The sequence below is a fragment of the Phodopus roborovskii genome, unplaced genomic scaffold (assembly GCF_943737965.1).
Source record: "Phodopus roborovskii unplaced genomic scaffold, PHOROB, whole genome shotgun sequence".
NCBI classification, from domain to species: domain Eukaryota; kingdom Metazoa; phylum Chordata; class Mammalia; order Rodentia; family Cricetidae; genus Phodopus; species Phodopus roborovskii.
In genome coordinates, this window is record NW_026126549.1 from 8410719 (window position 1) to 8530324 (window position 119606).

The 119606-nt window shown below is 40.8% G+C and overlaps 2 protein-coding genes across 2 annotated transcripts; both read left to right on the forward strand.

The window, feature by feature from the left end:
• The first annotated feature begins 31360 nt into the window (after positions 1 to 31360).
• On the forward strand, positions 31361 to 83646 carry Lvrn (laeverin). Its single transcript, XM_051200979.1, has 20 exons — positions 31361 to 32077; positions 41843 to 41985; positions 43580 to 43719; positions 49551 to 49677; positions 52334 to 52488; positions 53803 to 53916; positions 57199 to 57342; positions 58139 to 58204; positions 58295 to 58360; positions 59052 to 59224; positions 60914 to 60990; positions 61387 to 61526; positions 62534 to 62589; positions 64836 to 64989; positions 66238 to 66332; positions 69079 to 69186; positions 70046 to 70219; positions 70422 to 70559; positions 77915 to 77990; positions 82934 to 83646. The coding sequence occupies exons 1-20, from the start codon at positions 31374 to 31376 to the stop codon at positions 83072 to 83074; spliced, it is 2991 nt and encodes a 996-aa protein (XP_051056936.1). The 5' UTR covers positions 31361 to 31373; the 3' UTR covers positions 83075 to 83646.
• Positions 83647 to 103725: 20079 nt separating this feature from the next.
• On the forward strand, positions 103726 to 110547 carry Arl14epl (ADP ribosylation factor like GTPase 14 effector protein like). Its single transcript, XM_051201043.1, has 3 exons — positions 103726 to 103818; positions 105868 to 106007; positions 110313 to 110547. Exons 1-3 carry the CDS (start codon positions 103726 to 103728, stop codon positions 110533 to 110535), a joined length of 456 nt encoding a protein of 151 aa, XP_051057000.1. The 3' UTR covers positions 110536 to 110547.
• Positions 110548 to 119606: the final 9059 nt, after the last annotated feature.

A 119606-nucleotide genomic window follows, 5' to 3' on the forward strand; every position in this document is an offset into this window, starting at 1 on the left:
TACTTCAAGAGCAATAAGTGTTCTTAATGGCTGAGCTATCCCTCTAGGCCCAGAATGCAGTTGTTTTATAATTAATAATAATAATAATAATAATAATACTAGAAAACAACTCAAATATTTTCACACACCAGGTACACTGATGTTGTGATTCTTCTGTTGAGCACAGACAGCATCTGTTTTACCACCGGCTCCCACAGCAAGGAGAGAAGTTCAAGTACCTTTGTCTTCAACTAGTAGAGTGCACTTAATTTGTAGTCAGGAAGTAAATATTCAAAAGCAAACAGAGAAGAACCACTGTACTTCCTCTGGTTGGGGGACTGGAATGTTCTACTGAAGGTACAGAGATTGTTGTGCTGGAGAGACTTCCAAGGAAGCAGAACAGGGAAGCTTTTAGCCTGCTGCTGTTGTGGGGCATCCCCCAACAAGACTGAAGTGCCCGTGGGTCAGTAAAGGGGACGGAGATGAACCACTCTGGAGATGGTTCTACAAAACAGCATCTGTTTTATTGCACATGAGCAACCACTAATATAGTAGAAGCCTATCAATTATGATTGGTTAGCACATCACCTCAGACTACATAAATCTTTTTTTAAAATATTTATTTTATGTACAGTGATGTTCTGCCTGCATGTATGTCTATGTGAGGATGTCTGAGTGAGAATGTTGGATCCCCGGAACTGGAGTTATAGACAGTTGTAAGCTGCCATGTGGGTGCTGGGAATTGAACCTGGGTCCTTTGGACCAGCAGCCTGTGCTTTTCACCACAAGCCATCTCTCCAGCCTCAGCACATCACTTTACATTGGATAGAGAGCGCTCATACCACCAGGGTCTCTAAGCACTTAAGAGGAGACTTGAAAATGCAGACTCATCAGCAGCAGGCCAGGCTCCAGCTACTTCAGATTCTGTGTTCTGACTTCGGGGAATATTCAGGAGCACAGAGTGCCGCGCTTCTACTTATTTAGAAGTGCAGTAAGCCAGGTAGGCTGGTCACGAGGTCATACCTGCATCTTCTCTGACATTAACCTTCTCTCTGATGGTCTGTAGTCAAGGGACAGATTCACAAAAAACAGAAGAGGCCTATTCTGCTTTCTATCTGTGTTCTGCCATTTGTACTCCTTCCCACAAATTACCACCACTAGAGATTCAAAGTCTTTTATTATTTAAAAGAAGAAATGTTCTCAAAGAAGGCTCAGTGGAAAGGCAGTTTCCTTTCAACTATTTTCTGCATGTTTGCAAGCAATGACATAGATTAATAATAAAATTGTTTGCTTTCTGTTATCAGTCTGTGTTCTGATACAGGGATCCAATGCAAACAAGAAAACATTGTTTTCCTTCATCTGTACATCAAAGCAGAGACAGTGGCCAAATCTCAGTGTCTAAATTCTAAGGTTAATTGGCCTCTTCATGTGTCAGGTAAGAATGGAGAAAGCTTTCACACTTGGCCTTAAAGAAGCCGAACAAACCAGGCTCTAACTGCAAAAGAGATAGAAGCATTCCTTTTGGAGGACTGATTTCATGCTGTTCTTTTAAATGTGCTCTCCATATGTTTTTAAAATTATGGTTTAGCTTATTAAAATTGAATTCACATGCAACTTTTCAGAAATCATCTAAATTTAGCAAACACATTCCTGAAATGTCTGTGTAGAGGGCTCTGTGTAGGACACCATGGGGATTGCAAAAGTGACCTCCAGCTCTTCTGTCAGGTAATGACCTTATGCAAAATGTCACTAATCCTGCAAACTGAATTTCCTCAGTAAACATACAAAATAGGATGCAACAGTTCGTGGAAAGCACAAGTCCAACAAAAACCAGCAAAGGCCATCTGGAGGGCCTGGCCCCTCCCGAGAAAATGCTGCCGCCAAGAAGCCCTGCTTGCCTTTGTTCTTTTGTTTTTAGAATCTCCTTTAAGCTTTTCTCAGGTTTTACATGGAAATCCTCATGTGTGGACCCTACACTTCAGCAGTATAATAGAGCTGATCCTGTTTGCAGGAGGGCATGGGAAAGCTGGTCCTGAGGGTGTGAGAATGGGAGGCAGGTCACACCCCTCTTGTCTGCCTGTGGTGGTGGCATGGGTGAGGAAAAGGTACCCTCTCTCCTTCATCCCTCAACACCTGCAGCAAGTGGGTGACCCGCCCTAAACCACTCACCAGCTGCAGCCCTTGGGAGGACAGAGCCTCGGCCTCACCTGGGCAGCACAGCTGAGCTGACCCTGATGACAAGGGCACAGGGGAGCCAACCCTGAGCACGTGACAGTGGGAGACCTAGCCCCACCCCTCATCTGCCATATGGTGGCGTGGGCAGGAGGAGACATCCCCATCAATGCCTCAGGAAGGTGGGAGAGGAGGCCCTGGGTTCATAAGAGTGGGAGAGCTGCCCCCCCCCCAGCTGCACAGGCCCTGCACCTCACCTGAGCAGCACGAGAGAGCCAACCCTGTTGGCAGGTGTGGATGAGTCAACCCCGAAGCTGTGAGCATGGGAGAGCTGTTCCCATTGTGATATGTCTTGTGCAGCATGGGTTGAGGAAGATGCCCCCCCCACCCCCCAACACCTAAGGCAGGTAGAAGAGCTGGCCCTGCGGTAAGATCCAGAAAGCTGTCCCTCAGCTGCAGCACTCAGGAGAGTGGACCCTACACCCGCCTCCTCCTAGAAAACACAGTAGAGCTGGCCGTGGAGGTGTCAGTGTGGGAGAGCTGACCCTGAAGATGGGAAAGCCTGAGAACTGGCCCCACCCCTTTCTCATGCTGCAGTGGGTGAACTAACCAGGGCAATGCTGGAGAGTTCACCCTGGCAGTGAATACAGGGGAGAGATGGCCGGCTGACCAACCCTGCAACTACCCAAGCCCAGAACCAGGGTTATGTGTTGGCTCAACCCAACATCCACCCCATCTGTGATCTGCTGCAGCACAGGGGTGGAGGTGCAGTTCGTCCTGTGGACCCAAGGCTGGAGGATCTCCATGGCGCGAGGCAGCAACGGGATATCCAGGAAGAGTCCCAGTGAGGGGCCAATGTCGGGGGCCTTGAACCAGACCAAGGATTCTTTTGTGACAAACACCTACCTGCATGTGAAAATGTGTGGGTAAAGGGGTTTACTGCGTGACTCATTGTGTCACACTGCAGCTTCCATGATGATATTTCCTCCCCCTCTCTCTTTTTTCCCCATAGATTTTATTTTGTTTTATTCTGGGGAGGGGTGGGATCAGGAAACACGATGTGAAAGACAGAATTAATAAAAAGAAAATTAAAAAAAGTTAAAAAAAAACCAACTTCCCAAAGAGAATTGAATTCAACGTGAATTTGGATTTGCATGATCCCGTGTGACTCTGGCTGGGAGAAGAACTTGGTTTGCCAGTTGGCTTGGTGCGACTTCACGCTGAACCCAGGGACACTTGCAGCAGATGTCAGAGCTGCTTCCCAGAATTGTGTGGCCATTATTTCCATCCCTGAGGATTCCCCAGCTTAATCAGCTATGAGATCGGAACCTGTCTTGGTCTCTGGAGCCATGTACATTCTCACTCACAAGTGACTGTTTGGAGCGTGCCTTCTCCTAAGGGGCTCAAGAGTGCATCGTGTTCCTGGCAAGTCTCATGTCCTGATGTGTCCCTGTGGGATTCTGCTCCTTCTGGGGAGACCTGTTACTGCTTTGTTTCAGCTGCACCCGTCTCCTTCCTTCCTGTCAATCAGCCATGCTCTCCTCACCATGTAGAGAGTCCCCTTTGGCTGTTTCTAGAAAAGATCAAAGCACTACTAACATTTATGGGCCTGGTCTACATCTACATGCCCTCAGTAGGCATGTAGCTTCATGGGCTTCAGAAAAGTTAATGAAACATAGCTTAACCGCCCTAACATTCCCAATCAAGGACTTAGAGAAACCAAATGGAAATGGTTGAAACTGTCAAGGCTGAGACCTTAAAAAGCAGAACACTGACATCACAGGTTGAAACAGGCAGGGGACAATTCCAGTTCTTTTAGAAAGAGTCATTTCCCTCTCAGTCTCATTCTTAGTCTGCAGTTTTACATTTACTGGGACATTCGGCAATGTTTCTCTCCATCCCTTCCTCCCTCCCCCTCCCTCCCTCCCTCTCTTTCTCTCCTGCTTTCGATTGGCCAGCAGCTACCCCCTTCTTCTCCCCCCTCCTCTTCTGTTCACCATGCCTCTATGTCTCTTCCCTTCTCCCTCACTCCCCTTTCTAAATAAACCCCTCATTTAAGCTCTGTCTGCCTGGCGTGTTATTCTCGCTGCCTCGGTCACCCTCACCTGCTATGGAACCTGCTATGCTCTCCCACATGGTCCCTTACCTTGGGACCCCACTCACTTGGTCACCCTCACTCAGGACCACCACTCACCCCCTTCTCCACCTTTTATTCTTATAACTGTACCTAAAGAACAAAACCCCTCCCCAGTTTTACCTGTAGAGATGATGCATGTAAAAATTTAAATATGATACAGCCTTGTCAAAGAAAAGGTGCAGAGTGTATTAGCTGCTTTAAACGTGGCATTCGCAGAGTGGGATCATGCACTCATTCCCAATGAGCAAATGTTGCCATAATTTAACACTGCTTTTGGTTGAGTTTCAAAAATTAAACATTATATAGGATTGGAAAGTACACCCGTGGCCTTTCTCCATGTCCTAAAGCCCCACCCCACCTCGCCACCACCACTTTGGTCTCCTTCTAAAGTTAAAGTGAACCTCAAAGTATTCATTAGAGTTTTAATTTATTTCACAAGCCAACAAAGCACACCTTAAGAGAAGTTCTATATACAACCAAATAATGAAGACTCCACCAAAAATTCCCAGGTGGCAGGAATGCACCTGCACACCCCGTGTTTACCGTCCCCTTCTCTGAGGATATATGACATATGTGTGCTCTACACCTTTGATTTCACCGAAGTTCTGTAGAAAAGTCCAGAATCATCTGGCAGTTCCAATCAACCAAGGGAAAGGGGGCAGAGAAAGGCCTGGTTGCAACTCACACTTTGTAACCAGAATGATCGGGTCCTTGGGGAAGGGATGTGCAGTTCCCACCTCTGCCTGCCCTTCCCATGATGCTTTTACTCTTGATGATGTTTCTCTCCAGACTTTCCAAAGAAGCCTCTCTTGCACTGTTTCTATCTGCTCTCCCCCACACCTTGAGACCCCATGATGCCTTGAGTCCCTTCCATACTAACATACCTCATGTCTGAGAGGAATTTTTGTGTCAGTCTCCTCTCTAGACTGGCTACAGATGTTTATTTATTTATTATATTTAACAACTTCCAAGCACTCTGAGTCACTAGCACTAGTTCACACAGGAGATTCGAACTGTTGGCCCCAGCATCTCAGTACTGTGTGTTTTATAGCAGAACTCCTGTGCTGGTAGGAACCTGTCATTCAGGACTAGTCATCTAAGCTGCTACTTAAACATAACGACAGTAATAGTATTAGTTATCATTCCTAAGTTCGGGTTGCTTTATCTAATTTGTTTCTTTGTAAGTGACTCTATCTTTTCCCAATAAAAGCTGTAAATTCCTATAAATCAGTGTTGGGTTCTGTTCCCAGTGTCATGGTCTAAGCTAGCTAAGCTCCTTGAGAGTAGGAGGTGTTCAATAAAGAATGGCCCTCGAACACAAACAGCAGAGAACCCCAAACAAAATCCTTGTCCCCTGGTCCCAGTTTAAGGTAGATGGAATCTTTAACTGCATGAGAGGTGATTTCTTGCTTCCCTCTTGTCGTTTCCTTTTAAGTAAGAGGCTATGACTTCCCCAGGACCTCCTACCCATACTTAATATACCATTTGTAAGAACTTATATTGATGGCAAAATAGGTGGATAAAAGTCTGAATAGGCTTATACTCATGGTAAGTAGCACAACCTCTAACCCTTAAGTATTCTTCCTCCCTGCTGGGTCCGTACCTGCGGCCCCCAGACTGACTGCTCTCCTGGTTTGGATGCTAGAGATGCTGTAACAAAGTACCATACAGGAGCCATTTCAGCAGCAGACATTGTCCTACAGTTCTGGAGAATACTTAAAAGTTCAACATCAATGTATTAGCTGGGTCGTACTTCCTGGTCATGTTATAGAACTCTTGATGGTGTCTGCTAGTTTGTTGGCAGTTTCTGGCTTTCCTTGGCTTGTATATTCATCAATCAATCCATTTTCATGTTCATGTGGTGTCCTAGTCTATGCTACCCTTTTAAGATACTGTATTTTATCATTTTTATATTGTGTATATGGGTGGGAGGGATATGGAGGTGGGTGGGCAGGTTTGTGCATGCGAATGCCATGCTTGCAGAAGCCAGGAGAAGGCATCAGAAAGAACCTCTCAAACTGGAGTTACAGGCAGTTGTGAGCTTCTCGGAGTGGGTGCTGGGAATTGAACTCAGGTCCTCTGGAAGAATAGTATGTGCTCTTAACACCTAAGCCATCTCTCCAGCTCCATGCATCCCCTTTTTAATAAGCATCAATTATGTTGGCTTGAGGCCTACTTTGCTCCAAGATGACCTTCTTTTAACTGATTACATCTACAACAACCTTATTTGCTAATTATCCTGTGATGTACTGACTGGGGTTTGGGACTTCAAGCTTTTAGAGAGACAAAGGGCAGCCCATGATGCCATCTCCCAATTAAAGTTGAACAGTTCACACAACAGGCATCCTGGATTCCCTCTGGCTCACAAGCATCCTGCTCTGCCAGTATGCATGATGTAGCTGTTCAAGCTAATTCAGTGACTGTACAGTGACTGGCTTCACAAAGGCATGTAGAATCTTTTTGTTCCATATTTACATAATACCAGCAATACTATAACATAGCTCTGAGCCAAGGGCAAATTCAAAATTTCACTTACCAGCTAATGAATCACAGAATGCCAAATGGGTCTCACGACCATTCTTCCCAGAGGATAAAGGAAACCAGGCCTTCAGGAGCTAACAGTGGTATGCTGGAGGCCTCTGACTGCTTGCTCTGTTGAAGTGAGCTGAAGTAGATTGAAAAGTGGCCTTACTGAGGCCTGTCCTTTGTGACCTTTCTCTAAAACCAGTACCCTGGATCCCACACCACTCTGTTTCATGATTTCTTTTTTCTGGTTGAGAAGAGACAGCCTTTCAAGGAAAGGGCCCTGTTCTAAAAGGAGCTATAGCTACAGAAGGAGGAGGATATGGCAAAGGAAACCTTGGATTGTAAACATCTGGATGGCTGTCCAGTGTGTGGGCCTTGGCACACCATCAGCCTGCTGTTTTGATGAATGCTCTTCATCTCTTGCTACTTCCTCTGAGCCTCGTGCTGGAATCTTCTTCGGTAAGGCTTCCATTTCTGTAATGTAGAGGTGGGTAGGGCAGGAGAAGGAGACAAGAAAGTCACAGAGCCCAAAGTATCCACAATGTTCAGCAGTGCTGGTAATACCTATCCACTGCCCCTTGGGTTTTGTTCATACTTCAAGTGTGGGTGCCTGGCCTTCTGGCTGAGGGTAGCAGATGCTAAACAAATTCCAGGGGCCAGTGACTCATGGCTAATGATACTCTGGAGTGTTCAGGGAGTAACGACAATGGACATCAAAGAGTGATCCTGTTTTCCTTCTAAAATATGAGACCCCTGTCCTATTTCAAGAATAACTACCTTCGCACTTTCTTCTTCAGAGGGAAGACAAGTGATCAGCCGTTAGCAGGTGAACTAGCTATATAATTCACTTGGGTACAAAGCATTGCAATACTGTGAGTGACATTTGAACATAGGCCTCATTGCAAAGGCTCTGGGGGTATGTGACATTGGTCTGGCAGTAATCAATCTACTTGTAAACTGTCCCACTTGCTATAATGGGTTCACTTAGTTTCCTTTTGGCTCTCAGTTCCTCTATGTGCCCCCCCCCTCAAGCTCTATTCCTGTAGACACATCTGAAAGTGCTCTGGTAGGTGTTCAGAGGCTGGATGCTTGATGAAACAAATGTTTCCATAGCAGATGCCAGGTGAAGGTTAAGGACTCCGAACCATTCATTGCTCTGTATCTTATGAGAATGAAAACACAAACACACTTAATAGTTGCAGCATTCCGAGTAGGGACCAAAATGACCCGAACACTCAACTCACTTCTACTTTGCATTTCTTGGTTCGAGTGAAATGCAGGGGATAAATTCACATGCTTTAAAGCTCGGCCTAGAAGGAGAAGTGGAAAGATGCAAGATCAATCTAGACTTTTTCCTTTTAAGGGTGAGGACTGGCTGAGCAGATTCTGCCCACACAGCAGAAGTCCCTGAGGTTCTAACCCCACTATAACATTTGGATATGACTGTTTCCTTTGTTCTGTGAGAACTTTTGTCCTTACCCAAGAAACCTTTCATATAGATTTCCCAGAGTGGGCTCTTAGGAGGGAGTTGTGGGAGGCTTTACTAGACAATGTAATCGTGCTGGTTGACACTATTCATGGGGAGTCATGACTGTAGGTCTACTCACCTCTGATAGGGCATATATGACAGCCAAAACATGAAAACTGCCAAAATCCGATTTAGTGAACCAGTGAGTTTTATTGAGGTTGTTTAAAGAAATGTGGGTGAGGGGCTAAAGGACAGATATGGCTCAAAGACAGCAGCCCCATCAAATCCCACCGGAGCATGAGTGACAGCTCACTGCACAGCTCAATGGGCCAGAGTGCCCTTGGCAAGTGGCTCAGTTGGCCTCAGCTTCTTCCAGGCAGCTTGGCTGCTCTCTGCCTCTGTCAGCCAGCTTGGCTGACCTCGGTATCTTCCAGGTGCCTTGGCTGGTCTGAGCCCTTTTCTAGGCAAGAACCAGGCCAATGCAGAGTCCCTTGGCAAATCTGGGAGACATATGGTCCTTGGAGTCCAATGTTCTAGTTGTTGGATCAGCCATGACCGTGCAGTCATAAAGTACAATAAGCACCACAAGGGAATTCAAGGATGGAAAGAGCTGGGCATTAGGCCCATGTTCTGTATTCAACTGAAAATCTGCAGCTGGGCCCCAGGGATGTTTTTCCAAAAGTCACATGTAAAGGCTGTACTTGTAGGTAGGGTGTTATCTCAGTCTGGGTGACAGCTAAAAGAGTATAGAAAGTAAACTTTACACAGTCAAAGACTCTGCTTTGATGAGACATAGCATATATCAGATTATATGCTCATGTTGACCTTGGTTCAGAAAGGACCGAGAATATTCTCATTTGTTACAAACATCTCAAAATAAAAATGAAATTTTATTATCTTGAAAGTAAACAAAGTATTCTTTAAATTGTCAAATTGTGAATACATCTTACTGTGAGTTATGGGAAGTAGAGAGTATAATCTAAATATGTATGAGATCCAACCAGGTAGGCATTCCCTTGGAGAAAAGTTAAAATTATATGAATCTTTGTATTTACAAATTTTTCTCATTTCTGTGACAGAATGCATAAAATAAGCATCCAGAGAGAAGAAGAATTCTGGTTTACAGTTCAAAGGTAACAGGGAAGCTGTGGCAAATACAGTGCCTAACGGGAAGAAAAGGGAACTTGGGCCAGAAACTGGGTTGGTTTATGACTTTCGAGACCTGCTCCTAGTCACTCACTTTCTCAGTGAGGGTGCTACCTCCTATGGACTCACAATCCTCCCTGTCCCCCTCCCTTCAAAAAACTAGTGTCATAAGCTGGGAAGCAATTGTTTAAACATATGAACCTGTGTAGAACATTTCACATTCAAATTGTCACAGCTCTTATTAAAGAAATTATACTAAAATTAAATTAGTTATAGATACAACAAAATATGCAAGATGAATTTTACCTATGACCTCATGGACCACAGAAGAGGGCAACACAGGTGAGCACGAAACCACTGTCCTGTTGGAAAGTCCCATGATGGTTGATATATCTTATGTGAAACTCATACGTCTGTTGAATGCTCCTCCTAGCTAGGGTGGACCACACGGCTTGACCAAGTTCCAGCATTTCGCCATTGCAGACCACAACTCTCCAGCACCCCTTTACTTTCATTTTTTAATCATTCTCACATGTGTTATGAAAGTTACCTTATGCCTTTCCTTTGGGAAATATTGTGGGGACTTCAGTGGAGGATGAGGATATACACAACGGCAACCTCTTTAAACAAGAGTCCTTTGGGGAAAATCTCCACCACTTGGGGAACCATATAGCATGATAACTGTCGACTCCACACACAAGTTAACAACAAGCTGCTAGAAAATTTAGATAAGTAACATATACTTGGTAAGTATATGATAATCAAGTATTTGATAATCAAGATTCATAAATTCAAAAGGTCTACTCAGATTCATAATAGTTTTGTCTAGCTTCATCTCTTGCCAGATGCTTCTTAGGGGACCAGACACCCCATTTGTAGAATATTGCAGGTTTTTTTCTATGGCTTAGTTTATCCTAATAGCCAAGGCTCACTTTAAGAGAAACTACTTTTCCCAACTCGGGCATTTAGACACAACCTCCCATTTCTCAGTGGCTTGAAGACAGTTCCTGCTTGATACCAATGGAGTCATTCTCCTCGTGTCTGGTGAGATGAACTTGTAGTCCTTCATTAACATGTGATCTGATGCTTACTAACTTGTCAAGGATCAATCCTAGCTTGCTCAGTCCTCGATCACAAGCCACACCCCAGTGAACAAGCCCCCCCTTTCCCCACTTAATCCTTTGTGCAATTATAGAGTATACAAGGTGTAGCCTTTTTTTTTTTCAATAAAAATGCAGCCATCCTAATTCATTCTAGATAGCATGAGTCTCCTCCTCTCGATGACCTCACACCCCCTGAACTCTACTGGAGCTGGACTCCAGCACCTAGGCTGTTTGCTGGGAGTGTCCCCCACAGGTCATTAGCCTCCCCCCTTCTTCCACCTCTACCCTCTTTCTCCAGATCAGATGGTCACTTAATAGTACTTGCCAGTTTTTTTTTTTTTAATCCACTATTTCTCTTTGGGGACCTTTCTTAACGAGGCTAAGGCAAGTGTGCGAACTGAGTCATATGTGTTTGTGAACTTAAGCCACTTAATGTTTACTCTAATCCAAATGGAGCTTCTTCCCTTCTTTGGAAAGCAGAGACTCCAGAGGGCTGGCGATGGTCCAGCAGCTAAAGGTGTGTGCTGTGCTGCCAAGCCTGACAGTGGGGGTTCGGTCCCTGGTACCCACACAGTAGAACTTTAACTTCCCCTTTAAGTGCCATCTTACATTTTGTCACACAGATTTTTCAGTGACAGCAGAGTCCCCATGTGTGACAGCTGGTGCAGAAGTTAAGCCAGCATCCGTTGCCTGTCTTCCTTCCCTATCATTACACTGCCTCTTTCTGCTGACCCACAGATCGCCTTGGCATAGTATTGGACCCATTCCTCTACTTCATTCCTCGTTACAACAAGCTGACACATTCTGTTGACTAAACAACAGCAAAAATACAACTTTATTTAGATACAACCTACATACTTTACAATTCACCTACTTAAGACATATACTTTTGGGACTGGGGAGATGGCTCAGTGGTTAAGCATGCTGGCTGCTCTTCCAGAGGCCCTGAGTTCATTCGCAGCACTCAGGTTGGGCAGCTCACAACTATATGTAATTTGAACTCCAAGGGATCTGACACTGTCTTCTGGCCTCTTTGGGTATTTGCACATGTGTCCATATACTCCCACCCTCACACATATATAATTAAGAAGAAAATAAACCTTTATTTGTATAATGAAACTTTAACATTATTTATTTATTTATTTATTTATTTATTTATTATGTATTCAGTGTTCTGCCTGCACGCCAGAAGAGGGCACCAGATGTCATTACAGATGGTTGTGAGCCACCATTTGGTTGCGGGGAATTGATCTCAGGACCTCTAGAAGAGCAGTCAGTGCTCTTCTGAGCACTGAGTCATTTCTCCTCTGAGTCATTTCTCCAGCACAAGAATAAAATAAATCTTAAAAAAATAAAATTTGATTTTTTTCTATAAAGTTACCAATACATAGAACCGTCACCACTGTCAACTTGAAAATATTTTTGTCATCTGAAGGATATTCTATCTCCCCTACTCTACTCATCCCTAAGCAATTACTGCTCTATGTTCTGGCCCTCTGTATTTGGTTATTATGGATTTTCGTATGAATGTAATTATGTAATATGTGACCTTTTGTGACAGGTTTCTTATCTGAATGTTTTCAAGATTCCTCCTTGTAACATGTAACAATACTTTGTTCCATTTTATGGTCAAATAATACTACATGACATAGATATACCACATTTAAAAAATGCATGCATCAATTGGTGGACCTTTGATAATTTTATGTAAATAATGTCATATGGTTTACACAAACCCTGACTTATTTAATTTTTCTTATGCATATATCTAGATCATTTTCTAAAGTAGCAGTATGACTGCCTGAGGACTTCAACTTCCCCACATCTTCTCCAACACTTGTTGTCTAACATTCTGATTCTACCTTACTGGAGTGTGGGGCACTATTTTCCTCTAAAACACACTACTTCCCTTACCTAGGCACTTTCCTCTTTCCCAACATAGGTGCCCTGTCTAGTACTTCACCTCATACAGAATTCTGGGTCCAAACCTGCTTTTTACTTCCCAGCCACTGACTTTGTGCTGCTCCTGATGAGCGAAGGATGTGACCTAAGAAGAGCGCCAGGGATTGCAGAGGAAACTAGATGCATAAACTTGTCAGGGCAGTAAGTCTGTTTTATGTAGACTACATTACAGGCCTATTAACTGCTATATTAGTAGGTCCTGTCTGTGACAGTGACAGTGTGGGGCCAGAGTCATTGCTTTTCTGTTAGCAGCTGTCTGACAGGCAAGTGCTGTAGTTTGGCTTGTAAGTATCCCTCCAAGCCCATTCAATAATGGTTTGCTCCCCAGACGAGTGCTGCTGAGAGGCAATGCCCATTTTAAGAGGTGGGTCCTGGTGAGAGGTCAGTAGATCACTGGGGTCATTTGTTAAAGGGGGCTAGAGAAAGACTCCCTTCTGTCCTCCACTTCCTGGCGAGTGATTTTGCTTGGTTGTGTGGTGGCACTTAGGATGTACATATGACATGCCAAAACCAGCCCAAGGCAATAGAACAAATTGATCATGGGCTAAAACTGTGAGCCCAATGGAACTCTTTCTTTGTTTATATGTTTATCTTGGGTGTCACAGTGACAGAAGCTGATTATTCAGAAAGTCACATTGTTTCCCTATCAGCTTTCCCTCCTGTGCCCCCAAGGTCTTAATGATGTCTCCCAGTGACGACTGTGATGCAGGTAGCCCATGTGACACTTTCTAGCACATTTCTTTGCATTTGGATTTGGTACTGAGACAAAGGTGTGCTTGTCTGAGATGAGTGACTAGTTAATTTGAATTTTATTTTAAAAATCTGTGTTGCTTGATTTGCTTCATGAAAGATTTGTGAGGTGGGTGTGGACTGTGTCAAAAAGTGGGATGGGTACCATGAGTGGGAAAAGTAGGCTGAGTAACTTACAAGAAGGGTCAGCTAAGACAGCCCTTACCCTTACTGTCCTATAGTAAGCAGTCCAGCACACGAGAGCAGGGTTGAACTGCTGATCTCATAACACAAGATCCAAGAGCTCTTCCGAATGCTCTGGGGCAGGGATGACATGTTTGCTCAGGGCTGGGGATTCCAAGGTGCGGAGAAGAACTTTAGAGATAGATGTTGGAGGCCAGGATGATAAAACTTAGCAATTGATCCAATGTAAACAGTGAAAAGAGGGAGGGAACAGGGCTAACTCAGCGCTATTGTGTTTGAGCATTTGGGTGGAAACGGAGATGCCTTTTCCCAAGGCAGAGAACACTTGAAGAGCAGCAGATACAGTGGGGAAGGAGGTCAGAAGAGAGAAATCCGTGCAGCTTAGGCCAAAGGGCCTGGGAAACAGTCAGGACATTGAGGTTGAGGTGTAGGGTTAAAGACGTGTGTGTGTGTGTGTGTGTGTGTGTGTGTGTGTGTGTGTGTGTGTGTGTGTGTGTTAGGCAAACATTGAGGTTGAGGTGTAGGGTTAAAGACGTGTGTGTGTGTGTGTGTGTGTGTGTGTGTGTGTGTGTGTGTGTGTGTTAGGCAAAGCCCTAAACAACTCCTATGCTTAACCGTTTGGCTGGCAGCCATATACAGCTCCTGCAAAGAAACTCCGGAGAGGAACAAAGGAACTGAGAGCTGGGTCCAGAGGTCCAACAGAAGACAGTGGTCCCCTGTGGGAGGCTGTAAAGACACCAAGAAGTGTGAGGAGTTGACTCAGCAGCACTCTGCCTTGTGGTTCTCTCAAGATGTGAGCGCTCTGCTACTATAACACCATGTCTTCTTGCCTGCTGCCCGTGATCCCTACCATGATGGGCATGGACTTCACCCCTCTGGAACTGTGAGCCCCAAATCAAACCCTTTATTTTTATAAAGTCGCCTTGGTCCTGGTGTTTTGTCAAAGCAATCGAAAAGTGACTAGGTGTCCTAACATGTGGCTGATTTTGGAGAAAGTTCCGTGGACATTTTCTAGTGTTTGGGGGGCATGTTCTGCAGGCATCTGTTGGGTCCATTTGATTTAGGGTATCATTTAACTCCAGAGTTTCTTTTCTTTTCTTTTTTTTCTTTTCTTTTCTTTTTTTTTTTTTCTGGATGGTCGGTCTGTTGGTAAAAGTAGGGTATTGGGATCGTCACTATCATTGCATTGTGGTTAATCTGTGGCTTTCACAATAAGTGTATTTAGAAGGTGCTTTGATTAAGAGGTTTGAAAACAATGGATGGCATGTTAAGAAGGTAGCTACTAAATGAAGTTCTAGGATGCCATTTTTCTGAGCTGCTAACATAAAATGAAATCCTTAAATGTATTTCATTCCTATAAAAAGGATCTAGCCGTATTCATGAGGGCTGGGAGCATAATGAATGAGGCACCAAAAACAAAATATTTTCCTGTTTTTTATTCCCTGCCCCCCACTCATTAAATTATTATGAAAATATGTTTGTGCAATGTTCTTCTGTTTCTCCCTTAGGATGTATTACCTAATTTCTCTGGTCAGTGAATACAAGTATCTCTCAGTTTCATCGACAAAGAATTTATTCTGAGCACTTTGGAAGATTGCTTGTTTTATCCTAGTTTGCCAAAGTAAACAAAATCTCTGGTTCTTCTAGAATGATTTAATCTACCAAAAAAAAAAAAAGTCATAACCTCAGATGTGACAACAAATTTGTGTTTTGCAGGCTAAATTACACTCTATGTTGGTATTTTTTATTTGGAAGAGGTGGCATTTTAAAAAAGCAATTCAAGTTTTTCTTTGATAATTCCATCATGTACATAATACATTCTAATTATTTTCTCCCTCCACCCTGTCTTACTTCTCTCCACCTCTGCCAGTCTCCCTCTTCTTGTCCACAAACTCTTTCCCCACACTCACCATTTTTTTTTGTTTGTTTGCTTTCTTTTGTGACCCATAGGCTTGGAACTATCCATTAGAGCCGGTGGCCACACCAAGGATGCACAGATGAAGACTATGACTCCCCCTCTAGCAGAACCTGTCAGTAACCAACAGCTTGGGAGGGAGGGAGAGGGGCTTACAAAGCCCTATCCCATCCATGATGATTGTTGAGAGACCTGGTCCAGTGCAGGTAACTGCTGCTGGGGTGAGCCCATGATTACCATGACCATGCCATGCCCAGTAGAGAGCATTTCTCAGCACACACACCCCCTTTTTCCTGCTCTTACATTCTTTCAGCCTCTTCTTCCTATGATGTTTCATAAGTCTTAAAAGGGTACTATATGTCTCATTTAAACAGTCATTTATTCTCAGCAGCTTAAGTAACCACACGTCTCTTCATCCACTGCCATTCACTGTCGACAGAGGCGTCTCTGAAAAGGCTGAGAAGAGCAATTTCCTGTGGATATCAACATAACTGTTTAGAAGACTTTTTGGTGCTATGTCCATTTAACTAAACAACAGTAGTAAATGCCTCTCCAGGCCTGTGACTTCCCTAATCATGTCTTTTTGGCTGGATTGACAGTATGAGGCATGGGTTCTCTCCAAGGACACGTCTCAAATGCATAGTTGGTTACCCCTATAACAGGCATGTCAATAATGCACAAGTTGGCTCACAGTGTCTGGCAGGTTGCTGTTGAGGTTCCTATGGTTCACAGCTGTTTAGGAATGGTGGCACACTTTCTCCTTCAGCAGCCTGTTCAGTTCCTCCTGGCAATATGGGAGCCAGCTGGCTCAGTCTTGCCTTGATTTCTCTAAATTGTAAACACAAGGTGTGTGATTTTTGACTTAGTTGTTTGTTTCTGCTTAACTTTAAAAAGGCTGTTTAAGTACTCTGCTGTACAGCACAGTTTCTTAAAAGAAATGACTCTTTTTAAGCTTTCTCGGGCTTTGTGTTGAAATTTGGGCCCCACATTGGGTGGCAAAATGTAGTTGGTTTTTTTTTTTAAACTCTTTTATAAACACATGGAGATTTATTTTTATTTATGAATGCCAAGCCTTAGCTCGGCTTGCTTCTAGCTAGCTTTTCTAACTTATATTATCACATTTCTCTTTAACTACATTTTGCTCTGGGCTTTTATTTTTCTTTATTCTGTATATCTCTCTTTCTTTCTTACTCCATGGCTGGCTGGGTGGCTGAGTGGCTGGCCCCTAGCATCCCCCTCCTCTTCTCCTTTTCTTGCTCCTTCTTCTGCCATCTATCCTCTCTTGATTTCTCTTCCTATTGCATTTCTCTTCCTGGCAGCCCTGCCTATTTCTCTTTCCTGCCCAGCTATTGGCTATTTATCACTTTTAGACCAATCAGGTGTTTTACGCAGGTAAAGTAGCTTTACAGAGTTAAACAAATGCAACTTAAAATAATCCAACACATCTTTGCATCAGTAAACAAACATTCCACAGCATGAATTAATGTAACACATCTTAAACATCTTTCCTGTTAAGTCTTTTCTCAAATGTCTAATGGCCTGTGGCCTGAGCTTGCTACATGTTATATTTCACTGCTGGGGAACACGAGAGATGAGTTGTCCTTTTTGAAGATAGGGTCTCTGTGGCTCAATTGCTGGAGATTTGTTCCCTGTAGCTATTTGGTTTCTTGAGAAATTTCCTTTCCTCTTGTTTCTATACGAGACAAACATGCCTAAAAGAATAGTTGAAACTTACAGCTGTGTTCAGCCTGTGGCTCGTGGGCTGAATGCATCCCAGGATAGTTATGAATGCAGTCCAACACAAAATAATAAGCTTACTTGAAACATTATGAGATATTCCCCCCTCCCCAAATTTATTTTGGTAACTGGATTGAATGATCTTTGACAACATGTTGTTCCAACACCAAAGGATATACTTAGTTTGCAGGCTAAAATTGCTTAGTGGGGATGGGGGGGATAGAAGTGAGGGAAAGATGGTAGCCAGAGGGCCAAGTAAAGTGGACAGGTGTGTGTGTGGGGGGGCTCATTTTCTCTTTGAATAACTATGTGTTGACCTAGCTACTAACCAGTCCCACCTCACTGAGCCTTCAGCTTTACACCTCTCATTTTATTCCAGAATGAACCAGTTTGCTTAGTGTCCACACTCTGAACACCCAGCTTCCTGCACATAGAGGATAGAGCTAGCATCTATTATTTGCTGTACACTATTGTTAAGGCTTTTCTAGTGTTGTCCTAATAATCCTATTTTTAAAGACCGTTGTGTTATGTATTTTTAATGTCTCCACTTTATAGTTGATGTCTCAGAAGTCCCGAGAGGTAGGGTTATCTGCACACTTAGCTAGAAAACTCTCCTGAGGATTGGAATCCCAGTTGCCCAATTTCAGAACTTCCTTCATTACCTTGCAATACAGCCTCTTTGCTATCTAAGTAAAGTCTTAGATTCATAGGAACAAATGTGCAAAGGGGTGAAATGACAAAGAATTTGGTAGGTGTGAAAAAAAATATCTTAATTCTACCTATAAGGTTAAACATTACGGTTCTGGGCCCCTCCCAGAGATCTGCCTATCTCTGCAGGACCACTCTGAGTTCCTGCAAACCAGGATCCTTGACCACCATCGCAGGGCTTCTGCTAAAGAGGCCTAAACTGCAGAGTGCCAGGCCCAGCTACATCTGCCTATGGGTGCGGAAACATCCTGATTATCAGCCCAGCCTTTGTCCTTTGTCCCCCATCTCCAGGCCTTGGCTAGAGGTGAGTCTGGGACCATTTCTGGTGGACTCTCCCCTACACCCTTCCCCGAAAACTCCCGGGGTTGACACCGGATCTCGCTGCCCCTTTGTCCTGTTCCCATCTAGAGCGCTCTTGGAGCTCTGATACACCCCTACCCACCCCTACAGAGAGCCTGCCCTCCCCCACCCTGTGTCCTACCTTCCCCTCTGTTCCACCACTCTGGTTGAGCACTGGGACAGAGGGTGGAGCCAACAATCCAGACACATTCAGGGAACTTCTGGGAGCAGCTCTGAACACAGGAGACCTGCCTATCCACACAGGACCACCCATAATTTCCATCTTCCTGGTCTCTGACCCCACCACAGGTCCTCTACTGGAATTCCGGACCCCTCCCAGAGATCTGCCTATCTCTGCTGGACCATTCTGAGTTCCTGCCAGCAAAATCCTTGACCATCATCGCAGGGCCTCTAAAGAGGCTAAAGAGGCCTCAGCTGGAGAGTGCCAGGCCCAGGCTAGATCGGCCTATAGGCACAAGAAACATCCTTCAGAATCTTTGACCCCCATCGCCAGTCTTCTGCTGGTGCCTGATCACTGAACCCCATCGCCTGGGCCCCTGCCTGTGGAGAGACCTCCTAGAGAGCTACAGACATCGAACCTCTGACCCACCTAAGCCCACCGGGGAAGTACCATAGAGAGAGGGAGAGACCCCACCAACACTTACTGGAAGAAGTTATGGGAAGATGGCAATATAAGAAAACACCTAATAACAGAAAGACAAGCATGACACCACCAGAATCTAGCGAATCTACAACAACCAGACCAGAACACAACAAAGCAGATGAAGTAGAAGGGAACAACTTAAAAATTATTGTCATAAAAATGGTAGAGGCCCTCAAAGAAGATGTGAGAAAATCCGTTAAAGAAATGGAAGAAAAAAAAAAAAAACAGACAAAAAAGTGGGAGAAATTAACAAATTTCTTAAGGAAAGTAAAGAAAGTACAGAAAGCCAAGAAAAAACAAATAAGCAGGTGAAAGAAACGGTTCAAGACTTGAAAACTGAAATAGAGAAAATAAAGACAACACAAACTGAAGGATTGCTGGAAATAGAAAAACTGGGCAAATGATAGGGAACTACAGACACAAGTATAACCAACAGAATTCAAGAGATGGGAGAGACAATCTCAGGCGCAGAAGATAAACTAGAGGAAATAGATTCATCGACCAAAGAAAATCAGAAGTCCAATAAATCCTTAACACAAAACATCCAGGAAATGTGGGACACCATGAAAAGGCCAAACCTAAGAATAATAGGCATAGAGGAAGGTGAGGAAGCCCAGCTCAAAGGTGCTGAAAACATATTCAACAAAATCATCGAGGAAAACTTTCCCAATCTGAAGGACATGCCCATGAAAGTATAAGAAGCATACCGAACCCCAAATAGGCTGGATCAAAGAAAAAAGACCCCTCGACATATAATAATCAAAACACCTAACATACAGAATAAAGAAAGAATATTAAGAGCAGTGGAGGAAAAAGGGCAGGTAACATATAAAGGCAGACCTATCAAAATTACACCTGACTTCTCCATGGACACTCTCAAGGCCAGAAGGTCCTGGATAGATGTTCTACAAGTAAGTACTAAGAGTCCACAGATGCCAGCCCAGGCTCTACAAGTAAGTACTAAGAGTCCACAGATGCCAGCCCAGGCTATTATACCCAGCAAAACTCTCAATCACTATAGATGGAGAAAAGAAGATACTTAATGACAAAGCCAGATTTTCACAATACATATCTACAAATCCAGCCCTACAGAATGTTTTGGAAGGAAAATTCCAACCCAAGGAAGTTAACTATGCCCACAAAGATGTAGGCAACAGATAATCTCACTACACCAGAAACCAAGGGTAAAGCAAGACAAATATATTCACAATACCACTGCCAACAACAAATCTAAAACAAACAAGCATTAACAATCAATAGTCCTTATTCACCCTCAATATTAATGGTCTTAACTCACCTATAAATAGACACAGGCTAACCGAATGGATATGAAGACAGAATCCATCCTTCTGCTGCATACAAGAAACACATCTACGCTTCAGAGATAGACATTACCTGAGGGTAAAGGGTTGGGAAAAGATCTTCCAATCAAATGGACCCAACAAGCAAGCAGGTGTGGCTATCCTAATATCTAACAAGTTAGACTTCAAACCAAAATTAATCAAAAGAGATGAAGACAGTCATTTCATATTCATCGCAGGAGAAATCCATCAACACAAAGTCTCAGTTCTGAACATCTATGCCCCAAATACAAAGGCACCCACATTTGTAAAAGAAACACTACTAAAACTCAAACCTCACATAAACCTCACACACTTTTAGTGGGAGACTTCAACACACCACTCTCACCAGTAGACAGGACCACCAATCAGAAACTCAACAAAGAAACAAAAGAACTAACAGAAGCTTTGTCTCAACTGGGTTTAACAGACATCTATAGAACATTCCAGCCAAACACAAAAGGATATACCTTCTTCTCTGCTCCACGTGGAACCTTCTCTAAAATCGGCCACATACTAAGTGGTATAACAAACCTCAACAGATACAAGAGAATTGGAATAGTCCCCTGTATCTTATCAGACTACCATGCTATAAAATTGGAATTCAACAACACAAATCGCAGAAAACCTACAAACTCATGGAAACTGAACAATGTGTAATTGCACCACACCTGGGTCAAAGAAGAAATAAAGAAAGAAATTAATGACTTTCTAAAATTCAATGAGAATGGGGACACAACATACCCGAACTTATGGGACACTTGAAAGCAGTGTTACAAGGGAAGTTCATTGCACTGAGTGCCCATATAAAGAAAACAAATGATAGTCACATTAGAGAATTAACAGCACAACTGAAAGCCTTAGAACAGAGAGAAGTAAACTCACCCCGGAGGAGTAGACGCCAGGAAATAATCAATTTGAGGGCTGAAATCAACAAAACAGAAACCAGGAAAAAAAAAAAATCAATGCAACAAAGAGTTGTTTTTTTTGAGAAATTCAACAAGATAGACAAACCTTATCCAAACTAATGAAAAAGCAGAGAATGAACATGCAAATTAACAAAACCAGAAACGAAAAGGGGAACATAACAACGGACACAAAGGAAATCCAGACAATTTTCTGGTCATACTTTGAAAACCCATATTCCACAAAAAAATGAAAATTCAAAGGAAATGAACAAATTTCTGGATAAATATCACTTACCAAAATTAAATCAAGAACAGACAAACAACTTAAATAGATAAACTCAAAAAAAAAAAAAAAAAAATCAGTAGCCCTACTATATTCAGACAACAAAGAGGCTGAGAAAGAAATCAGAGAAACATCACCCTTTACAATAGCCACAAACAACATAAAGTATCTTGGGGTAATGCTTCCCAAACAAGTGAAAGACCTATATAATAAGAGCTTTGTGGCTCTAAAGAAAGAAATTAAAGAAGATACCAGAATATTGAAAGATCTCCCATGTTCTTGGATAGGTAGGATAAATATAGTAAAAATGGCAATCTTGCCAAAAGCAATCTACAGATTCAATGCAATCCCCATTAAAATCCCAGCACAATTCTTCACTGACCTTGAAAGGATAATAATCAACTTTATATGGAAAAACAAAAGACCCAGGATAGCCAAAACAACCCTGTACAATAAAAGAACTTCAGAAGGTATCACCATGCCTGACTTTAAGCTCTACTACAGAGCTATAATTCTGAAAATGGCCTGGTATTGGCACAAACATAGACAAGTAGACCAATAGAATTGAATCGAAAATCCTGATATAAACCCACACACCTATAAACACCTGATTTTCGACAAAAAAAGCTAAAAGAATACAGTGGGGGGGGGGGGAGGAAAGCATCTTCAACAAATGGTGCTGGCACAATTGGATGATGGTATGTAGAAGACTGCAGATGGACCCATGTCTGTCACCATGCACAAAACTCAAGTCCAAATGGATCAAAGACCTCAACATCAATCCAGCCGCACGGTACCTCTTAGAAGAGAATTTAGGAGGTACCCTTGAACAAATTGGTATAGGAGACTGCTTCCTGAACATAACTCCAGGATCACAGACACTGAGATCAACAATTAATAAATGGGACCCCCTCAAACTTAGAAGCTTCTGTAAGGCAAAGGACACAGTTGACAAGACCAAACGGCAGCCCACAGACTGGGAAAAGATTTTCACCAATCCTACCTACATCTGACAAAGGGCTGATCTCCAAAATACACAAAGAACTCAAGAAACTAGTCAACAAAAAACCAAATAACCCTATTAAAAATGGGGTACAGAACTGAAGAAAGAATTCTCAATAGAGAAAATCAAAAAGGCTGAAAGACACTTAAGAAAGTGCTCAACATCCTTAGCTATTAGGGAAATGCATATCAAAACAACTTTGAGATACCATCTTACTCCTGTCAGAATGGCTAAAATTAGAAACACCAATGACAACTCAAGCTGGAGAGGATGTGGAGAAAGCGGAACTCTCCTCCATTGCTGGTAGGAGTGCAAACTCATACAGCCATTTTGGAGCTCAGTATGGCGATTCCTCAGGAAAATGGGAAACAGTCTATCACAGGACCCAGCAATCCTACTCGTAGGCAAATACCCAAATGATCCACATCCATGCAACAAAGACATCTGCTCAACTATGTTCATAGCAGCATTATTTGTAATTGCAAGAACCTGGAAGCAACCTAGATGCCCCTCAACTGAAGAATGGATAATGAAGATGTGGCACATCTACACAATGGAATACTACTCTGCAGAAAAAAAATAATGGAATCTTGAAATTTGCAGGCAAGTGGATGGCACTTGAATAAACCATCCTGAATGAGGTAACCCAGTCAGGAAAAGAGGAACATGGTATGTAATCACTCATATATGGACTTTAGACCTAGAGCAAAGGATCACCAGCCTATAATTCACACTACCAGAGGAACTAGGATACAAGGTGTATTCTTAGAGATTCATATAGTCCCTCACAGAAGGGGGAAGGAACAAGTACCCCAGAGCACATGGGAAGTGGGGGGGGCAGTGAATGGAGACTTGACAGATTTACATGACCCCACATGGATGGCATTTGCCTACACATGGAATTGGGATGGGGTGATGGGAGGGGAGTGTTGTCAGGGTGCATTCGAGGGGGCAGAGAGGGTAAGAGGGAGGGAGGGAGAGGGAACTGGGATCAACATGTAAAATAAAAAATAAATAATTAAAAAAAGAAATCTTTGATACAGGACAGCAGAGTGAAACGATTAGAAGTTTTACTCTAAACAATAAATAAAACATGCTTGTAAAGGTCAAAAAAAAAAAAAAAAAAAAAAAAAAAAAAAAAAAAAGAAAAAGAAAAAAGAAAAAAGAAAAAAGAAGAAGTAGAGTAACTGGGTGTGGTGCCACACTCCTTTAATCCCAGGACTCGGGAGACAGAGGCAAGCAGATCTCTGTGATTACAAAGTAAACCTGGTATACAGAGTTAATTCCAGGACAGATAAAAGTTACACAGAGAAACCCTGTCTCAAAAAATTAAAAAATAGAAGTAGAAGAAATAGAGTAATAAAAAAAGCCATATAAAGATGGAAAGCATAGAGGAACTTTGGATACTATATGCTGTTCTATTATCTTTGACTGCTGAGGAAATGACAACTGTTAAAAGAAATACTGCTGGATTAATTCAATTTATATATTTAAAAAATCCAGTTCAGACCAGTTCTATCTGGTTCAGATTGGTTCGATCCGGTTCAAACCAGTTCAGACAGTTTCAGACAGGTTCAGATCTGTTTTATCCAGCTTGATCTGGTTCAGACCAGTTCTGTCCGGTTCAGAGCAGATCAAACTGGATCTATTCGGCTCATACTGGTTTAGACCGGTTCAGACTGGTTCTATCCGGTTCAAACCAGTTTAGACAGGTTCAGACCAGTTTGATCTGGTTCAGACCCTTTTCATGCTAATCTATTAACGTACAATAGTCTTAACTCCTTTTTAGGGGTAAGGTAGAATAGACATAGATATAAATCAATGCAATTACAGATAGAGAATATTTGAGTATTAGTCTAAAGGTCTTTAGTCTAGAAGTCAGTGTCTCATATAAAACAGCCTGGGAAGAATAGTTTCACCCATAGCAAGTGGACACTAGTGTCACAATTAGTCATGCCATGCCTAGTATTGTTGGGGACCATCACCATCCTCACAACCTCAGGTGTCTCAGGCAGAAAATTACTGCCTCTTAAAGAAATAAACAGAATGTTCAGCAGAACATTCCAAGGTACAGGCTTGTGGTCTCATAGCCAGTTAAAGAATAGCGCAGGGCTCTCTCTCCTGCTGCAGTTTAATAGCCAGCTAAAGAGTAGCTAACCAGCTCAGGGCTATCTCTCCTGCTGCAATTTACAGCCAATTACAGGTTAGCTAAACAATTCAGGGCATTCCTTCTACTGACCTTCTCACTCTGCCTATGTGCCAGTGCCATGCCCTGGCTACGCTCAAACCCTGCTCACATCCTGCCCATGGCCCTATATAAGCCTCCCCTAAGAAAATAAAATTTATCAGCTTAAAAAAAATGCTTTGACTTCAAAATTTAAGTCTAAGGACAAGTTACTGGGGAAAAGGATTTCTAATTTTGTTTCCACAGAAAATGAAAAGCTGAGAATTCCTTCTAGACTAATGTGGTTTGATCAAGCAAGACCCCCTGAAACAGAGTCCCAGGTGATCCAACATTCAAAACAGTTGGGACAAGGCAACCTTACAGATTACAGCCAGGATTTCTGCATCTCCTTCAGATCCCCCATGATAGCGCCCCCTACCATCAGGAAGCAGTTTGGAAAGAAATACGCCCACATTCCCAAATATTGTTTATAAATGTTTGTTGTCATTTCAATGGGCTTGGTTATAAATGGTTAATGATCACAACCAATTCTTTTAAAGGTAAAAAGAGGATTATGGTATAGAGATGAATACTTTGTTTTAAAATGGATTTTCATTTATTGATACAATTTAAGGTCAATTTTGTGATGTGTATATTTCTCCTCTTGTTTAGGTATTGTGTTTATATAGCTCATTTAAAAATGTAATGTATAATTTAATACAGATTATAGATAGTTACCTATGATAGTCAAAACTTAGAGTTAAGTTAGGTTTTCAAGATACACAGAGATGTGTTTTATATGCATAGGCATTCTTCAGACCTTTCAAAGACCTACATAATATGGCATTTAAAATGGTTTAGGGTTTTTCTTAACAGTGAGGCACTGCTCCTGGCAACACCACCTGCATCAGAAAGGAAGATGGACCTTGAAGAAACACATTATGGAATTTGCTTTCAATATGGCAAGACTAGCCATTTGGGAAAGATACTGCTCTTGTCTGAACTGTTTGACTTTATACTGTATAAACTGGACATGCAGGACCCACAGGAAAGTGACTGCTGATACAAGATGGACATTACTACAGGGTTCCTGCTTCATAGAGAAGTCGCCAGACAGTCTGCAGGACACAGAGAAAAGTGACAGAAAAATTGCCAATACAAGAAGACAGTTTAAAGTTTCCTGGTTTGCTGAGGAGTCTGCCAGACACACTATGTCCTATAGGCTGAAGAGGGAACATTACAGAAGAACTTCGGGTGACTGACCAGGTGGCGAGTTGTCTCTGTTATTTCTAGAGTTTATATATTATCCTTCTGTGGTCTTTGAAGGAGTTGAAGACAGATAGTTATGGTTATAGTTTTCTTTAGTTAGGATTAAAGATAAGTTACATATGGGACTTCAGACTCATAAAGATAGGATGATGAAATATTTTCTTTAAATCTTGCTAAATGTTAATGGACTAAATATTGTTAACTGTGATTCTTATTTGATAACTGTTTTGTATACATTTTGCTATGGTAAGGTTAAAACCCTTCTTTTTATTTTAGACAGAAAAGAGATGATGGGAGATGTCATTCTTTAAATATGTTTCTCTTATTAATTTATGAATAAAGCACTGTTGGCCAATAGCAAAGCAAGATAGGTGGGACTAGGAGACAAGGAGGAGAGAGGAAGTAGGAGGGAGGAGATCCAAGATGGAGGATAGAGAGAAGACTGCCAGTCCCTCTCTGCGGTAAGATTAGACCTCGTGGAAATACTTAGATTAATAGAAATGGGTTAATAATTAAGACAGAGATAGCCGATAAGAAAGAAGTAACGCCTATACCTTTATATCTAATACAGAGTCTCAGTGTATTATTGGGGGCTGGTGTGGCAGTGGGACAAGACTGGCAGGAAAAACCTACTCATAACATCTTCCCTGGGGAGTAGATGGGGGATGAAATGGGGGGATCTGTGGCAGGCATGGGAGGATGGGAGGTAGAGGGAACTGGGGTCAATATGTAAAATAAGAAAAAAATTAAATAAAAATTATAAAAACATAAAAAAGTTTAAACATTACATAATAAAACATTAGAAATAGAACAGGGATGTTTTCCCTCTTTCAATTAGAGAAATTTACTACTTTTAAACAGTAATGCCCAGCACAAACTGGTAGCCCAGTAAATTAGCATGAGCAGAGAAATAATTCTCTCTGCTGGTGGGCTCTTGTGCTGGCTGCTGCTAAAGCATTGGCTCTCACTGCCTGGTTCACACTAGATGTGGGCATTTTTTTAATTCTATCCCTATTAGTAGGGTGTTTGCCTAGGATGATCAAGGCCCTTAATTTGATTGCCAGGACCATAGTACACTTAAAAATACATATTTTGTTTATATTAGAATTGTTTCTATTGTTGGTTGGCCTTTTTTTTTAAATGGATTGTCGGAATGTAAGTCAAAGGGAATTTCCAGTGTTCATAGTTATTTATATTAATATAAATATAATGCTTCAACTCTTTTTTTGCTTCAACTCTTTAATACAGTTCCTCATGTTGTAGTGACCCACAACCATAAAATTATATCATTGCTACATCATAACTATAATGTTGCTACTGTTATGCATTGTAATGTGAATATCTCATATGTGACCCTGTGAAAGGTAGTTTGATCCCCAAAGGGGTTGCAACATAAAGGTTGAGAACTGTTCTGCTCTAGAGTAATAGAACTTATAGAATGATTTTTTTCTGTCTATATATAGAGGGTTTATTAGAATGACTTGCAGGCTACGGTCCAGCTAATCTAACAATGGCTGCCTGTGAATGGAAGGTCTAAGAATCTAATAGTTGTTCAGACCACGAGGCTGGAGGCCTCAGCTGATCTTCAGTATATTCCAGAATTGCAAAGAAATAGGCTCTAATGTCAATGAAGGAATGGACTTTGCTAGTAAGATGGAAGCAAAAAGGCAAAGAGCAAAAGCTTCCATCTTTCACATCCTTATATAGGCTTCCAGCAGAAGGCATGGCCTAGACTGGAAGTGTGGCTTTCCACCTCAAAGATACAGATTGGGACCAGTTCTTCCCACTTCAAATTAAGGAAAAGTCAATCACAGGAGTACCCCTCCATTTTAGGTTCTCCAGATATAGTTAAGTTGACAACCAAGAATATCCATTATGGTCAATATGATAAATGTGTTTTTATGTTTTTTATTTGCATATATTGTTAAAGATTTATTTATTCTAAAAAGATTTAAACTTAATTAAAGTATAATTACATTTTCTCTGCTCCCAGCAACTCTTCCTATACTCCTCCCCTTATCTACTCCCTTTAAAATTCATGGTCTCTTATTCTTTGTTATATATGCAAATAAATGTATAAACATAACTACTGAATCTGTTTAATGTTGTTCACATGTATATGTGTTTAGGGCTGATCACTTGGGATTTGAGTAAACATTTAGCATTCACTCTGCTACTCTCTCTCTCTCTCTCTCTCTCTCTCTCTCTTCCTCTTTCAGTAGTATTTAATAACATATAGCTCTTCATCTAAGGGCAGGCACCTACACACACACACCATCCGCTTTGGGATGTCAAGTGGTTCTTTCATTTTTCAGGTCTTCTTTAATCAGACGTATTGTTGAGATTTCATGGGTGTAGGTTCCGTGTCATATCTAGAAGACACAATCTTGCAACAGATTTCTTTGCCCTCTGGTACTTACAATCAAAATGTATTTAATTTTATTTTATGTGTGTGGACATTTTTCTGCAAGTATGTAAATGCACGGCATATGTAGCTGCTGCCAGTGGACGTCAGGAGAGGGTACTGCTCTCACAGAGGATGTGGGTTTGATTTCCATTACCCATATGGCAGCTCACATGGTCTGTAACTCCAGTTCCAGGGGACCCAACCCCTTTTTCTGGACTCTTAAGGTACTGTGTAGTAATTTGGTGCACAGACATTCATACATAAGATAAAATAAAAAATATAAAGACATCATGGGAGACATTGACAGTATGCCCAAGGACTGCTTCTAGCCCAAAGATCCATATAACCATATCAGAGATAGACTGTTCTTCTATTTCTGTCAGGTTGTAGCCTCTTCATCGATCTTCCTTTGTTTCAAATTTCATAAAGAACCAGAGGTGGGGTCATATGAAACATAGTTTCAAAAAAAAACCGAGGTTACTTTTGACTGGATAAATTCTAGCAGAGTTAAGTTCCTTAGGGATGGGAGACAGTTTGAGAGTGCCAGATAGGAGAAAGATTTATTGTGGAGACAGGGGAGGTATCCTGTCTTCAGACAGACCTTAACTGGGAGAGGTTCAAGGCCAGACTGCGAACATCCTTTTTATACCAAGTCCTTCCATCACTCCCTGCCCTGATGGAAACAGAGCCATTTGAAAGCAGGTGCTTCCTGCTACCTTTCCACACTGCGTGCTCCCATAAGTGCTTTCAGGGCTGAGGCCACTCAAAGAGAATTTTATTAAAGGCTTTGCAGTTCCCCAGCAGAGTCTCATTAATTTATGAGGATGCCAAAGGGGCTGTTGGGCCTGCTCCATGCTTGTTGCCTTGAAGAGCATTCATTTCACAGGCTGTTTAATGTAGAGACTGAAAGGTCAGATGTTTCAAAGAAAGTCAAGCTGTGCAAGTGGTTTAATCAGTAAGAGTTTGTCCTGTTGTAATTCTTGAAAGCTTCCTTTGCCTTTCAGAAAAATCTATCTGTGACATAGTATTGAGCTATTTAAATATCATTTGTGAATACTGCTCCACAGCATTGAAGTAGCTGCCATGGCTGAGGGCAATATTGCTTTTCCAATGGAAATATTCAAATTTCCAGCTTCTAAATGAGGTTAGCCCATTGACCTTAGCATTTGAACAAACTCTGAAAGCCTCTCCAATGAAACCCCTGCCATAGTGTCTGCCTTTGGTCTTATTGTCTGAACTATGTCAGGATCTTCCGAGCAATCAGAGTCCTGTTTAGGAAGTCCTTATTTATGCCTGTGTTGAATGTACTCTTTACTTTTATCCTAACGTGGTTTCTATGACTGTAATCCTAGGATTCTGTCTCTCTTTTTCTCTGTCCCTTCTACCCCCCCATATGTAATTTAAGCAACTTACTCAAGCACTGGGCAGTTATGCCTTAGCCATCACATTAAGCAGCAGAAGTGCCTCAAGATCAGCCCCAAGTGAGAGCTCTGGGCTGATGCATGTGTAGTAGCTCCACACTTTTTTGAGTATCTTAGGAACACACATTTTCCAGTAGTTTCCTATGCACAATTGAGGAGGCTCCCTCCAGCGTTTTTGACTTCTCCCTCTACTCACTTCTTTGCTTTTACCTTTCCTGGGGGAGTCTGGACTCCCAACAAAATCTCCTGGGGGATATAGTGCATTGGTGTGGTACACTTGTTCAGCCTGGGAGTGGGTTGGAGAAATGGAGAGAGTAGAGCCGGTTTAATTAATTAGCTCAGTCACAATTCCATCTGATGACCTAATCCCAGAAAAACTGCTGTGCTCTTAGGTCAAAATTCCAATAGCACAACTGTGATTGTACAGGGGAGCTTCTCCTCATCCTCACTCAGGTCTTCCGAGAACCAAACACATGGCTGCAATTACTTTTAAACACGACTTTTCCTTTTCTGAAGAAGCAAACCCAACCAAGGGCGGGGAGCCTGGCCCACAGGGCATCCTTCTGAGCTTCCTGTCAAATTGGTTTCCACCTTCCTGACTTAGTGGTGTTGATATGATTGATTTCCGTGGGAGGATAGAGGAAACCCACATTTCCCGCAAGGTTCACCGTCGTCCACCCTCATCTGAAAGCATTTCATCATTGAACGAAATATGGGCCCAATAGGAATGCTAACCCCTTTTACAGCTACCAGGCAAAAGCCTTCCCCCCAACCAGCTCTGGGGGGGGGGGGTGGAGAAGAGGAGACTGGATACACTGAAATGAATCTTCAGCTTTCAACAGATCTTAATCGTGGTTTTTCCCCAGTTCGCCCACCAGCTTTGTACTCTCGTGCCTGCGGACCCAGGAGGACAGGGTGCACAGGAGAACCCGCCCAAGCACACAGGCTAAATAGCAAACAGATGACTGGCATGCTAAAGAACTCACTAGTCTGGGAACCGCCAGAAAACAGTTCCAGCCCCTTGGTTTCTGGGTGGAGAGATCATTTTATCTTCTTTGCTTGAAATGATGGGATTTTACAAACAGGAGTTCCTTCTCCCTTGTGGGGAAGCAGAGAACCAAATCCTGCTTCAGGCGAAGTTGCAGACCTAAGCAGAGGCTATAGTCCACTTGCCTAGCTCCATTCCACATCGCTCCCTGCTCCCTGGTTTTGTTTGATTTTGGTCCCCAGAGCCAGCAAAAAACCAAGCTCATGTTTTCTGTCCGAGCCGCATGTCTACGCTGTTTAATCTGGTAGGGACTTGGGGACATGAGCTTTGGTTCAGAAGTTACTATACCGTGGTCGCTCTTTAAAGTTTAAAGAACATCATCAAAACCCCATCTCACCCCCTGGCTCAGGAACCTGACCCTTTCCTACACCTGCAAGCTCAGCTCACCAGCCAGTTAATCCTCCAAACCCTTCGACAATGTCCAGATGGGTTGTTTTGACTGCGCCTCCCTGCAAGGACCAAAGGGGCGCGCGCCCTGGTAAGGGGTCCGCCCTTCCTCCCAGTTTCTGGTGGGGCGGGGGTAGGTAGGCAGGGATCTGGATCTGGTTAAAGGAGGGGAAAACCATGGTCACAGCCCCCTTCTTCAGCTCCAGTCTTCCCAAGCTCCTGGAGGAGAAGGAGGGACAGTACAAGAGAGGAGGGACTGGGAAGGTGTCCCATCGCTGCACATCTCGTCCTGGGTTTGACCTGCTGCTGCCGTCTGTCTCTGTTTTCCCGTCTTGCCCACCACAGACTCCAGCCATGAGCCCCCCTTCCAGCTCCGGCATCTATGTGAGCCGCGGGGTGGCCCTCCTGCTGGCCGGGCTGATGGCCACGCTTTTGCTGGTGCTGGTGACTCTGGCTACCCTGTATGGCAACTGCTCACGCGTCCAGCCTTTGGAGCAGCATAGCCCCGGGATGAAGAACACTGCGTTATCCCCTCCTGGTGGCCAGGAGCAGGCGCCACCAACCCTGACACCAGAGGCTGCACGTGAGCCAGCAGTGGCCACCACCTCGAAAGACTGGCAACCCCCATTGTCGGGGCCCTGGGAACAGCTGCGCCTGCCCCCCTGGCTTGTCCCGCTTCACTATGATCTGGAGCTGTGGCCCTGGCTACGGCCGGATGACCTGCCCTCACCGAGTTTGACCTTCACGGGCCGCGTGAACATCACTGTACGCTGCACAGAGGCCACCTCGAGGCTGCTGCTGCACAGCTTCCTTCTGAATTACAAGCGAGTGGAAGTGTGGGGTCCCCTGGCCCTGGACAATAGGAATGCCACTGTAGGCCGAGTGCCGGTGGACAATGTGTGGTTCGCTTTGGACATGCAATACATGGTTCTGGACCTGGGCCAGGCCTTGCAGCCAGGTAGCAGGTATAAGCTGAACCTGGGCTACTCTGGCCAAGTGCTTCAGCACACCTCAGAGGGGCTCTTCCTGAACTTCTACATGGACCAGGGTGAGCACAGGTAAGGGCTTGTGGCATAGTCCGGCATGCATCCCCACCCCAGAAGTGCTCATCTGTGTGATCCATTTTCTGCCCTGAGAAAGGCATTTTCTCCTCTCTCAGAGCCAAAGGCAAAGGCTTCCTTCTTTCTCTTCCTCTGAAATTCTGCTAGGAATAAAGATGTTGAGACCCAGGTTCTCCCTCTTTTGCTTTTCAGCTCTATTTCCTCTGCCCATCCACCTTGCCCACATTGAGGTTGTTTTCTCCTCCGGAGTTTATCAGGTTTTTGTTGTTCTTTTAAGAAAAGCTTTATCTACCTAGAAAATTCTAGCTGTCTAAACAAATTCCTCCCTTCTTAAGGATTAGTACTTTGACCAACAACAACTGTCAATACCTAAGAACTGCCTGGAAATACAACTGTTCGAAACCATGCCCCACCAAAGGTGTCAGAACCTGCCAGCACTTCTGGCCTTAAAAGCTTGGCAAGCTGGAAGCATCCTTCTTTGGTATAAGATTCTCTCTCCCAGAGGCCTGGGCACTAAGTTTTGCTCTGCCTTGCTCCATCTAACCAGGCTAACTATGGCTCTACAAACACAGCCACAACAGGGTTGATTGTTTCTGTATCCTTTTCTTCTGTTGGTTTCACTAAAATTTTGCAGAAACTTAAGAATAACAATTCATTTATCTGTTCCATGGCTGCCAGAGCCCTCATTTCCTTTTGCTGGCCATCTGTGGCATCTGGTGCATTCTGCTGAACTTCGGAGCCCGGCACTTCTGGAATTCCTCTGCTGGGATTTGTGATCCCATGTTCTTAAACTCACTGGCTTGTGAAAATATCTCCCACAGGGGGCGTTTCCAGCCACTCCTTCAGAAGCTTCTCCTCCTAGTCTGAGGTCTCACTACAGAAACCCTGCCAATATTGTGAAAATTGGACAATAATTTCCTCCATTCGCCCACTGGAGGTTCATTTGCAATCCACACACCTTCTTGCACTTTGCCCTTTATTAGAGAAAACGTTCTTAGATGCTGGGGGCGGGAATCACACTGAAGTACATGCTAACCTGCCTCTTACACATTTTTCAAAGCTTCAAAGTTCTTAAATGAGGTCAATGAGTTGCCTAAGTAGATACGCGGTCTTAACTTTGAAAGGATGATGTGTTTGGTTTTCTGTTTTCAGTGCATTCATTCTTGAAAAATGATTTGAAGTTATCTCTTAAGAATGACATGTGAACCAAGGTCTACTTCACCGAGTATGGTTTGACACAACTGTGCCTTAATTCCTCAGAGGAAAGAGCTGAAATGCAGGGCACAGCTGGCAGAGGTTTCTACTGTCCACAAATCTTGGCTTGTTTGCTTCCCTTCTCTCTGTCCCTGTGGGGACAAGCCCAGACAAGCTAGGTAGCCCCGACAAGCTAACTTAGGAGCCCCTGTCCATTTCCTATTGTCAAGAGAAGCCAGATTTTTCAGAACACCGAAGCCCAGAGAGAGTTCTAGAATTGGGGTTTCTGAGGAGCTATCACCAGCAAGTTGTTATTCCTCTACTTCTAGACAAAAAGATGCTTGAAGTCAGGGTCACAAAGAACCTGGCACAATGATGGCTGGTGGCACAGTGAATTTCGGGAGCTGACTAAGCCCAGGGGTTGACAGTGAGCTGTGTCAGCTGAACTTATCACTGCATCATCCTGAGTCTGTTTCTCCATCCTGGAATAGATACAATCAACAGTCAGCTTTAGAACATTGGGACAATGAGATAAGACAGACAAGACCTATCAGTGACTGGCACACGACATGAGCTGTGGCCTGTGTGGGGTAGGTCAGTTTAATCCTTCCAAGGGAAGGCAGGCTCCTTCTTATCCAAACACAGAAACTGCCAGGTTCTGGTACCTAAGAGCCTAAGACATCTGTGGTAGGAAAACACAAAGGGTTGGAGAGTGGGGAGGCTTCAGTGAAGAGGTGTGGAATTTTAGTATAGATCTTTATATAACTTTATATGTTATATAGATTATCAAGGTAAGATTATTTCTGTTCTGTTCCATTTTTGTATGAATTTTTTTTTGTATGAATGGGTGTTGAATTTTAACCAATGCTTTTTCTGCTTAAATTTTCTTTGATTGGAGAAGAGAGAGAGAGAAAATGGAGAGCACATATCTTGACTTTGTTTGACAAGGGCATGATTCTCAGACAAATTTTCCTGTGAAAACAATTCCTTTTAAAAATAAGTTAGTTTTCTTTTATGTATATGCATGTTTTGCCTGCACATGTCTGTGAACCATGTACTTGCCTGGTGCTCATGGAAGCTAGAAAAGGGCATCTGATCTCCTAGGATTGAAGTTATAGATGCCAAACACCCAGGTGCCTGGAATCAAACTCAGGTCCTCTGGAGGAAGCAGCTTGTTGCTCTATCTCTTAACCTCCACCGTCACTCCAGGTCCCTGATAGCAGTTTCTTAGAAAGTGTTCCCAGGCAAAGAACAGACATAGACTGGGGGAGTCTGAGTGGGAAGAAAGTCAATGTATGATATGAAATTAAATGAAGCCCTATCCAGAAAAGTTCTGGAGCCTGAGCCATACCTCAGAACTGTCCCTACCATAAGCAAGGGAGAAGGAGTGATTGTTTCCTCCATATTGACTGTAGATGAAGCTTGAGGTCAGAGTAACCCAGAACTATGTAGGAGTACAGGCAAAGCAGCTCCAAGGGAGCTTTGCTAGCCTGGTGCTACACGTATGGCTTCTCATCCACAGAATAGAAGTGATGTAGGTCATGGGTCTTAAATGATGCAAATGTTTCCCGTAATCCGTAAGAGGTCTGAGGGGTCTTGAATTTCTCCTGTGGGTGGAGGGTATTGGCTGGATAGCTACACTGTGCCAAGAATGAAAACAACCATTGTGGTGAATACTACAGAAGTGATTGTCTAAGACAGCTTCAAAGGGAGTTATCCAGGATCTGGTGTTAAATTGAACACTCAGGAGACCAGAAGAGGGAGGGTCTTAGCATTGTTGGGAACCATCGAACCTTGATCATTATGAAGGCTTGATACAAAAGTCACACCAGCCTGGAAAATTCAGTCACATCAATGTGGTAGTATGAGAATTCTTCTTGTTTTGGGAATTCTCCTCTTTCTTTTCCTTTCTCATCACCATGACACCTGGGAGTAGAAAGATGGAGCTTAGATTTCTTATCCTAAAGAACTGGTAAGTCCTTGAAAAGAAGTTTGGGTTTGGAGTTGACTTTTCCCAGGATGAAAGTTGATTTGCACAGTAACAACAAAGACCCTCTAATTGATGAGCTTGCATTTCTTTTCCTGTGTAATGAGTGAAAATATAGATTCCAGAGTCTGAAGAAATTGGTTTCAAACAGTTTGTTTTACACCTCTGAGTTCTGGAAAGTAAATTTTGGTGACAGCCCACCAGTATCTCACAGCAGTCTGGTTCATCACAGCTCCTAAGCAATTATCAAGAACACCATAAAACAATCCTGCTACCAACCCTGCATTGTACATATGCTGATGACCTTGGGAATTCATTGCAAAGGATGTAAATTATGATCGTATGGAAGGACATTTGTTCAGTTGGTGATAGTCACTTCATCATAAAAGTTTGATTTTTGTTTGTTGTTTTTGTATGTACTACATGTGTCAACCAAACATTCTAAAGTACAGAATAGGTACAACTTGACTCTGGCCATTTCATAAAAGTAAAGAAACCCTTTACTGTATAAGTTCCTGCAGATAAAATCCCACCAGTCAAACAATACTGAGAATCCATTTCTGCTCCTTGAAGATGACCTTGCCTCACCTCTGTATCCTTGTTTGTATCACTAACTCCTAGTGGGGTGTCAGAAGCCACTGAAGTAACTTCAGTAGGGTGATACTCTAACAATATTTGTTATGGCAGTCTTTGTAGCTGAATCCGTGCTGATGGTTTGCAAGACATGTATAAGGCAAGAATGGATGCTAGAAGGTACTGTTTAACTGTGAAATACATACATACATACAAACATACTGTTTTGAGACAGGCTCTTACTGTTCAGTCAAGACTAGCCTCCACATTACCATTCTCCCACCTCATCTTTCCAAGTGTTGCAATCACAGGCATGCACTGAGGAAAATAATATTTAAAACAATACCAACTGCTTGTGGTTACCTCCTTCTGTTATAGCATATATAACAGAAATGTCAGTTATGCCTCTAACTCAGCAGACAGAGGCAGGTGGATCTCTATGAGTTAAAAGCCAGCCTGATCTACAAAGAACAACTAGAGCTGTTACACAAAGAAACCCTGTCTCAAAACAAAACAAAAACAAAAACAAACAAGCAAACAAACAAAAAATGCAATCCCCTTGCTGAATTGCCACAGCAGTTTCTGAAAGACTATCCATTCTACACCAGCCTTCTCCAGTTTTTCTAATCACAGGTTTCTAATGCCTGATGTTTCCACCATGAATCTTTTACTGTCCCTTTACTTTTAACCCACATATTGTTCTCAAACACACAAGATAGTTACATTATTTCCAGTATGTGGCTATTACAAAGAAACCTTCCAGAAATATCCACATACAAACCTTTATGCAAATTAACCTCTTTGAGTAAATATGATATCAAAGGAAGAATGGCTGGGTCACATGGCAGTTGGATATTTGAAGAATCTAAGAAGTTATTTTCCAAGGCATTTGACCACTTATAATTTTTATGAATATTATCAATCAGAGAATTCTAGTTGCTCCATAACTTTGCTTTCTCTCTTAGCCATTCAAATATAGGTGCTGGATTTTTTTCCCTATATTTATCTCATTCAGACACTGGAGTTACTTAGTGGTCCCTTCTTGAGCCTTGTTTTTAAGCTGACTGAGACCAACTCTACAACTTTTGTGTTTTACACTAGGGCCTCTTTAGTTCACTAGCCAGACATCGTCTTCCTAACTGTTCCACTTACGTACGTATTCTTTAATTACTTTCAGGGTTAGGCATGGTGTACTTTCTTTTAATTCCAGCACTCAGGAGGCAGAGACTGGCAGATCTCTGTGAGTTCAAGGCCAGCCAGGCATACATAATGAGACCTTGTCTAAAAATATTAATTACCTTTAGGAATATTTTATTTGTGAGCATGTTTTATTATATTTATTCCCATTTATTTCATACCTGGAAGCAGAAGCATAGATTATGGTGTCCACTTGTCCTAAGTTCTCTGGGAATGAAAGTCATTTCTGTAAATTAAGATGTCAGACTTTCGAAAATTGTTTTATACTTTAAAGCTATTCAAGTTTCCTTTTTAAAAATTACATTTATTGACTCCATGCATGTGTTTGTGTGTATGAAGCTTAGGAAACAAGTTTTGGGAGTTGGGTTTCTCCTTCCATTTAAAAGTCCTGGGACTCAAACTAACGTTATCTGGCTTGTCAGCAAGCATCTTAACCTACTGAGCCACCTCTCCGGCCCCCAATTTTTCATTTGATTAGAACAAACATATAACCATATTCTTGGATTCTTAGGAATATTCTTGCATTCTAATCATGATATTCACCAGATAAAAGATAAGAAGTAGCCGAGAAAAAGTTAGAGAAAGAAAATGAGAAAGCCCTGGGGAAGGAATTCAAGAGGAGTTGTACAAAATTCTGATCTTTATGAAGATCAAATAAAGGAGACAGTAACATGATCAAAATCAGGCAGGGTGAGCAGGGTTTTAAAAGACTTCCTTGAAGTTGCATTTTTATGCTAAGAAATCTTATACTGTGCTGAGAGTATGACACACTCTCGGAAAATTGAGCAATACTGGGAAAGAATTTCCATGTCTCAAAACAAGGTCAGTGAACTGTAGTACCAGGCACAAGATGTAGGAGGACGGAGGTAATTTTATAGCTGGGATAGATGTTGAACTCATATTTTGCATGACTAATGGTTTTTCTGGGAGGTAATTTTGCTAGCCATCCTGCAGCTTTTGAAAACAAATGTGGTTAGCATATCTCCACTGCTCTTTATAGTTTAATGTATGGAGTTACATTTCTAACTTTTCCCCTTGTGAAACTCATATGGTTCTGTGTTTTTTTAATTAATTTATTCTTTTCTCATATATTACATCCTGTGTAGTCACGTCACTGGTCCCTCAGTCCAGCAAGCAGGTAATGTGTCTTTACACTCCTTCAACCTCTGCCAGGACCCGCTATGGTTCACAGTGTCTTGGACCCAAAGTTCTACTGAGGGCATTCATCCTTCCCTTGCCTAGGACTGCCATATGTCTGGAGGCAGCAGCCTTCTTCCTGCTCTGCCTCCGAAGCAGCCAGCTGTTCAGTCACCTCTTAGGTCCCCAGTGGGTAGGAGCAGAGTCCAGGCTCTGCTCAGATTCAGTTTCTTTGAGGGGGGGGTTGAATGAGCACTAGCCTTTCCTCTTTCAGATTTAAGGAATATTTATGTTGCCTACTGAGCCTCTTCTCTCCATTAACCCAAGGGTAGAGTTTGGTGGCTCCTTCCAACTCCCGGACAGCATGTGAGCATTGGTAAAACCCACTCACGACCTGCTCAGACTTCTCTTTTCTGGCTCCTCTTCACTCCCTGGCTCTCCTGTACCCTCTTACGCCCGAGTTATCCAAAGAGGAACCTTCTGAGTCTCAAGGCCATTTGCTTCGAAGAACTTCCTAACCTAATTTGGCATCTTTCTTTGGAATTTTGTAGCTATTATATTTTGTTGCCTGGTAGAAACTGCAGTTTCCAGTACTCTTACACAAGTAATAAACAAACATGATTCATAGAACAATCCTTGAACCACAGTCCAGTGGTTGAACATCTGCTTCTACTAAATGTTTTGATTTCTAGGTGTGTGTTATATTAAAATATTTAAGGAGTGGGGTATCATAACTCTTGAAGAATTTTTCTTAATCTCTGACTAGCTCTGTTATTTAGCACTTGTTAACAGAAGATGGAGTTCATATGGAGTTCATAAAATAATTTGGAGTGAAATAATTTATTAGTGCATGTAATTGATATCTTTTCAATGGGCATAGACTTATTCTCCAAGTGCATGAAGATGTTCCATGAAGATCCCTTCTAGCTCCAGAGCATTCTGAGGCCATGATTTTAGAGCAAGGCAAGGGGGAAGGAAAGAGATTCTACAGTGCTGAACCTCTAGGAGGCAAATTCCCCTACAGCAGTTCCTTTACCAGCTGACCACGGCAAACAGAGACTTAGCAGACACCATAATATTATACTTCCCTGAAACTTGAAGGGAAGAGAGAATGGTAGGTCATCCTGTGCTCGGAAAGGCTTGATATTTCTCCCTCCGCTGGCAGAGCGAGAAGGCAAAGCCACTCACTGTGAGATTTCCAGATGTGGCATATAAGATCACATGACTGCTGCTTGCTGCTGGCCTTTGCAGCTAAGATGAAGAGCCAAAAGGGCTTTGAGTAGTAGGGACCTTTCTTGAACTGTTTTTGGGAAACGGTTACAGAAAATCCAGGAGAAGCCTCTTTCTTTCACTTCTCGGGAGACTTGAATCACAGACTTGGAAGCATTTACTGTGTTTGGTTGCTAAAGTGGTGCTGTTCTTCCTGTTGCCCATTTTGAAGCCTCCTTTGTGAAGTCGTAGCAGAGGAGATGCTGTCAAGCTTGTCTTTCCATGGTTTGTGTTCAGCATTTGACATCCTGGGTATCAAGAGACATACTCTGTAATGAGATGTGCCTTTTCACGTTAGAGTATGCATGCTCTTTGGTACAAATGTCACCATCTGTTCAGACTGTTCTACAGTGTCAGGGTATGGACTTCCCTAGGAGCATGGGCGAACTCTTGAAGGGACTCCTCCTATGGTCTCCAGGTGACTCAAGCAGGGCCACTTCAAAGGTTTACATACATTTCGTTAGGTATGTTTAGCCCTCTTTACACCCCACCCCAGAATCATGCTGTTAGAAATCTCAGTGTCCATTCAGATCATCCATTCAGATATCTCATCCCATCCAAACATTCAATGGAAAATGGTCCCTAAAGACTTTAAGCACATTTCTCAAAGTTACATGGCTTTAATTATTTTTATTCTGCTCATCTGAACGGAGAACTCAGGTGACTGAAAAACAATATACAATGCTGTTTCATGTATCTCCTCTCAAACACAGCAACCCAAGTCCTAAAACAGGCAATTTTGACTGAAACACACTGCAAATGTACTTCAAAGTCTCTTGTATATATTAATAAAGCTGCCTATATTTTATAACAGCCCCAAAGTGGAGCTAATTATCAGTTGCTAATTCAACTGCTCTGAAGATGTCTTGCGTTGCAGATGACACAAGCAGAAAAGAAAAGACAGAACTGCCCCTCCCCAGCTTCTGGTAGTTTGTAATTGGGGAAAGAAAGATGATTTGTGTTCAGGTGTAATTTTGACAACTTTGGAGCTGAGTTTGTCACTAATGACCAACTCACCCATAAGTTAGTGACTCCTGGGTCTCTTCTAAACTATTGAGCATGGCTTGTCAGGTTGGAAGATGTAGGGATCACAGGTGATTTCTTATTAAGTTGTCTACTAATAATATGTGCACTCAAGTAGCAACCCAAAGTAGAGTGTCATATTTTCCACATGGAGAACTGAAGCTTCAGCTCCAATATGTGACTTTCCCAGAATGGCTCCGTCGGTAGCAGAAAGACCAGGTCTTGTAGCCAATCTGGCTACTGTGGAACCACAGGCTTCCTTCCAGCCTGCACAAGCAGGGCTATAATAAAATGAGGGAAATGAGCAGGACAAAACAGGCTGGCTGCAAATTATAGCTTTGTCACAGTAAAGTTGGACACCTCCAATGGGCTGTCTGTGAGATGGGTTTTTCTTATTTTTCAAGAGAGGTTTCTGAATGTCTCAACTACCTGACTGTCCCCCCCCCCCCCCGCCCCACCACCACCGAGAGCTGTGAATTTTGTTTAATAGGCGAAGAGGCTCTTTTGCAGTGGAAGATTGATTTGTAGAGGTGAAAAACGAGTAGGACAGGTCCTCTCAAGATGTTTGGCTTTATTTATCTCTGAATTGGGCCTGAAGCAAGGGTCAACATGTGACAAATGCTAAGCCCGGGACCTCAGTTGGAAGAAAGTTCACATTCACCATTGTCCTCTCCAGCCAGGTTCCCAGGTCACTGAGTCTTGGCAAATGGAATTAACAAGACTGAGGAAAAAGCTGTTTGCTGAGAGCCATGCCCTTAAGACACTCAGGAAGGATGTGCTGGGGGTGAACCTGACATCATGGGCTTGTCCCTAAGCTTTCTGCTATAAATCTCCAGTGTAGCATGGCAGTGTGTCATTCTTTGTATTTTTCCATGAATGGAGGAGAAGCCACAGTAGGGATGTGGTGAATCTATCTGTAACCATAGGACATAATGTTCAGTTGGTGTGTGCCCATACAGTTTACCCCCAGAAGGCTCCAAAATAGAACCATAAGTTTTCAATTAGAAAGAAGAGGGAACATTTGAGAAAGAGTCGGGGGGGGGGGGGGGAAGAAAAAACATAGACATTCTTCAGACTGACTTGCCCTTTGGTGACAGATGAAAGCAACAAACAGTCCTCAAAGAAGCCATCCTAGTTTTCCAAAGACTGACATTCCATGTTTATGTTTGTTCCTGTTTTCCTTATAAAAGGTTTATTATGCAATGAGACAAAAATCATTTTGTGCTTGAAAAATAAAGAGATCATTTTTATTTTAGGTCTTACAAGAACCCTAAGATGTTGTAGGAATTGGAGTGTGTGTGTGTGTGTGTGTGTGTGTGTGTGTGTGTGTGTGTGTGTGGTTCCGTTGATCTAAGAAAAAAAATTTACCAAATATATTTCAGAGCCTTGATTGCGTCTCAAATGGAACCAACATTTGCCAGGAATGTTTTTCCCTGTTTTGATGAGCCAGCTCTGAAGGCAACTTTTAACATTACAATTATTCACCATCCTGGGTATGTGACTCTTTCCAATATGCCCCAGCTAGGTAAGTAATGTTTCCTGCCATTGTATAAAAATGAAAACATTAGCTTTCATGTCTGCTTCTCTAGGCAATGTGTTAATAGCCTTCATCTGTTATAACTGTGGAGAGTAGTCACATGAGACAAGTATGGACCTTTCATACTTAGAGAAGATAAGTCCCTGTTCTTTCTGTATTGGGATCTGGGGACATGATACTATCTCTACATACTGACAGTCTACCTGCCCGTTAGTTAGTGCTTCAACTATGGGCCCTTACCTATAACAGGCAGGTGCAGTTGATCTCAGCAGATACATGAATGTATTTTATCCGCCTTGGGTGATTTTTGTTTTCATCGTGACTGCATTGGTTTATAACTTTTAAAGATCCAGAGATATAATGTAAAAATCTAAATCTTTGTTTCCTTGGTAACTCAGTTGCTCAATTAACACAGGATCTGCAGCATTTATATGACTTTAATGAATGAAGGCTGAGAACAGGTAGCCTCTTGCAGAGTGGGCCTGAGCCACCATAAACTACCTCAATCTCCTTGTTACTATATTGTACCCCGTGACGCATCTGATGGCTGACCCTGACTAACATTTGAGTTTGCGATTTCAGCTTTAGGCTCCAGACTGTTGCTGCTGAAGATACATCGGAAACCTGATAAAGGTGGAATTGTAGTTTCTGATTCACTTTGGTCTCAGGCAGCTCTCGATGAAATGCTGTGAGAAGTGTGCTGAGCTAGGAAATAGAAGCAGGTGGAAAGAAAGAGTATCAACTGGGCAGAAAACATGCAGTGCTCATGGGTTTGACATTCATTTTGTTAAGCTCTCATCACTCAGGAAGCTGATTCAAGCCTAAGATCCCATATTGGGTCCTCCAAATGTACTTTCTATTTACTTAAAAATCATTATAACAACTGTATAGCTTTATGGAATGAAATGTGATGACTTGATACATACATGCAGTAAGTGATGATAATGGGGGAGTAGTCATCATTATAATAGAAAATATTTTAAAATAGTCCTGGGGACTAGGAGAATGGCTTAGTCAGGAAATGCTTGCCATGCAAGCAGGAGGCTCTGAGTTTAATCTCCGGCACCCGTGTAAAAAGCTGGGCATGGTGGAGTGCAACTGTAATCTCGGTGTTGGGGAGGCAAAGGCAGGGGGTTTTCTGGGGTCTTGCTGGCCAGTCAGTCTAGCTGAATCAGGAGCTTCAGGGTTAGAGTCCCTGTCTCAAAAGACAATTGAGAACAATTGAGAAGATGTTCACTGCTGACCTCTGTAAACATGTGTACACTTGTACACACATGCAACATGTATACACATACATACTTTTGAGCAACATGATAATTTTGCATATTTTTGGGTTATAGTGTCTATTTCAGGATAATTAACATTTTTACCTCCTCGTTGTTAACTTTGTATTTAGATCCTGGGATGACAAAGGTTCACAGTAACCTGATGTAGTGTTGATGGTTTAGACAGAGAAACGCGATCTCCTGGACTACAGGGAATACCTAGGAAGGAGTGGCTGGTTGACAGCTGTCTTGACAAATTGTTTCTAGGTTGCATATTATCTAGGTTTACAGTGGTTTGGACTAAAATATTCCTCCAGGTCAGTCTGAAAGAATCGATGTGAATGGAAGCAGATGGAAGGTCACTACCTTCCATACCACACCCCGCATGCCAACTTACCTTGTCGCACTTGCTGTATGTGACTTTGACCATGTCAGCAGAACTGAGAGAGGCAAGGAGGTGAGTAGAGAAGAGCCTGCAGATGGGGAACAATTGCTGGCTGGGTGTTGTTTGCCTACTGTACCTACATAACCCACTGCCACTTTCCTCTTCCCCCTGCCAAGTCCCGTGGAAATGTGGCTTCACAAAATGTGATGTAAGAAGTATGGTAGCATACACTTGTAATTCTATCACCTGAGGGATCAAGGATCATGGATTTGAGGCCATCCTGGGATGCATAGTAAGATCCTGTTTCCTCCCCTTTCACTAAATTAAAAAAAAAGGAGGTGGTAGGGAGGGGTAAGGTACACTTTTCTATGATAGCTCTTTGTAACTGTTTCTATAGTAGACTGTACATTAAGCCCAGTCCTCAAGGTAGGCTCTAAGCACCCACTTCCTGTTTCTGCTTTCCAAGAGGGCAGGGGAGAACAGACAGTGGCTTAGCTAGTCCTGGGAGATGTGTTGCTTACTGGATGAGATTCAAAGTGTTTAGCAACCAGGATGGCCCGACACTGAGCAATAAAAGCAAGACACTCATAAGTCGCTGGAGTGGTGTGTGCAGCCTGTCATTCCCTTTAAGGAGCTAGGCCCTGTGGTTATCCCATAGCTCTGGGTACACAAGACCTCTCTAGAGTCATGTAAAGTGGGATGAGCAGACTTTGTCCTGATATTCTTAATTTTCATCTAGTTGTATTCTCATGATACCCCAAGATTTTCAGAAAGTATCATGGTTGCTGTGATAGTGTTTCCCATGCTTGCTTATTCCCTACTATGGAGGGACTATGGAGGTTACTAAGGCCAACTCCTTATGCCTGCCCAGTTCTTTCTGATTTTCTTGGCTTTCTTGGGTGAGAGAGGTCAAGCTGTACAGCTAGCTGAGCATCCCTCTGGCTGGCCTGAAATCTTCAAGGCTCATATCATTGATGATGGAGACAAGAAGGCTGGTGGTGAGCTAAGCTCATCATGGGGGTGAGAATGAGCCAAAACACTACTCCAGGCCTCCTAGCCTAATGAATCACTTACAAAGTGTTGGATGCAAGCAGCAGCTTATCATCTTTCTGAGCTGCTGGCTCCCAGCCCTGTTTCTCTTGCTGAATAATTACTAGGCGGTCTTTGACACTCATAGATGTAACACTGGCCTAATCAGAAATCTGGCATAGATCAGTGAATCTGCTTAAGGATGGTTTAGAAGCATGGTTTGAGCCTAGCAAGAAGTAGCAGACCACTCATTTCCCATAGCTAATGAGAGACCCAGGGTGGTCCCTCACACCCACACCAGATAGCTTATGGTCAATTCTCTTCTCAATCAGCAATTCTTGTGAATCAGTTCCTTCCCTAAAGATCACTCTATTATAAAGAAGGCCAGGTGCCATAGAAACAAAAAAGGGAACAAGACAAAGCTAATTCTCTTGGCCAGAAAATGAGTCTTGGGTTAAGTTTATCAGTGGAATGCTGTGCTTGGCCACAGCTAAGCACTACAAAGTGATTGAATCTAATGTGTGTTCTATGAAGTAAACAAAATTCAAGCCTGGAATTGTGTCCAGCTTATCCCAGAATTACCCGTTCAGTAAGAGTATGATTGTGTAAAGGACAAGCAGAGAACATACTATAGGCATTGAAAAGGCTAACTTGGAAGACTTGGGCAGCATGGGTATTTGCAAAACAATCATCTCTGATGTCTTGATCTGTCACACCAGCGATGGCTATTAGAAGACACAGATGGGGCAGGTGTGATTTTGAAGGACTTTTTAGCTACATCTAAAATGGTCCTTATTGGTCTGTGCTTCTTGCTTCCTCCTCAGGGCTACATATCCTCCCAATCCAATTTGAAATTCCCATTATTTGTCTTGCTTTATGGCCATACAGAATGGTCATTTGTGGGAGGAGATTCATAACCTGAAAATTATTGAGCAAGTATTCATTGATGGGGCTATTATTTTGCAAAAGACTACAGCTAAAACACAGTTTGTACCCTCTGTGTTTTTTCAAATCTAGTGGCTTCCAAACTTTGGTCTGAGAAGTTGTAAGTTTAATGGAAAAGCAGATCCAAGGCCTGAGGCCATCTTTCTCAACTAAATGGGGCCTCTGTGGCACACGGGAGGAAAAAAAAATCAGTGAGGGAATCCAGGCTGGTGTCTCAAAACCGGGTGGTTGCATTCTGTGAACAAGGAACATTCCCAAACTCTGGCATAACTAAAAATTCACATAATTCAAGACAAACTTTCCAGAGAAATGAAAGCACAGTGAGATAAATCTGTTCCTGGAAAGCATGTACCTGCATTATGCTGCTTTTCATTTTTCTTATTTTTCTTGCCCATTTTGGATAATGTTCGGTAGAGAGCATTTTTTTTTAAGTTAACAAAACTCATGTAAGAACACACTTGGTAATTCCCACACCTCTAACATTTGTCCTAAGGACTTTCATTTTCATGTGGCTCCCTTGGCATCAGCGCTGACAAGTCTCAATTCTATTAACAATTACTTACAGAGAAAAAAAATGTAGAGCATAAGGTGATTCTGCATCACTACAGTCCTTTGGGTTGGAACAGGAGCAGTCAGGAATGCTACAGGGATTCACTCTCGGGTACCAAACACCAGCATATTAACATGAAAATGACATTAAATGGTGGAGATGCCTTTTACCAACAAACATGGAAACACTATTGTAATAACTAACTAGCTTCAACAGGTTTAAAATTAAAAGACTTTTCAAGGGCTTTTTAAAATTTGAGGACTTAATCTGATTTTCAGTCTTGAAAATGCAGTGATAGGACTACTAATTCTAAATATTAAACCATCCTAAGTTGCAAGGTTCAAATTTGGTCATGCAGCATACCATCACTCTTAACACAACTCTGTTTTGGATCATTGGAATGTTTTTTTGTTTTTTTTTTTTCTTTTAGGGAAGAAGGATTTGAGGTATTCTTTTATGTGGAAGCTACATGGATTTTTCTGCAATCACAGAATAATACATTTTTTAAATGACTTATTTTATTACTTAATTTTTTCATACAGTGAATTTTGATTATATTCTTTCTTCTCTCTCACTCTTCCCAGATCCTCTCCACCTCCCTACCCACCCAACTTCATGTTCTTTCTCTCTCTCAAACAAGCAAACCAGCCATGGACATAAAACAAAACAAAAACCCCAAAGGCAAAAAACAAACAAACAAAAACAACAACAACAAAAACCACCAAACCACAGCCAAAGAAAAACACACATAAAAATGTGAAATCCCTTTTGTATTGGTCACCGGTTCTTGAGCATGAGACCTGCCATAGAGTGTGACTGATAGTCCTTCTTTCACTGTTGGGAAAACAGGCTTTCCCTCTCCCAGGAGGTATCAATTGAAAATAGCTTCTTGATTAGGGCCAGGACTTTGTGCTGAGCTTTTGTCTGACTTGAACCTGTGCAGGTTTTGTGGCTACTGTTACAGTCTTTGTGAGAGCATATGTGCTTCTTCATCCATTTCCAAATAGATCCCTAAGCCTTTGATAGAGGAGTGTGATGCAGACATCCCTCTTAGGGCTGATTACTCCATGGTCTTCACTATCTGCATGTTATTCAGTTGTATGTCTCTGTGTTAACTACCATCTACTGTAAGAAGGGGCTTCTCCAGTAAGAGTTCAGTGACACATTGATCCATGGGCATAGCCATATGTGCTAGTAGTTGTTGTATTACTATGGTCCTTTAGTCGAATAATAGTAGGAGGTTTCTAATAGGGCTCATGATTTATCTAGCCCCAAGTTCCAGGGACCATCGACAGTGTCAGGTGTGGGTTTTTGACATGGAGCAGACCCTAACGCCAACAAAAAAGCGGTTAGTTACTTCCATCACATTTATGCCACTATTGCATTATAGTCACTCACCGGGTTTATAACTGGGTGAGTTTGATGATTACTTTTCTCTTCTGATATTCTGCACTGTATAGTAACTTCCAGAAATATGAATGTTAGTCAATAGGGGTGAAACTTCTTGTTGAGCGTTAGCTCAAGTTCTTTATGTTCAATTATGTAAGTATGGATTATCTTGCAATAAAGTCTTACTGTCACGTGTGGCAGTAACCAATATAGCTGGCAATAGCATGTAATGTTTGAAGGTAATCTATGGGACCTGCCTTGATTAACAACTCAAAGAGATGTGGCCCATTCATGGAGGCCTTTCAAAAGGCCTTTGCTATTAGTTGTCCCTGCCCTTATCTCTCCTTCACCCTGTTCGCCAATCACCCTTTCCATTTAATCCTCCTAGTTTAGTTTCTTCTTTACATGTTTAAAACACTATATTCCATTTCTCCTTCTTTGGACAATCCCCTCCACTCTCTGGTCCCTTACCAGCTACCCAATCTCTGAATATTCTGAATAAAACACATATCTAAATCTTAAGACCTAACACCCAGATATAAGAAAAAACGGGCAGTGTTTGTCTTTTAGGGTCTGAGTTACCTTACTTAGGATAGTTGACTCTAGCTCTATCTGCAAATTTCATAATTTAATTTTTCTTAACAGTTGAATAACATTTCATTGTGTAAATGTATTTTTTTTACATTTTCATTATCTATTTATTCATCAGTGGATGGATATATATGCTATTTCAAGCTTCTGACTTTATGAACATGGATGAGTAAGTAAGTATCTGTGAAGTAAGATATAGAGTCCTTTCAGTCTATTCTCAAGAATGGTAGAGCTGGATCTTGTATGTCTAGTTTCGCCTTTTTTGAGGAAACTCTACACTGATTTTCTTTGTGATTGCATGAGGTTTCATATCCATCAGTAGTAAAGTATTCCCTTTTTTCCACATCCTCATCATCATATGTTGTCATTTGTCTTATTGATCTTGTTCATTCTGACTGGGATAAGATGAAATCTCAAAGTAGCTTTAATTTGAATTTCCTGGGGTTAAGGATATTAAAGGTTAAGGATTTAGAAAAATATGTCTCGGGCGTTTATGCTTCATCTTTTGAGAACTCTCTTATTCTGCACCCCATTTTAAAATGGGTTATTTGTTTTCTTGATGTTCAGTTTTCTAAGTTCTTTGTATATTTTAGTTGCTAACTCTGCTAGATGTATAATTGGAAAATACTTTGCCTATTGTGTAGGCTCCTGCTTTGCTCAAAAGGAATGATTATGCCCTTTTTTTTTAAAATCAAAAGCTTTTGAGCTTCATGAGGTTCTATTTACTGATTATTGGTCTTAATGTCTATGCTATCAGTGTTCTGTTCAGAAATCTCTTCCTGTGCCAATAAGTTCAAGCCTATTCTTTACTTTCTTTTCAATTGGGGTCTTGACACCTGGTCTTATGTTGATTTCCTTGATCCATTTGGAATTGAGTTTTGTACAGGGTAATGGATAGGGGCCTATTTCCATTCTTCTATGTGTGGCTTCTAGTCTGACCAGTAATTATAGATTTTCAAAGTAAAAGTTAATGTGGCATACCTCTGGGAGATCACTGTTAGTGCTTTGCATTCTAAGATTTTCTCAGCACCTATATGAACTTAAATATTGTAAGTGCTCTCTTGGTCGCTGTTTCTTTTTTACTGTGACAAAACACCATAACTAATAGGAGGACAGCAGAAGTCCACATCTTGATCTATCAGCAGGAAAGAGAGAGAGAACACTGGAAATGTTGCAAATCTGTGGAAACATCAAAGTCCATCCCAGAGTGACACACATCAACAAGTCACACCTCCTAACCCCTCCTAAACAGTTCCACCACCTGGGAAGCAAGGATTCAAATATATGAGACTGTGGGGACCATTCCCAAGCTTCTTCCACAGTAGCATGGAGTCAAAATGGGCAAGTTTTGAAGCCTGACATTGCACTACTTAAGTATTGTTCAATTGTTCTAATTTAGATACGAGTGTGGGCCCGGAAAGACGGCATTGCAAATGGAAATGTAGACTTTGCTGTGAACATCACAGGTCCCATCTTCTCATTTCTGGAGGATTTGTTTAACATCAGTTATCCACTTCCAAAAACAGGTGAAACATTTAAAAAAGTTTCAATGCACAGTTTTTCTGTTCTGCAGGCCCTGCATTGAGATCACATGCTATACTCATGAACCTTCAAGCCATTTAGCTTTTATTTCGGAGTTAGCTTCATTCACCATGGTGTTTGATGCTTTCCGAAACACACAATGATCTGGCTGTGCTTTCTCTGTCTGGTGCTCTGTATCTAGTGAGCTGAGCATTTCTATTTTAGCTCCCTTGTGGGTGTCTGGTGGTTCCTTCTCTAGAAGGGGCTCTTAAGACTCTTTTGTACTTACATATAACGCTGTGCAGTGCTGAGCTCTGGATTCTTTCAGCTAGCAAGCTTGCAGGATTTTAGATATTCTTTAGCGGTGACTCATTGGCTTAATACTCATTGTTATCTATAGATTTCATCATAAAAATTAGAATCATGTGTGAATATGAGCCTTGAAGATTGATGTAAATATTTTATCTTCCATAGAGCTGTATGGTATGCCTGTAAAGTTTTGCAAGCCGCTCAGCTCAGAACGTTGCTCAATTTTTTTTCTTCTGTTTAAATCGTGCGTGTCATGTAAATTTATTTTGTTCCTTCATGTTTCTGAAATCTTGAGAACACTATGCTCTGCCTGCACAGGCAGATAGCAGAAGAGGGTGGGGAAAAATATCTGGGATGCGAGGCTGGTCAGAGCCTCTTTAGTTTAGGGGGAATAAAGGGTGAGGGCTGGGGAGCAGCTTAAGCCTGGTCAGAAACCCTGGTTTGCCTGTCACATTACACCACTGGCAGCGGCAGGCATCTGAGTTGTAAACCAAGTTCCTAGCTCTTGCATGCTAGAGGAGCTTAAGGGAGATAGTCCTTGCCCCCCTTTCCTTCTCTGCCCCCCAAGCCATTCACTACCATCCTGCTCCTACTTGCTGCCAATGTACATCACCATTGTCTCTACTGGAACAGTCTTTATGTGGTGCCACCCTCCAACTTGTCCTCCCATGTGAACCCAGAATCTTTGCAGAGAAATGGCTGATCATGTTAAGGTCCTCTTTAAAATCTCCATGCAGCTTCCTATAACCATGAGGACGGGCTCTGAACTCCAACCATGTCTTTACAACGATGTACCAACTTATTCCAGGAGTTGGGCAGTTCCCAACTATGATTGGTGCTCTCAAATAGTCTCTACACCCTCCTTGGTCCTCCAGGCTCTTCACGCCATATGCAATTTGCACATCTTGGAATGTCTTTTACTTAACTGGACAATTCACTTTTTCTATTTGTTAACTCGGACAAAAAAAGGTCTTTCATAGGAGGAGTGATGAATAGTGAGACATGCACACAGTAGAAGACTATACAACAATGAAAATGAAGCACCTTTTCTAAAGTTTTAAACCCAAAGTGATTTTATATAATGAGATACAATAGGATATATAATCTATTCAAAGCAAGGGAACAGTAAATACACAATGTGGCAGAAAACAGCATAGAAAGTTGGAAATTTTTTCAGCTGGCCCATTTCAGAAAAATTTGGCTAATCCCAGGCAATTCTAAAGGGTTAAACGTTAGATCCATGGTTGCTTCTATTGTTATTTTGAAATAACTGGTTAAATGTTTGTATAAGAGACTGCAGAATCATATGGTAATTAGTGATGATAGTTCATTTTCTAAAAGCCCAATGATTTTTCTTAATTAAATTGCATTTAGTTAAAATTTTAAAATGTTTAAAAAACAGTCATTAGAAGGGGCCTAGCAAGGCGGCTCAGTGAGTAAGGGCACTTGCTGCCAAGCTTGACAACTGAAATTCAATCTCCAGGATCCACAGAGTGGAAGAGAGCACTGACTCCCGTGGGTTCACTTATGATCTCCATATGTGTGTCATGACACTTACACACTCACACACACACATACACATGTATGCACACACACACATACATACACATGCGCACACACACATACAAACACATACACACAACATACACACACACGTATGCTTGCAATTACACAGACACACATGCATGTAAAAAGATTTAATTTCAGAGAGTTGTAAAAGAAGTCAATCAGTCTCTATAAGAATTGATTTCTCATAACTATCAGAGCCAGACTCTGAGTGTTGATCACATTCATCCTTCTAGTAGAGGGTTTCCTGGGAAAGCAAACAGGATCAGTTAGCAGAGGAAATCTAAGGTCAACATAAGGAATTGGGCTGGGCAGGGCAGCAGAGTTTTTTTTTTTTTTGCGAGGGAAGTGCATGGGTTTGGGATGGTATGAGTGTGACCAGGAGGGGTTTAAAAGGATGGGCAATGTCACTAAGTCTGATGGATGCTTTGAGACAGACTGATTCACAGGGCTGAGGAAGGACCAGGATTTAGCCCATTTTGCCATCTTTTTGTTGAGTTTTGAGATCTTTCTATATTTGAGCTATGAGTCTCTCATCAGAAATATTTGATCTTTATATGATTTTCATACAATTGTCATAACTTATTTTCTAGTTTCTATCTTTAGTGTTAGTTTTTGGGTTTTTTTTAAATACCCTTCCCTTTACTCAGGTTGCAAATTTCCTGTAATCTCTATTTTCCAGTAACCTAATGACTTTATTTGAACATAATTTGACATAATTTATAGCTAAACAACATTTTATTAGAAATGATGATTTAATTTTTTTCCTTACTTAAATCCACTTAGATATAATTGCCTTGCCTACTTTTGACAACCGTGCAATGGAAAACTGGGGGCTGTTGATATTTGATGAAGCATCCTTGTTGCTGGAACCAGATGATGAGCTGACAGAGAGAAGGGCTATGGTCTTGTCCATCATCTCCCACGAGGTTGGGCACCAGGTACCTGGGGAAATGTTCTTCCTTATTTCACAGCGAGGTATTTTCTTACCATTTTCCTCCGAGAAGCAAAATCAAGAAATACCAGCCACACACCACATTTGAAGCAGCATGTTAGTACTTAAAATGTATAACTGTACATAAAACAAGGAATGGCCGTCTGGGTGGTAGTGGCCTCACGCCTTTAATCCCAGCACTCAGGAAACAGGGGCAGGCAGGTTTCTGAGTTTGAGGCCAGCCTGGTCCACAGAAGGAGTTCCAGGACAGCCTCCAAAGCTACAGAGAAATCCTGTCTTGAAAAACAAACAGGGTCTGTGTGCTGTCAGTCAAGCTGAGTCCCACCCACTGAGGTGTTGTCAGCCTGTTTAGCTTTATTCTGGGAAGAGCTTGGGTGGATGCAGGCAGTGTGTGAGGGAGGGACACATGAGGGCTCAAGCTGCATCCACAAAGAGTGTCACCAGGCTGCCCATTGCAACCTCTGTGTGCTTCGCATTGGGATCTTAAAAGTCTAAGCATTTGACTTGATGGAAAGTCTCACACCTACATTTTTGTCTCTATTCCATTAACAGAAATGTGTCAAGCAAGAAATAACCTTAACTATGACAGTGGAGTTTTCTTCTGCGTGTGACTCCACACCCTGGCTACATAGTCCTCATACCCCCACGAATTTTGATCAGCTGTTGAAAGTGTCATTTCTTATTGTAACCCAAGTGATATAAGCTGCTAACAACTGCTGTAAAAATTTAGTTAGATAACAAGATATGGATTTGTTGATTTGGGGAATGTATTTTTTCTTTCCATATACATTTATCCTTTTTCCTGCCCTGTTCAGCTTGAATAGAGAAAAACACAGCTACAATACATCACAGAGCATACACACGCTTGAGTGATTCATACATGGTGTGGATCAAATCAGAGTCTAAAACATAGTATCTACTTACAGTAAAGTCCTAGTTAGACTATGAGGTGGGAGAATAGTAGGGGGTTAAGTGAGAGCCTAGGACTTCAGCTTCATTGAACTAAACACAACTCATGGGCAAAGCCAACAGTTTTATTCACCTAGCCAGTCTTGTGCTTACATATCAGGTTTAAAGCAAAGACTGCTCCCAGTGACCAGAAATGACACATCATTTCTGAGAAATGCATAGCTGCTCGTGTGAAAACAGCAAGGCATGTTTGGGAGGCCTGCTTTCGAGTTTTGTTATTGATGGCAAATGACACGAACATCTTTTTGTCATCTTACCTCCTTCGTGTGTATTTGCAGTTAAGACAACTCAGATTTTAGAAATATCTTTTCCTCTCTCACATCTCCAAAAGTGGTTCGGGAATCTGGTGACCATGAGTTGGTGGAATGATATCTGGCTCAACGAGGGCTTTGCAACTTATTTTGAACTTGGAATAATTAACTACTTCTATCCCAAACTCCCAAAGGTAAGTAATTTAATCATTTACCCACAATTTTAAAATGAATGCATATTCATTGTTGGAAAATCTATAAAACACAGACAATCCAGTAACTACTAATTGATAAAATTCTTTATCAAAGGTGAGTCATACTGCCTTGTATGTTCTTTTTATTGCAAGATTTTTACTTATAACTTTTGTTTAAGTGATATTTATACTGAAACTTCTTTTGGCTTAAATTTTTTCATCTTTAGCTGGGTGGTAGTGGTGCATGCATTTATTTCCGGCACTTGGGAGGCAAAGGCATGTGGATCTCTATAAGTTTGAGGCCAGCCTAATCTTCAGAGAAAGTTCCAGGACAGGAGTTCTATACAAGAAAAGCCTCTTATATCCCCCCAAATTTTATACTTATTTACTTATTATTGTGTCAGACTGCATATGCTGTAGCATACATGTGGAGGTCAGAAGACAATCAGTTGTAGTTCATTCTCTCCTTTCAACACATGGGTATGAGGCCATGCCTCCTTCTTTCATCTCAGCACTGAGCACAGGTCCTGTTGTTCTGGAAGGGAGTTTGGACATCATTCTATAGATGAGAATGAAATGTTAAGGGCTTCATTGATTTACCTGAAATCATTTCCTGTCTGGGACAGAGTTGCCTTTGAAATCTGATTGTCTGATGGCCAAGATGATGATGATGAGAATACTGGATTTGCCATTCACCAGCTCTTCAAGGCTCAGGGTCTCTGAGTTCTGGCATTTGTTACTCAGTAACTTCTCTGTCTTTCTATTTCTGCCTAGTTTAGGAAAGTAGAAGACTCTGTGATGGATCCAAAAGCAGTTTTCTTGTGTTAAGCATGGTTCTGACCCTCAATCCCAGGCCTCATGCTTGTTAGACAAGAGCTCCACCACCTAGGAGAACCCCTGCATCCTCACTCTGCCTTTCTTACCACCATAAGCTGAGGTGCACAGTAGAACATCTGAGCTAAAAGGAGTCAAATGCAGTCACTGAACAGCTTTCTGAACATCTGTTACATACTAGGTGGCAACTGTCATTAAATATACACTTGTGTGCATATAGGGTATCATAGACATTGTTCAGTCCTAAGAACAATAAATGATGATGATAAGTAGCCTGAAGTGGTTAACTCCTATGAAGAAGGTTGTACTTCCTGGGAATTTTGCTAAAACCCATAAATTAATTTACACTTTACGATAATAAGTGAGGACAGTGATGTTTTCCCTGATTTGAAATGGTAAAACTGAATGTCAGAGATAGATTTGGTGACTTGTATGAGTAAAAGAACTGTTAAGACAGAAAGAAAAAAATTATCGTTGGCCCATTGTCTTGACAACTCCCTATTCATTTATCATAACACTTTGCTTTTTATAAAAGTTTTATCTGTTATGCTTGAAAAAGAAGAAATCCATCTGTGACTTGACCAAACTAACTTTGGCTTTTTGTTCTTCCAACTTATCTTTCTGTTCATTTGTATCTTAGGAAACAGTTGTGAAGACCAAGTAACAAAAACTCAAAACGTTGGTAAATACAGTAGGGCATTTTACTACTATGAGCATACATACATAAAAAACATTAGAAAGAATTGTATTAAAGCTAAATTGTGGTAGAGTTCTTAGGGCATGAATTATGCAAGTTTAAAAATTTCTCCCTTGTGTCTACGACACATTGATCAAAATGTAACACTCTCAAGAACAGTAGCAGAACCTATGCTTAATGAATAGGCTATTACTGAACTAGCAACAGGAAAGCTTTACCATTCAACATCCTATAGTTACGGGAGTATAGGATACTAGCCAGACCAACATGATTTTGACACAATCTCCAGCTGGTCAATTTTCCATTAAACTTTCAGACGTAGCCAGACATGGTAACTTACATCTACCATTTCAGCTATTCAGGAAGCTGAGGTGGGAGGATTCAAAATTAAAAAAACAACCTGATTTATATCAAGGCGCCATCTCAAACAACAACGTTGCTGACACATTACTCTGTGTTATAGGCTTCTCATTTTCAGAAGATCAGATTTTGGCAATAGCCTGGAGGTAGTTAATACTTACTGTCAAATTGACAAGGTCTAGACTCAGCAGTCTTCTGGGTAGGCATTGATGGTAAGAGTATATATAGGCATATATAAGGTTAGCCTTTGGATATACCTATCGTCTAGATTAGGTTATTATCTGTTATTATTATTATCTAGATGAGATTTCCTAGAGTGGGTTAATTATGGTGGAAAGGGCCATTTTAACTTTGTGCAATAGCATACACCAGGAGCCTAGTTGAGTTAAAAAGAGAAAGTGAACTGAGAAGTAACATTCATTGCTCTCTGCTTCCTGACTGTTCATGAAATTTGCTTTTGGTAATATAATATATTTTGTCACAGTAACAAGTCATGTAACTCACATAAGCCTAGTTGATGGTATTGCTAATCAAAACTTAAGCTAGGAATACAAAGGAGTTGACCAGAGCATTAGCAGGTGTAAGTGGAGAAGAATTTGAATGTTTACCTGGTACTGGTATGGCATATGGCATGAGAAGTCAGTCTGAGTTCCAATCGGTAGGGATTTTAGGCTTTACAGGGCTATCAGGGGCTAACCCACCCACCAGGGTGCAGATAACTCATCTGTGCAGCATCTCTCCTAATCTCCGTTCTTTTGTTTTTTGTTTTTTCACCCCAAATTCCTCTTTGGCTGTAAATTAGTTTTCTTTCTAGCTTCGTATCAGAGAGAAATTGTTTTTGCCATGTGCCCAAGGGAAAGCCCGTGTCTTCGATAGTACTGTGGCTCCCAGAACAGTGTAATGAACTACTGTCTCAGAACACGTAAAGTGCAAACACCTGGATCTAGTCTGTGGATGACTCTCCAGTTATTATGTCAACACCACTGTCAGTTTATAAGTCTAGTGTGCCTTTTGCTTTGTGAGTATGCATGGAAAAATACCAATCAGTTTTGAAGATTCATTGAGTCAATCGACAATATAATTTAGTAGAATGGAACTACATAGAGACGGTGCAGAAAACCTGTCTTGATGAGAAGTACATGACTCTTAGGAATCACACTTCTATAATTAACCTCTTAAAAATCAAAGCAAAAGCTAGAGAATAGGAAGGAAGATGGCCTATTGTTTTGTTACTCAAGGAATTCTGGTATTTGGGGCATATTGTAAGTCAGACACTTTTTAATTAGTCTGTCTCCGTTTCAATGTGGATTTTGGAAGCTATCTTAGGAATGCTGGATTTTGTATTTCTGTAACCCTCTGAAGTTAATGTGGCTCAATCTTTTCCTTTATAGAATGAGATCTTCTTTTTTAACTTTTTACATGGAGTCCTCAGAGAAGATCACGCCCTGGAGTCTAGAGCTGTGTCCACTGAGGTGGAAAATTTCACAGAAACAGGAGAAATAAATGAACTCTTCGACATATATACTTACAACAAGGTAAAAACATATTTGGGCTTTCTTCTGTTCTCATGCAGAGAATTGTGTAGCATGGAGTCCAAAGTTGATAAAATGCTACATGGTAAAAGTAACTTTAATCTTACTGCCTAATAGATGTCAGAAAATGCTTTAAAGTCAGCCTTCACTTAGCAAATATTAGATATTGGGCACATCTACTATTATAAACAGACTTACACATAGCTCAATGCATTGGAAGTAAATTTTTCTGGGTTTCTGTGAGTGAGTGTGTGTGGAGGGTGGGCATGCATGCATGTGCATTGGGATGCCAAAGGACAACTTTGGATGTTGTACCTCTGGAGGCATCAAACTTGTTTTTGTGAGACATGGAGCTTGCTGATTTGGTTAAGTGGATAGTCATATAGTACTAGGAATCTCCCATCCCCCCCGCCCCCCGTTCTAGGATTGCAGACAAACACACATGCTTAGCTTTTGTACATGGGTTCTAAAGATGGAGCTCAGGTCCTCTTTCTTGCTTCAGTGGCTGAGCCATCACCCCAGCTCCAAACTTCTGTTTTGTAGAATTTTATTCTTGTATGCAGATATCATAATTTAAATATTTTTGTGTACCCCAACTCTTTATATGTAGAACATTTGTTTGCTCTTTACTCACTACTTAATGACAATCTATATATTTTATTTGAGGATAATTTAAATAGGGAATTCAGGAACAAATTGGAATCAGAAGCACAGCATGGAATCGTGTTCATAAAAGTGGAATGTGTCTGTGTTTAAATAATGAATTTTGTTCAGCTGACAATGGCTTTGTGTGTCTTAGGGGGCATGTATGGCCCGGATGCTCAACAGTTTCCTAGGCCAGCACTTGTTTATCAATGCACTTAAGGTGAGTTGCTAAGAGTGTTACCAGATAGCAGCAAATGTAACTTGCGTCGGCATCATATTGCTTTAACCCCAAATTCCTCTGTTTTCACAGTCATATTTGGAGACATTTTCTTACTCAAATGCCGAGCAAGATGACCTATGGAGACATTTTCAAATGGTGATTGTCCTTCTCAAGACTTTCTTGCTGAGTAGTTTTGTCTGATACAATACAAGAGCAGGAGGCCATGAGTGAATGACTGAATCACAGCAACATGACTTTTCCCTATTTATAAAACCCATTAGGTCTCAGGTATTTCTTTAGTCTTCACTCTACTTCTATGCCCAAGACAGAGAGTGATCAGCTAGGTCCTTAAATTTGTGCTGAATGAATAAATAGATAAATAAATAAACATTTATATTGTCAGTCTTCTGCATTTGTGGCTCCATATTTGGATATTCAAGCAACCCAAGATGAGAAATAGAAGTTCTGTTTGTACTAAACATATATGGACTTTTCTGGAGCCATTATTTCCCAAATAATACAATATAATAACTGTTATATTCACATAGCATTTGCACTGTGAAGGAATTACAAGTCACTGTAGTTGATTTGCAGTACATGCTTGCATAAGAGCACTTTTATATAAGCACATCAGCCATGAGTGTCCTGAAAAAAAAAATCCCTCCCAGACACTAGAGGAAAGCCATGTACAGTCTGACAGTTCTGAAAAAAAAAAAACCACTGAGGATTACCATGTTAAGAAGCAATAGGATGGTTATTTCATTTCATTTCATTGGGTGAGATTGCTGCTTCAAAAGATTTTGCTGATAACCATGTCTTTTTTATGATGATTTTTTTTTCTAATCAGGTCATAGATGAGCAGAATATAATCAATTTGCCAACAACAGTAAAAAGCATAATGGATAGCTGGACATACCAGGGTGGCTTTCCAGTCGTCACGTTAAATGTGTCTACAGGCATCATGAGACAAGAGCCATTTTATCTTGAAAAGGCTGAAAATCAAATTCTTGTAAGCCACAAGTAGGTTATTGTTTTCCTCTATCATCACTAGGTTTGGGGTTGAGCAACAATGCAATGGAAACCAGTCAGCAGTGAGGAAGTATATATAACACTTGCTAGGCATATGCCCTTCTATTGGGTGACTCCCTGAAAGGCTGGCACTGTGTGCTAGGGTGAGGCAGAACTGATCAAGTCCAGAAGCCTGCACCTAGGGACCAATGTGAGCCCTTACTCGGGACTTAGAGTCACATGAGTGAACAGACCCCTAGAATTCTTTATGTTCCTCATTGTTCATCAGACAGATGAATCCCCCAGGATTCTGAGTGAAAGGCAAGAAGATGATGTCACCAGTGGCACAAGTTTTCAGATAAAAAAGAGGGTCCTGTTGCAGTCTTTTCCCCTAGACATAGAAGCTAGAGGTAGCTACATCCTTGAGGAGAGTGCTGTGCACATGTGTGCAATATCTGCAACTTTAAAATTGTAGCCTTTAGACCCGATTCAAATGCTGGCTTCTACAAAAGTCAGACTCTGTGTAAATCTTATTCAAGTCCTCTGAGCTCCAGTTGCATTGTCTGCACCACAAATGGAATGGGGAGATGATGCAAAAATATGCAGCAGTGAGTGGTAGCACGCCACTCATCGCCCACCTCTTCCTCCCATTTCTTCACCTAATTGTTAACTTGCAACCATTTTAAGTAATTTTGACCCTCGAATCTCAGCATGAACAAATGATTTGCAAATACTGGAAGAATTTTCAAGAAGGGGCTGGCAAGATGGCCCAGTGGCTTTGACCCCAAGCTTCATGACATGAGTTTGATTCCTGAAATCCATGTTAAAGCTGGAAAGAGAGAATTAACTCTAAAAAGTTGTTCTCTGACCTCCAAACATGTGTACTGCCTCCCACATTCTACATACACAGACAGACAGACAGAGACACACACACCAATAATAGCAACAAATCAAATAGTCCCACTCTTTCTTCAAAACCCAGGGGGAGAGAAACTGAAGTTGAATAGACTCTGCACTCTAATGTTCGAGTCTTTGAAAAGTGGGCAGTCTTAGGTGTGCAGATAAATGTACAGTCACAGCTAAAGGACTAAGATGCCAGATGTTGAGAATTGGGAGAAGATTGGAAACAATTGCCTGAACTGTGTGTCTTTCCTAAAGACCCATGCAGCCCTTGTGGTCATCCAATTCATCCAGTTCACAGCCACCAGTATGGGAGGAAAATGTAGATGCTCAGACAATGTCCTGGCTGATGCCTGTGGATATGTTTCAGATGGTCAGAAAGCTGGAGGTTGAGAGGTATTTTGAAATGTTGGCAAGCTTTTCCTTTTTAAATTACCCTTCACTTCTCTGGGCATAGACAGAATTGGGTCTGCCTGAAGCATTTTAATAACCCAGAGTGAGGCCAGGTGGCTACAATTTAGTAAAACCAGCCTTTCACTATTTCAAACAGAAACAAGTCCCAGCAATTGTCTGTGTTATAAGAGGTAAGCCTGTAAGAGACAGCAAGAGGGAGGGTGATAAAGAAACAAAGTAACATTGGCTAACAGAAACGCAAAGTAACCTGAAGAACAAAACCACAGGAGTCTGCTGGGATTGACCATGGACTTGGAGGTCGGCTATTTTGGCATCTCTTTAATTTGGGATGACTATGTATATTCTTGTGTGTGAAAATAGCTAATTTTTCCCCTTTCTTTCAAAAAGTAACACATGGATTGTCCCTATTTTTTGGATGAAAAATGGAACCACACAACCTTTAGTCTGGCTAGACAAAAGCAACAGTAAGTAAATATATGTGTGCATTATATATGCATATATGTACATCTGCATGTATACACATCTATAAAAACAGAGACATTTTGTTAAAAATGTCAAGTTTTTGAAAACCTGATTGTTGAACACAGAGCTTTAAATTATTTCAAATTAAAAGTAATTATACATGAAAATTTAATTAGCAGAGCGGTGATGGCACACACCTTTAAATCCCAGCACTTTGGAGACAAAGGCAAGCAGATATTTGTGAGTTCAAGGCCATCCTGGTCCACAGAGCAAGTGCCAGGACAGCCAGGGCTACACAGAGAAACCCTTGCCTCAAAAAAAAAAAAAAAAAATATATATATATATATATATTTAAATCTTTTTAAGAACATTTGTTTGTTTGTTTGTTTGTTTGGTAGTGGTGTTCCCTGAGATGCAACTTTCAGATACTGATGGTGATTGGGTGATTTTAAACCTCAATGTGACTGGATATTACAGAGTGAATTATGATGAGTTAGGTTGGAAGAAATTAAGTCAACAGCTTGAAAAGGATCCTAAGGTATGGTCTAGTTTTTGTGTTTTAATCAAGCATCCATCCATTGTCATTTGGAGACGGAGAGCCCCTTGTCTAACACCCATGGTGGAGACAGTTTTATTCTCATTCTTAAGAAGGACTGATTTTAGTTGAATGTATATTTTTTTAATCATTCTTCTTTCTTTTCCAAAATAAGTTTACCTTTTGAGATGAGAATCAGAATATGTTTCCCTCACATCATAGTAGACTGATTTATTGAAATGCCTAATCAAACTATTTTGCTAACATAATTGGTGAGCAAATAAGACAGAATTTGTGTGATTCAAATGCATCTAGAAAATGCAAACGTTGAGGCAACCACGACATGATGAAATGTGACTATTAGCAAGGAGTGTACTCAAATGCTTGGGAATACTGGGAAGATGAGTTCCCTTGGACCAAATAAATGAAAGTAATGGGAGGTGTTGGAGGAATGGCAGGGGGCTTTGGGGTCCTCTGATGGCCTAAGCTGAGATTGCAGTTTGTGAGCTGTCAGTGTTGACATGATCAGAGAGGCTGCTAATAGGCCTCTGCCTCTCCACGAAAATGGAGGAACTGGATCACATCAATGAAATCTTGAGAGCACAGACACCATTTAAAATACCCCCCCCCCAGTGCTACAAAATAGTGCTGAGTAATATTTGTTTACCATCTGCTATGCCAAAACTTTCCTGAATATGAGGCATTGTAAAAGCATTCATACATACATTCTCTTTTGGAGAAGTGTTTAAACGTCCGTTTGGAGCTTTGTCTTTTAACAGGTATGTTTTAGGGGAGTATTTTGCTAAACTTTCTGCCATTTTTAAGCATCATGATTGGTATCAGAAGGCTGTCATCAAACCATATACATAATAAGCAAATTGTGTACTGTTCTCCATAGCCACTATCCTATGTCTAGGAGACAGAGGAATGTTTAGGCACTGCTGGTCTCGAAGTTTCTGTTTTGAAATATTTTCCTCTTTCCTTGACCACGTTTGGATTTCTTTCCGCAGGCCATTCCTGTCATTCACAGGCTGCAGCTGGTGAGCGATGCTTTTGCCTTGTCTAAGTAAGTACCCTCTCTCCTCTCAAGGGAATATCTTAAAAACTTTATAAAAATAATAGCCTTGTGACTCTGAAATTGGTTCTTTAGTATGCAGAGGCCTTAACCAATTAAGAATAGGGTCAAAAGCAGGACATGTTTGCTTAAACCTGTAACTCAGCTCCTGGGAGACTGATGCAGGAGGATTGCTATGAGATAGCAACAGACACACACACACACACACACACACACACACACACACACACACACACACAATATTAGGGCCAAATTCTATGTTCTCAGTGGAACTGTATAGCATAAATTGTCAGATATAGACTAAGAACTGAGATTTTGAAATTACTCAAAGGTGATGGCTGGCAGCTAATGGTAGTGATATCTGGGTTACATTTTGATACACTACAGAACTATAAATTTTACATGTCTGTAATAGACTTGTTTAATATAAGCCATGTCACTGATTAACCAGAAATATTATTATATGTTCAGGATTTAAATTTTCAGGCAATGAAAGAATATATATATATATATATATATATATATATATATATATATATAATAAATTACCTAGCATGTCCTCCTTTGTGACTGCCATATGTACTGAGTATTTGTCATTTCTTTACTTATTGTTCCCTCTGATACCTGTTGCTCAATGCTTGGCTGACACACTTCTAGAGTCACTGTGGCTTACATACTGCTGGCTACATCCTCCAAGAATAACCCTTTTGGCTTCTTGACTCTTTGAGATGAAAACTTGACTTTCTGACTTTACTTCTTCCTTTCACTGTGGGCATCATCTTTAAGCACAATTATGTTTACATGATCTTCCTTTTTTCCACGGGATGACTCAGTTGGTCTTATAATTTAAGTGGCTGTTTCATTAGGTAAAGGCTCAGAAAGATGCTAAGATGTTAGAATCTAAGATGCTAATTATATTCTAAATGGACATCTCTCTCTCTTTTTTCTCCCTTGTCTCATGTTTATCATTTCAATCCATTACCTTAACCACTGAATGTTATTTTGGTCTTTATGTTGTTCCTGCTATTTATAATCCTCTCTCTCTCTCTCTCTCTCTCTCTCTCTCTCTCTCTCTCTCTCTCTCGTGTGTGTGTGTGTGTGTGTGTGTGTGTGTGTGTGTGTGACATGTATCACCGTTCTTCCCATTGTCAAACCTTGAAACCTCAGAGGCACCCTATTGTCCCTTTTCCATGGCTTATGCTCAGCCAATCAGCATGTCATATCTATTCACTCTTGATAATGTCTTCTGAATTCTCACCTTACTACTTCTGCTACTTTCATACTAAGCCATTTCTGTCACCTTTCACTCAGTCTCTTTCCTTAGCTTTCAGCCTTTAGTTCCTTTGACTTCCATTATGACTTTCAGCATTGCAGCAGTATCAATTCTAGGCATCAATATTATCACATTATTTTAGTTGCTTAAGAAGCTAGACTTCGTCCCAAAGAAATCTTAACTCTTTATCCTGATTTTCAATGACCTTCTCAGCTACAAACCACCTATTCCATTATCTTTGTCTCTCCCTAGACACAGCATCACCTGGTCCACTAATTTTACCTCTCACTAGACACAGAAACATCCTGCCTATTACCTTTGCCAGCCCACCACAGAGCACCCCATTGTTTCTCCTTTGTCCCATGCTGTCTTCTCTACCTTTTGCAACTACACAAGGCCTTTGGTGCTCTCCTCAAGTGTTTCTTTCTTGAGGTCTTCTCTGATTTCCCCTTTCCCCTGGGATATTTCCATGTGTATGTTTTTTGCCTTGGGAACCTTATTCTCAGTAGTTCTCATTCTTTATGAGACCCCTCCTTGACTTCCTAGTTCAGTTCCAGCTGAACTCCCCAGTGATGCTCTTAGCTGAAGACAGCTGCTGTGCCATATGCTGGCCTCTCTGCCTACCAGGAGCTGACAGAGCATTTGACTGAGAATGCTCATGATTGACAGCTATTGAATGCAATGTCCTAAGAGCATATAACAAATATTCAATACTTCATAGCTAGCAATTGACCTGGGGTTTCTACAGCTTCTAATGTGGATGTGTGAATGAACCAAGTGGATACAAAAGCCGGCAGCATTTGTTGAATTCTATATTACAGATATGATGGGATTCCTGCCACCCATGCTTGGCTTGTTTACACATCTTGTTGAAGTTAGATGTTAAAAAGTGGAGCAGATATGGAAAGAGAGATCCTTTAGCAGGTCAAGGTTTTTTGAGTGTGTGTTTTTTTAAACCAAACAGAAACAATTATATTGAAATTGAGACAGCACTCGATTTAACCAAGTACCTTGCTGAAGAAGATGAAATCCTAGTGTGGTTTGAAGTCTTGGTAAACTTGATAAACAGGGATGTTATTTCTGATGTGAACAACTTTGCTATATACCCATTATTGAAGGTAATTTCATGCTTTGTTCTATGGCTTTTAAATCAACCCTCTTTGTCTCTTTCTGTATTCTGGCTAGCATCTGTGGGACAGATCTTTCCAAAAGCAATGTTCTAGTCATTCCAGATGTTTGGTGTTTTGTTTCTTTTTAGCTACAACTGGTTATTCTTAGAAGAAAATCTATCTATTACCCATAGACCTGGCCTTAGAGATGAAGGAAGGAGAAGCTTGGCAGGGTTTTTCATTCTTGGTGAAATGAAGGTGTATCCAGAGAGAGACGAAGAGAGAGAAAGAGAGAGAGGGAGAGAGATGGCAGAGGAAGTGAAGAATGAAAAACCCAGAAGTGGTAAAAAATTATATATCTTCTTATAGAAATACAGTATATATTAGGAACAATTTCCCAAAGAGATTTGTAGGCAAACAGTTTCTTATCAACCCTGTGGTCATGACTCTAATATCCATGTCTTAATGGATCAGCAATTCCATTCTAGGCGATAACATTCTAGAAAAAAAATAAGTTTCAAAGCCTCTGTCTCTGTTAGGAAGAGAAAGAAAGACACTAGCGTTTATGATTGAAACATTCACAAGCTGCCATCAATGAGAGAAGATAAAATGGAAAATTCCCATCTGTGGCTCTTCAGCAGGATTTGGAAGGAATAAGTCAAGAGTAAGATCAGAGTAGATGTTTAGAAGCAACCCTTTGGTCAGTCCAGGTCCATGAGCAAACTAGAGAGTGATGATTGCAAGAGAGTTTCTGGGTCATTCTGAGGAGGATTTGTAAACACCTCCAGTTCCAGATGCTCTTTTTTCTAGTATCCAAAGTAATGTTGGGAACTTAACTGAATATAGGGAGGGTAACTTACAGGAGGATTTCTGGACTCTTAAGACTGTTTTAGGCCAAACCAGTATAAACTGACAGCTGTACTGCCTCAGAGAGTTTCAATGGGTCAATAGTATCTAGTTGGTTCTTAGCAATGTTAATGAATGCCTGATTTTTGTATTTATCAGTGGTCTGAGCGCAAGTGACAGTAACTGCTAACATTTACTAGGCTCTTACTTTGTGCCACTTTCTGTGGCATTATGTCTGAAGCAACTGAACTCAGAGAAGTTTAAAAATAACTCAGTATATTTAGTAACTAAGATCATTTCTGAAAAAAAGTTTGTTGTTTCTCTATTAATATCTTTCAGATAAATAATAATATACTTGGAATTCAGTGTTGTGTGTCAGAAATAATGGTAACTTTTCTTTGTGGTTTATAGAAGTATTTGCTAAAGAGAATTAACTCAATATGGAGTACTTATTCAGCTATAATTCGAGAAAATGTGACAGGACTACAGGACAATTATTTAGCTCTGTAAGTATCTTTAAGTGGTCATAATTGAATAAAATATCTTATCTTAATAGATGGGCTTCTAGATTTTTTAAAGAGAATCTTTTTTAATAACTAAAATCTTAATAATCTGTTACTGAGAGAGTTGGTATACTATATGAGAATTATAACTCCAGACCTGGTGAACTATGTGTGTCTTCAGAGGAAGTAATAGCTTGAGTTCTTAGTTTACCTGCAATGCATGTGTGTGTGCACATGGAAGTTTAAACCCTGTATTTGCAAAAGTTACCTTACTGATTGAAGTTTTGAGTGTGTCCTGTTATGGGCTGTGCTAAGGGCACCCGGACTCTACACCAGTAAACCAAAGGCCATGGGAAAGTTGTCAGGGGAAAAGTTGACTTGCCATTAGGATTTAACTCTGGATACCACTCAGCTCCCCAGGCTTTGTATTTTCCATGGAAAGTAATCAAACAAGACACACAGGACTTAGTGTAGAAGACAGAGTTTCTTGCAGTGTCACGTGGAATAATCTTAAGAGACGAAAATAGACAATGTCAAGAGAGATTATTGTCAGTGTATGTTGTGAACTAAACCTTATCTGAGGGGTAATTTCCATGGCCAGCCTCTTTGGATTAACCCTCAAATGAAGAGCTAACGTTTCATCTTTGCTCTTTATCAGAAAGCCTCCTGCTAGATGGGAATTTTTCTGGCAGTTCATAAAGTCACAGCTCTACACAGGGCCAGAGACACAACTCTTACCCTATTCTTTTGACTAAAACTTATATAGCAGGGCAGACTAAAACAAAAAACAAGAAAAAAATCTATAAAAATACAGGTTTTATGAGGAAGAAACAGCCTTCTTAAAGCTCTGTTACCCCCACCTCCTTCCCCTTCATATGATGTCTTAAATCTTACAGAGAGACAATTGTGACTCTTCCCCTTCCTTTATCCATCACTGATGTGTTACTAGGGACACAGGGGATGAGGGATTAGAGCTGATTTGCAAGGGGGGGGTCCATCCTCCAGGTCCTTTCAGTCTGCTAGTTTCTAACTAATTACCTAATATTTCTCTGTATTATTATTGTTAGCAAGAATTCTACCATGATGCAAACATGAACTAGGTTGACAATATTATTCACTTGTATATGATCATCTTTAATTACTGCAAATGACTGTCCAGTGGGGGAGTAAGTACATTTTCATGATGGTTTAGGAAGGAGGTGAAAAGGCCATGTGAGGCTATGGTGCCTCTGTTCCATTTGTGTGTGTATGTTAAAATTCTAGACTTGGAGGTGGTGGTAGCCAACAACTACAGCTACAGCTTGTAGAAAAATCAAACTTAAATCAATCAAACCAAATGAGGAATAAAAAATACACAAAAATACGATCATTCTTACTCAGTAGTACCCTGCTCAGGAAGTAGAAATTAGTGGCATAGTCTACACCTAGATATCCATAGAATTGATAGGTAAGTCCATAGATGGTATGGGGATGAGGGTAATATGTGTGAACATCAGGAAGACACAAAGGCACTCAATCGTGCAGCCTGTGTGTAAACCAGACACCGTGTAGGCTCTGCCGAAGCACGCTGAAGTAGCTGACACTTGCAGCATCCTGAGCCAGGGTTTCTTCTCCAGCCACGTCTGGGAGAGGTTGATTTTCACAGAATCCCATTTTGCTGCAGCTAGCCCAAGTTTGTGATGGGTGGGGAGAGGGAGTGAACACATAAACAAATTTCTAAGAGTATCTGTCAGGGGACCTCGGCTGACGCAGATCTCCTAATTGCTTATCTCAATGTCAGGTCAGGCGAGATGAGACTGAAGGGTGGGCCAGATGACACTAGCATTTGTTTTCTATCTGGCTTCTTTTGCCCAGCCCCCAAACTTGATGGCTGTGGCAAGACACACAACAAAGCCTGGCTTCCGTGTGTTCATTGTTGTTTAGGGCCCTTCTCTGAACTCATTTTGAACAGGAATGCAGACCCTTGCTTAGCTGTAAAGATAAACCAAACTCCTCTGTTTCTCTTTGTACATGCACACGATATTTGACAGGAGGAAGAATCAGATGCTTAGTAAGGGAAAGCAAACCATACAGGGGGAGAAAGGAATTTTTCTTGAATAAAGAAAGAATCTTAATTTTTTTCAGCATATTAGATCGGGTATGCCATGGATATTTTTAATCCATAAAGGGATTATTGTAATAGGGGGAAAGTAAATTGACAGCAGATGTGGAGAGTGGGCACACCCGTGTGACTGTAATAATTTATTTCTAATTTCAAAACAATTACTAATTGTGAAGAGCTTTTCTGGTGCCCAAAATCTCTGAAAATGTTTTTTTATCTTTAACAAGTTCGTCATAATACAAGCTTTTTTTTTCCCCATATGTATTTTATTTTATTTTTTATGCATATAGAGTATTTTTTATTTAATTTTATATAACAAAGTCCAATTAAATGAAAACAAACATTTATACACAATATTTGGGAATTTGGGCGTCGTTCTTTCCAAACTACTTCCTGCTGGTAAGGGGCACTGTCTTGGGGGATTCGAAGAAGATTCAGATATCCTAGCTGTAGTCTGTAGGGCTGTTTTGTCCAGCTGTTTGGAATGTAGGATCAGCTAATACAAGCTTTTTTTAAAAAGAGAAACTTGATGTTACTAGAGGATATTTTAAAGTTCTCATTGTCCTATGAAACACACATTCTCAGAAGCAGAAAGAAATGATGGTGGTGATTCAAAATTAACAGCTCCACTTTGACTTTTCCCTCAAGACTGTCACTGGAAAAAATGTTCGAAACTGCCTGTTGGTTGGGTCTTGAAGACTGTCTACAGCTGTCCAAAGAGCTCTTCCGAAAATGGATGGCAGATCCAGACACTGCGTAAGAGCTACAGTGTAGAGCTCCTTGCTCAGCTCCTAGGTCAAAGTCCACTGTTCCTCTGTCTTGCCACAATGTTCCTCTGTCTTGGTGGTGTACTTATAATTGGGAGTGATCATGTATTTTTGCTTTCATTTGGTTGAGCTTCTCAAATCCTTTTCAGACACCCTTTCCTTAAATTATCTTTTTGTTTGTTTCTTTGTTTTTTGAGACAGGGGTTCTCTGTGTAAAAGCCCTAGCTGTCCTTGAACGAGCTCTGTAGACCAGGTTAGCCTCAAACTCACAAACATCTGCCTGCCTCTACCTCCTGAGTGAAAAAAAAAAAAAAAAAAGATTATCTAAAATTAGGGCTGGGTATAAAAACAGAGTAGGACTCATTCCGCATGAGTTGAGACCGTGGCCTTTGGCTGCTGATGTCTTATTCTTCTACTAAGCACTTATAGATTGGCAGGTCTTGTTAATGCTTGTTTTATATCTTAATAGGTTGCTCTTTAGTTTTGTTTGGTAATGTTGTATCTGTGATATTGGAACCCCTCACTCCTATGGGAGTTTGCAGTCTTATTAAGACCTGAGACTCTGGTGTTTGGGACTATTGCCTTTCAATAGATCAAGAGACCCAAGGCTAAACTACCTTATTGATGTATATTGCCCTATTATGATTTACTTCTTTGAAAATTCAACCACTCTGCTGAATGAATGACTGTATCATAATGCTAATGGTAGCTCCCTCACTTTCTTCTTTAGCTCTTTAACATTTATGGCTCAGATATCAAGTAACTTTACTAAATTTCTGCTTCTGAAACAGTGGGATGACTGTTCCTGAGCTACCATGGGAAATGCCTTCTCCTGTTATGCCTTTCAGAATACCTCATCTGATTGAAAAAGTGGTTTTATGCAATGGCATTGCTTTGGGAAGCGATAAGGAGTGGGACTTTTTGCTAAGATTTTACATCAATACAACTGAAGAAGAAGAAGAGGGAAGGGCCCATCTTATTTATGCACTGAGTTGCAGTAAAGAGCCATGGACACTTAACAGGTGATACACTCAACTGACCTTGAACATTCTTGCTGGAGAATCATAATCCATATCCCAAAACAGAGGGACAAAATGGGGGGAGGGGACAAACATATTTGTGCATTACTAACTTAGAACCATGTGCTTTTGAAAATCCCATGAAGAGTTAATTTTCATGGAATTTTTAAAGCCTGTTTATATTTTCACACCTGGACTCTTATAGATTTATGGAGTATGCCATCACCATGTCTCCATCCCCTTTTAATGAAACAAACATAATAGAAGTTGTGGCATCACTTGAAGTTGGTTGGTACGTTGCAAAGGACTTTCTAATCAACAATTGGCTAGCTGTGATTGAAAGGTAAGAAGGAACCCAAGACCTCAATTTCATTTAGGTCATTAACTGTTATTTTTTCCTATTTTGATCAGAGAATATAGTTTGGATAATTTATTTATTTTTTGTTTGATAATTTCAAATGTGTGTAATGTGTGCTTTGATCAAACCCACCCCCTACCCCTCCCTTTTGATCCTGCCCCTGCCCACTCACATTATTCCCTCCCACTCCATGTCTTCTTTCTCCTTTTTAAGCCACTTGGTGCTGTCAGTATATGCATGCATGACGGCCTTTCTGTAAAGGGGCAACAATGTTCCTCCCAGACAACATAGGCTAGCAAATAAAACGCCTGGTGCCTGGTATGGGGTATCCCTTTTCAAAGTGTTGGTCAGTGGGGTCTAATGAACACCCCAAACATTATAGGCTATTGCTGATGCTCTTGGTACCCTCAGTCACTGACTATGGAGAAGTTCATCTTTAGTCTGGTTATGTCAAAAAAAGTGCTTTCACTCACTAGAAAGGTGATGAGTTTTTCCTGTATTTTGTCTCACCACACACTAGAAAACACAAAAGATCACTTATCTTTAATTTTGGCTTTCTGTACAAAAATGGATGTCATTATCTAGCTCAGTTTCCCTATTATGCCCATCAAAAAGTTTTTCTTAAGAAACCTTAGTTTGAGTAAGTCATAATTTTGGTATGAGCATACAACCACCATTCAGTATTTCATGAAGCATATCACATGACTTTAAGAAACAGTATCACAGCATTAACCTGAATGCTGCAAATTTTACTAATGTTGGCTAGATTTCGTTTCTTTATCTGGATTCTGTGTTATTGAGTTTTTACATTTTTTACCCTTTAGTATTAGAGCTGCTTCCTTCCTAGGTTATCTTCTGTTCAGCAAAATTAATATTAGCATGTAAAAATCAGAGAGTATTCCCTTGATGGCTGCTGCTCCTAGAATATTACATAGCCATATATTTTAAAAGATAAAAATTAATAATCCATGCATGTACTCAGGCACTATAGATTTAGCTAAAACATGGATGAGGTCCAAGCACCTAAAAAGATAGAAGATACCTTTTGCAAAGAAGTTTATTCCTTCAGAATAAATTCATATTCAGGCTGTAATTTTTTGTTTGGTTTTGAAACGGGATCTTATGTAAGGGCAAGCCCTTGAATTCACTATGTAGCTGAAAAATTTTTAAGTCTTCAACTTCATGTGTAACTTCCAAAGGGCTAGGATTGTAGCCAGGTGACTGTGTACCCACCATGTCCAGATGGCTGGAATATAAATACCCAAGGCCATAGATGTGTCTTAATATCTCATAGAACAAAGTAATGGATGGTTTGTAAATACTTATTGGACACATTTAGAACATGAAAAGGGATGAGGTTTTATGCGTTAAAAAATTTAAAGCTATTAGATGAAAACTCATTTATACCACACCATTTCTTCAGCTCATATACATACATATTATACTCATATTATGAAAATATTGTTCCTATCTTTTGGCTAAGGTTATCTAACTCTTGGTTTCTTGTGTTAACAAACCACATGAATTTTCTATTTACATTTTCTGAGATCTCTAAGAATTAGGGTATGAGTTATGGTTTCCATTTTTAATCATTAATGATAGTCCACTTAGCAACCCCCCTATTAGGAGTGTAGAAGTTGAATTTTAAGTTAGGATTACATACACACATCTCCTTTTTGTACATGGTTTCAGAGATCAAGCCTCACCAACCTGTCTGATATTCCCTGTTCTCTTACCCTTGAGCTTGTAAGAAAGGCTCACTGGTCTCAGGCACACCCTAGGTCTCACCAATCTAACTCTGCCGCATCTGTGAACCCATTGGTGACTTTGCTCAGCTTGCTTAAGGTCCTTAACTTTTCTTCCACAACTTCCTTCTAACTCCTCTAGTTGCCATTAAATAGGACATCAATGAACACACTCAGCTCAACAAAGAAAAGCCCATGAGGCCTCAACACTATACAAAGAACTATAGGCCACTGAGCAAAGCTGGGACAGGGGAGGCACTTGGTTGTCCAGTGCCAAATGGTCAGCCCTGAAAACATGCATAGAAGTAACATGTGGACTGAACTGTTTTTATTTAGGAACACACACACACACACACACACACACACACACACACACACACACACACGAGTCGAATCTCCATTTAGGGGCTGGCATAAGGGGTTGTACTGTGCCCTTAGAATATCAGCTTGATAGCACCTGTGTGATCTTGAACTAAGTATGCATTGGATTATAGTGGGTTCTTAATTTATTAATTTAACTGAATGTATTCTAGCTTGGATAAATTTGATTAAGATGTTTATCACACAGGGTCCAATAAAGAAGGCCAAAAAGAACAACACAAGGGGCCAGCTAGAGAAGTCAATAAGGTTGACAACCATAGTGATGACCTTAATGTTGTTACAGCCTTTGGATTGTAAACTCTATTCCTGAGTCTGGGTCTGTCTGATACTGTTGAAGACCCAAGTGCACCCTCCTTTCCAAGAGTTTTCAAGGTGAAACTATGTCATGTTTTTAGGGTTATAGTCAGTGGGTTACAGTGGCCAGGTGCTTTGCATGTCTTATTGGCCTCTAGGCAATGGCGATGTAAGGGTCTCTATCTTGTCCCCATCTTGGAGCCCATGTTTTGCAACTCTAGTAATGAATATATATATATATACATATATATATATATATCCCTAATAAATTATATATATATATATATATATATGTACACACACACACATATATATATATACATATAATAAATTCTTACTAGGCACACACACACACATGCCTGGGTGTAGTTCAACAGTAGAAGACTTGCTTAGCACACATGAATTTCTGGGTTCCGTTACCACCACCCAAATCTATAAATAATTAAATAAATAATAAACACAAAGCCACCCAGGAGGATGCGTGTGTCATGGTCCATGTTCCTTCTGACTGTGTGACAAGGAAGGCAAAGGTCACAGATTCCTTCCAAGCTTAGTGTGCACTTATACCACTTACAGATGTTAAGGACAGTATTACCATCACGGCTCACTGAGGTTGTGCCTCTCACCCCTAGTTTGACCCCCAAGGACAAATGGGCTTGAGGAAGCGAATCTCAAATTTGGCAGAGCTTCAGAGTCACAAAGAGTAGTTGTCAAACACGTAAGCTCCCAAGCCCACCTACCCCTTGAAAACTGGGATAGGATAGAAAGTCTACCTTTTACTGGTTTCCCAAATGACTCGAGCAAAGTTTATCTTGGGCCCCATTGATACAGTCTTCTAAATTAGATAAAGCTGAATTGAGCGTGGTGTCTTATGCTGGATTCCCACTTGGGAGGCTGAAGCAGGAGGATGACCATTACTGCATGGCAAACTTGAGCTACATAATGATTTCCAAGCCAGTCTGGGCTACAGTGTAAGACCCTAACAAACAAACACATAAGGCTACCTTGTTCAATCTCATAGCCACTAGGTAACATGTGGACATTTAAATTTACATCAATTAACATTTTTAAAAAATGAAAATTCAGTGTCAGTTCTATTATCCCTGTTTGAAGTGTCCAGTGTGACTAGAGGGTACCGTACTGGACAGCCTGGCTGAAGAACATCTCCACCATGGTGCTGAAGCCAGTGGGGCATCACTGATGAGTCTACACCCATCCCTTGACTGACTTGTTTCACACAAAGCTTGGGTGCAAATTCAAACCTCAAATGGCATTAAACAACTCGCTGAGTCCAGATATAAATGAATGGTGTCACCTGGGCCATGGAGACAGCTCTTGTCCTGCCGTGATGCAGCCTCACATTGGCACCTCTTTAGCCATCGAAGTCGCTAGACTGGAAAATGAGGAGAGCTTGTTTCTAGCTGAATAGATTTCTCACTTCAAAATAAAAGCATGGTTGGTTCAGTCATTCTGACCATGTGTCATAGTAATGGTAAGTGTAAGAGAACGTAGGTGCAGGGTAAAGACAGATAATGATATTCCTATGATACCTGTGTAATTTTTTTCTGCACTGAATTTATGCCCTACCTCAAGGGCCTTAATAAAGGGAAATGGGAAAGGCTGCTTTTAATTTAAGTGGCTTTGCATGTAATTTTTACTCTTCACAAGAATGTTGCTTGCCTTTAGAGAACAGGAAAAGGTTGATGATTTCCTACTAAGACTTAAATTCTACTCTCCTGAGTTGATTGTCACACAGTTGAATTAATTGACCTATATAAGCACATTTAATACAACCACACGAGGAATCCCTAAAAAAACACTTGAAGTTTGTAGGATTATTAGTGCATGAACTTTTAACTGTGGCTTCATTACTTTTATATTTTATTCCAGAGAACACCAAATTCATAGAAGATGCTATGTTTATGATAAATTGAATTTAGCTCACTCCTTTTGCACATTCTACTACATTGAGTGTTTTATGCTCAATTAAATTTGATTTAAAAATTGAATACATTTATTTTTATGGCTTAATTTACATTAGAAGGCTTGTTGAATTTTGCTAATGGTTTTGTCTGAATAAACAGTAAAATTTATGAATTGTTGAAAGCAGAAGTTCAAATTAAAAATACATACACTTACAGGACATAGGAATGTTTACTTATCTCTTTACACATCAGAATATCTAAGGCTTATTAAAGTTATAGTCTGCATTGAGCATGAATATATCACCAATCTTCATGACAAAGCAGATTCAAAAGACACAGCTTTGAAAATTTTTACAATCCAATACTTTATTTTTTATAAACTTATCTTTTATTTTAGCATCATAAAATTTCCAAGATTGGAACACAGAGTTTTCTATAATTTCAGCTATCTCATATGTTAAAGGCACAGACCTTCTGAGCCTAGTCATAAATATACCAATGCCAGTGAAGTATTCAGTTGCTAGTAGACCAGTTGGCCCAGGGAAAAGAGAGCTATGAGAGACAATGTTTTTCAGCTCTATCATCTTAATCTTCAAGTGCAACAACAATGGTCTATTGTTTTTCTACTAACTGGTGATTAGGGTTGTGTTTTGTCTTCTATGAAATGGCAGCTATTGTGTTTTAATAAAGCCTTAGAATTTCCTTATTAATCTAAAAGTGAAGTTGGCTTGAATATGTTAAGGACAAACTCAGGGATACCAATAATACATCAGTGTTGAATTAAGGAAAGAAATTAAACTCTTCCTCTTGGTGTCTCTAACCAACAGTGAGCCCACATTTGATTCCTCTGCTTTCCTTATTTGTATCTTTTATCCTCTTCTGTCTATTGAACAAGACTTAATCTGTGCCTGCCTGAATACTGTCTTGTGAATCTGTCCTTGTGTCTGCTTCTGTCCCAGTGTGTCCATCTGTCTGAGTGTATCCATGTCTATCCCACAAGAAGAGTTTTTATCTGTATTTATTAGGCAGCATAGAAAGCATGGGGGAAAAGATACTTTACAGAAATCTTTAACAGAGTTTTACAAAGGATTAAGTCACTGGTTCCAATAGACTCAGATAACAATCGTACTACAAACTTACTTGGTTATCAAGCAATATCTATATGTTGCTTTCAACATTAATGATAGATATTCATTTTGTAATACCACCTTCAGTCTATATTGTCTGTTTTTAGCAAATGATTATTGTAACACATGTACAAATATGCCTACATTTCTCTTGAGTCAGGAAGGGTCCTGGATATGTCCCTTCATTGTCTTAACTCCTGAATACATGTTGACTAAGTATTTCTAGCACCCCCTTTTTTAAAAGGCTAACTATCTGGGCTTGGTGGTGCACACTTTTAATCCCAGCACTTGGGAGGCAGAAGCAGGCAAATCTCTGTGTGTCTGAGGCCAATGTGATCTTTAGAGATTTCTAGCACATAGTGAGACCCTGTCTCAAAGTCAGTAAATAAGTATGTAAGACAACTAACTATATTGGCATGCACTGGTTTTTGTCTTCATAACAATTAAACTACATTGGAAACTGGTAAGGATAAACCTCTTATAGTATATATGTTTTGATCATCAATATTGCAAGAGATAAGCTCTCAAGCTAGAGTAGTAAACCATGTGTTTATCAAAAAGAGTTCTTGAAGTTGGTGAATAAGGAGTGGGATGAACTAGGGACTCCAGCAGATCCTCCCAGACCTGGTGACTGGCCAAATCCTCAGGGTGATGTTTCCATGTTAGTCTCATTTTACAATCGAACAGTTGCTCGAGGTAACTGCAAAACTCACCCCTGCCTCTTGACATCAGCAAACAAGGGGCGGGGCCAGCTATAATATGACCACAATCACCACATCTATCAGGGCGGCCCTCCTCCTGCCTTTTCATGTGAGTTTTCTCTGGTGTCTGGTAGAGAAGTCACAGGTGTAGCTCAGCAGACAGATTTCCTGTCTGGAACTTGGTTTTTGTTGTTGTTTGTTTGTTTGTTTTTGCTTTGTTAGGAAACTTGGTTCCTGTATTGTTTCATACGTTACTCTCTACTTGGCTAATTAAAATGGAGTGCAATGGTTACAGGCCCAGCTTTGCCCACCTGAATTGCACACAAGGCCCTGGTCACTCAGGTAGCTTCAGCTTCCATTACATCTAGGACTTGGAGAGGCCAAGCAGCCAGTTTCTCTCACTCTGATTTCTATAGATAACTAACTCTGACAATAATAACTCTTACAGTTTGAAAATTCACAGTTATAGTTTTTGAAGTAAATAAATTACATATAGTAACTTCCAACAACTTGACCATTTCTTGTTCTGTCCACTACAATAATCCTATTTCAAATTTGTTTTCTTTTTTAATACAACCAAAATTTCTTTTTTCCTTGCATGCTACAGCAGTATTTTGTACTGGTATGTATCTGTTCTTTCTTTGTAACCCTTGACAATCTTTGTTTCCTAAATGGAGTTAGAGCAATTGTAGTAATGTGACATCTTGAGACTCAGAAGACAGAAATGAACACTCCAAAAAAAAAAACCCCAACAATTTAACTTTAAATATACCATAGGGCATTTTAGTCAGTGGGTTTGAAATATATTCCATATTTTTGCTCTCACTTCTGGAGGGACATCATTTGCTTATTTACACCCTTATAAATCCTAACTGCCTGTAGAATAGATGCATGTAATTGTTGATTTAAAGAAATATATTAATATTTAAATTATACTGCAAACTATGTTGCACAAAACAGCATATATAACTATTTATTTAGTGTTATGATTCTCTATGTAGGAGCTTTCCTACTTAAAGGGGAAGCTGAATGAGTTCATCCATGGTTTCACTCAGATTTGTGAGGGTGTCTTGATGGGGCTGCATATGTAGTGTTTATCCACTGCTAAAGCATGCAGCTTTTTGCCAGGTACTGTTGTCCTCTAACTGGCACTTTGCTGCTTTGCAGGTATGGACCACAAACACTGGATGCTCTAGTGTGGGTCATAGGGAGGACTGTAAGTACAGACCTACAGGTTATGGAGGTAAGTACTGAAAGTAGTGGGAAGTACATTGGTATTTGGGAAGCACTTTTGATGTAATTTGACTTGCTGAAATTAAAAATCATACACTTATCTGATTCATCTCACTCTATACTTTGTTAATATTATTGGTATTGTATTAGCCCAGTTTTATAAAGGAACAAAACTGATAGAATTTTACATTCTCTCTCTCTCTCTCTCTCTCTCTCTCTCTCTCTCTCTCTCATCACACACACACACACACCACAAATGGAATTTATCAGAGTGGCTTACAAGCTGTAGTTCAAGAAGCCCACTATGGCTGTATGGCTGTCTCCTGATGAAAAGGCCAAAGATCCCATAGTTGTTAAGTTCACATGACTGGATGTCTCAGCAGTTGCAATCTAGTGCTGGAATGCCAAGAAAGTTCTAAAGAGCCACCAGGCTTCAGTCTGCATTGGAATCCTAAAGAAGCAGGTTCTAACACTAGGGAAGGAGAGTCTCAGGAATAGGATGAACTTGACAATGAGAATGAGGGCAAGTAAGCAAAAAGCAAATGATTCGTTCTTCTATGCCCTTCTATGTGGCCTGCCACCAGAAGATATGGTGGATCTTTCCACCTCAAATAATTTGGCTATGAAAAACCCTTCATAAGGAGTGCAGGGGCTCCTGGGTCTTAGTTAATTCCAGATGTAGTCAGGTTGACAACCAAGAATAGCTATTACACGTCCATTTTTTTGTTAACTAAAAATGCAATATCTCCTTTGTCATACTTAATTTCTAAGTAAAAGCAATAATCAAGTCATAATTATGGCTAACATGATATAACCATCCACAAATGTATAATATATTTGAGAGTAGGTGGCAGTGTCACTTAGGAGACATTCTTTTAGTGTCTTATAACTTAAATATGATAACTATGGTTACTACTTAAACTGATATTATATTACATGATAAAAACAGAGGAAACATCATATATATATATACATACATACATACATATATATATATATATATATATATATATGCACAACACATTCTTACCAAAATAGGACAAACACAATCAAGTCAATTCTAATTATTGTTTCTGCACCTGCTCACAGCTCGCATGGCCTTAGCTGGATTTATAACTACCTTCTCTCCCCTACTGCCCATTGTCTATTTCCTCCACCCTCAGCAAGCACCTCAGCAGGTCTTAGCTCTTTTTCTGCAGGAGTGATCCTGCCTTTATTCTTCAGGGTCTTTGCCCTTTGTCATCCTGCCTGGGTTGCTTTATTGTAGTTTTCCTTTTACTTTAATCATAAGACATGATAACATCAAGAGATGCTCTAAAGTTGCAGTTCTTAATGTGTGAGTTGAGACCCTATTTGGGGGCCACATGTCAGATATCCTTCATATCAGATATTTATATTACGATTCATAACAGTAGCAAAGTTGCAGTTATAGAGTTTCAATGAAATAGTTTTATGGTTGGGGGTCACCACCACCATTAGGAACTATATGAAAGGGTCACAGTATTAGGAATGTTGAGAACCACTGATCTAAAGGATCTCCTGCACTCCAGACATAATCTTCCTCAGCTCCATTGTGCAGAAACAACCCAAGAGCCCATTAGTAGTCTAGATCAATTACTCCTAACGATGTTATTCCTGTTGGCTTAAGGGCATCAGAAACCCAAAGTGGCGGGGGGGGCATCTGAGCTTCCAGTTCAGTGGAATGTTTGCTATATCTTCAGGCAGGGGTTCTCTTCCATCTGGAATCAAACTTAAGGAAAAAATTCCCTAGTGGGACAGTAGGGTGACAGTGAATGAAGCCAGTTCCTTCACCACCCCTCCCTTGGTTTCTGGACCCATGCATATTGGCTATGGAGAAATAATACCATATATTGGATGTATATTCAAAGCACACACTGCATTCTGGAGAACCTTGCCCCAGCCCTCCAGGATACTACCACTTAATTGGTGGTGTAATGGTGTCTTCAAAAGGTCAATCCATCATTCTATTAGACAGGTTGCTTCAGGTTGATGGGGAACATGGTAGGACCAGTGAATTTCATGACTGTAGGACCACTGTCACACTTCTATGGCTATAAAATGAGTTCCTTAGTGAGAAGCCATGTTGTGTGGAGTACCATGACGGTGGAGACGGCATCCTGTAGAGTCCATGAATGGTTGTTTGGGCAGAAGCAGTATGTGCATGAAAGGCAAATCCATAGCCAGAATAGGCTCTTTAGTGGTGTAGTATACCTCCTCATGGGCTACATACACTTTTTATCTCCTCTCTAGGAGCCTGATCAGCCTTAAGCCTGGTTATAGGCATAGAGGCAACTATTGAAGGTCCTTCTCTAGTCTGGCATCTCCTTCAGGAGAGCTTTCTCCTGGTTGGACATACAGTAAGGGTTAGTTTCCTCAGGCAAAGGCAGAAAGATCAATATTACAGGACAAGGGAGTACAGATGCATCCTCTGCTAAGGGTGGAGAGATGACTTCCTCGGGTGAGATAAACCTTTGAGGATCTGAGGTTCCCAGTCTTCAGCCACAAGTAGGATCCTCTTGCACATGTCCAGTGGATGCCACAGGATCCTACTCCTTACCAATCAATGCCCTTACTTTAACAACTTATACATTCCAAGTTTGAGATGTGAGTTTTTGTTCTGATTCAGCCAACTGTATAATGAGGGCTCTGGTTTGATTCTCTGAAACTTGAGTTCTATGGATACTGGAAAGAAGATTCTCTTCCAGGACACACCCAGAAACTTTTAGACTTGTTCTGTGCATTTGGAGCGAGTCAGCTGTATCACTGAGTTGATTATTTTCTTGCCACTATATCTAGAGATGCTATAAGTTGGTTAATTTGACCACAGAGTTCATTCTTTCCCTTTATCACAGTGTCCTGAGATACAAAAGTTGGTCGGTTAATTTTTAATCATAAACTCATTCTTTCCTTTGCCAATTTATCCAGAGGTACTAGAAGCAACAAGCCAGTATTATGATTTTTCCTTAAGTTGCAAAGGTTATATGTATAATCACCAAATTCCTTTTCCCCCCATATATTTCTAACAATGGGCTTTCAGTGCTGTCCATATTACCAAAGGATCTTCAAGAACTGTAAATGTTGGTGAATTCTAAAGTCTGTTCTGGATAGTTAACAAATTTGACCTTACAAATCTGTTCCTCTGGAGTCACTTACTCCCCTTGGCACTTCTGTCTTAGTTACTTTTCTGTTGCCTTGATCAGACATGACCAAGGTGACCTACAGAAGAGTCTATTAGGGGCTTGCTTACAGAGTTAGAGTCCATGACCATCATGGAGGGGATCATGGCAGCAGCCAGGCAGGTACTGGAGCAGTAGTTGAGAGCTTACATCTCGATCCACAAGCGCAAGGCAGAGAAACAGGAGAGTGCCAACTGGAATGGCATGGGCTTTGGAAATCTCAAAGCCCACCCCCAGTGACACACATTCCCAACAAGGCCACACTACCTAATTCTTTCCAAACAGTTACATCAACTGGGGATCAAACATTCTAACTTATAAACCTATAAGAATCATTCTCATTTAAACCACCACATTCTGCTTCCTGGCTCCCATAGGCTTGTGGTCATATCATCATCATCATCATCATAATAATAATAATAATAATAATAACAATAATAATAAATGTATTTAGTTCAAAATCCAAGGTACGCATTGTTGTTCAGTTTCAACTGTTTAAAAGTCCCAAGTTAAAGTCTCTTCTAAGATTCAAGGCATTCTCTTAATTACAATGTCCTATAAAATCAAGAAGAAAATTACATGATTCTGGCATACAATGGCACATAATATAGAGTACCATTACAAAAGGAAGGAATGGGGGCATAACGAAAAAATAGTGGATCAAAGAAACACAGGATCCCAGCAGGGCAGACTCCAAATCCCATAGCTCTATGTACAGCATCAAATGGGGCAGATGGCATTGCCCTTCCAGCTTTGCTGCCTGTAACACACTTATCTCTCTTGGCTTAGTTCCACTCCATGTCTGAAGGTGTCTTTGGCTCTGGCATCTCTAATATCTTGGGATCTCCAGTGCAGCCCAGGTTTCAGTTGCACAGCTTCACACAATGGCCTCTCAGTGTCTCTTGTCTTCTCAGAGCCCTCATGCAGGGACTGTCCATCCACGTGTTGCCTGACCTCAGTGGCCTTCCTTAACCATGGAGCCATGGAGGAAGACTCCATAACCCCTTTGCATGTGCATCCTTCAGGACTCTAAACCTAGATTCACTCGGACAATGCTGCCAAGCACAGAAGCCGGCTTGGGATGGAGCCTGATAGCTTGAATCATATCTACAGCATGCTACCATGCCCCACATTTTAATGAGGGAATTAAATTCAGATTCTTATGCTTACATGACAAACACTTTGTCAACTGAGCTATTTTTCCCCCGCCCATCAGTACTGGTGTTTGCATATTAGTTTTCTGAAACTTCACTGAATTGTTTATTAGTTCAGATAAATAAAATTGATGCCATCTACAAACAGTGCCAACTTGATTAAAATATGCAGGGATGGAGGATAACATCTATAAAGACATAAAAAGAGCCATCGATATTGACCTCTGGAAGCTACCAAGTTCTTTGAAATACAAAAGGGTCTCACTGTGTCTCTGTTCACAAAATTTGCACATCATCCAATACACGTTCAGTAACTATTTGTTGGGAGCTATGGTGCACTTTGAAAATAAAGGAACTAATAAGAGCCAGTTCTGACTTCATGGACATCCCAGCGGACATTTCATCCTTCTGGGGATGTATGGTCTTAATCATGCTGTCTCAGTCACAGCCTCCCCAAGGTCACACGATGGAGGTCTACATGAAGGTCCTTCCAACCACTGCTGCTTCTTTACAAAGTTGTTTTGCTTTGTTCTAGGAACTGTGTTTTCTTTTGTGCCAGTGAGAAGTTTGGTGGCACTGACCAATTGTCTCTGTCCTTCCAGTTGCAGCGGTTCCTGGGAACTGTGTTGGAGGAGCATCAGAGGCCTGCGGCTCATGCCAAATTACAGGCAATAAAGACGGAGAATCTGAAAAACAAGAAGAGAATTGCCAGGATGGCCGAGTGGCTTCGGAAAAACACGTAATTTGTGGCCACTTGCCGCATGCTTCATGTATTTTATAATCTTGTTTGCTCGCAGCTCTGTCTTCCATATTTAGTGACTCCAAAGAGCTGTGTGTCTTCTTTTATTTTGGTTATGCTTTCTTTCTACTTAGTCATGTCCTTCCTGTTTTCACACCTTGCCCCAAGGATCAGTGATTGCTGAGGATTTTGTCAACACTGCCATGTATCTGGGCAAACTTCTGCTTCCTATTGAGCAATAAAGTCACCAAATTAGAGTGCCTAGAAAAAAAAAGCCAAAAACTGTAAAAAACAAACCAAAACAAAACATAAAAACCAGATTGACCTAAGAAAGTCTGGCTTATCTTGATGTGAAGGTCAGTGGTGCTTTAATCAGTGGCATTAATGGAGAGCATATTCTGTTCAGATGGAAATCCAGACCTGAGGACCTGAAATAACTCTGTGCCTTATTTAGTTTAAAAATGAAAAAGCAATGGGAGATAACACGACAGTGTAAAGAAAGAGAAGCCAGAAATAAATAAGATCACTTGGAGACAGCACAACCAAAGAAAGGCAAGTAGTCTAGTCAAGACTGAAAAGGAGGTGTGGACAATAGGGGTCATATCAAATGCGCCAAAAGCAAAAAATTAAAAAAAAATAATAAAGAGTCTTCTTTCTCAGTCTCTTTCCTGAAGTGCCTTCAACATTGACTCCTGCTTGGCTGTTACTTTGTTAGATGGTGCCACAAAAGGACGAATGTTGGTAGACTCTGAACCGCCCTCAGGATCACTCTGAGGGGAGGATGAAAGCTCTGCCCAGATGCTCTGTGCAGTCACCTTCGGATGGATGCCCTTTAGTCAGAGTCCCTGAGGGAAAATAGTGTTGTCAAGGACAGTAATACTTTTGGACTCACCTTATGAGCTAAAAAAAATCTCTAAATAAAGAGAACCAAATGTTAAGCTGGAACACAGTTCTCACCATTTCATACTCAGGAGAACAAATTCAGTTGGCCAAGGTGAACCTACTTGCAATGTGGATCAAGGGACTTTCAAGTGACATAGGCAAAGAGCTCAGTTTGTTACACAGGACAACAAAGCACAACGCTCCTGCTTCAGATGCTGTGTACCTCAGTCAGTCGCTTTTCCTTTACATTTTGTTGGTGTTTTTGCAGAACGAGGGTAAGAATCACTTATCTCCTATCTACCTCACAGTAGTATTGTAAAGATGAACAAATATGCTAACAGTGAAAAGTCCTTAGAACTTCCACACAAGACTAGAAGCTTAGAAGTTTGTTCCATGTGACTTCATTAATGGGAGGAGTCATGGGAAAGACTATATATTCCAAGGACAGAAGAAAGGAAGAGCATCAGGAGTCAAGAAGAGGACTGGACTGGTAAGCAGCACCAAGAAATAGAAAGGGATGGAAAGAAAAATAGTCTGCTACTTCATCCATGTGCTTGTCACAGGCCACACAAGCATTCAAAATTAACATTACATAAATAGAAACACAAGGCATCATTCATTCAAATGCTTGTTTGAAATTTATCACATCTCACATTACTAAAATTTAAAATCTAAGTTTTCTGGAGAAGGCTTTGCATACCTACATGGTGAATGCAACATAAAGTCACTGTGCTAATGACCCAACTCCCTTTACTCCACAGTAATGTCTCAGTAGCACGGTGCTAACTCATACACCCAATGAGGATCAGTCATGAACAGAAGATTTAGTTATACAACAACTTGAACGTGACTGTGCATTCCTGTGACTAATGTAACTTAATGGATGCAAAGAAAAACTTCTGTGCTGGGTATCCATCTCCAGTTTCCACTGGCCTGCAGCCTTTTTTACCACCTTCCTTTTTGGAGAAAATCTAAGTAGATGAATAAAAGTTATTTTGATTTCTTTTTAAAAGTATTTTGTTTTGAATTTGTAATTGAGCACACGAGTTTTGTATGTGTGTGTGTGTGTGTTGTGTGTGTGCCATGAGTGCTATGTTCACATAGGCCTGTAGCTAGAGTTAGAGGTATTTTTGAGCTGTCTAATGTGTTTGCTCAGAATTTAACTGGGTCCTTTACTCTCTTAACTGCTGAGGCATCTCTACAGCCCCATAACCTGATTTCAATAAAGTGATTTTGAAATTCTAAATGAGATTTAAAGACACAGACTGAAAAATACAGAGAGATTTTTGTGTTGTGTTTAAAGTGGATATCCTTGCATCTGGATTTTAAAAGTAACAAATTGCAAGTTTTTAAAGTATATTTTCACATACAGGCTTATTTTGAAAATAAAAATGTAATGTTTTCTTTTGTAACAAGTATACTTTGTGGAAAAGGCTATTTCTGTAGGTGCATTTGTGTATATAACACACACAACATAGTTCTCTCTGTCTATCTGTGTCTCTGTTTGTGCCTCTCTCTATGTCTCTGTCTCTCCATCCCACCACCACTCTCCAGTGCACCAAACTTCCATGTCTTGGGCTGAATTACACTTTACTCCTCTCGATTTCTGTGAAAAGGCAATGGCAGAGATGAATGTTCCTCTCATTCTTTCCTTCTGCTCACACCTAAACAAGCAGAATAAGACGCAGCTATCATGTCTGCTGCCATCCTGAAGGAAACGGCCATTCTGATGAGGTGATGAGTCCTGGACCTGCAACTCAAGTACAGGCCAGAGGAGTTAAGTGGCGCCTTTAACTATGGAATTTGCAGAACATCTGGGGTTTCTATCCTGTGTGGTGATCACACTATCATTCAGAAATGGGTCCTTAATTTTAGCATATCTCACTTGAGATAAACACAGCTGTTAACCATATGGTTTCTCGGGAGCAGGAATAATTCTGTTGATAAGTCTCTAGCTTCGTTTAGGAGATCATCCTAGGAATATTCTGTAATAGAGAACAGACAGTTCTGGCCTCTTCAAAAGGTGATGATCTCCTGTATCTCCACCAGCCAAACCCCAGAGCTTAGAGAAAATATATTCATTTAGAAAGCAGAGTCATGACCTAACTAATTCCAAGTGGCATAATGCAGTTGGCAAGTGATGTAATAGACAGGACAGTCTACACTGGCTCCGTTTCTGATAGGACACCCTGAGTATGCACCGTACAAGGTTATCGCCACTTCAGTACATCATTGCTGTCCATCCCTGTCCGTCAGAAAAACAAATTAGTCTAATATTCTGCTCATTTGGTTTCACGAAGAGATTTAAATTCTAGAGATTGTTAGACAAATACTGGGAAATTCTAGAGCTTGTTAGAAAAATACTGGGAACATGAAAAGCAAAAGAAAAACCAACAAACAAAAACCCCAGACACAGCTCAAATGGTGGATTCTTATTCTAAACCTCAGAATCTCTTCATCTTTCAACTGTTGCCCTGATTCTCAGACTGGGGACTTGACAGAGCTGTGAGATTAACTTTGCATTGCAATGATACATCCTATAGAATCCCATAGAGCAGCCACAAAAATGCAGGACGTACTTTGCGGGGTTCATGGGGAACAGAGAGCTATGCAGCCGCCTCTGTTGATGGCTGTGTGCTAGCTCTAGGCTGGCTTCACTCATAGGCCACACACTTGATCCTGAAGTCCCATCTCCTTCCATATGGTTGGTGGCCTCCATGTTGAGGTACTTTGGGTACTTGAAGTCCATCTGGCAGATGATGGTCAGGTCACAATGGCTGAGAGTGATTTACCCATCCATGATGCTCCCAGGCTGGAGGAGAAAGGCAGATCCCATGGTCCTCCATACTCTGCTGTGCTTGCTGTTGTATACAATGGCATCAGTGTCCCCATGGGTATTGGAAACGGATGATGTGGACGCTCAGGTTGTTGCTGTCTTTCCTGAGGTTCGGCACAAAGCTCTTGGCTTTGGAGGTCACCGTGCCTCAGACACTGAGGCACTCCCTAGGTTTGGGATTCAGGTTGCTGGTGATCAGACTACAAGTCATGACTGGTAAAAGATTCCTGCATCTGCTGTACCAGCTATCTGAAGACTCAGGAATTCTTCATGATGAAACACCTTAGACAACATGACTTAGTCTATTTCATAATTCTATAACATGTCTAAGACTTGTTTTTTTTTTTAAATGAAGAAGTGAGGTTAATTTAGTTCATATTTTGATGACACAAAATTCATGATTGGGAGAGTTGAGGTCAGGGTGTACCTGATCCTAAATTTCTCTATATTATATAAAACTGCGATTTTTCTCCCCCAATCACCAGGCTGTGTCTTACTCTGAGAGACTCCATTTTGTAAACAACACTGTTATTTAAATATAAAGAAAGAGGTGCATAGGTTCTTTCTACAGAAAGAACTTCAGCATGTGAAGAGTTTGCTGTTTGTGGGATCCAGGAACCAACTCCCCACAAATACTGCAGACGACTGTATTTCACCATAACCTACTACATCAGCAAACACCATGTGGAATGGTTAAAGATGACGATGTTATAAGGAATTTGGGGTCCCTTTGTGTGTTCTTAGTTTCACTAAAAAGGACTCAGAAGGAGTCTTGAATATCATTTTATTAGATTTTTGAAAGAAAACTATCAGGGTAGCAATGTAAATCTCAGCAGTTGTTGAGAGTCAGAGGAGGAGAAGGGACAACCACGCACCTTGAGTTAGGTCCAGGACAACAGCCAGGTTCAGTGATGGGGAGGGTGTAAGGAGTATGGTTTTTCCTCTCGCCGCCTGGTCTTGTCCCGCCGCCGCACCAGCCCCAAATAACACACAGAGACTCTGTATTTGATATAATTCTGTTGGCCTGTTTCTTATTTCTTATTGGCTAGCTCTGTCTTAATTATTAACCCATTTCTATGTATTTCCACATGGTCTTACCAGCGAGAGGTGGCTGGCGGTTCTCCCTCCTCCAGACTCTCCATCTTGACCCCTCCTTACTCCTTCCTCTTTCCTCCTTGTCTCCTAGTCCCTCCTATCTTCCTTTCCTATTGGCCAACAGTGCTTTATTCATTAAACCAGTATGAGAAACATATACAGAATGACATCTCCCATCAGGAGGGAGTGGTGGTGATGTCTTTACAGAAAGAATGAGGGCATCCAGATGCCGGGGCGAGCATACTTATGATTTGAGCAAGTATTGGAGAAAGAGATAGAAGGGATAGCAATGAAAAGTTGTGCTTTTTGAGTTAGATTAGAACTCAGAAGAGTGGGCCTGCTTAGCAGTCAAGACCTGCAAGCAACTAAATGAGGGAGGGGCTTCTGGGATGGATAAGTATATGATCTCACTAAAGGGATAATTTTTCCTCCCATCTCCTAAGTTTGTCTTTGGGTACATTGAGGCCTGGTCTCCTGGCCAGGTGACTGACAGGCCAAGTTTAATGAACTCTTCAGGGAGAATAGAAGTGTCTGTGCTGTTTCAGGGAGTTTGTCTCCAGGGTCACCCAGGCGGCAGAAGAAGATCACAGATTCCATTCTGTTGACCAAGAGGATGCCGCTTTCCCTTGATGGGCCCAAACAAGCTCTGACACTTTTACCCTTTCATATGGTATTGTCTTTCTGAAGAAGAGGCAATTGTGATGCTGCTCTTAAAATTGGTGTGCTACCAGGTTAGAGGGGGCAGAATTCAAAACTGATTGTCAAGGTCTATCCTTACTGGCCTCCAAGTCTTTTGTTCTTATCTAAACACCTAACTGTGACACTAGGTGACAGAGCTATGCTCAACACAAAAGCCAGGGTCCAGCCTAAGTGCAAAATCTTTTCTTGGGTCCAATTGGGAACTCGGAAGCTAGTCTGCTCTTTGACTGAGAGGGCTCAGTGAAAGGGATTAGCAATGGAACCCCGAAATGGCAAAGACCAACAGTGCGATGACATGACACCGAGCTGGGAAGTCACACAGCAGCTTGCTGTCCCAGTGAGGGTGTCACAGGGAGAGAACCAGGCTAACTCAGCTTCTCAAGGGTTCATCAGGGCTGTGGTCCAAACCTGGAGGAATGGGCAGCCTCCACTGCCCTGGTGAATTAGAAAATCAAAGGCAAAGAGGGTCCCCTGGAGCTGCACTCGGACCTCTGAGAAGGGAGTGGTAAGCAAGTGTGGGTGTTCCAGCTGTCTGAAACTCACAGGGAGAAACCAGCAAAATGGAAGCTAACAATCAAAGCAAGTGGAAGAGGGGGGGGGGGGGAATCACCGCAGGGCTAAGCTGGAAGAAGCCAGAGGCAAGCAGGAGAGTCAGCAAACCCTTGCCAGCCTCCGGCCTTTCTATGGCTCTTGGTGCCCCCTGCTGGCAGACTTGGAAAAGCCAAAAATACAGTTAGCTTTTTCAGTCCTTGCATCCTAAAGAGACAATGAAGGTGGATCTGGACCTGAGAACCAGGGGCTACATCACCGAATCAAGGAAGTACAAATGTCCTGACTTTATCAAGTGACATCACAGGCTCAGGTCACAATGGGACACACAGGTAGGACACAGAAGGGCTTTCATCTATCTGCTTCCGTAAGACACGGTAGTAGCATATGCTGAGAAGCTTCGTCTAAAAGTTTTTGATTCACACACATCTTTCTCTTGGCCAGAAATAAATGATGTCAGGTAGTAAATCTTGTAAAATAACAGGCAGGACTTTGTGTGGATATAATCTGAGAAAGGAAAACTTTCTCAGAATTATTTTTTAAAATGCTAAATTTGGATTTGTATCGAAAAAGTATTTACTTATTTACTATGGTATGAGTGCTCTGTCTGCGTGTATGCATGCCTGCATGCCAGAAGAGGGCATCAGATCCCATTGTTGATGGCTGTGAGCCGCCCTGTGGTTATTATTGGGAATTGAACTCAGGACCTCTAGAAGAGCAGCCATGCCCTTAATTGCTGAGCCATTTTTCCAGCCCTCTATTTTATTTTTATATGTCCAACTGTTTTACCTGCGTGTGTGCAATGACTGAGGAGGTCATCAGGGTAATTGGAGTGATAGACGGTTATGAACCACTAAGTAGGTGCTGAGACCTGAACTCATGTCCTTTGCAAAAGCAACAAGTGCTCTTAACCATTGGCCCACCTCTTCAGATTCTAAAAAGAAATATATCTAATTGCAATTAAATAGGTTGTTGTATACACATTATCTGGATCGATTTTTGTGGGATGTTTGATGTTACACCATCAAATCATTCGTTATAATGAATTATAGCTGCATTTAAAAATTATAGTCTACGAAGAAAGCAGTCTAAGGATCTTTTGCCGAATAAATAAACTTCATACATAAATTTATCCTGGGAATGTGTTTGTGTTACTCAAGAAAGCTTGAATGCTGAGTTTTTTTATAGTTTCTATAAGCCATATACAACCATAATTGACTTAAATGGTGCCAAGATTACAGGTCAAAAACTTAGTATATCATGAATTCTAATTTATTGCCCACTGTCAAATTTTTGAAAAGCATCATTGTGGAATTTATGGGTAAATTTCAAGCAGACTTGCTGGTGGTTTTCTTTCAAAGCATCTAATGATTCTGTTCTGCTCTTTAGATATTTTTCTATCTTTAATATGAAACTTCTCCAAGAATCCCTTTCTCAGTAGTGCAATGAAACCATTGTTTTGCATTACTGGTTTTCTCTGGGACCTCTTGGAAGAATCTGATGGTTCACAAAAGTCTGAGTTTTTTGTTGTTTTCCTCTTTCTCTTCATCGTTGTCAGCATGTATTTACTAATACTTTAAGTTAGCATATAAAATATAATGGGTTTAGTTATGAGATTTTTGAACAGGAGCTCAGCATTTTCTTTTTCTTAAGCTTCCAGTAATAAAATATCTCATTCTAAAACCACCCTTATGATCTATGAATTTAAATCTTTGAGTAATGAGACAAGATCCCAGGGCAAGTTTTTTTTATATCTAGTAATGATTCCCAAGTTAAGGCCTATCTGAGTCGAGAGAGAAGGCCTTTGCCAAGCTGGCAATCCACTGCTCACCCACTGTTTGTGTATTGATTATTCTCTTTCTTCCTCCCCTTATGATCTTTCCATCCCCTCTCATGATATCCTTTCTAGTTTCAACACACACACACACACACACACACACACACACACACACACACACACACACGACTTTTAAATTCAGGCTCTCTGTATGCGAGGAATCCAGGTGCTATACCCAATTTTTGAGTCTGGCTCATTTCACCTAACATATTGATTTTCATTTCTATATTTTTCTCTAGCAAATATCTTGATTGCATCTTTCCTTATGGCTGAGAAAGATTCCATCATGTGTATGTACCAACTTTTCATTATCCATTCAGATGCTGGTGGACATCTAGGCTGGTTCTGTTCCCTGGATGTTGTGGATAGCGTAGTATAAACATGGATGTGTAAGAGTTTCTGCAGTATGTTGACTTAGTCTTTTGGGGACATATCCAACTGTGCTATAACGGAGACATATGGTAGTTCCATATTGACTTATAGCATGGCTTCATCCATTTCCATTTCCACTAGCAGTATAAATGTTCCTCTTTCCCCACATCCTTGCCACCATTTGTCATTTAGTTTTATGATGGCAAGCCATTCCAACTGGGATGGGATCTCATCTTGAAATGTTTAATTTGCATTCCTTGTTTGCCCCTGCTACCCTAATATACAGATGTCTTTCTTCGAGGCCTTACCCCAGCTGCTCTTACTCACTTTGCAATAACTCCTCTTGGACAGTAGAGCAATGGGCAAATAAATCTTACCTGTCAGAGATGGCAACTTCATAACAGTGGACATTTGATTGAGGCATTGCCACACTTCTTGAAATAGTAAGGGCTCTGTTTTACTTTGAAGATATTTTCGTTTCAGTGCACAAGGGTCTCCATTCCACCCCTACCACTGGGGAGGGGGACCCTCTTTTCTGGATTAGGATTTTGCACCATCTGTTAGACATCTTTATTCTGTGCATACAAGACAGCTACAGTGAAGGGGGGAAAGGAGCCTGGCAGAGGCAAGGCCTAGCAATGATTATCTTCCTAATTCCTTACTGGGGAGGAGAGGAAGAGAACCAAGGAACTGAGCATAAATCTTAAGAGAGCAGAGCATCAAAACCATAGCAGAATATAAAGATGTTCAGAATGTTCATAGAAGATATGGAACATAGAAACATAAAAAAGATGAGAGCCCCAAATTCCTTCCTTTTTGGAATAGAAATGTCTGAGAGAAGGCATAAATGGGTGGGTGGAAAAGAAAGGATAGACACTGCACGCATAAATGACAGTACAATGATGTTATGGGCAAATAAGTGACAATAAGTGAAAAAATTGGAAGGTATGATTCAATTCCTAGAAAAAAAAGTTACCAAACTGTGACACAAAAAGATTTTAAATCCTCTACATTCTCATATTTTCTTTCTTATCAATAAAGTACAGCACTTTTACTATGAGTATATACTTCACAATTCCATTTTAGTTACTGTCTAGTCAGTGTTCTATTGCTGTGAAAAGATGCTACGACTGTGACACTCTCATAAAAGGAAGCATTTAATTGGGGTTTTCTTACCGTTTAGAGGATTGCCCAGGAGGGATCTGCTGGAGGCCCTTAGCTCTCACACACTAATGCTCTTTTGCTTTGATTGTCTTACTGTGTCTGACTGGTGACTGTCCTTCCTATGTTCATCATTGCCAATGACATGTCTTAGAGTCTATATCATCACACAAAGGCTACCCCAGTGCACTTGGCGTTTCAGCCCGTGTTGACCCTTCTGCAACACATAGAATTCTCCTTACATTTAGTTCATTGCTGGAACAAGCCCTTCCCCAATAGCCAATACCTTTTCTACTCCATCCTTCCCTGTTAGAGTTACCCTATTAGATTTGGAAGATCTTTCAGATGTACTTTGGGGAACTTTTTGTTTGTTTGTTTGTTTGTTTCTCTTCTCCTGGTCCCTTTACTCTTGCCTCTGGCCCAACAGTGCTTCGAACATTTGTGATGGGTGTCCTGTGCTCATTTGACCACATAACTCCTAGACGCAGACCTGAGAGCTCCCTGCGCAAAGGAATGAATCATGGCTTGTCCTTTATTGCTTTCCAAGTGAAGGCTTCAAAGAGCAGCAATTACTAATATTCTTGATGGCCTCCAATGACCTGACACTGCTGGTCTTGGCTCAGCTCCACACACGTATGGACCTTCATAGTGGTTCCCATCAAGAAGTGCATCTTTTCTACAAGTCTTTCCAGCTTCACAGTTCCTTAATCAAAGATGCCCGCAGTAAGCCTGAAGCAACAGAATCCAGGCAAGAACAATTCTCATGGGGATCTTTCCAAGGGAAGGCTGGCATATTCAGTAGCTGCCGAGGGAGAGGTCAAAACACTTAGAAAGATAAAAGCAGAGTGTGCTGCCTCGGCCCCTGGATGTTTATGGCTTTTTAAAGCTAGTGGATTTTCAATTACAGTCACAGCACATATCCTACAGGATATTGAATTTGTTAAAATTATTTGGCTGCAGTAGGAATAGTCATATTCCCTTTGTCTTACATGAGGATAATATGCACAATATCCTGACTTATAATTGTCTAACGTGATTCTTTGGCTTCTTTTTTTTAAGTCTTAAATGTTATTTCTAATGTTTTTGTTTGTTTGTCTGTCTGGGTTTAGATTTTTGAGATGGTCTCCATGTATTCCTGGCTGTCTTGGAGCTTGCTGTGTAGACCAGGCTGGCTTCAAACTCACAGAGATCTGCCTGCACCACCATGCCCAGCTATTTCCAATGTTTTTATATATACAACTGGTACGAAACAACTTTAAAATTTGTATTTTGATATTTTTCCAAGATTGATGACACTCGGTATGATATTTCCTTCTGATAGTAAGTAGCAGTATGCAGCTACAATTCCCAGACAGCCCCATGATCACAAATGTAGAAACTGTAGAAAATTTGACAGTCTACAATATCCTCTTAGACATGACATTCAGTGTGTTACACTCGTCTTGCCTTCTTTCTTTTCTTTCCTTTTTGGTGGTACTCTGGTGGCCAAACCTAAGGGCTTGTTCATGCTAGGCAAGTATTCTGCATCTGCAATCTAACATGCATTTTGGACTTAAAATACCTTAAACTTCAGATGTGTTGATTGGGAAGTCTATTATAAGTCGAGGAGTGTTAGTACAGTTAATATACTTCATATGTTACTTTTAAACTTTACTATATGCACACATATCTGCATATATTTCTGGGTAGGTTTATAGGTATGTGGTGTGTGTGTTTGTGTGGGTGTGTGCATTTGAGGCCTTATTACATAGCATGTGCTTTGCCAGCTGAGTTATCTCACCCGTCACTTCATAATATCTTTGTTCCTTTTTTATATGATTCCATGTTTATCGTATATATGTATGTCTGTATGTATGTGTACCATAGTTTAATTAACCATCCTCCTATGTGTGTATTGCAGTGTTTTGCAACTTTAAGCAATAGGTTTGAGTTTTTTAAAGTACAGTACATGTTACAAATTAAAATACATAGATATAAGCTGATCTAATCAATTAATATGATTCATAAACACTAAGGATTTTGCTGTCTGGGAATTAGTAAGAAAGCTAAAGAGAGTTTTAAAAGGCAAATCATTCTCTTGAAAAGGCAACCAATTTTGTATTACATCCTACTGACTAATGTGGCTAAGGAAACCTAAAAATAAATTAATCTACTTAGTTAAAGTTATATGAAAGGACAATGAATTCAAGACTCACAAAGTTAGTGCTGCACTAAAAAATGCTATTCCATTTCTTAAAATTATATTGTCATCTCTACAAGAGATGCTGTGAAGTGTTTGGAAATTATAGGGATGTGAAAAGTCCTTCACAGGCAAATGTATTTGAATACAGTTTTCCTAGTTGGTGGTGCTGTGTGGGAAGTTTGTGGAGATTCACAGGAGGAAGTCAGTTACTTGGGGTGGTTCTTGAGGTTTTGTAGATCCTCCTGCATGCTATTTACTTCCTGTTTCCAGACAGTGTGTATAATGTGACCAGCAACCTCCCAGTCCTATGACCATGTTTTCTCTGCTGTGACAGAATCTATCCCCTGAAATGATAGTGCAAAATAAATCCTTCTTTCTGGTCCTAGTTAGCATTAGCTGTCAACACCATGCAGTCTAGAATTACTTGAAAAAGTTTCAATTGAGTAATTGCCTTTATTGGGTTGGGTTGTGGGCATGTCTATGAATGATTGTCTTGATTGTTGTAATTGACACAGGAGGGCACAGCCCACTGTGTGTGGTGCTAGTATTTTATGGACAGGTGGTCCGGAGCTCTGTAAGAAAGCTATCTCAGCTTGGGCCTGTGAGTGAGTCATGGAGTATGCCAGCAAGCAGAGTTCCCATGGCTTTTGTTCAAGTTCCTGCCTCAGCTTTCCTCAATGATGAACTGTGACCTGGAAATGTAAGCCAAATAAACCCTTTCTTCCTCCAAGTTGCTTTTGGCCAGTGTGTTTTATCACAGCAGCAGAACGTAACTAGAGTACCAGGTATTTGGTCATAGTAACAAGTAACAACTAATCAAGAAATCTTGTCAGTTGATAGTTTAAACTTCGTGTTAGAATATACTTTAAAAACTTAGAAATAATACCGTATAGTTATTTTGCATGCCCTAATGACTTTCTGCACTGGGGTGCATTTCTAGTTTGGGGCACCTTAACCTTTTAATAAAACCCCATGTTTAGCAATTTTCTTGGTTGGCAACCAGTCTTTCTCCCCATGCCTAGTTTGAAACATTTACTGCTTTTGAACTTGGATAATCATGTTTGATTTTCTTGGTGTTTTTGTAGAAGCTTTAAAAGCAGCAAAGTTACACCTTGTGCTGACTGCATAAGAATAAAGCCAAACTTGACTGACAGGTGTGTTTTTTGTAGAGTGTAACTGACTCTGGAAAAATCTGGTAAGGTTTTCACCTGTCCTGAGTTTCATCAATCCCTAGCTTTGGAAGCAGAACACACTCTTGATTGCACACATTTTATTCAGGAGTACAGTGTAAAGCATAGGTCAAATGTAGCTCATTCTGGAACCAGCTTAAGGTTTTGTCAGTTGATTGCAAGCTCATTTAGCCAATTATTTTGTTTTCTTTCCTTTCAGTAAAAGTAATTAGTAATGGCATAGTGTTTTTACCCTATAATTCATAAGTGAACAGAGCTGGGTTAAGTTGCCAGAGAAGTGGCTTTAATGACTCACAATATAATATCAGAGCCCTGGCAGCTGAAGATAATCTTTAGAGGGTGGTAATTTAGGGATTTAATGCATTTCTTAGACAGTTATAAACATGGTTAGTTTTCTCTTGAGACAATTGTTTTTTCTTCATGGTTTTTCATTAGAAATGTGTACATACTGTAGCATTTATACTAGAGTATAACGCAGACAAAGAGTAATTAGATGATAATATTAAACACTTGAAGCTGAGATGCAAGATGGGGCTGTTAGAGACGAAACCTGACTTCCGAGTAGCTGCTTATTTTGAATGGAAGATGGGAGAGATGTGTTATGACTGTCTGACCTTGGAGGACATTAGAACTGACTCACAGTGAGAGATTGAGGTAACACACATCTCTGTCCCCATGTTCCACCTTCCCCCTCCCCCAGCCACGATTGCACAAGCATTAAATTGTAGAACCACTTGGGAGACTTTATGATTTTCCCTTGAGAGTTCTATGGTTTCCTAGCAAAACAAAGGGAAAAGACCAAACAGTTTCTCTTTCTTTCCTGTGTTCCTTCCTTCTTTTCACCCTCCTCAAAGGTACGTGGGCTTCCATTCACCAGTTACAACTTTGGCTTGGTTAGGTGACCGTCATGAAGTGGCAGGCCCTTTGAACAGGGCTTCACTAACAATGCAGGTTAAATCAGAGGCAGAAAGAGGGTACACGCCAGGCACAGAGTGCTGACTCTGCGTTCACATTGTCTAGTGTATGTGTTAAGAGTGGAAGACAATCCGAGTTCCTCTATTGCAGTGGGTGAGCAAACCAAGTGAAAACTAAGGAATGAATCTTAGAGGGCTGTTGGTTTCTGGGAGGAAGACCCTGCATGCTTGAGCCCTGAGATGAGTGGTTCTGTGGGTTAGTAAATGGGGTGATGATGAACATGGTCCAGCCCTCTGTCTCCGAGTGTTCCTCTGCTATCTGTGGGGCATGGCAAACTGGTTTTTGTCTTTCATAATCCATAGCACTGCATGACTTCTGTGCTGAGTGTAGAATACAAGAGGTCCGCTTTATAAATAAGGCCCTCACAGCTGGTGACCTGTCACTGACCCAGACCAACCCTTTGGAGGTGGTAGTGGGTGGTTTGACACATGTAAGACTGCAAGCACACTAAGTATGTGGAAATAGTCTACTTTTTTGATTGCCAGAGTCTCCCTAAGCACACTTTGAAATTATTTTAAATAACTGGGTGTAGTTTTATATTGAGCCACAGAACTCTCCTCTCTCTCTCTCTCTCTCTCTCTCTCTCTCTCTCTCTCTCTCTCTCTCTCTGTGTGTGTGTGTGTGTGTGTGTGTGTGTGTGTTTCTGTGTGCGTTTGGTATAGAAAATGGCTAGAAAAATATCTTTAGTTATCTGTAGGTACAGCTAAAGAATTAGAATTGCTTATTTAATGACAGCTCAAAGGTTACTTTTAGTGGTTTGTTTGTTGTTGTTTTCTTTTCAGAGTTTCACACTGCAACCCAGGCCTGCCAGAACTAGTTATACTACATAGTTCATGCTGGCTTTAAACCCAAGACAGTCTTCCTACTTCAGCCTCTTAAGTCCCGAGATTATGGATATAAGACACCAAACACAGCTCAATACTTTTAATTCTTATGAACACATGACAATGGATGCTTTTTTTTAAAAAATGGATTAATACGCGGTTTTGTGGCTTTGAAAACAGCTCACTTAGTTGGGAGGCATCTGCAGGGAAGTCAGTTAATTGACCACCGGCACCGCCCTTTCCAAAAAAACACCCTTCCCCTTGTGGAATCAGATGCCAGTCAGTTTCGGTGGTGGCCTAGGATTTTCAGCCAGTACAGAAACGGAGGAAATGACAGAATGAGATGAAGATGTAGTTCCACTCTTTTGTATGAATATGTGTATGGTTCTTACCTCTAAAGAGCTTGCAGGGAAATCTTAGAGGTAGTATCTCTGAGTACATGGCTTTATCTGATAGTGAGAGAAAACAGAGGCCAAGTCTGGGGCTAGCGTTTAAGGCAAATATGTTTCCTACTTTGATGACTTGCATATTCATTCTCTCCTACACAAGACACAACCAGCTTTCCTAAAATCAACTACACATGCCAGGTGGTTTGACTGTAAAATATCCCCCATAGGCTCGGGTGCTTGAACACTTAGACCCCAGCTGACTGCGCGGCTCGAAGGGTTGGTTGCCCAGGCTGCAGCTGATGGAGGCCTCACTGGAGGAAGTGAGTCAGTGGGGGCGGGCCTTGAGGTTTTATATCCTAGCCCTACTTCCTGTTTACTTTATCGGCTTCCTGACATCAGATACAGATGATTAGCTGTCTCCCATATCTATAGACTTGCCTTCCTGACACAGTGGACCTTATCTCTCTGAAGTGTAAGCAAAAATAAGCCCTTCCTCCTTTAAGTTGGGTTTCTGAGGGTGTTTCATCCCAGGAACAACCAAAGTAAGACACCAAGGGACCCTAAAGATAAGAGTGATTGAAGTGTGGGGTTTTGTCTGCAGCTTTCCTGGTGGCCTGTGCTTCAGAGGGAGTATGACGACAAAGACTTGAGTTGATCCCTTTCCTTGGTGATAGAGTCCCGAAGCTTCCACAGACTGGAAGCCATCATGATTCAGAAACAAGTCAGTGCTTTATCTGATGCTCGACCTAAGAAGGGATGATTTAGTCCAGTGCTAGGAAAATATACGGTTACATAGTAGTAGTCTAATGTAGCTTCGTTTTAAGAAGAGATCATTTAAATGAGTAGATTTCATTGCAGTTGACTGAATTATTAATAAATAAGTTGAAGACCAAATTCCAAATGTGACTTTATTTGGAGATCAGTAATTTAGGAAGTAAAGTTAAATGAAGGAATGCCAAATCTGAGAGGATACATATTCTGATAAGAAGAGAGAGACTGCAGGGCGGTGGTGGCCCATGCCTTTAATCCCAGCACTCAGGAGGCAGAGGCCGGCAGAACTCTGAGTTTAAAGCCAGCACAACCAGAGAGCTACACAGAGAAACCCTGCCTCAAAAAACCAAAAATACATAAATAAAAGAAGAGGGAGACCTAGGTTTGTGATTTACTCTTAGTGTAAGGAAAGGCCATGTGTGCCCAGGGAGAGAGCCTTTTTCAAAATCAGTTGACTCCTGGAGTTTCAGTGTTGCAGCCTCCAGAACAGTAATGAACAGTAGATCCAACTCTTTGGATGGTAGCACTTTATTCTGGTGCCTCAAACATGGTTACAGGGTGACCCTTTTTATGGTAATTTCAGAATCCAACCTTGAAGTCAGATGTGGCTTCCATGCTTAAGACGGAATCCTCTTTCCCATGTCCCCTCTGACTGGAAGGAGGTAGATTCACAGTGACCTCGTTGTGTCCTCCTGGTTCCCTTTCAGGCTCCTCTAAGGAATCTGTGTGTGGCTGGCTCCTATCATCCCCTACCTCAGCCACATCCTCAACCCATATGGTAACAGAAGAGGGAGGAAATCTTGATACAGTGTAACATTCTGACGACCCAATATCAGTTCCAAATTTACAGAACCTACTAGTAACTTTGTGATGTAATTTCTCTTTCAGAGTCTTAGTTTCCTCACTTGAAAAACAATGTAGTGAAAATTTAATGGAGGACTTTATGTATAATGTTAGTAAAAGTTCAATAAACACAGGACTCAAGGTGTGTATGTATTTCTAGACTGGTATCAGTCTCAGTAAGTTGACTTGACTGGTCTAGAACTCACTGTGTTTACTGGACTATCCTTGAACTCATGGAACTAAAAGGCCCGTGCCACTACACCTGGCTAGTCACAGGGTATTACTGAGCACTGTGTGCGGTGTGCTAATTTGGGGGCTTACTGAAGGTAAAGTGAAATGTAAGACTTCTCCATAGGTAAAGACCTAACCAAAATAGGAATGTGAATTAAAATATGGGTGTGGTATCACATGCCTTTGAGCTTAGTGCTCAGTAGGAAGAGGCAAGCAGGCAGATGATCTCTGTGAGTTCTAGTGACCCAGAGCTATCTAGTGAGACCCTGTCTTGAAAACAAAAACAAAACTAAAGTGAGAAGGAAAATACATGTTAGAGCAAGCATGCCTATAGAGCAATTTTGGGTTCCTGTTTAAGTTGAACAAAGGAGTTTGGATGAGGATGTAAATCAAGGAACTATTACCTGTAGGTGAACGTCATCTCTGCAGTAATCTGTCAGCTGACCTGCCCAATGAGCTTGGCGAATCAGCGGATCTCCACTCTGACAAGCCTGTTCTCTTTCCTGTGCTGCCCCTTGGGGTTGCCTCTGCTCCAGTAGTCTATGTTTGTTAGGAGTTGGGAAGCCTCCTTGCTTGAACTTGGCCTGTGTTTTAGATTTTTTAATAACACATCGGACATGGTGCTAGGACAAAACACAATGTTAATCAAAGTGATTTTTTTTCATTTTAGTCAAATATAATAACTCAGACTCTTCTGTGTGGCCAATCTTATGTTTGGAAATGAGTTTCTTCCATAGTTTGGACAATACAGATCTGTGAGCCTTCATTTATATTACCATAATGGTGGGGATGGTGACCATAGGTTCTTGGAAGAGGCTCCTAATATTGTGTCTCTGTGTGTGTGTGTGAGAGAGAGAGAGAGAGAGACTGCATTGGCAGACAGAACTTCAGTTAGAAGTCAATGGACATAATTATGCACATTTTACTCATTTATATTCAAAGACCCCTGTACTGTTAGAAACTTCTACCTTAGAACATCAAACAAGGGGAAAAGAGTGAGTTCTGACCATTTTAGTACTTTCCTGGAACAAATGTTTTGGGCTGCTACTGATAGCCATTATAATTCCATTTTTAGTTATCTGGAGTATGTTTAGTTACTTGGTTAGTTTTAATTGTTAACTTGGCATACTCTAGAATCACCCAGGGAGAGAATCTCACTGAGAAACTGTTTGGATCAAGTTGGTCTGTGAGGATGCTTGTGGAGGATTATCTTGGTTGTGTTAGGTGAAACCAGAGAGCTGCCCACTATGGGTGACACCATTCCCCAGGTAAGGGATTTTGAAGTGTAAAAGGGGAGAGGAAGCAAAATGAAGACAAATATGCAGTACTTCATTCCTGTGTCATTGTTTTTTTGTTTGTTTGTTTGTTTGTTTGTTTGGTTTTTGATTGAATGTCTCAAGCCCCTGTAACTGATTTCCCTGCATTGATAGAGTGTATCTAACCTGGACCTGTGAACTAAAAATAAACCCCTTCTTCCCTAAGTTGCTTTTGTCAGAGCAACAAAAAAAAAAAAAAAAAAAGAAGAAGAAGAAAAATGAAAAAAGAAAAAAAAAGAAAGAAAATAAGAGCTCAAAAGAGCAACTCTGCCCCCTAGAGAATTTATGGAGACCTACATTTCATGAGTGACATCCAAAAATAATTTGCATGAAGGATTTTCCCTAGAAATCAGTTACTGCTGTACACTTTAAATCCCATACTGTTCCCTGTGGAAACATCTTTTAAACATCTCTCCTGTGAGGAGGAATGCTTATTGTACTTTCATGCAATGTCTTCTTGTCTCTTCCCCCTGTTTTTTCTCCTTCTCTTTACTTACATATTGACATTTGTCTTTCTATGGTCTCTAATTTCACCCATTTTTCCTGTGTAAGTGATATATTTTTATTCTTCTTTGTGGCCAGATAATAATCTGTTGTGTATGTATCCCACATTACCCATTCATTTGTTGACAAACATGGAGGCAATGTTTAAACATACAAGGAAGATTATTCAAAGCTATTGAAAAAAATAAAGACCAAACCAGTTTGAACTCAGCTCCCTTGAAGCAGAAGGTAAAATGGTTCTTAATGGGGGCGATACCTACTAGAAAAGTGCTGGGAAACCCAGGGTACACAGGGATGCTGGAAAGTAGGATGTGTTAACGTGATTCTGAGTTTGCTGATGTTTTTCTCAGTGACAAGGCCACCTGCATTTGGTAATTGTCCTTGTTTCAAGTTAGTCTCCTGTCCTCTCATGTAGGATGGACAGAAGATGCTACCTTTCCTGATAATTACATTTTAAATGGGTGGTTTCCAGGTCTTTGAGGACAGTTTTGTTCTGAAAGGACTGATGCTGAAGGGAAAGGACAAGTTTCTAATTGCTAGGTTTTTGTTTTCTTAAGCATATGCTCCATGGAAGGAGATTCCAGAAAGAAACCTGTCTAAAAGTTAGTCAAGCTGCCATCATGCTATTTACATTGTAGACACTGTTGTATTAAAATGGGTTACCCAATAGACTGGAAAGGAAAACTATACCTTGGAAGGAAAAACCAGCATCATTTCCTTACCTAATGTTGGGAAATGGAAAGTGGAACACAGAGTAGGGAAGGGACAGATGTTGTTGACTAGATGTCAGAAGACCCACTGATAAGTCTCTTTGGGTCAGGAAGGAGCTAATACCAAAAGACCCAAACCAACTTAACAGAGTTAACTTGGGGTTCCTTTGGATGAAATAACCTGTGACCAGCACTGGTGATGGAGAGAGGAGAAAAGGGGCTGAGATTGTGAAAGTCTCTTCTAAGTGGAGTCTTTTCTTTTCCAATGGCACAGACCAGCCCTGCACCATGAACGTATGATCAGCATTGTTTGTAATCAATCTCCCGTGTGTGTGTGTGTATGTGTGTGTGTGTGTGTGTGTGTGTACATACATGCATACATATATATGCAAAGATATAATGCACACATCACAATATCCTGATGCACTGCTAAAGTGTTTTTAAATAAATCACAGGCATTTCAGAAACTGAGTATTATAAGAAATTGGTGACTTGGCTCAATTTGCATTAGAAATACACCAGGAAGCTTGAGTTGGGGATGGGGGGGTGGCCAGGATTTTTCTGTTGTGTGATAAAATATTCTGACAAAAGTAATTTGGGGGAGAACAACTTTATTTTAGTTTGCAGGTCCAGGTTACATACAGTCTGTCCATCAGCTACACCTCCCTACGGAGGTTAGAGTGGCAGGAGCTTGTGACTCATGGTCATATTACACACAGTCAAGGATTAGACAGGAATGACTTCATGTATGCTTGCCCTTGTCTTGCTTTCTCTCCTCTCCCACAGTTCAGGATAGTGCTACCCATGATGGATGTCTTCTCCTCTCAATTAACAAACTCAATAATAAGCCAATTGGATCTAGCAGAAGCTGTGAGAATGGATATAAGCTTTATAGTTACTGGGGATGTGTGACATTTGCATATCTTACCACTACCACCACCCCGGCCAAGAGAAAACACAAAGAAGAAAGAATAATTCATTCTTCTTAAACAAGAGGCTTGGTCTGTAGTGTTGTCTGCTCCAGAGCTATCCATGATGGTACAAAGTACACATGTGATTTGTCAGCGGAGCTCCTGGGAGAGAAAAATATCATTAGAGTTGGTTGCGGGGAGTAAGATGCAGGAGGTTGAGAGGGACTGGGGAGAAGGAGCTGGGCTTTCTCTTGTAGTCTAGCTTTGAGTGTTAAGATGACCTGGAAGGAGGTCAAAAGAAAATTTTAAGATGCAACCCTGAAATATGTGATTTTGATATGTTTCATTTCTTTCCATTTGCCTTTTTAGCGGTCAAAAATGAGTGAACCGTCTGATAAGAACTCCACTCAAGAAGAACCCACAAATCAAATGTCTTCAGAGAAAAGCAGTCCGATTGGCCAAAAGCAACTGGTATAGCATGCAGATGTCATGATTTCATGTAATTTGTTGAGCTGCTAGCATGGAATGTCTGAGATGCTAGAAGCTCAACCTATATATTTTAAAGATGTTTTGACTTCAAAATCAGAGTCAAATGGTGTGTTACTTTGGGGGAGAGGTTATGCTTTTATTTCTACAGGAAATGAGAGGCTGTGGATTAAGGTCAGGTTAAAGATGATTAAGTTTGATCGAGAAAGACCTCCTGAAAATCTTGACTATAGACATAAATAAATAAATCTTAAAATAATCTACAGAACATGTAATGAATTTTTACCTGCTGAAACATAAAACAAAAAAAATCTTTAACTGACTTGTACATACCACATATTCAAAACTTATAATTTATGTTACCTTTAAAAGTCACGTATTTTCAGGTGATCCGGCAGTTTTCATAATCCAATGTGTTTTAGCACCTGCTGTTTCTTTATTAGCAAGCAGAAAATCTAAACACAGCACAGTAACATACAGAATTCAAACTCTGTGTATTTTCCATCTTTATGTGACTTACTGTTCATGTTTACTTTATTCCTTTTTAAGGACTTTACTTCATTACTTTTTAAACTTTTTTTTTAAATTCACGACTGTCTCTACCCTTTCTTTTTTCTCTCCCAAGCCTATGTACATTCTTAAACACACTAACCTCTTTAGAAGTTCTTTGTCAGTCTAGAACTGTCTTTACTGTGTATCTGTAATCTTTTTCTGAACACATGCACCATTAAACTGCTAAGCAGTGTGGCTAGGACCTCCACCTCGCTTATGGCAGCCGGCTTCACCCCACTTGGTTCTCTGAGAGCCTAGCTTCGTAGCAGAGGGACCAGTGAGAGCCACATTTACCACCCCAACTTTGGGAAGTTTTGGGGGTCCACACTGCCACTGCTCATGAACCCCGTTTAAGTGTTTGGTAGCATGGCCTCTTCAAAGAGCTGTGCCTGTTTTTGCCACTAGCACTGAGCCTGGAAGCCATCACTTAAAAACCTGTGTTTTGCCAAGCACTGGTGGCACGTGCTTTTACTCCCAGCACTTGGGAGACAGAGGCAGGTGGATCTCTGTGAGTTCGAGGCCAGCCTGGTTTACATAGCAAGTTCCAGCACAGGCTCCAAAGCTACATAAAGAAACCCTGTCTCGAAAAAAACAAAATAACAACAACAACAACAAAAAGCTGTGTCTTTGCTTGCTGCCAGCAAACATAGTTTACCCCCGAGAAAGGTGGTTACCGGGAAGCTATGTTTGACTTGTTTTGTGTGTATTTAGAATCCTTTTTTAAAGCTTTGTCAGATCATATGTGGACATTCTGGCCACACATTGGGATGCCATCTGTAGTTGGAGTTTCTCTGTGTCCCAGCAGCAAATCCCAAATAATCACACAGAGACTTAATATTAATTATAAATACTCAGCGTCTTACAACTTATATTAATCTAAATTCTACCATGTGACATTACCTCTCTTTCATCTTGTACCTCCTGCTTCCTCTCCCTGTCTGCTGGTGACTCTTCCCAGTGTCCTTAGTTTGTTTTTCTCGTCTAACCCTATCCTATGCAGCTACTGGCCAGTCAGCTTCCTTATTAAACCAATCACAGCATAATTGGCACAGTAACATTATTCCACAGCAGTTTTTATTTTTATTTTTTCCACTTTTTTATTTTTTATTTATTTTATTTTATTTTATTTCATTTTTGAGACAAGGTTTCTCTGTGTAGCTTTGGAGCATCTCCTGGTGCTCACTCTGTAGACCAGGCTGGCCTTGAACTCATGGAGCTCTGCCTGCCTCTGCCCTCCACGTGCTGGGATTAAAGGTGTGTGCCACCACCACATTTTCATTGGAGACACTTTCTACTCTGTGTTTAGAAAGAATGGCTGAATTTGAGGATATATAGCCTTTTGGAACTTAATCAGATTAAACTGTTGATTTTTCCTTATGCAGCAAACACATTCCCATGATGTTTTGATAAGAACACCAGACAGTCCATTTTGAAAGAATGAAAGATGTATGAAACTACTAAAATATTTTGTTCATTTCACAGCAACAAATAGAACGGCAGCTAAAATGCTTGGCATTTCAAAACCCTGGACCACAGGTGGCAGATTTTAACCCTGAGACAAGGCAGCAGAAAAAGAAAGCACGGATGTCAAAGATGAATGAATATTTTTCTGGGAAGAACAAGTAAGATCATGATGTATTTGATTTATGGCATTATAAATTGCAAGTGTTCTCCTTGATTTTAAAGCAAAGTAATTAAAAGCTACATCTTGTCATGTTTTCAACATTTTCTTCTATAGTACACTTAAGTCCCCTTATGCCTGGGTGTTAGCATCTTTAAGAAATAGGCAATATTGTTGAGAGCAAGGTGGCATGTGCCTGGAATGCCAGCACTTGGATACAGAGGCAGAAAGATTCCAAGTTCAAAGTCAGCTTGAGTTACTTAGGAAAACTATGTGTATGTGTGTGTGTGTGGGGGGGTGATAATCTAAATCTCAAAGAGCACCCTTTTTTTTTTCCCAAAGGGCCTTATCCTAAAATATTACCTTTAGTAGAAAAGTTGACTGAATATAACAAAGAAGTATTATTAAAAGGAAAAATAATGTAACCACAGGGTTGGATTCAGAAATTAAGCAGGTACCATGCTATCACTAAATACAAGGACCATTAATATATTGGAATATACAGTAGCTGAAGGTGTAACTCAGAGGCACCTGCCTAGCATGCACAAGACCCTAGCTTTCGACTACAGCATGACAAGGGAAAAAAACGCATTCTGAAGCAGCGAACTAGATGGATATCTTGGCAGTGAGGAGCACTCCCTGTTCTTCTGAGCACCTGAACTGGTACATAGCCCCAAACTTGGGCAGCTCCCAGCTGCCTGCAAATCCAGCTCTAGAGAATCTGACCCCATTTTCTGGTTTTTCTGGCAGGGGATCTCCATACACATGGTATTACACTCGTACATACACATAAATTTTTAAATGATTTATATGAAACAGAAGGAGTGAAAACTGAGCTTACATATTTGAAATTTTGATGTGTAGGAAGGATTGTATTTATTATTATTTCATTTTTTTCTTTTATTGAAAATAGATTCTTTCCACATATAATATATCCTCACTATAGTTTTCCCTCATTTTTATGTATGAAGTATGGTATGTTTTTGCCCTGATCTTATAAAATTGCTTTTAAAATCAAATCTCAGTTAATTGTCAAGGAAAAGTGACACTATGTATGACCTTGAAAACATACTTACCATGACTATAAGTTTGACTATTATAGATTACCATTAATCTGTATTTATTATCCTAAATAGTTTGTAATAAGAACTTTCAAGGACTAGAAATTTACATTACATTGTTAAATAAGCTGAATAGGTGCAATACCTTAAACAAGAGTAGAAATATATGTACAGTATATCCTAACAAAAATAACCTTAAATTTCTGTCAATATATAAAATATCTTAAACAAGAGTAAAAACACATATCCCGTATAACAAAAATAACCTCAAATTTGTACCAATATACAAAAATCTATATCAATGTAAAATATTTAATACTAATAGTTATTTTTGGGATAGAGTAGATTCAATAATCTTCCTTTTATCCTATCATTTCTGTATCTCCTCCTTTCTTTTCAGAAAAGGACCTTGAATCTATTCTCTTTTGTTTAGCTTTTTTCCTGACCATTATCCATAACAACCCACCTTAAATGATAATAAATATCTTTAACTAATTTCTGGGGAATGTGGTTTAGTTTTTTCTTTCTACTTCCTGTTGACTGGGGGTACTGGTAATCTTTGGGGGACCCTGAGAAAATTTAGGATAATTGTTAAATCTTGGCTGTAATGCTCTGTGAGGCTGGACCATCTCAGTCAGCATCCTAACGCTGTTCTGGATGCAGAATTCTGAGAAGACTGTAACAGAGGCATTTTGAAATGCTGGACCACCAGGGTCATCTGTTTTCCTTGCTGTCTGGTCCCCTTGCTCTGAAAATATATAAGCTTTAAAAAAATAACATACATGTCTGCATCAATACAAGTATAGACTGTGCATTGTATACAAGTCAGTCAAAGATGATTTTTGTTATTGTTGTGGTTATGTGTTTGAGCAAGTAAAGTATAACATCACATGTCTTGTGGTTCTTTTGGGTTTATTTCTTTATGTTTGCAGCCAGGATTTTCAGAGGTCTTCCTTGACCAAACCTGATTTTCTTTAACTCAGAATAAATTGATAGCCTCTCATTTCATGTATAAATAAATGCATAACATCTCCCTAAGTAACATATCTTTTGGCTTATATTTTGAAATCAAGATATTTTTAAAATATATAGTTTGGTTGAATCTACCAGTTTTTATAATTCAGAGTCTCTTAGCAGCCAAAAAATTCAAAGACAACACAACATACAGGATCCAGACCCTTTGTGTATTTCCTATCTTTATGTGGCTTATTATATTTTTTAATCACTCTATTTTTAAAAGAACTTTTTCCTACCTTTTTTTTTCTTTCTCTCCCAAGCCTACGTATATTTTTAAAAGCACTGTACCCCATTTAGAGGTTGTTTTGTTTTGTTTGTGTTTTTGTATGAATTTGTCTTTACTGCATATCTGTAACCTTTTTTGTCTGCATGAACAAAAATCCTAAACCTGCCATGCAGCATGCTGCTGGAGCTCTCAGGCTTGCAGGCAGCTGTTGGGAGACTGATAGAATCTCTGTGATGCTACTGACATGATTCTGTGAGACTAGGAAACTACTATGTTTGTCTCTGTTACGAACCTTTTTTTTAGAATTTATGCAGAAATTCTTACCAAACGTTTGGTGCCATTTGAAGGCAGAGTTCTCCTATCCATGGAGCCACTTCCAAATTACCACACTGCGGCTTATATTAATTAAAATGCTTGGCCAATAGCTCAGGCTTATTACTAACTAGCTCTTACATGTTGAGTTAACACATATTTCTTACTTACTCTCTGCCACATGGTGGTACCTTTATTAGCATGTCACACTCATCTCCTCCTCCCTCTGCATTTAGCTGGCAACTCCTCTGACTGTCCTTCCTCCTCCCAGAGTCCTCAGTATCTGACTGCCCACCTATACTTCCTGCCAGGCTACCAGCCTGCCAGCTTTTTATTAACCAAGGAGAGTAATACATATTCACAGTGTACAGAAGAACTATTCCACAGCACAGTGTGACCACATAAGTGGAATGCCAGTCTCTGGACCTCAAGGTGATAAGATATACAACCCGCTCCCAAGGCTTTCAAGCAGATTTGTTTTGAAAGATAAAAGTGGTTTGGTTTTGAGTGGGTGGTAAAGTTCTTGTAAAAGTCTTTACCACAGGCATGCTGCAGAGGTAGGCAGAGACAGTGTGGGAATCTAAGGTCTGAAGTGCTGCCCTCTGGCGAACATTTTGCCTTTACTGTGGTCTTACAACCCAGACTCCTGCCATTTCTGGTACTTATATTTTCTGTCTACACTGGCGGTAAAATAGTCATAAAGAAACAGAAGAAAAGGCACTTGAAACCTTCGTCAATAGTTTCTCCCCCTTCCCTTTAATGATTATGGTGTAGTAACTGATAGTCTTCATCTTGAATCATTAAGAAATACACCCGTTTTTGCTAGAGTGCTTTTAAGAGAGAAGAAGATTATAAAGTTAGTAGGAAAATATAGAGGCCATGAAGTCCTTGTGCTTACAGATAAGCACTACGGAACCCTGGAATGTTAAACATGCAGGGTTGTCTCTTCAATGGAAGGTATGTATACCTGTCTTCCACCCAGCAGGCTTGGAGTGGATGTGGTTAATAGCCTGGTGACATCTGCACTATCTGTGTGACAGAGACCACAGCAGATCCTCTCCCAGGCCCTTAAGATATAACACATGTAGTCTGTCTATAGAACCCGTCTTCATGGAAGAGGTGACAGGTACTTTGAAAAGAGTTTCAATGTGATTAATTATGCCTGAAGCTTTATTGTGCACATGGGATTATGTTACACCAGGGAACTTTTTTTTTTTTTGGTAAACTGTACTGCCTCAAATAAACTGCCTGGTGTCACTCTAGAAGTCTGAACCAGCACTTGCTACTGACTATTGAACCAGACTTCCTTCTTGCCTAACACAGATGGACACTATGTTGGCCTTAGTGTCTACATAGACCCCTCCCAAACACAGAAAAATACCATCTATATGTTATTTTGAAGGAAATATAGAACCTTTGTAGCAGGAAGCTCCAGTTAGCTATTCCAGTGTTCTTAGATGGATGTTTATATGCCCCCAGAAATGGTGAACAATTAGCTTTCCCTCAGCAATCAGCCTGGCTGTGCATTCCAGCTGACTGGCATTCAATATGGGGGGACTGTTTCTGGTAGCCTCCAGCATGCTGTTCCCTGAGAGGAAAAGGGCCACGCATGTCACAGTGCTGTGCAGTAGTTTCTTCCCAGTGGTGAGGACAGCGGTGCAATCTCATCCGTGTCATCTCTTCTTTGCAGAGTTATGAAGAAGTATGACAAAAGTGGCAGGCTAATCTGTAATGACATGGACCTGTGTGACTGCCTGGAGAAGAATTGCCTGGGCTGTTTCTACCCTTGCCCCAAGTGCAACTCCAACAAGTGTGGGCCCGAGTGCCGGTGCAATCGTCGCTGGGTTTATGACGCCATTGTCACTGAGTCTGGAGAGGTCATCAGCACTCTGCCATTTAGTGTTCCTGACTAGGAGATATTACGCATAGACACTTTCTAGACACACACTCTCTAGACACTGTGTGTGTGTGTGTGTGTGTGTGTGTATGTGTGTGTGTGTGTGTTTTGAGACAGGTCTTATTCTGTAGCTCAGGCTAGCTTTGAACTCATAGCAGTCTTTCTACCTTAGCTTCCCAAGTCCTGGTAGTTTAGGTGTAATGCATCATGCCTGCCTTCTGTTTCTTGATTTTTATTGTATACATATGTACATATGTATAAGTATGATCAGGCACACACACACACACACACACACACATACACACTTAAGTCAAACATCTTCTTGGATAAGTTTTTGTGTTTGGGCAAATTGGGTAATTATCTAGACTTCTGTGCCCCTCTCGGGTTCCTCAACTCATGACTGAAGGCTACAGGAGTGGACAATCAGTCCTGCTCCTTAGCACCAGTCTCGGCTCTGCCTGGAAGCCATACCTCTCCCTTCTCAGAGTGTCTGGTTGAGAACATCACAGTTTGAAGATTTGCAGAACACTGTATCTGCAAACTGTTACCTAGAAAATACAACCATAACTTGTTTTATAATTTGTTTTTCTTAGAATGTCATACATAACTAAGAAAAGCAACATTATGCTTCTTGTACTGTATATCTTTAGTTTTATTTTTGTTTATATTTAATATTAATCTTAATACATTCAGTAATTTTAGTAATTTTACTAAATCACATATTAGTTTGTTAAATTGAGAAGCAAAGACTTAAATATGCTAAAAGTTAGTGATTTACATATTTCCTTACAGGATCAGTATTTCAGGATTTTTTTTAAAAAAAGAAGTTAGCCTTAATTAATATGCACAGTAGCTTGTGTGGAGGTGTCTGGAAGGTGTGTGTATGTGTGTGTGTGTGTGTGTGTGTGTGTGAGAGAGAGAGAGAGAGAGAGAGAGAGAGAGAGAGAGAGAGAGAGAGAGAGAACCTTTGTCTTTGTCTTTGTTTTTGTCTTTGTCTTTGTCTTTGTGTGAGTTCATATGCCTACAGAGGCCAGAGACATTGGCTTCCCTGGAGCTGGAGTTACTGGCAATTATGAACCACTTTAAACTGGTGCTGGAAATGAAACCTAGGTCCTTCCCAAGAGCAGCTTGTTCTCTAAATGTCTGAGCCATCTCTCTAGCAGCAATTTTATTATTTTCCCCATCTTGTTTAAGTTAGAGTTTTCTCTTATGTTCATTGTCCAGAGGGCTCTTACATCTTCAGTTATTAACTTAAGATGTGTGATATGACTCAGGAATTCACATTTGAAACAAATTCCCAGGTGGTGCTGATACCACTGGCCTAGGGACCATGTATTAAAACCACTTCTCTGAGTTATATTAGACACATAATGGAAAGAAGTGTTTATACATTGGGACTTAGTGACTTGGTACTATTTTAAACCAGTATGATTGTCTTGTTTTAAATAAATGTGAAGTGTTGAAAGCTGGGTTTTTGGGGTTTCTTTTCCCTTTGTAAGCCATTAACAAAACACTTATTTCTGTACAATCTACACATGATAGGAACTCTGACAGTTCTGGACTTGTTACTTGATAATACATTTTACTATAAAAAATCCTGAAGATTTTGTGGTGCCTGTGGAACTCCTATCCACATAATAAATGAGTTTAGACCCTTCTGCACTGTTTCTGACAGAGTTTATTGGCTTTCCTGGATTCCAGTTATTTTTGTGGCTTCATATTGAACCCAGGGCTTGGTGCATGCCAAGTAAGGGTGCATCACTGAGCTACACCAAAAACCCTCAAGTCACCTCTATGGAGCATCTAGTACTTCAGGATGGACACTATGCCAAGCAAGTGCCTTCTGTTCATGACCTTCAGCTGTCTCAGCCCTGGAAGAAAGATAGGAAGTAAAAATCACCCAAGGTATCACATCTTTTTAAAAGCCCCCTGGGCATGTGTAGCCCTGAGACCAGCAAAAAATGATGGAGGCTGTTTTCATTTGGTGTATTTTCCTTCATTTTGAAAGTGATAATTTCTAGAGAGTGGACCAAATGTACTGCTTTGTGACTTATCTATCTTTGAGTCACATAATATTTAAGCTCATGGGAATAATGGATGGGCCAAGCCACATTGAGAGAAGGTTGATCTGTGCCAGACATTGAGCTAGATGCCAGAGACAGAACACTGTCCAAAATCTACTCTCTCCCAACCTTCATGGAGTTTGTGGACTTAAACCATTTTTGTGTTTGGTTCTTTGCATTCTGCTTTTACTACTGTGAAGGTGTACTCCCAGCGAACTAAACTGGCTCTAGTGAGAACATACTGAAGAGCTAGAACCCTGATATTTGTTTGAGGCAGAATTTTATAAAGCTCAGGCAGGTCTAGAACTCCTGATGAGGTTCTTCTGCCTCCACATCCTGAGTGCTAGTATTAAAAGTGTGTATCACCTTTCATGGCTAAGGATTGACTCCAAGGCACTGTGAATGCTCACTAGCCCCCTACCAACTGCACTGTATTCCTAGCCCAATCCTGATTTATATATATATATATATATATATATATATATATATATATATATATGTGTGTGTGTGTGTGTGTGTATACACGTATATATATATATATATATATTCTTATTTTACATATATATTCTAGTTCCTTCTTCCTTCCTCCCATGCCTCACGACCCCTCTCCCATCACAAACCCTCCCCACTCCACAGGTAGGGTGATGCCTTCCAGGAGGGATCATCAATATCTATCAAGTCATTTGGAGTAGGGACTAGGCCCTCCCTCCTGCCTCTAAGTTAAGGGAGTATCCCTGCATGGGGAATGTGCTCCCAAAGTCTTTTTGTGCACCAAGGATACATCCTGCCAAACCTGATTTTGACAGAAGAAGCATTCCTTACCTGATAATACAATATCCAAAAGTGGCTATTCCCTAAAATGCATGCAGGTATGTACCTTTAATAACATTCATTCCTCAGCTTCCTCTCAGTCCTCCAAAATCTGAAATTCCAGAACTCGGGACGAGGCATCTTTTTCTTCAAACAAGGTTCTTGGTGAACCTCGAGGTAAGTGTGGGAAACCCTGCTTATGCCACCAGGCTCCTATCTTCATACTAAAAACAAAGTGGCGCTAATCTCTCTTTTCTATTTCCTCTTGTCATTCACTCTTAAGCAACAAGATAATTTGGCTTTAAGTGATCTGTCTTGGTAAGTAAGTGTATATTATCAATTTATGTTTGCAGCTTCTGCAGTAAATCCAAAAATAAAGTAAAAGAGCAGTAATTACTAAGCAGACATCGCCTGCTACTTATACGAAGCCTAGTAAAACATGATGCAATACAATTTTAGAAATCAGGTTTATGAAATATGATTTTAGAAATCAGGTTTATCTCGTTCATCTTGATAGAATGTCAACTGAATGGAGTTTTGAAAAGCCTCCTGCACTAAATGATTACTGCAAAAATAAATTTATGTGAACTGTCAGAAACTCATTTTGCAAATACATAATTTTTATCACGGAGTGACTAAAGCTCATTAGCTACTTGATATGAATTCAGATTATCAGGGAATTCAGTTGCATGGTCTGATTGCATTAACCAAGGAAATTGTCTCCTTGGTGTAATGGGGTTTTTCTCTTTTCTGCTTGGCTATCATTCTATGCTGATGGTGTGTCTCATGAATATGTATAGGAATTGCAAGGAAAGAGAATTCATTTGGGTCATTTGAATATAAACTGGTGGATGCTGAAGGACTTAGACAAGTCATCCCGAGCACATTTATGCAGACTTTTAACTGGAATGCTGTGTCCCACCAGCTTGCATGACAGCTTTGTAGGGCTCTAATTTGTAAGAATGAATGTCCACATAGTGTCAGATATGACCTGCTTTGCCTCCCTTCCAACCCCAGCACCAATACAACCTTGGGATGCTGGTCATAGAGACATCATTTAACTTTTCCATTTATGGGTCTATTTGCTTTCCTGGACATGGAACAGTGCCAACTTGGATATTTAGTGTTTCTATAGTGTCTTAGGAACATGTAAACATCTATACGAGCAAGTTGTCATGGTTATGCCTTCACCAATTGCTGCTTACATTTCAGAGTTCCTTTTATACAGACTACAGTGCCAGTGATGGTTCCTGGGGTACATGGCAGGGTAGCCTGGCAAATGGAGTCATTCCATAGTCAGGCAGTGAATTAACACTTGCCAGGTGACCTGTGCTTCCGATGAGCTCATATTCTTGTGTAACATAATGTGTAGAATCATCATCACTCTTTTTTCCCATCCAGTTTCTTTTTCTTTCTTGCTCTGTAGTATCTGTAACCACAGATGATACTTGTGAGGTTATTTAGGACAAAGTTCTACATATTCTAATTCAAGTAAGTAGCCTTCATCCTTTTTTCCTTACACATTTATAGTATGTTCTAGAAAATTCTCTTCAGCTTCTCAGATTTCCAAAAACTGTTTCCTTAGTAGAAAGGAGATGACTCATCACCCTTGTGTCAACAGTCTCTCTACTATCTAAGGCTTGCTGTTGCTTTGACAAAATAAAGGTGATTACATTCTACAGTGGCATTCAGTTATTTTTCATGAGTATGTGTGCATGTGCATCAGTGCAGGTACACATATGTGTGTACATGTATGTGTCAGTGCACATGGAGGCTACAGGTCAAGCTCAGATATCATTCTTTGAGTTTTTGAGATAGTCTTTCAGTGGAACCTTGGGTTTGTTGGTTAGATTTATTTAGCTGACTGGCTGACCCAAATATCTGCCTCTCCAGTATGAGATTACAGAAGTGCACCACCATGACTTAAACTTAACATTAGGTAAAGAACATCATTTTATTTTCTTCTTTGAAAATGTTAATTTCTTTGGTTTTGGGTCATGGGTGGGTGTGGTAATATACAACTTTAGGGGAAACAGAGACAACTGAATTTCTCTGAGTGCTAAGGCAGCCAGGACTACATAGTGAGACCTGATGGGGAATGTCCTTCTGTGTGCTGTGAATATGTTTCTCTTATGGGTTGATGGATACAGCTGTTTTGGCCAAAGGACAGACAGGATTTAGCCAGGCAGGAAATCCAAACTGTGATAGAGAAAGGTAGTGGGCAGAGTCAGACAGATGCCATGTAGGTTCTGAGGAAGCAAGAGACCCAGGCATAACTAGTAAGGCAAGACCATGTGGATATACACAGATTAATAGAAATGGTTTAAAACTAAGGAAGAAGCCTGAGCCATTGGCCAAATAGTTTATAATCAGTATAAGCCTCTGTGTGCTTATTTGGGACTAAATGGTTACAGAACCAGGCAGGACAGAAACTTCCATCTATAAAGACCCTTTTTGACTTTGGAGCCCATTCCACATAGAGGAATACTCTCTCAGCCTAGACACATGGGGGAGGGCCTAGGCCTTGCTCCAAATAATGTGACAGACTTTGAAGATTCCCCCATGGAAGGCCTCACCCTTCCTGGGGAGCAGAAAGAGGATGAGATGGGGGGTCAGTGGGGGGGGCAAGGGAAGAGGGGAGGGAATGGGAACTGGGATTGACATGTAAAACAAGATTGTTTAAAATATAAAGAAAAAATTTAAAAGAAAGCAAAGACCCCTTTTGTTTTTGTTGTTGTTGTTTTTCTGTTCTATCACAATGTATACTTTGGAGGAATTTATCCAGATATAGTGTTAACCTTCAAATCTTTATTGATGGTGATTTGCATTTGAGTCTCTCAATCCATGAATGTGGTATACCTTTTCGGTTAAAATTTCCTTGATTTCCCTGATCATCACTTTGTAGTATGGAGGGGGGAGTTGGTATACACTGCTAGATTTACAACCTTGTGTTTTACTTTTCTGAGCAGCTATAAATAAGATAGTATTTTAAATAATAGTATTCACTCCAAACATGAACATAAAACAGATTATATGTATATTCATCATATATTCTGCAAATTTCTCAAGCTTATTAGCTGTAGGAGATTCTTTTGCAAGTTTCTGGAATGTTGTCTGCAGGAGGAATCTGCAAACAGGGACAACCATTTCTTTCTAATGCATGTGTCTTTGTGTCCATTTTTTTCCATTAAGGATCTGTTCAGATGTCCAGGTCACCCTGTTGGATCACAGGGTGGGAAACAGACAACCTCTCCTGGACTTGAACTCAGGAAAATGCAGCCAGTCTTTCACAATGCTGGAGACATTGTCTGGATTTACCCTTTCTTTCTGAAGGATTTCTTTGTCACAGGTAGAATTTAGTGTATCAGTTCTTGCCTTTCTCATTCAGGAGTTATTTTGCCACTACCCCATGGGCTCTGTGGTTTCTGAAGAGAAATCACCTGCTGTTTGACTTGCTCCTTTTTCCACTAGTAATGTCTGTCTTCTCTCCAGGTGTTGAAGATGTCTTGGTATGGATCTGTTCTGTTGAGGAAGCTTGGCACAGTGTGACCAGGGTAGAAGGTCCCTACTTCCCTACTCAGCTGTAGTGAAAGAGGGGACAATATTTTCCTATGGCCCTTGCCTAGAATTGAGGGGCTGGGGTCCAGACTGTTCTGACTTGCAGGCCTAACTGCACCTTCCTTGGTCTTTTGGCTGCAGAAGCCAAGCTGCCAAGGGCCTTTCATGAGTGATTGGCATTTCTGAATTGCTGGAGTCTCCATTAGTCAGTCTTCAGCTACCCAGGAGTATGGGCAGTAAAAACAACAAATACAAACAAAAACCCAGAGAACTTACTTCTGTGCACCTGCCTGTTTATGTTCCCAGCCAGACCCCTACTTTTCAGCTCGCATTTAGTTTGTTTCTAGCATCCGCTTCGATTAGCTGAACTTAATAAGAGCAGAAAAAGCAACTCCACCGGTTCTTTCAGGAATTGACTTGGATGTCATGGAAGTGGCTGGGGTTACTTTCTCTTCTCTAGAAGGCTTTGCTTCAGCTAGAGAATCTCATCTTTAAATGAGGTATGTTGAGACTTACCAATAAAGCCCTTTAGGTCATGGGGCTCGTCTCTCCTCCCCTCTTCTCTCTCTTTTCTCCTTTCCCCTCCCCTCCTCTCTCCGCCCCTCCTCTCTCTTCTTTCATCTGTGTGCCTGTCTTCTCCCATCTTTTTCTCTCTCTCTTCCTTCTCCTCACCTCTCTCCTCATCTCCCCATCCCTCTCCTCACCCCTTTCTCCTCCACCTTCCTTCCCCCTTCACCTACATGGACATGGGTGGGGCTCACAAGTCTCATCCCTAGCTCAGGAGCTGTTGTTGGTAATTGATGGCTGCTGGAGGAGGAAGAGAATCTGTTTTATATAGGGAGATTGAAATAATATGTTCACTTTTAAAATAACCATATTCTACTTTCTTTTTCTTATGGAAATTTCAGATAGTTCTACTTCCTAGGAATTACACATTTTATCTGAGTTTTCAAATGTGAAAGCAAGGTTGTATAAAACATATTCTTCTTACTTTTCTTAATTGGTTGTTTCCCAGAATTTTATTTGAATTATTAAATGGATAGTATGGACCAGGCTCCCTTAATAAATTTCTTCCTCCTTAGCCTAGTCAGGGTTGGACTCATTTAAATAAGAGATATTATCTACTCTGGCATAAAACTAACAGATACTTATGGGTAGTTGTATCAAACTAATTTTCATTTTATTTGTACAACTTGCTCCTGAGCTAAACCTAAGACCAAAATGAAGAGGCAGAAAGTCCTTCTGTGTCCTCACAACATGTCTGTAACCAGAGAGTTTCCTTTTGTGTCCTCACAACACGTCTGTTACCAGGTGTTTCCTTCTGTGTCCTCACAACACGTCTGTTACCAGGTGTTTCCTGCATTGGAAATGGAAAAGTTAAAGACTATTTCACCTGAAATATAATAGAATGTGCAAGAGACCGGGGGGGGGGGGCTGGAGGGGGGAGCGGAGAGGGAAAGAGAAAGGGAGGGTTGGTTTTTCTTGTTTGTTTTTGGTTTTTGTTTTTCGTTGAATTGGTTCAAATTGAGAGTCGCCTTTCACCTTTAAGTTTGTCTGTACAGTACTCAGCAGCAGAGTGGCATTAAGTAATATGATTTACCTGATTTTTAGTATCGATTCTATAAGAAATGGGGCCTTTTCTTTAATTTTTTGTAACCCCTTCCTTAAAACTATAGAAAAAAGAAAAAGAAAAAGAAAAAAGAAAACAAAACAAAAAAACCAACAAACAGAAAAACACACACATGGTTTTGACTCCCTCTGCTGGCCATTTATATGTAATTCCATTTTACACAGGACAAAACTAAGACAATTGTTATTCAAGCAAATTGCTTTTTCTTTTCTTCTCCCACCGCTATGAAGCAGTTATTTTATTAAAATTTGCTGTTTGAGAATTTCAGACATGTATATAATGGTATGTTTTGACCAAACCCTTTCCCTTCTAACTCCTCCCATACCCCGTCTCCACTCTTCCTTTCCAACGTTACATGCTCTCTTCAAACCCCACTGAGTCCACTTTGTGCTGTCATTTAAGGGCTGTGAGACCATTGGGTTGAGTTTCTGGAGAAAACCAACACTCTCTGTCTCCTAGCAGCCATCAATTGCCAATAGCTCCTGGGGTAGGAATGGGACTTTTGTGAACCCTCCCTTCTCCATGCTGGGATCTTGGCTGGCTTGGTTTTCTGTAGGTCTTGTTCATGTTGTCAAGCTATTGTGAGCTCGTGTGTGCAATGGTCCTGTCGTGTCCAGAAAACACTGTTTCTCAGCAAGCCTCCATCACCTCTGGCTCTTTCCATCTTTCCACCCCATCTCCCAGGATGATCTCTGAGCCTTTCAGGGAAGGGATGTGGTGTGGATGTCACATTTAAGGCTGAATATTCTGCAGTATTCTCTGCCTGTCCACCAGCTATGAGTCTCAGCATTAATCACCATTTACTACACCAAGGAGTTTCTGACGAGGATCGAGAGATCTACTAATCTTTGCACCTAATGGTAAGTATTTAGGGGCAGTTTAGTAGTCTGTCCATTTAACAGTAGAAAGTAGTAGGTTCTACTCTAGTGCCTATGACCTACCCAGTCACGAGTTCTTGGCTCAGTTTAAGTATCTGGCATTATTTTCTTCCTGTGGAAGGGCTTTAAGTCCAAGCGAAAGTGGTCA

What these genes read in the sequence shown, in the direction of transcription:
- Arl14epl (XM_051201043.1), top strand. Translation starts at nt 103,726, where the DNA reads ATGAGTGAACCGTCTGATAAGAACTCCACTCAAGAAGAACCCACAAAT. An exon ending in CGATTGGCCAAAAGCAACTG is followed by an intron (nt 103,819 to 105,867) that starts GTATAGCATGCA and finishes TTCATTTCACAG; the next exon opens with CAACAAATAGAACGGCAGCT. An exon ending in TATTTTTCTGGGAAGAACAA is followed by an intron (nt 106,008 to 110,312) that starts GTAAGATCATGA and finishes TCTTCTTTGCAG; the next exon opens with AGTTATGAAGAAGTATGACA.
- Lvrn (XM_051200979.1), top strand. Translation starts at nt 31,374, where the DNA reads ATGAGCCCCCCTTCCAGCTCCGGCATCTATGTGAGCCGCGGGGTGGCC. An exon ending in CTGGCTAGACAAAAGCAACA is followed by an intron (nt 60,991 to 61,386) that starts GTAAGTAAATAT and finishes TTTGTTTGGTAG; the next exon opens with TGGTGTTCCCTGAGATGCAA. An exon ending in CTATATACCCATTATTGAAG is followed by an intron (nt 64,990 to 66,237) that starts GTAATTTCATGC and finishes TGTGGTTTATAG; the next exon opens with AAGTATTTGCTAAAGAGAAT.